The sequence below is a fragment of the Somniosus microcephalus genome, unplaced genomic scaffold (genome assembly GCF_052327205.1).
Source record: "Somniosus microcephalus isolate GS21.2 unplaced genomic scaffold, FLI_Smic_1.0 unresolved_chr1, whole genome shotgun sequence".
In the NCBI taxonomy this organism is placed as follows: Eukaryota; Metazoa; Chordata; class Chondrichthyes; order Squaliformes; family Somniosidae; genus Somniosus; species Somniosus microcephalus.
The window spans coordinates 133,432,395-133,576,056 of record NW_028225179.1 but is presented as its reverse complement, the minus strand read 5'-3'; the positions used below and the strand labels follow the sequence as shown (position 1 = coordinate 133,576,056).

Here is a 143,662-nt window from a genome sequence, read left to right as displayed (position 1 = left end):
GTTTCCCAACTGGTGAGTTTGGTTAAAATTGCCCCCAAAGACCCCGTTCAATCCCAAACTACTCCAGTTTCCCTTTCAGAAGCCTCCCACTGGAAACCTATTAGATAGAAAGGGTGATGAATGAAGGGGTTCGGCTTGGTCAGGACATTGGGCCTGTTTGTTTACTCGAGGCAGGACCTTGACAAGAGGGAGATAACTGGCCCCACCCTTGAGCGTGAGGTGTTTAAGATGCTTAAAGGAGTTCATAGGTTAGACAGAGAGAGAAACTAGTTCCTCTGTTGGGGAGATTCCAGAACAAGGGAGCATAACCTTAAAATTAGAGCGATGCTGTTCATGGGTGATGTCTGGAAGCACTTCTTCACACAAAGAGTAGTGGAAATCTGGAACTCTCTCCCCCAAAACTGTGGAGGCTGGGGATCAATTGGAAATGTCAAGACTGAGATTGATAGATTTTTGTTAGTTAAGGGTATTAAGCGATATGGAAGCAAACCGGTTGATGGAGTTCAGATACAGATCAGCCACAACCTAATAGAATGGCGGAACAGGCTCGAGGGGCTGAATGGCCAACTCCTGTTCCAGCGTTCCTGTGTCATAAACCCAACCCCCACAGTCAGAAGGACAATTCCAACATGCATTACATTCTCCCTTCCATCAGTTCCTTTAAAAGGCTGTAAATTAGCCGTCAGTCTTCTATACTCGAGGGAATACAAGTCTAGTGTGTGCAACCTGTCCTCATAATTTAACCGTTTTTGTCCCATTATCATCCTGGTGAATCTGCGCTGCAAACCCTCCAAGACTAAAATCCCTCTCAGCTCTGTCCAATCAATCCCATAGGTTCAGTTCCTAACACAACTGCAAGCACGAGAAGCCATGTGCCTGCCCCTTTAAGAACCTGAATTGGAATTATTCTAACTCTAATGTCATGATACTGGACAGAACTCAACAACACACATATATATCCCGCTCTTCACCAAATCCTGTCCCAAGCAAAAAAAAAGTGCAATTTTGAGTCCAATTTGTGCCTAGATTTCCGATTGTGCCCAAAATAGAAATTCTACCCTAGTTTTATTAAAGTGCGCTCTACCTCCTCACTCTGTTGAAATAAGACTTTTTTCTCCCACGGGACCCTGCAACTTTTGAAAACCTTAATCTCTCTCAATTTTCTCTTCCCCCCCCCTACCATCCAAACTTGGCATCACCAAGTCACTACTTCCAGATTTACCTGATCTTCTCTCCCATTGCTTTCAACCTCAGTGGTGCCCTAGGCTGTGGGCCTTGGCTCCTTTCACTCAGGGCTTTCAATTAAGAGAAGAGTTTGCCAGAAAACAATGGATTAAGATAGACTTCCACAGGGACTATACTTCAAAAGCTCTTCATTGTCTGATAAACGCTTCGGGATGTCCTGAGGGAGTTAAAGCCGCTACATAAATGCAAGTCGTTGTTTTTTTAATGCATTTCAAACAATACGGGGGTGAAAGTGGATATTCGGTGTTGTTGGAGTTAAGGGACGGGAATATTGTCTGTAAATGCAGAACAATTCCCTCCCTCACACCATCCTCACCTGCACCCTGCACTGGGCCAGAGTCAACAGCCAATCAAAACCTCCTTCCTGATCACAGCCTCCCCCTCGCCCCGCACCCCGCGCTGATGCTCGCTGACGGGCCAATCACAGCCTCCCCTTTTGCGGCTGGGCTTTGCCGCTCGGCTCCAGTTCGTCCTCCAGCCGCCTTCAGTCTCTGTGCAGCGGGGCGCCGCGCTCCTCCGCTCGGCGGCTCCACAACCCCTTCACATCACAGCGAGCCCGGGGCACAAGGGGGGCCCGGGGGTGGGGTCCGGGGAACGGGAGGGTTCACGGCGGGGGGAGCAGCTCCAGTCAAGGCCACAGGCGGGGAATGGGGGAAGATATGAGGCTGGGAGCAGGTGGCGGCCCCTGGGAACAGGTTATTGTCAGAAGCCGTTTGCAGGCAGCCTAATGATTGGGCGGAATCAGCGCAGCGCCGGGATCCGCCTGTTCTTGGACCACAGTCCCAAAGTCTAAAGGCCCCGATGTGTTTCCCTGTGAGAAATGTGGAAGCAGTGAGGAACCCGGGCTTGGACCAGAAGAAGGTTCCTTGATCCAACAATTAATGAGGCCGATTTAAGAACGTAAAAATTAAGAGCAGGAGTCGGCCATTCGGCCCCTTGAACCTGCTTCGCCATTCAATAAGTTCATGGCTGATCTTCCACCTCAACCCCACTTTCCCGTCCAATCCCCACATCCATTGATTCCTCCAGAGTCCAAAGATCTAGCGTTGAATATACTCAACGACTGAGCATCCACTGCCCTCTGGGGTAGGGAATTGTAAAGATTCACAACCCTCTGATGGAAGAAATTCCTTCTCATCTCAGTCCTAATTGGCCGACCCCTTATCCTGAGACTGTACCCCCTGGTTCTGGACTCTCCAGCCAGGGAAAACAGCCTCTCAGCATCTACCCTGTCAACCCCCCTCAGAACCTCATATGTTTCAATGAGTTCACCTCTCATTCTTCTAACCTCCAGAAAGTGTAGGCCCAATTCACTCAATTTCTCCTCACAGGAGACCCTCTCTTCCCATCCCATTGTGATTTGTGACAGGTGAGGTAAAATAATGAAATGAGGAAGGACGTTGTTGTGTCTCCTTGTGTTCTTATTACTATGTAATACAGACACTTTTAACTCATTTTAGTTTGCGACTTTTACTCAGTTGTATTCTTGCTTTTATGCTGTTGCTGCCACGTGTTGCGGAGTGATACAAGATGTCCGACCTTGCACTGCACACTGCCTTTCACAGTGTGCCACATAGCAATATAAATACACTAACCAAAGTAGTTCCATATAATGATGTAACAAGTAGTTCCATTTAATGATGTAATAATATAATAATATATCCCTCTTTCTCAAAAAACTAAAACATGAAATTTAATTTAACTAAAAAATATATTATATCTAAACTATTAAAATACAAAGAATCGTGAGTTTTCTTTTCTTCTTCGCGATATCGCTCAGGTGGTTGGATGATGTCCCTCCATCTTGTGGATTTGGTAGTGGCCATTCCTCTCTGCGGTGTTTTGGTGTGTTCCTCTTTCGTCGTTGTTGTTGCTGTCGCACCTGGCATTGGAGTGTGCATGCTCATGGTTGTTTGATTTGTAGCGCTTATTTCTGGCATTGTACTGCTTGTGGTAGCTGGTGTTGTCAATGTTGCTGATGTTGTCTGCTGCTTAACCAGTTCAGGTGAAGGTCTGATGTGGAGTCTGTTCCATCTGTATTGGTTACCAGGTTCGGTCTCTATGAAGTAGGATCTTGGCGTATCAGCTTATCCAATGACCTTGGCTGGATTCCAGTTTTTCAACACCGGGTCTTGCACATGCACTGATTGCCCATTCAGCAATTCTGGTAGCATCTTTGCATGTTTATCGTAATGTTTGCTTCCTACAACTTGTGCTTCTGCCAGCTTCTATCTGAAGTCCTCCTGGTCCTGGGGAGGATGTATTTTTGCTGGTAGGGTAGTCTTAAACTTCCTCCCATTCAGCAATTCCGCAGGTGATTTCATGTCTGCTTTCAGTGGTGTTGATCTGAGCGATAGGAGGGCAAGGTTTTGGTCTTCCCCCATCTCACTGCTTTTGATGAGAGTTCTCTTGACAGTCTGGATCTGTCTTTCGATGAGCCCATGTCCCCTTGGGAAATGTGGGGATGAGGTTACTATTTTGAACCCATACTTTTCTGCCAGAGCTCTGAATTCACTCGATGTGAACTGGGTTCCATTATCACAGATTACCATTTCCGGGATTCCTTGTTCAGCAAACAAGCTCCTTGCAATTCTGGTGGTAGTTGTGGCTCTCAGATCTTTCATCCTTCTCACAAAAGGAAACTTGGAATAGTAATCTGTCACTATGAGATACCATTCTTGATTGCACATGAAGCGATCTGCCCCAACAGTGTGCCATGGTCTTGACGGTACTTCACTAGGTATCATCTCTTTCTGTTGTGCATTTCTGTATTTCTGGCATATATCACATGCAGAGACCATCTGTTCGATATTTTTGTACATGCCTATCCAGTATACAGCTGATCTGGCTCTCAGCTTGCATTTCTCCATTCCCATGTGGCCTTCATGTATTAGATGGAGAAGTTCTATCTGCATCGTCTTTGGCACGATGATCCTCGATCCAGCAAGGAGAATACCATCTTCTATTGCGATATCATCTCTAATCGTCCAGTATTGACGAATTGTCGCCTGTACCTGCTGGATTCTCTCCGGCCACCCCTGTATCACTTGTGTGAGTAGTTGCAATTCCTCATCTTTGCTAGTCTCATCTCTGATTTGACTGAGCTTTGTAGGGGTAACACTCACTAGGTGGTGGATTTTTACTGTTAGGCCCTCCACCTCCTGTTTCTCATATGTTGACAATCGAGACAACGCATCTGCTAGTACCATATCCTTTCCTGGCTTATATTTAAGCGTGAAGTCGTAGCTTTGGAGCCTTAGAAGTAGTCTTTGCAGTCTTGTAGGTGCTTTGCACAGATTCTTCTTGTAGATCTGTTCTAGTGGACGATGGTCACTCTCTATTGTAAACTGCCTTCCATACAGGTATGTATGGAATTTCTCACATCCATACACTACTGCTAATAGTTCTCTTTCTATGTTGGTGTATCTCGTCTTGGCTGACGTCAAGGCCTTTGATGCGAAAGCTATTGACTTTCCTTCCTGCACAAGAGCTGCCCCATGTCCTCTGGTAGAAGTGTCTATTTGTAGAGTGACTGGTTTTCTTCTGTCATAATATGACAGACTTGTTTCTTTGCACAACAGTTCTTTAAGTTGTTTGAAATTCCTTTCATGTGATTCAGAACACTGGTATTCGGTGTCTTCTTTCATTAGCTGTCTGAGATTTGTTGTATGTTCCGACATGTTTGGGATGAAAGAACTCATGTACTGGACCAAGCCGAGGTAACTCCTCAGCTCTTTCTTATCTTTGGGTGGTTTCATTTCAGCAATTGCCGCAATCTTCTCAGGACTTGGCTTGACTCCCTCTGGTGTGTAAATCATACCGAAGAATTGGCATTCCTTGACTTTAACTATGCACTTATCGGCATTTAACTTGATGCCAGCCTTCCTGGTATGCTCCATGGCCTCATGTAGGTGCATGTCATGGTCTCTTTCATCTGCTCCATAGATCTGAATATCATCAGCTATTCCTATAGCTCCTCCACAGCCTCTGTATGTCTCGTCTACTTTCTGTTGAAAGATATCTTGACTGACCTTTAACCCGAATGGTAGCCGCAGGAATTTGTAATGCCCAAATGGTGTGTTGAATGTTGTCAGTGTTGTTGATTCCTCATCCAACTTCACGTTCCAATATCCATTTCTGGCATCTAGTTTTGAGAAAACCTTGGCTCCTGCCAGTGATGGTGTAATCTCCTCTAGCGTTGGGGTGGGATAGTGGTCCCTCTTTATCGCCTGGTTTAGATAAACATATTCTGAGATGCCCGTTTAGCTTTTCTCGTACCACAATTGAGTTTACCCAGTCTGTGGGTTCAGTGACCTTTACGATCACTCCCTTTTCTTCCATCTCCTTTAGCTCTCTTTCAAGCTTTGTCTTCAGCTCGATGGGTACTTTTCGTGGAGCATGGATAACGGGCTTTACCTCTGGATCAATGGTGATGTGGTATTGGAAATCTCCGAAACATCCCACTGTATCATCGAATCATTCCGGATACATGCTTATCAAGTCTTTCTTACTCTTGATTTGTGGGCGATTCTCCAGCGGGGTGTTGCTGTCTATCCTCAGTGACGTTTCCGTCAGCTCGTGATTCACTGAGATCAATCTCAACTTCTCGCAGCTGTTTAATCCCAGGATCGCTGGCCCCTCAGTGTCGGTGACATAGAACATGCAATTGATGTTCTTTCTTTTATGTGTCCCTTTGACAAAGGTTATTCTGAGTTGTTTAATCTCACTCCCCCCATATGCTGTCAGCGTGACATTACTTTCCTTTAAACAACCATTTTTCGGGTAGCCATCTTCACTCAAGTTTTCGGGAAAGGTCTGCTGGTACAGTCTCAATGGGAGAATGTTACTCTGAGCCCCTGTGTCCAGCTTCAACTTTAAGTTGATGGTTGTGGACTGACCTTTGACCCTCTTTTCGATTTGGATGATGGTATGCAATTCTGTCTTCGGAGTATTTTCTGCTCTGGACATCTCGTGAAGCTGTACCTTTATGGATTCGATGTTTAGTGTATTGTCATGACCATAATCATCATCATCCTGTTCATCCATGGCATGGATATTGTGTTTCTTTCTCTGGTTCTGCTGTCCACCTTTGTTTTTGATGTATGTTCCTTCTTTATTCGTTCTACACCTCTTTTCCCAGTGGTTTAGTTTGCCACATGCATTGCAGCTTGTTCCATATGCTGGACATTTCCTCCTGTCTGTATAATCGTGCGGTCTTCCACAGTTTCTGCACATGTTTCTCCCGTTGTCATGTGCATATCTTTGTGTGTTGTACTTTTCTCTCACTGTATCCACTCTGTTGTCCATCTCAGAAGCCATCCGCATGTCAGCCGTTTGAGAAATCAGCATTCTCATTTGCTGCTTCATGAGCTCTCACAGTATCTATAGCCTCTGTTATTTCGAGCTTTTCTTTCCCTATCAGGGCTTTTTGTACCTCTGCATGCGCTGACCCCCATATCAGCTGGTCCACAAGCCTTTCCTCCATTTCCTTAAATGCACACTTGCTGGCTTCATTTCTCAGCCTTGTCAGGAAATTTTCAGCTGTTTCACTGGGTTCCTGTCTTAGACTCTGGAATTTGTACCTATGTATACGGTAATTGGATTTAGGCTCTAGATGGTTGCTGAATTTCTCAAAGATTGTTGCAGGGTTTTCCTTTTCCTCTTCAGTTAAACTCCAGCTATTATACAAATCTAGACCTTTTTCTCCTGTCCACAACAGGATGTAACTAACCTTTTCCTCGTTGGCAGTACCCTTCAGGAAGCTTTTGAATGTAAGGTCACATTTCTGTTTGAACTTGCGGAATGCCTCTACTATATTGTCAGCTTCCTAGTTCATGAGGGGTTGCATTTGTGCAGTCAGTACAGCAGCAGCCACCATCTTAGTTGCCCGTACGATTCATGCTCAATCACCGCAGACACCGGCACTCACGATCAGCTCATATATTCACTTTTCATCTTATTCGTAGTTCATATGGCACAAGTTGTACTCACTTATACCGCTGCCACCATGTTGTGTCTCCTTGTGTTCTTATTACTATGTAATACAGACACTTTTAACTCATTTTAGTTTGCGACTTTTACTCAGTTGTATTCTTGCTTTAATGATGTTACTGCCACATGGTACAGAGTGATACAAGATGTCTGACCTTGCACTGCGCACTGCCTTTCACAGTGTGCCATCCATATAACGATGTAACAAGTAGTTCCATTTAACGATGTAATAATATAACGATGTAACAGACGTGTCTAATGACAATGGTGTTGCCAATAGTGGTTTCTAACCCTAACCCTTATCCTAACCACCATCTCTAACCCTAATCCTAGCCCCTATAGTTAAGACCCTAACCCCAGCCTACAATCAAAATCCTAACCAGTAACCCCAATCCTAACCCTGACCACTAAACGTAACCTAATCCAGAAATTGTGCAGTATCACTAATCATTGGGATGTTGCCGATGATGCAGGTCGGTCAAGAGTCAATCTAATGGAAAAAAGGTAATCCACAGTAACCTTGAGAAAAGACTTAAGGGAGTTACTTCCTTTCAGCAGTGAACATTGCAGAGTAAAGCTCGCAGATTGCCGTGGGGAGGAAGGGCTCCTCTCTCCCTGTCTTCTTGCAGTTTTGCTCCCCACTGCGGATGGCCCAGAGATAACGCTTACAATATGTCAATATGTGGAGCAGAGTGTTATGTGCTTGTGGTTTACAGCTAATAATCACAGAGACAGCCAGTTGTGGTTGTATAACAGATTAGGAATACAGGAAGTCAAACAAGACAGGAGCAGTCCTGACTACAATGGAAGGCGGCTCATTCTCAGGCCTACTCTGCCTTACTCCCCCTTCTGTTACAACTCATCCTTCTCGTGTTCAACAAACATTCCAGGGCGAAATGATAGAATTTGTTTTAAATGATGAAAGATGGAATGGGGTAGATAGAAGCAGGGTGTTTCCAGTGTTTGAGCGATCAAGACGAGGAGCCATAGATGCAAGATTAAATATAGGAGATTTAGGACAGTGATTAATAGTATCTTCTTTCCACAGAGAGCTGTGAGGCTGCGGAATTCACTTCCAGAATCAGTGGTTGGGACACAACGTTCTGCAGTGACAAATGGTCCTCATGTTTTTATCCAAGACAGGCCTCAGTCCAGACATTTGCTCCAATTGCTGATGCAATGGTTCAAGCTAAGAGGTGCCGGGAGCGGCAGTAGCACTCCCTCAGCACTGTGAGTGTCAGCCTAGATTTTTAGGTGCTCAAGTCCCTAGTGTGGGATTTGAACACTCAAAATTCTAACACCAGAGGCGAGTGTGTCTCCCCACTGAGCCCCAGCTGACACTTAAGTCCGGCTGGAACTTAACAGCATAAGTACCTTTTTAATAATGAGATTGATGTTCCTGCAATGCCACTTAACCTCACTGGCCCAGAAAGCAAACAATTTAAACTGGAGTCTCATTCATTCAGGCAGTAAAATGTTGTTAGAGATTTATAAAATTTACAATTTAAATTGTTAAAATGTTTTTCTTACTTTTCCTTTCTGTATCTTTTTTCTCTCTCTCTTAATCCAATCTTTCTTTCCCTCTCTTTATTTCTCTTTCTGTACCTGATTTGACTCTAATTCACCCCATTTCCTTCTCTGTCGTACTGTTAACAAACGCACTTCCAGCAACTTGCGGGGCAAAATTTTCTCGCGCTGAAGGGCGAGGGAAAAAGTCAACGAAACGGGGCAAACCGTGAGATGACCCCCCCCCCCCCCCCAAGCAAATTCTGGACCATTAGGTCCCAGTTCTTGTTCTCAGTTCTGCAGTGTCGGCCTGTATTTGTGTGCACGAGTGTGTCTGTGTTTTGTGATGTTCGGGTAAGCGTGTCACACATTGTATAGAGGTAGACATGTCATCCCTGTTGTACGGCTGAATGGGCCTCACTGGGAAGAATACATGAATGTCTCTCTCTCTATCTCTATCTCCCCCCTCCGATTCCATCTCTCGCTCTATATCTCCCTCTCCCCTTCGATTTCTTCTCTCTCTCTGTCTCTCTCTCCCCCCCTCTCTCTCTCCCCTCTCTCTCTCTCCCTCTCTCTCTCTGTCTCTCTCCCCCCCTCCGATTCCGATGGAGAGAGTTCCCGATTTCCACTACTCTTTGTGTGACGAAGTGTTTCCTGACATCACCCCTAAATGGCCGAGCACTAATTTAAAGGTCAGGCCCATGGATTCTGGACTCCCCACCAGAGGAAATAGTTTCTTGCTTCCTATCAAATCCTTTAATCATTTTAAACATCTCAATCAGTTCACCTCTAAATCTTCTATTTTCGACAGAATACAAGCCCAGTCTGAGCAACCTGTCCTCATAATTTAACCCTTTTAGCCCCAGTACCATATGGTGAATCTGCACTGCACCCCTTCCAACTGCAATATATCCTCCCTGAGGGGCGATGCCCAGAACTGAAGGCAGTATTCCAGGTGGGAGGTTATGGAGCAACAGGAACCCATCTAAAGGACATTTGACTCCGAGTCGAGAAAATTATTCTAACCTGAGAGGGACTATTATTATTTGTATTCATTCCCGGATGTGGGCATTGCTGACAAGGCCAGCATTTATTGCCCATCTCTAGCCCGGGAATCCCTACAGAACGGCACCGGTACGATGGGCCGAGTGGCCTCCTTCTGTGCTGTGATTCGATGATTGGATGAACTGTTTGCTTCTGTCCCCCGCCTGTCAGACCCGAAGGGTCAGTGTCAAGACCAGGGCTGGTCACTCTGTACCTGAGCGGCTGGATATTGTCAACACTTCGCGAAAACTCTCCCCTCGCTTTTTAAAATGTTCTTTTGGGTTCATTCTTACTGAAATGTGTGTCGGTCTTTAGATGAAACGGCTCAATGTTTAACAATAACACAGATATCCTGCATTGTAGCCCAGGACAGCCGAGGGGAGCATTCTCCGTCTTCCCTTTGTGTGAATGGGATTCCGGATCAGACCACAATCGTGAGTCAAAGCAGGGCCAACTGCAATGCTCAGATTTATAGCCATCAATAAATAAATAGATGGATACTATTCTGAAATTAAAACTGGAACCAATTATTTAAAATTTATACCAGTTGAATTAATTTATCTCTGATGCTTTTGTCTTGTTTCCGGTACAGACTGGTTTAAAATCAGAATTTGTGTTTGATTTGTGGTAAATCTGTAAACGGGCTCCGTGACACATTTCAAAAGCAGATTCAGAGACTCCCCTGAGTTGAACAGACCCATCGCCCTGCGGCTCAGAACTAGGGAGAAAATCGCCCAAAACATTGGCTCACACTCGGTCCCGCTCGGTTGATGCAGAGTGGATTGTTCCGCAATGTACTTGGCAGATAATTGTGGCGGATCCGGTTGTAAGGAGCTCACACCAGGATCTGCACCATTGAAGAGAGGGGGATATAGTCATTCGGGGTTTAATGGGGGCAGTCGCCAGCTGTAGGAAGCAAACACCAACATCTGCACGGATAACGGTGGCTGCTCAGATCAACATCTGCGCGGATAAAGAGAGGGGCTTTAGGGATTGGATAGTTGGAGGCCTGTACAAGCGCTCCTGTAGAGCGGCCGTGCCCGGGCACCGCCAGCTGTAGTGAGAATTGAGCACAAGAATGTGTTTCCACAGTTAGGAGGCTGCCTTCTTCCCCACACCCGATGCGCCCTCCTCCCCGGGAATTCAGCGAGACTCCGCCCAGTCCGCCCACCTCTCACTTTCAAATTGCCCGGGACAGAAATATGACCAGAGGTGGCTCCAAACTTCAAATCCGGGCCAACATGTGGAGCAACATAACGGCACATCCCCTCCAAAACCTTATATTAAATCAATAAACTGTAATAAAAAGCATATCACCGTGTGAAGGATGGTGCAATTAAATATTTTAACAATACCAGGATAATTATCACAGTTTCTGACATCTTCACATCATCTGCAAAACATTTGGGATCAGATCAATTATTTCTACACCTTTAGAGCGTGTTTCCCGGCTCCAGACAACATTAAACTGAAGCACGGAGTCAGTCGGTTTGTTTAATGCGGCCCTTCACTGTACAGAAAGCAAATGTGCGGTTTTCCCGCAACAAAAGCTTTTCAGGAAACCTACAAAAATCCTTGGTTGAGAAATATTGTCCAACAGCGACACCTATTGACGGGATCCGGCTGGAGTTTAAAGTAGGAATTTAATTTTCCGAGTATTGCAGCGAACTTGCTCGGGAAATCGCTGAGCCGAAGGTGTTCGGGAGCTCGGGAACATTGAAACTGAAAGCGGGTTGAATCAGGAAGTGCTGAGCGTGAACATGGCTTCCAGGCAGCAGCCCGAGAGTTGGACCGAGGAGGTAACTTGTCCCGTTTGTCTTGAATTCTTCACCGATCCGGTTTCACTGGAGTGTGGGCACAACTTCTGCCGCTCCTGTATCACACGGTGTTGGGAAAAGGAGAGAAACTCCTGCCCGGAATGTAGAGAGGAATTTCCGGAAAGAAACCTCAGAACCAGTCGGGCCTTAGCCAGTCTGGCGGAGAAAGCTCGAAAATTAAACCTGGATCCGAAAGAGAAGGAAAATAAACTTCACTGTGAGGAACATCAGGAGGAACTGAAGCTGTTTTGTGAAACTGACAAGAAACTGATCTGCTCCATTTGTAGAGATGCGCGGGAACACAAATCTCACAACTTCATGCCGATTAAAGAAGCTGCTGAAATCTACAAGGTAAAATGGAACAGATTTTATCACCTGGTTATTTTATCACTTTTCCATAGTCCAGCTCTTTCATTCTGTGATTTTCTCTCCCAATCCCAGGATCAGCTGAAATCCTCTTTAGAATCTCTCACAGAGAACAAATCGGCGGTTCTGGAAACGGAACTGAACCAGAAACGGCGGATTTCCGAAGTTAGGGTGAGGTCTCCCGGTGCTGATTTTCTGGATTCTCGGTTAGTTTTGTTCCCTCTATCGCGGTACATGATTACTTTTCACCTTTCATTTGGTAGGGGCAGTCCAGCAGTCTGCAAACGCGCATCACATCCGAGTTTGCTGAAATGCACCAGATTCTCACTGAGAAAGAGCAGCGGTTAATCGGAGATCTCAGGGGAGAAGAGCAGAGGATTGTGGAAACAATGGAGAAAAACCTTCGAGAAATTCAAGAGAATTTAAATTCTATTCAGGAGAAGCTGTCAAAGTTGCAGAAACAGATGGAGCAACAAGACGCGCTGACATTTCTGAAGGTGAGGATTATATTGCGGGTTAGTTGCAGAATAAGCGATGACAATGTTGAAATAAATGCAGCATTTGCTGAAAAATTCGAAACTGATTTAAACCGAGTGTTTTGTCTATTCCGGGGCGGATCTGCTGTTGTGACTGAACTAACCGACTCCCACACTGTCTGCAGGATCCGCGATCGTGTTCCCGTGATCGTAATACTTAGGTTGTAATTATTTCTGTGTCGCCAAGAGGTTAATATTCTCCTGGAGCTCACATTACAATCCAGTTCCAGTTACACTGTGTGTGAGTGTGGGTGTGTCTGGTGCGGTGGGTGTGAGAGTCACTGTGTCTCTGAGTGAGACTGGTGTTCAGTTCCAGTTACACTGTGTGAGTGTGTGGGTGTGTCTGGTGCGGTGGGTGTGAGAGTCACTGTGTCTCTGAGTGAGACTGGTGTTCAGTTCCAGTTACATTGTGTCAGTGTGTGGGTGTGTCTGGTGCGGTGGGTGTGAGAGTCACTGTGTCTCTGAGTGAGACTGGTGTTCAGTTCCAGTTACACTGTGTGGGTGTGTGGGTGTGTCTGGTGCGGTGGGTGTGAGAGTCACTGTGTCTCTGAGTGAGACTGGTGTTCAGTTCCAGTTACATTGTGTGAGTGTGTGGGTGTGTTGGGTGAGGTGGGTGTGAGAGTCACTGTGTCTCTGAGTGAGACTGGTGTTCAGTTCCAGTTACATTGTGTGAGTGTGTGGGTGTGTCTGGTGCGGTGGGTGTGAGAGTCACTGTGTCTCTGAGTGAGACTGGTGTTCAGTTCCAGTTACATTGTGTGAGTTTGTGGGTGTGTCTGGTGCGGTGGGTGTGAGAGTCACTGTGTCTCTGAGTGAGACTGGTGTTCAGTTCCAGTTCCATTGTGTGAGTGTGTGGGTGTGTCTGGTGCGGTGGGTGTGAGAGTCACTGTGTCTCTGAGTGAGACTGGTGTTCAGTTCCAGTTACATTGTGTGAGTGTGTGGGTGTGTCGGGTGCGGTGGGTGTGAGAGTCACTGTGTCTCTGAGTGAGACTGGTGTTCAGTTCCAGTTACACTGTGTGAGTGTGTGGGTGTGTCTGCTGCGGTGGGTGTGAGAGTCACTGTGTCTCTGAGTGAGACTGGTGTTCAGTTCCAGTTACATTGTGTGAGTGTGTGGGTGTGTCGTGTGAGGTGGGTGTGAGAGTCACTGTGTCTCTGAGTGAGACTGGTGTTCAGTTCCAGTTACATTGTGTGAGTGTGTGGGTGTGTCTGGTGCGGTGGGTGTGAGAGTCACTGTGTCTCTGAGTGAGACTGGTGTTCAGTTCCAGTTACATTGTGTGAGTGTGTGGGTGTGTCTGGTGCGGTGGGTGTGAGAGTCACTGTGTCTCTGAGTGAGACTGGTGTTCAGTTCCAGCTACACTGTGTGGGTGTGTGGGTGTGTCTGGTGCGGTGGGTGTGAGAGTCACTGTGTCTCTGAGTGAGACTGGTGTTCAGTTCCAGTTACACTGTGTGAGTGTGTGGGTGTGTCTGGTGCGGTGGGTGTGAGACTCACTGTGTCTCTGTGTGAGACTGGTGTTCAGTTCCAGTTACACTGTGTGAGTGTGTGGGTGTGTCTGGTGCGGTGGGTGTGAGAGTCACTGTGTCTCTGAGTGAGACTGGTGTTCAGTTCCAGTTTCACTGTGTGGGTGTGTCTGGTGCGGCGGGTGTGAGAGTCACTGTGTCTCGGAGTCAGACTGGTGTCCAGTTCCAGTTACATTGTGTGAGTGTGTGGGTGTGTCGTGTGAGGTGGGTGTGAGAGTCACTGTGTCTCTGAGTGAGACTGGTGTTCAGTTCCAGTTACATTGTGTGAGTGTGTGGGTGTGTCTGGTGCGGTGGGTGTGAGAGTCACTGTGTCTCTGAGAGAGACTGGTGTTCAGTTCCAGTTACATTGTGTGAGTGTGTGGGTGTGTCTGGTGCGGTGGGTGTGAGAGTCATTGTGTCTCTGATTGAGACTGGTGTTCAGTTCCAGTTACACTGTGTGAGTGTGTGGGAGTGTCTGGTGCGGTGGGTGTGAGAGTCACTGTGTCTCTGAGTGAGACTGGTGTTCAGTTCCAGTTACACTGTGTGAGTGTGTGGGTATGTCTGGTGCGGTGGGTGTGAGAGTAACTGTGTCTCTGAGTGAGACTGGTGTTCAGTTCCAGTTACACTGTGTGAGTGTGTGGGTGTGTCTGGTGCGGTGGGTGTGAGAGTCACTGTGTCTCTGAGTGAGACTGGTGTTCAGTTCCAGCTACACTGTGTGGGTGTGTGGGTGTGTCTGGTGCGGTGGGTGTGAGAGTCACTGTGTCTCTGAGTGAGACTGGTGTTCAGTTCCAGTTACACTGTGTGAGTGTGTGGGTGTGTCTGGTGCGGTGGGTGTGAGACTCACTGTGTCTCTGTGTGAGACTGGTGTTCAGTTCCAGTTACACTGTGTGAGTGTGTGGGTGTGTCTGGTGCGGTGGGTGTGAGAGTCACTGTGTCTCTGAGTGAGACTGGTGTTCAGTTCCAGTTTCACTGTGTGGGTGTGTCTGGTGCGGCGGGTGTGGGAGTCACTGTGTCTCGGAGTCAGACTGGTGTTCAGTTCCAGTTACATTGTGTGAGTGTGTGGGCGTGTCTGGTGCGGGGGGTGAGAGAGTCACTGTGTCTCTGAGAGAGACTGGTGTTCAGTTCCAGTTACATTGTGTGAGTGTGTGGGTGTGTCTGGTGCGGGGGGTGAGAGAGTCACTGTGTCTCTGAGAGAGACTGGTGTTCAGTTCCAGTTACATTGTGTGAGTGTGTGGGTGTGTCTGGTGCGGTGGGTGTGAGAGTCATTGTGTCTCTGATTGAGACTGGTGTTCAGTTCCAGTTACACTGTGTGAGTGTGTGGGTGTGTCTGGTGCGGTGGGTGTGAGAGTCACTGTGTCTCTGAGTGAGACTGGTGTTCAGTTCCAGTTACATTGTGTGAGTGTGTGGGTGTGTCTGGTGCGGTGGGTGTGAGAGTCACTGTGTCTCTGAGTGAGACTGGTGTTCAGTTCCAGTTACACTGTGTGAGTGTGTGGGTGTGTCTGGTGCGGTGGGTGTGAGGGTCACTGTGTCTCTGAGTGAGACTGGTGTTCAGTTCCAGTTACACTGTGTGAGTGTGTGGGTGTGTCTGGTGCGGTGGGTGTGAGAGTCACTGTGTCTCTGAGTGAGACTGGTGTTCAGTTCCAGTTACACTGTGTGAGTGTGTGGGTGTGTCTGGTGCGGTGGGTGTGAGAGTCACTGTGTCTCTGAGTGAGACTGGTGTTCAGTTCCACTTACATTGTGTGAGTGTGTGGGTGTGTCTGCTGCGGTGGGTGTGAGAGTCACTGTGTCTCTGAGTGAGACTGGTGTTCAGTTCCAGTTACATTGTGTGAGTGTGTGGGTGTGTCTGGTGCGGTGGGTGTGAGAGTCACTGTGTCTCTGAGGGAGACTGGTGTTCAGTTCCAGAACCTGACCACACAAATTCAGATTTTCCAACTGCATCCTCTTTCTATCAGAGGCTTTTAATAATTTTTGGTGAAATGTCTGCTGCCTGGTTTTCAAATATATCCTGTTTCTATCTGCGCCGTCCCGGCAGTGAGAATTCGGAATTCTCAGCATCTTGTCACAATGTGGGTGTAATTTCTGCTGTCCGGATATAGACGGTCAGTCTCCGTCAACTCAGATTTGTGTTTTATTGGTTTCAGGCGGAAACGTGTCAGGAGAGGAGGTAGGATACACTGTTTACTGAAACTCTGCACAATTTAATAAAATAACTCAGCAAAGAGTGTATGGTCAATTTATAACATCTACTCTTTAATATTTACAGGACTGGTGAGGACTATTATAAACCATCATTAGCAGATGGCAAGCTGTCGATCGGAAAGTTCAACGGCCCTTTACAGTACACAGCGTGGAGAGAAATGATAGACGCCATTAACCCCGGTAAAACTCTTATATTCCTTTTCCTGATTTATCAATCCAGATGAGAGGAGTCTAAACTGGCTCCCAGACCCCAGATTAAATGATCACTGATGTCCGTGTCTGGTCTGGAGGTCAGGACCTTGGCCAATATTTTACAGCCAGCATTAAGGAGTGTGTCTGGTGTCCGCTGGGAGCTTGTCCTGTTTGGAGTGAAGAGCACAGTCTGGGTCTCCACTCCTGGTTCCTGTATGGTCCATAGGTGGGGCGAGTGTGAGGAATGCTGATGCGGGGACTCCTCATTCGGGACACTGAACTGAAGCATCACTTTGGGTTGTCCTGTTAATCAAATTTCATTCGGATGGAGCGGCCTCCTTCTCCAGGAATGTGTGTCTCCAGAGTAATGGGGAGGTTGCTGGTGATTAGTGTGACTGTCCTCTGCTCTTGGCTGAGGAGAAGGCGGCCAGCATTTGTCCCACCCACTCACTCATAAACCTGGTGTGTCCTGAGGGCGATGAGGAGGGTCTCCTGTAGAAATGCCGCTTCCACCTGTCCTGTTATGTCGATCAGTTTAGTTTTGGCTGATTGTGTGTTGGAGTCTATTGAGATTTATGGATATCAGGATGTCGGGGTTTTTATAAAGTTAGTTTCCCTCCTCCTCTGGGTTCTCTCTTCCCCTCTGCAGCAGTTCCCATTCTTTTGCTTCTTTTGCCCTTTTCCCTTCCCTTCTCTCTTTCCTTCCGGTGTCTGTACCTTTCCCCCTCTTCCGTTTGGAAGCCCCGCCATAGCCTCTGGCGCCGATTCCTTGTGTGATTCTGAAGGTCCCTGGGTCACTCTGCAGCCGCTGAGAACAGCAGGGGACCGGGGGGCCGCAGAGTTCCTGGTCGGATCGCAGTGGGCAGCAGAGGTCAGAGCGACCCCAGGAGCGTAAACCCCCGGGTCAGAGCAGATTCCAATAACAGAACCTGGAGCCCTTTAAAAACACCGCAGTTCCCGGGAATCCCCCGAATGGCCACTTTAAAAAGGGCAAGTGTTTGAATAAATCACAGCAATAAACTAAACCGCTCACTGTGTTATTGTAACTTTCCCCCAGCTCCAGCCTCTCTGACTCTGGATCTGAACACAACCCATCCCCGGCTCATCGTGTCTGAGGACCGGACCAGTGTGAGACTCGGAGACAAATGGCAGGAGCTCCCTGACATCCCGGAGAGGTTTGATTCCTGGCTCTATGTCCTGGGATCGGAGGGATTCACATCAGGGAGACACTACTGGGAGGTGGAGGTGGGGAACAAGACGTGGTGGTGTCTGGGAATGGCCCGAGAGTCTGTCAACAGGAAAGGGATAATCTTACTGACACCTGAGCTCGGATACTGGATTGTGTGGCTGCTGCCCGGAAGTGGCTATGTTGCCTTCACCTCCCCCTCACGGACCTCCCTCACACCGAGCAGGGATCCCCGGAAGATCGGGGTGTTCCTGGACTATGAGGGTGGACAGGTGTCATTTTACAATGCGGACAACATGTCCCATCTTCACACCTTCACCCACACTTTCACTGAGAGACTCTTTCCCTTCTTCAGTCCGGGACCGAGTGAGGGCGGGAAAAACTCCGCCCGGCTGACAATCTGCGGGGTGAAAGGTCACGAACAGCTCCATCCCATAATTTCACACCGCCTGCCAGCCTCCTGCCAGCTGCAAACTGATGGGTGTCGGTCTCAGTCACAGGTGGTGCGGATGGTCCCAATGTCACCTGAGGTCAGGGCGGCTACAACTGAGTGACAATGTCTTGTTGGTGATATTTGTTTGTTTAATCGGTGCAGTGGAACAAACTCGTGGCAACTGCTCCAGAGACTCCTGTAAAATTAAATTAAAAAACAAAAGAACATCGAGAATCATCGAGGCCCAGAGACAGAGAGAATTTAAACATGGGCAGAAATACACCAAGGGAACCACAGACTCAAGATGGGAAGAAAAGGTAAAGAGGGGCAGGAGAGAGGAACTAGGGTGAGATAGAACACCAGTGGGAAGCACATGACAAAGAGGACCATCCGAGACACGGCAAATTAAATAATACCCGAGGGAAGGAAAAAGTAAAAGGGGACACTAGGTAAGAAGTAAAATCAAAAAGGAACAAAGGGTTTTTAAATCAGTTAAACTAAATAAAAATAAAGACTTGCATTTATATAGCGCCTTTCGCGACCTCAGGACGTCCCAAAGCGCTTTACAGCCATTGAAGTAGTTTTGAAGCATAGTCGCTGTTGTAATGTAGGAAAGGGGGCAATGGGAGAAATATAAGAAAGGGAAACTGCCGAGAGAAGGTTGATGAAGATGCACACCATGAGATGTGTTTGTTGTGGGATGGTCACAAATGAGGGAGCCCAGATACAATAGAGGGAGGAAGAGATGTGAAAACTGTGTGTTAATCAGTAACCTTACAGTAAGACTTATGGCCTTAGAGAGCAAGGAACATGAACTTACAATGTAGAGTAATAAGGAGCTGAGAGCACAGCAGAGTGAGCTGGTAATGGAGTGAGCTGGGGACAGAGTGAGGACATGGACAATGGGAATTTGGTGGGAGTGGGAATTCGGTGTAGAGGGGGTAGGATCTGCTAAGTACATTAACTGAGGGACAAAATGTTATTTTTAACTCAATATTAAAACTTTGAAGTTGCACAGGAAAGGATTACTTTGTACATTGTGGAAATGTGAGATTTTGTCTCCCAGCCCGAGATACAGGAGAGTTTTAAGTGAGGCATTAGAGAAGACCATACTGGGGGTCAGAGTAGTAGAGGAGACCCCAGTACCTAGAGGAGGAGGGTGGGCCTCTGTTACGAAGGGGGCCAGAAATCATGGTCAGGTAGAAGAAAGTTAATGGAGGAATTTCAAGTGTGGTATTTCCTGAAATACTACCCGTGCCACGTGCTAGTGAGGAGACGGAGGGTAAGTAGGCAGACCAACTTGGGCTTTGGTGTAAGGAATCAGTGTTTCCGTTCCTCAAACAGTGGGACACACAGAATCATAGACAGAGGAGGTCAGTCGACCCATCGTGCCTGTGCCGGCTCTTTGGTAGAGTTATCCAATTAGTCCCACTGCCCTGCTCTTTCCCCATCGCCCTTTAATGTATTTCCATTAAAGTATTTATACAATTCCCTTTTAAAAGTTACTGTTGAATCTGATTCCTCCACCCTTTCAGACAGTGCTTTCCAGAATACGATAACTTGATGCGTAATATTTTCCCCCTCATGTCACGTCTGGTCCTTTAGCCAATCACCTTAAATCTGTGTCCTCTGGTTACCGACCCTTCTGCCACTGGAAACAGTTTCTCCTTATTTACTCTATGAAAACCGTTCATGATTTTGAACACCTCTATCAAATCTCCTCTTAACCTTCTCTGCTCTAAGGAGAACAACAACAGCTTCTCCACATAACTGAAGTCCTTCATCCCTGGTACCATTCTAGTAAATCTCTTCTGCACCCTCTGTAAGGTCTTGACATCCTTCCTAAAGTGTGGTGCCCAGAATTGAACACAGTGCTCCAGCTGAGGCCTAACCAGTGTTTTGTAAAGGTTTAGCACAACCTCCTTGCTTCTGTAATCTATGCCTGTATTAATAAAACCAGATCCGTATGCTTTTACAACAGCCTTCGCAACTTGTCCTGCCACCTTCAATGATTTATTTACACACACCCCCAGGTCGTTGTGTTGCTGCAGCCCCTTTATAATTGTAGCATTTAGTTTGTATTGTCCCTACTTATTCTTCCCAACAAAATCTATCAGTTCACACTTCTCTGAGTTAATCTTCACCTGTCCTTGTTCACCAGTCTGTCTTTGTCCTCCTGAAGTCTGTTTCTATCCTTCTCATTGTTTTCCACATTTCCAAGTTTTGTGCCATCTGGAAACATTGAAATTATACCCTGTATACCCAGGTCTAGGTCATTAATATATAAGAACCTTACAATTGCCATAAGCCTTCTTTTTCTATTTCATTTTAAGCTCTAGCTTTGGATGCCCTTCCTTTTCCCCTTGTGGCAATGTGCCTGCTCTGTACCTGAACCATCTCCTCTTTGAAGGCCTCCCATTGGTCAATTACTGTTTTGCCTACCAATGTTTGATTCCAATCCACCTGGGCCAGATCCCTTTTAAACTCACTAAATTTGGCCCTCCTCCAGTTAAGTATTTTTAGGCTTGATTGTTTCTTGTTCTTTTCCATAACTATTCTCAACTTGTTCATATTATGATCAATATTCCCCAAATGCCGCCCCCACCCACCAGCCCCCCTCCCCACCCCACTGAAGCATGCTTCACTTGCCCCACTTCATTCCCCAGAACTAGATCCAGCACTGCTTCCTTCCTCGTTCGGCCAGAAATACATTGACCAAGAAAGATCTCTTGTACACATTTCAGGAAATCCTCCCCCTCTTTGCCCTTTACACTGTCACTATCCCAATCTATATTAGGGAAATTGAAATTCCCCATTATCATTACTCTATATTCCTTGCATCCATCTGTCATTTGCCTGAAAATATGCTCCTCTATCTCCTTTCCACTACTTTGTGGCCTATCATAGACACTCAATAGCCAGTAATATTAAGTTCCCACTCCTTCCCTTCTTTCACCCAGGTCTCTGATATTGCCACTATTTCACAGTCCCAGGATAGAAATGCTTAAAATGATGAAAGGATGGGACAGGGTAGGTAGAAGCAGACGGTTTGCAGTGGTTGAGGGGTCAAGAACAAGGGGCGATAGATCAAAGATTAATGTAATAGATTTAGAACAGGGAGCAGGAGAAACCTCTTTACACAGAGAGTCATGAGGCTGTGGAATTCACTTGCAGGGTTAGTGGCTGAGGCAGAAACTATGTCAACATTCAAGCTTAGACTGGAGAGAAGAAGAAAAAGGGGTTGAAGGGATATGGGAACAGGACGGTTAAACGTGAATAGAATTACTGGTTTTGGTGGAGGGTAAATGCTGACATGGACTGGTTCTGTCAACTGGTCTGTGTCCATGTTGTAACTTTTATGTTTTTCTCTGTGTACTCACTCAGACTCTGTACACTTGGGATTATGTTGTACTTAAGGTGTGAACCAATGCAACTCATCACTGTACGCAACACTTTTCGTTTAACTGCACTTCCATTTACTATCTCCCAATAATTTGTCCTTATTCTTGGGTGGGGAAATAAATAGAGCAAAACTGGTATTTGGCATCCACGGGTTAAGTATGTAAAATGCACGTTGGAGAGCTGAATAAATCAATCAGGGACCAGATATCTCCAGATATATTCAGGGAGGGACGGGGAGCGGGTTCGGTCGGTGTCCAGGGAAGGGGGAGACAGGTTGGGGTTTGGGTTGGGGGAATCCTTGGTTAGACCACAGTACTGGCGGAGGTAGGCTGTGCCCTCCCTCTTCACCTGTTCTGTCTCTTTACTGGTCCGCTGTACTTTACCAGAAACTTGTGTTTTAGTTTAATTCAAACTTTCTCTCCGGATGTTTTATGTTTCCCATCTCTGCCATTTTCTCCCTTTTGCCTTAGGGCTCTCGCTGCTTTAGATTTCCTACGACCTTTGCTCATTTCGTGGCCTGCAGTTACTCATTGGTTGCGCTGGTCTTTTCAGCACAATTCGTCCGAATCGGTGTAACCCGTGCAAAAGATCACGGAATTTTAAGCACAAATTACATTCAACACAAATCAGTCTTCCGCGATCTTTTGCACTGGTTTAAAAAACATTGCGCTAGAAGCAGGCCCCACCCACAATAATGGCCAGGCCCCCAGGATGAATTAATCACCAGTGGGAGTTTCCACTAATTGTGCTCGTTTGCAGGCCTTCGAGGAGGCTCCAAAAATTAATCTGCTTGTTTTGGGTGCAAGGACACCAATAGGCACATCTGAAAAAATGTCCACCGTATATTTTTTCTCAATTTACGAATAAACTGACTACTGTACCCCAATATAAATCACACATTAGCTGCATATTTTTAAAGTTATTTTCTGTAAATTAAAATTGGGTTATTCACAGTCATATCCCCTGTAACTGGAGCAAACAGCATTTCTGGTAACAACAATGCGTTCTCAAGTGCCTCAATGGGTGCATTTCAAAAGTGAATTTATTTGAACAGGAATTTTAAATCTTGCACTCCTATCACTGGAAAAGAGTTAATCTGGTCTCCTATGGATATAGGAAAATTATATATTATATGCATATATACATGATAGCATTTACACAAATATAGATAGCTATCTGAACACCATAGGAGACAAAGCAGTCCGCTTGATCAGCAGCCAGTTCACCACGTTCAAAATCCCCTCCCTCCCCCACCTTCAAAATCCCCTCCCTCCCCCACCTTCAACATCCCCTCCCTCCCCCACCTTCAAAATCCCCTCCCTCCCCCACCTTCAACATCCCCTCCCTCCCCCACCTTCAACATCCTCTCCCTCCCCCACCGTCAACATCCCTTCCCTCCCCCACCTTCAACATCCCCTCCCTCCCCCACCTTCAACATCCCCTGCCTCCCCCACCTTCAACATCCCCTCCCTCCCCCACCTTCAACATCTCCTCCCTCCCCCACCTTCAACATCCCCTCCCTCCCCCACCTTCAACATCCCCTCCCTCCCCCACCTTCAGCATCCCCTCCCTCCCCCACCTTCAACATCCCCTCCCTCCCCCACCTTCAACATCCCCTCCCTCTCCCACCTTCAACATCCTCTCCCTCCCCCACCTTCAACATCCCCTCCCACCACCACCTTAAATGTCCACTCGCTCCCCACAGGCTGGTCGCAGTAACTCGCCAAGTCTTCTTCTGCAGGACCTCCCTGACCCCCAGCCTCCACCACCTTGGTGGACAAGAGCAGCAGGTGGCTGCGAGCGCCACCACCTCCAAGTTCACCTCCAAGTCATGCAGCATCCCGACTTGGACATATATCGATGTACCTTCTAACGAAAGAAAACATAAAATTGTTTTCCAATAAAAATGGACACACATTGAGGACCAACGTGCAGACATAATCCTTCTGGATAACACCGAGTGGAAATCCGGTAAAATTGAGTTCGATTTCTACAGGCAGAGGAGGAGATAATGTCCATCAGAAAAAAACATTCAAATTAGTCGTATAGGGCAGGCACTGTCCTTTCCCCCTTTGGGACTGGGTGGTGCAGTGGGTCAGACTCTGTCCTTTCACTCTCTGGGAGTGGGTGGTGCAGTGGGTCAGACTCTGTCCTTTCACCCTCTGGGACTGGGTGGTGCAGTGGGTCAGACACCGTCCTTTCCCCCTCTGGGACTGGGCGGTGCAGTGGGTCAGACACTGTCCTTTCCCCCTCTGGGACTGGGCGGTGCAGTGGGTCAGACACTGTCCTTTCCCCCTCTGGGACTGGGCGGTGCAGTGGGTCAGACTCTGTCCTTTCACCCTCTGGGACTGGGTTGTGCAGTGGGTCAGACACTGTCCTTTCCCCCTCTGGGACTGGGTGGTGCAGTGGGTCAGACACTGTCCTTTCCCCCTCTGGGACTGGGTGGTGCAGTGGGTCAGACACTGTCCTTTCCCCCTCTGGGACTGGGTGGTGCAGTGGGTCAGACACTGTCCTTTCCCCCTCTGGGACTGGGTGGTGCAGTGGGTCAGACACTGTCCTTTCCCCCTCTGGGACTGGGTGGTGCAGTGGGGCAGACAGTGTCCTTTCACCCTCTGGGACTGGGTGGTGCAGTGGGTCAGACTCTGTCCTTTCACCCTCTGGGATTGGGTGGTGCAGTGGGTCAGACACTGTCCTTTCCCCCTCTGGGACTGGGTGGTGCAGTGGGTCAGACACTGTCCTTTCACCCTCTGGGACTGGATGGTGCAGTTGGTCAGGCACTGTCCTTTCCCCCTCTGGGACTGGGTGGTGCAGTGGGTCAGACTCTGTCCTTTCCCCCTCTGGGACTGGGTGGTGCAGTGGGTCAGACACTGCCCTTTCCCCCTCTGGGACTGGGTGGTGCAGTGTGTCAGTTTCCCCCCTCACTGTATTGATTTCTTTGTGGGTTCAATGACGAGACATTTATGAAAGAGAATGAGTTTTTATCTAAAGTCTGTTCAGTAAATTAACTGCATCACAGGAGACATCATGCTAGAAAATCCATCTAGAACGAAACTGAAACTAAACTAAACTGTCTTGCTTGACTCTGTCACATGCCCTCTGCTGGTCAGGCACAAGCAATCAATACATGCAAACATGCTGCTAAGGCATCATAATCAAACAGGCAAATACCATCTCTATTTGCTGATATCATTACACTCACCGCCCTCTGAAACTCCCCCCTCACCACCCTGTGCAACTCCCCCCTCACCGCCCTCTGCACATACTCGATACAGAAATTGTCAAAGAGCTAACTGAATCTCAAATCCCCTTTCTGCACTAATATCAGGACAGATATCCCCTTCCCAGCGGCTGTACTATCTCAGTGAACCTCTCTCAATATCAGCGAGTTTAAGACAAGCCACAGATTAATCCAAGGAATTCAGGGACATTTCCTTCTTCTCGTTGGATGACTCAGTTGTGAAAGGAGTACTGGGCAAATGCCGATTATTTTGCACGTGCCCCAGGCTGTTGAGTCCAGACACGCCCAGGTGAAGGATTTAACCCTTTAGTTGCCTCAGTGCCACCCCACAGGATTACTGTATTGTGAAATGTTCTGACAGCCGACTATTTTGCCGGTGGCCCAGGTTCTGAATCCAAACCCGCCCAAGTGAAAGATTGAACCTTTACTGTGGGCTCAGGGCCACCCCAGCAAGGTGTGTCCGCCCACTGGGCCAAATTGTCCAATTTGTTTTTTGCGCTGTTACTGAGATTTATCTTGTCAACGTGTGTATCGGTTTCTATTCTTGGAATTCACGAAAAAGTTAGGAATACAAGTTTCAGTTTTATTTTCCTGCGGTGGAGATTTGCCTCAGGAACGAATGCACCCGCTGCCCTTTGTAAGAATACACCGTTCACGGTAAACTTGACTGAAGTGACCAAATTTAATGTACGACAGGCTTTGAGGGCCTGGCTTAACATTTGTAAAATAAATGATGTGCTTGCAAGCTGTTGTTTTTCTCCAAATGATAAGACTTGAAAATTCAGTGAGACCAAGGAGTCAATCCTCAGGTGTAAAAACAAGGACTTCTTCAGGCCTTGGTTCACCAAGTGTCAAAACAGATAGGAAAGTGAGAGAGAGACAACAAGGCTATTCACACAGTGAGGGACATGAATGCTGTGGGTGAGTTGCCAAGTTTTGGGGTATAAAAGAGGCTGCAAATTGACCACTCGCTGCTGCAGTCGAGGGCAGCTTGGTCAGTTGCCAGTTAAATTCATACGTCTGGTCACCGCCGAGTCGACCTCTCACTGGTGTTAGTACGTCTGTGATTGCTTATGATCACTTGAGCTTAAAGTAAATGGTTATATTCGTGTGTGCTTACTTGTAATAAGTCAATGACTTGAGTACGAGTTGTTTTACTGTATGATCCGTGCCTGCTTACTTGTAATAAGTAAATGACTTGAGTACGAGATGTTTTACTGTATGGTCCGTGCGCGCTTACTTGTAATAAGTAAATGATAGAGTACGGGTTGTCATGTAATATTTTGTGTGCTTTCTTGTAACCTCTTGTTGATTTTAAATAAAGAATAGTTGACCCTGAAACCTTTTTCTCGAGTTGTCTGTTCCTCAGGTCTGAATTCGAAAACTGTCAGACAGAAGTTCAAAACAACCTGAATGTCTTACACCTTGTCCTTCTAGGCGGTAGAGGGTTTGGCAGGTGCTGTCAAAGAAGCCTTGGTGAGTTGCTGCAGTGCATCTTGTAGATGGTACACACTGCAGCCACGGTGCGCCAGTGGTGGAGGGAGTGAATGGTTAAGGTGGTGGATGGGGTGCCAATCAAGCGGGCTGCTTTGTCCTGGATGGTGTTGCGTTCCTTGTGTCTTGTATGAGCTGCATCCATCCAGTCAAGTGGGGAGGATTCCATCACACCTCTGACTTTTGCCTTATAAATGGTGGAAAGGCTTTGGGGAGTCAGGAGGTGAGTCACTTGCAGCAGAATACCCAGCCTCTGACCTGGTCCAGTTAAGTTTCTGGTCAATGGTGACCCACAGGATGTTGATGGTGGGGAATTTGACGATGGTAATGCAGTTGAATGTCAAGGGGAGGTGGTTAGACTCTCTTGTTGGAGGTGGTCATTGTCTGGAACTTGTGTGGCATGAATGTTACTTGCCACTTATCAGTCCAAGCCTGAATACTGAATGCTGCATGCGGGCATCGACTGCTTCATTATCTGAGGAGTTGCGAATGGTTCTGAACAAGTTGAAATCATCAGTAAACATCCCCACTTCTGACCTTATGATGGGGGAAGGTCATTGAAGATGGTTGGGCCTAGGACACTGCCCTGAGGAACTCCTACAGAGGCCCTGGGGCTGAGATAATTGGTCTCCAACAACCACGACCATCTTCCTTTCTGCTAGGTGTGACTCCAACCAGTGGAGAGTTGTCCCCCGATTCCCATTGACTTCAATTTTACTAGGGCTCCTTGATGCAACACTCGGTCATATACTGCCTTGATGTCAAGGGTAGTTGCTCTCACCTCACCTCTGGAATTTCGCTCTTTTCTGCATGTTTGGACCAAGGCTGTAATGAGGTCTGGAGCTGAGTGGTCCTGCCAAAACCAAAACTGAGCACTGGTGAGCAGGTTATTCGTGAGTAAATGTTGCTTAATAGCACTATTGACAACACCGTCCATCACTTTCCTGATGTTTGAGAGTATGCTGATGGGGCGGTAATTGGTCCGATTGGACATGCCTGGGCAGTTTTACACTTTGTCAGGTAGATGCCCGTGTTGTAGCTGTACTGGAACAGGTTGGCCAAAGGCGCGGTTAGTTTGGGAGTGCAAGTCTTCAGCAATACAGTCGGGATGTTGTCAGGGCCTGTAGCCTTTACTGTATCGAGTGCGTTCAGCCATTTCTTGATATCATGTGGAGTGAATTGAATTGGCTAAAGACTGGCTTCTGTGATGGTGGGGGCCTTAGGAGGAGGCCGAGATGGATCATCCACTCAACACTTCAGGCTGAAGATGGTTGTAAACACTTCAGCCTTGTCTTTAGCACTCACATGCTATGCTCCGCCATCATTGAGGATGGGGATGTTCACAAAGCCTCCTCTTCCCGTTAGTTGTTTAAATGTCCACCACGATTCACGACTGGATGTGGCAGGACTGCAGCTTTGCTCGAATCTGTTAGTTGTGGGATCGCTTCGCTCTGTCTACAGCATGCTGCTTCTGCTATTTAGCACGTATGTAGTCCTGTGTTGTACCTTCCCCAGGTTGGCACCTCATTGTTAGGTATGCCTGGTGCTGGTCCTGGCATGTCATCTACACTTCTCACTAAAGCAGGATTGGTCCCCTGGCTTGATGGTAATGGTAGAGCGAGGGATATGCCAGGCCATGAAGTTACAGATTGTGGTTGTATACAATTCTGCTGCTGGTGATGGCCCACAGCCCCACATGGATGCCCAGTTTTCAGCTGCTAGATCTGTTCCGAATCAATCCCATTTAGCACGGTGGTAGTGTCACATCACGATGGAGGGTGTCCTCAGTGTGAAGTCAGGACTTTGCTTCCACAAGGACTGTGCGGTGGTCACTCCTACCACTGCTGTCCTGGACAGATGCATCTGCGACAGGTAGATTGGCAAGGACGAGGTCAAGTAGGTTTTCCCTCATGTTGATTCTCAGACCACCTGCCATAGGCCAGTCTGGCAGCTATGTCCTTCAGAACTCAGCCAGCTCAGTTAGTAGTGGTGCTACTGAGCCACTCTTGGTGATGAACATTGAAGTCCCCACCCGAGAGTACATTCTGTGCCCTTGATACCCTCAGTGCTTCTTTCAAGTGGTGTTCAACATGGAGGAGAACTGATTCATCAGCTGAGGGAGGGTGGTAATCAGCAGGAGGTTTTCTTGACCTGAAGCCATGAGACTTTGTGGGAACCGGAGTCAATGTTGAGGACTCCCAGGACCATTCCCTCCCGACTGTATACCACTGTGCCAGCACCTCTGGTGGATCTGTCCTGCTGGTGGGACAGGATATACTCAGAAATGGTGATGGAGTAGTCTGGGACATTGACTGAAAGGCAATGTTCCCTCTATTACTTTTTTGGTTGCTTGGCCCCTTTAATGGGCTGCGTGGCCCATTCAACTTTCCACGCATGTGCGGTTTTTCCCACAGTAAAGCTGGCAAGTGGCCTGCACGGGACCTCCAGATTAATGGGAACATTGCTGTAAGCTATGATTCTGTGAGTATGACTGTGTCAGACTGTTGCTCGGTTAGTCTCATCTACGGGACAGCTTCCCAGCTGTTAGAAAGGAGGACTTTTGGGGGAGGGGGGTGTCGACTGGGCTATTTCAGAGGGCAGTTAAGAATCAACCACATTGCTGTGGGTCTGGAGTCACATATAGGCCAGGCTGGGTAAGGACGGCAGATTTTCTTCCCTAAAGGACATTCGTGAATCAGATGGGCATTTACATAGACACATCGAAAAAAATAGAACAATAAGAGCAGGAGTCGGCCATTTCACCCTTCGAGGCTGCGCCGCCATTCAATATGATCATGGCTGATCCTCTATCTCAATACCATATTCCCGCTCTCTCCCCATACCCCTAGATGCCTTTTGTGTCTAGAAATCCATCTATCTCCTTCTTAAATATATTCAATGACTTGGCCTCCACAGCCTTCTCTGGTAGAGAATTCCACAGGTGCACCACCCTCTGAGTGAAGAAATTTCTCCTCATCTCAGTTTTAATGTCCTACCCCATATCCTGAGACTGTGTCCCCTCACTCTAGACCACCCAACTAGGGGAAACATCCTCCCTGCATCCAATCTGTCTAGCCCTGTCAAAATTTTATGTTTCATTGAGATCCCCTCTCATTCTTCTAAACTCTAGTGAATACAGGCCTAGTCGACCCAATCTCTCCTCCTAGGAAAATCCCCCCATCCCAGGAATCGGTCTGGTAAACCTTCGCTGCACTCCCTCTATGGCAAGTGTATCCTTTCTTAGTTAAGGAGACCAGAACTGCACACAGTACTCCAGGTGTGGTCTCACCAAGGCCTGGTACAACTGTAGTAAGACATCCTTGCTGCTGTACTCAAATCCTCTTGCAATGAAGGCCAACATACCATTTGCCTTCCTAACTGCTTGCTGCACCTGCATGTTTGCTTTCAGTGACTGGTGTACAAGGATACCCAGGTCCTTTGTAAATCAGCATTTCCCAATCTAGCACCATTTAAATAATACTCTACCTTTCTGTTTTTCCTACCGAACTGGATAACTTCATACTTATCCATGTTATACTGCATCTGCCATGTATTTGCCCACTCACTCAACTTGTCTAAATTGCCTTGAAGCCTCTTTGCATCCTCCTCACAACTCATAATCCCACGTAGTTTCGTGTCATCAGCAAACTTGGAAATATTACATTTTGTTCCCTCATCCAAATCATTTATAAAAATTGTGAATAGCTCGGGCCCAAGCACTGATCCTTGCGGTACCCCACTAGTCACCACCTGCCACCCCGAAAAAGACCCATTTATTCCTACTCTCTGTTTCCTGCCTGTTAACCAATTTTCAATTCATGCCAATATATTACCATCAATCCCATGTGCTTTAATTTTGCACGCTAACCTCTTATGTGGGACTTTATCAAAGGCCTTCTGAAAATCCAAATACACCACATCCACTGGTTCTCCCTTATCTATTCTACCAGTTACACCCTCAATAAGCTCCAGTAGGTTTGTCAAACACGATTTCCCTTTCATAAATCCATGTTGACTTTGTCTATTGCCGTTTAATATTTTCTAAGTGTCCTGTCATCACATCCTTTATAATAGACTCTAGCATTTTCCCTACTATTGATGTTAAGCTATCCGGTCTGTAGTTCCCTGTTTTCTCTCTCCCTCCTTTTTTTAAATAGTGGGGTTACATTTGCCAATCTGCAGGAACTGTTCCATAATCTATAGAATTTTGGAAGGTGACAACCAATGCATCCACTATTTCCATGGCTACCTCTTTTAGTACTCTGGGATGCAGATCATCTGGCCCTGGGGATTTATCAGCTTTCAGTCCAATTAATTTCCCCAGCACTATTTTTTTACTTATACTAATTTCCTTTAATTCCTCCTTCTCACTAAACCCTTGGACCCCTAGCATTTCTGGGAAGTTATTTGTGTCCTCTTCCTTGAAGACAGAACCAAAGTATTTGTTTAATTGCTCTGCCATTTCCTTGTTCCACATTATAAATTCTCCCGTTTCTAACATTATAAATTCTCCCATTTCTAACTGTTGTCTTCACTAATCTTTTTCTTTATACATACTTGTAGAAGCTTTCACAATCTGCTTTTATGTTCCTTGCAAGTTTACTCTCATACTCTATTTTTCCCCCCTTAATCAATCTCTTGGTCCTTTTTAGCTGAACTCTAAACTGCTCCCAATCCTCAGGCTTGCTACTTTTTCTGGTAACTTTATATGACTCCTCTTTGGATCTAAAATTATCCTTAATTTCTTTTGTTAGCCATGGTTGGGCCGCTTTTCCTTTTGTGTTTTTTGCGCCAGAAAGGAACGTATAACTCACAGAATCACAGAAAGTTACAGCACAGAAGGAAGCCATTTTGGTGCATCGTGTCCGCGCCGGCCAAATCCCACTTCCCAGCTCTTGGTCCATAGCAATACAGATTAGAGCATCCCAAATGCACATCCAAGTACTTTTTAAATGTGGTTAGAGTTCCTGCCTCTACCAGCCTTACAGGCAGTGAGTTCCAGACCCCCACAATCCTCTGGGTGAAGAAATTTCCCCTCAAATCCCCTCTAAACCTTCCACCAATTACTTTAAACCTGTGTCCCATGGTTTTTGACCCATCTGCTAAGGGAAGTAGGTGCTTATCTATGCCCCTCATAATTTTATACACCTCAATAAGGTCTCCCCTCAGCCTCCTCTGTTCCAAGGAAAACAGACCCAGCCTATCCAGTCTTTCCTCATGGCAAAAATTCTCTACTCCCAGCAGCATCCTTGTAAATCTCCTCTGTACCCTCTCTCGTGCAATCACATCTTTCCTGTAATGTGGTGACCAGAGCTGCACGCAGTACTCTAGCTGAGGCCTAACTAGTGTTTTATACATTTGAAGCATAACCTGCCCTGCTCTTGTATTCTATGCCATGGGTAATAAAGGCAAGCATTCCGTATGCCTTCTTAACCACCTTATCTACTTGGCCTGCTATCTTCAGGGATCTGTGGACATGCACTCCAAGTTCCCTTTGTTCCTCTACTCAGTGTCATGCCATTTAATGTGTATTCCCTTTCCTTGTTAGCCCTTCCCAAATGCATTACCTCACACTTCTCCGGATTGAATTCCATTTGCCACTGTCCTGCCCACCTGACCAATTTATTGATATATTCCTGCAGTCTACAGCTTCCTTCTTCAGTATCAACCACGCAGCCGATTTTAGTATCATCTGCAAACTTCTTAATCATTCCCCCTATATTCAAGTCAAGATCATTGATATATACCACAAGAAGCACGGGACCTAGTACTGAGCCCTGCAGAACCCCACTGGAAACGGCCTTCCAGTCACAAAAACACCCATCAACTGTTGCAATTCATGCATTCGTTCCTTAAATATTAGCCATTGCCTATCCACCGTCATGCCTTTTAATGAAGCTCCCCAATCTATCATAGCCAACTCACTCCTCATACCATCGTAGTTTCCTTTATTTAGATTTAAGACCCTTGTTTCGGATTGGACTTCTTCACTTTCCATTTTAATGAAGAATTCTATCATGTTATGGGACTCTTCCAACAATCCGATAGTTTCAAGGTCACCATTAGTGAATTTCAACTCCCCAGCTGCCGTGGTGGGATTTGCACTCATGTCTCTGGATCATAAGTTTAGGCCTCCGGATTACTCACCCAGTAACATAACCACTATGTCTTGAACCTTCGAACTCAAAGGCAAGTGTGCTCTCCATTGAGTCACAGCTGACACCTAGGTTACGTGAAATCTGCTTAAAAGAAGTGGTCAGTGACACTGAACCCAAGGAAACATCTGGCGGTGATACTGGGTAAGAATAGGATTTGGCTTGGTTGTGATGTTTCCTAGCAAAATAGATAAACGAGAACCAGTGGATGTGGTGAATTTGGATTTTCAGAAGACATTCGGTAAGGTGCCGCACAAGAGGTTATTAAACAAAATTAGGGCTCTTGGGATTGGAGGTAATACACTAGCATGGATTGAGGTTTGGTTAACAGAAAGAAAAGTCAGTAGGAATAAACGGGTCATTTTCGGGTTGGCAGGCTGTAACTAGTGGGATACCACAGGGATCAGTGCTTGGGCCACAGCTATTCACAAATCTAGATCAATGATTTGAATGAGGGGACCAAATGTAATATATCCAAGTTTGCTGATGATACAAAGCTAGGTGGGAATGTAAGTTGTGAGGAGGATGCAGAGGTTCAAGGGGATATAGACAGGCTAATTGAGTGAGTTAAGTAAAGGACATGGCAAATGGAATATAATGTGGAGAAATGTGAAGTTATCCACTTTGGTAGGTAAAATAAAAAAGCATTTTTTTTTTTTTTAAATGGTGAGAGATTGTGAAATGTTGGTGTTCAGAGAGACCTGGGTGTTCTTGTACACGAATCACTGAAAGTTAACATGCAGGTACAGCAAGCAATTAGGAAAGCAAATGGAATGTTGGGCTTTATTACAAGAGGATTTAAGTATAAGAGTAAAGACGTCTTACTGCAATTATATAGTGCTCTGGTGAGACCACACCTGGGGTATTGTGTACAGTTTTGGTTTCCTTACCCAAGGAAGGATATACGCGACATAGAGGGAGGGCAACGAAAGTTCACCAGACCGATTCCTGGGATGGGGGGATTGTCCTATGAGGAGAGATTGAGTAGACTAGGCCTATATTCACCAGAGTTTAGAAGAATGAGAGGTGATCGCATTGAAACATACAAAATTCTTGACACGGTAGATGCAGGGAGGATGTTTCCCCTGGCTGGGGAGTCTCGAACCAGGGGTCACAAACTCAGAATAAGTGTTCGGGCATTTAGGACTGAGATGAGGAGAAATGTCTTCACTCAGAGGGTGGTGAAGTTTTGGAATTCTCTACCCCAGAGGGCTGTGGGGGCTCAGTCGTTGAGTATATTCAAGACAGAGATCGATAGATTCTTGGATATTGAGTGGATCAAGGGATATGGGGATAGTGCAGGAAAGTGGAGTTGAGATGGAAGATCAGCTATGGTCTTATTGGAGGGGCAGGCTGGAGGGGCCGAATGGCCTACTCCTGCTCCTATTTCTTATGCTCTGATGTTCCCCCATCGCCTCAGATCCAATATTCTGGTGTGGCCCTGCCCCACCAATGGGACTTCACACACAACAGGTGGTCCAGTGGAACCTTACAGATGCATTGCTCACAATTTTCTATTTTAAATGGATGAAAATTGGCAGGCAGTAAACCTGCATCTAAAGCAGTCATTGCTGTGAAGCCTCGTCAGTGGCTCAGAGTCAAGGAAAATTCTCCCCATTATCTTCAAATTAAACATTGATCTAAACTGTATCTGCACTGATGTTAAACCAGCTCCCTCACTGTCACTCAGTAACACCTCCTCCCCAGCACCCTGTGTCACTGACTGTATCTGTACTGATGTTAATCCCGCTCCCTCACTGTCACTCAGTAACCCCTCCCCAGCACCCTGCATTATTGACTGTATCTGTACTGATGTAAATCCAGCTCCATCACACGATCGGGCTCAGTAACTCCTCCCGGCTGCCTGGCCCAATAAGATCACAAGCATTTAAACAAAAAATAGCAATCGTTTTCCTCAGCAAACTCAAAGAGAGCAAAGGCTGATGATAAAGTCACTCACTCACACCCGGCCCTTCCCCTACCTGTGTCTGCAGAGCCCGGTAACCAGAGAGAGAGCAAAGGTTGATGATAAAGTCACTCACTCACACCCGGCCCTTCCCCTACCTGTGTCTGCAGAGCCCGGTAACCAGAGAGAGAGCAAAGGTTGATGATAAAGTCACTCACTCACACCCGGCCCTTCCCCTACCTGTGTCTGCAGAGCCCGGTAACCAGAGAGAGAGCAAAGGTTGATGAAAAAGTCACTCACTCACACCCGGCCCTTCCCCTACCTGTGTCTGCAGAGCCCGGTAACCAGAGAGAGAGCAAAGGTTGATGATAAAGTCACTCACTCACACCCGGCCCTTCCCCTACCTGTGTCTGCAGAGCCCGGTAACCAGAGAGAGAGCAAAGGTTGGTGATAAAGTCACTCACTCACACCCGGCCCTTCCCCTACCTGTGTCTGCACAGCCCGGTAACCAGAGAGAGAGCAAAGGTTGGTGATAAAGTCACTCACTCACACCCGGCCCTTCCTCTACCTGTGTCTGCAGAGCCCGGTAACCAGAGAGAGAGCAAAGGTTGGTGATAAAGTCACTCACTCACACCCGGCCCTTCCCCTACCTGTGTCTGCAGAGCCCGGTAACCAGAGAGAGAGCAAAGGTTGATGATAAAGTCACTCACTCACACCCGGCCCTTCCCCTACCTGTGTCTGCAGAACCCGGTAACCAGAGAGAGAGCAAAGGTTGATGATAAAGTCACTCACTCACACCCGGCCCTTCCCCTACCTGTGTCTGCAGAGCCCGGTAACCAGAGAGAGAGCAAAGGTTGATGATAAAGTCACTCACTCACACCCGGCCCTTCCCCTACCTGTGTCTGCAGAGCCCGGTAACCAGAGAGAGAGCAAAGGTTGATGATAAAGTCACTCACTCACACCCGGCCCTTCCCCTACCTGTGTCTGCAGAGTCTGGTAACCAGAGAGAGAGCAAAGGTTGATGATAAAGTCACTCACTCACACCCGGCCCTTCCCCTACCTGTGTCTGCAGAACCCGGTAACCAGAGATGGCGAATGGCGAGCCTCTCACTGCAATGGCTAAGGTAAATAAAGCTTTATTGAAATCGAGCAATACATTCCCGGTAAGGTTTGGAATGGGTCTCCTCAATGCACTCCGGAATGAAGTGATACACAGCAGGGGTGACGCTGCTGTGGGAAGATGCACACGCATCATTTTTATAAAGGTCCCCGGTCCCACAGTCCCGGCACCGCGCGGTCCGGACCAGCAGGAGGTTAGCACTCGTCCTCTTGGAGCAGGGCGAACTTGTTCTTGCTGAGGAAGGCTCCCTTGTGCCCTTTGCTCGCCGGCGCCGGCTGCTCCTCTCTCGCATCCCCATCCCCGTCTTCCTCCTCCTCCTCCTCTTCATCAGCGTCCTGGTCTTTCTCCTCGTCCTCCTGGTCGGAGCTGGAGATCTCGTCCTCGTCGTCGGAGCTCTGCTTGCTCTGCTGCCTGTGCACCTCCTGAAGAGCCGCGATCTCCAGCGTCTCGACATGTTGCTGCCAGTCCGCTAAGAACAGAGAGAGAGAGAGAACTGAAGTTAATTCATCCTCTTCGCTTTCTCTCCCAACAACAATCTTTTATCGTGAATTGTGCGCTCTCTCCTCTGGGAGGGTCACTGCTCCTCCTGCCAGTGGCAGCTGTTTCTCCCAACTACTCCATCAAAACCCTTTATGATTAGCAACTTTCAAAAGGGAATTGGATAAATACTTGAAAAGGAAAGATTTTGCAGGACTGTGGCGAAAGAGCAGGGGAGTGGGACTAATTGGATTGTTCTTTCAAAGAGACAGCACTGGCACGATGGTCCGAACACCCTCCTGTGCAGGAAGATACTACGACTGAGAAAAAGGCACAGCAGGTCCAATGGCCAACACTTGCATCTATATTTTAACCGCTCAAATCAGGTCCAACCACTGCAGAGCAGCTCATCAGCAAAGCAAGCCGAATGTTAAACAATGCAGCCAAAACGGTAAAGCGGTCAGAGGGTGAATCCTGGCACTGTGCAGCGCCCCGGTTACACCGCCTCTTGAGGACTGGGAAGTTCGCCGTTGGCCCCGAACAAAGCTGCCCGCAGAGATCTCGCGGTCTGGGTGGCGAGAAGTTTGCCTTTTTCTACCTGCCAGTGATTGCAGCGCTCTCTAGTGGGGATTCATGTCCCAGGCTCAACTCTGGCTCGACTCCCCACAGCCGCTCCCACTGACACTTGGTGCACAAGTCGAGCGAGCCCTCACATAAGAACATAAGAAATAGGAGCAGGAGTAGGCCAATCGGCCCCTCGAGCCTGCTCCGCCATTCAATAAGATCATGGCTGATCTGATCCTAACTGCCAATCCACTATCACAGAACCATCTCCTGAATCTAAACAGAATTAGACACACGAAATAGGAGCAGGATCAGGCTATACGGCCCCTGGGCCCGCTCCGCTACCCACAGGGCCATGACCGATCCGAACCTAGACTCATGTCCAAATTCCTGCCCGCTCCCCGTAACCCTTAATTCCCTTTACTTCTAGGAAACTGTCTATTTCTGTTTTAAATTTATGTAATGATGTAGCTTCTACAGCTTTTTGGGGCAGCATATTCCATGGACCTACCACCCTCTGAGTGAAGTAGTTCCTCCTCATCTCAGTTTTGAAAGAGCAGCCCCTTATTCTAAGACTATGCCCCCTAGTTCTAGTTTCACCCATCATCGGGAACATCTTCCCCGCATCCACCCGATCCAACCCCTTCACAATCTTATATGTTTCAATAAGATCACCTCTCATTCTTCTGAACTCCAATGAGTAGAGTCCCAATCTACTCAACCTCTCCTCATATGTCCATCCCCTCATCCCCGGGATTAACCGAGTGAACCTTCTTTGTACTGACTCGAGAGCAAGTATGTCTTTTCTTAAGTATGGACACCAAAACTGTACGCAGTATTCCAGGTGCGGTCTCACCAATACCTTGTACAACTGAAGCAATACCTCCCTATTTTTATATTCTATCCCCCTAGCAATGAAAGCCAACATTCCATTGGCCTTCTTAATCACTTGCTGCACCTGCATACTAACCTTTTGAGTTTCGTGCACCAGGACCCCCAGATCCCTTTGTACTTCAGTACTTTCCAGTTTCTTGCCATTAAGATAATAACTTGCTCTACGATTTTTCCTGCCAAAGTGCATAACCTCACACTTTCCAGTATTGTATTCCATCTGCCAAATCTCTGCCCACTTACTTAGCCTGTCTATGTCCCCTTGCAGGTTTCTTATGTCCTCCTCACTCACTACTTTCCCTCCCATCTTAGTATCATCTGCAAACTTTGATATGTTACACTCGGTCCCCTCCTCCAAATCATTAATATAGATTGTAAAGAGTTGGGGACCCAGCACTGACCCCTGCGGAACACCACTAGTTACTGATTGCCAGTCTGAGAATGAACCATTTATCCCAACTCTCTGCCTTCTGTTAGATAGCCAATCCTCTATCCATGCCAGAATATTACCCCCAATCCCGTGATTTTTTATCTTAAGCAATAATCTTTTGTGTGGCACCTTGTCAAATGCCTTTTGGAAGTCTAAATACACTACGTCCACTGGTTCCCCTTTATCCACCCTATATGTTACTTCCTCAAAGAACTCCAGCAAATTTGTCAAACATGACTTCCCCTTCATAAAACCATGCTGACTTTGTCCTATTAAATTATGATTATCCAAATGTCCTGTTACTGTCTCCTTAATAATGGACTCCAAAATTTTACCTACCACAGATTTTAGGCTAACCGGTCTATAGTTTCCAGCCTTCTGTCTACTGCCCTTTTTAAATAAGGGTGTTACATTAGCAGTTTTCCAGTCTGCCGGGACCTTTGCCGAGTCCAGGGAGTTTTGGAAAATTATTACCAATGCATCCGCAATCCCTACCGCCACTTCCCTCAAGACCCTAGGATGTGAGTCATCAGGTCCAGGTGATTTATCCGCCTTGAGTCCCATTATTTTACCGAGTACCACTTCCTTAGTGATTTTGATCGTGTTTAGCTCCCCCCGCCCCTTTAGCCCCCTGTTTGTGCAGTGTTGGGATATTCTTAGTGTCTTCTACTGTAAAGACTGATATAAAATATTCATTCAGTGTTTTTGCCATCTCCATATTTCCCACCATTAATTTCCTGGTCTCATCCTCTAAGGGACCAACATTTACTTTAGCCACCCTTTTTCTTTTTATATAACTATAAAAACTCTTACTGTTTTTATATTTTTTGCTAATTGACTTTCATAATCTATCTTCCCTTTCTTAATCAATCTTTTTGTTATTTTTTGCTGTCTTTTAAAGTTTTCCCAATCCTCTATCCTCCCACTAGATTTGGCTGCCTTATATGCCCTTGTTTTTAGTCGAATACTATCCTTAATTTCTTTACTTAGCCACGGATGGCTGTCTTTTCTTTTACACCCTTTTCTTCTCAGTGGAATATATATTTTTTGGAAGTTGTAAAATAACTCCTTAAATGTACACCACTGATCATGTATCGTCTTACCCTTTAATCTATTTTCCCAATCCACTCTACTCAATTCCGCTCTCATACCTTCATAGTCTCCTTTATTCAAGCTTAGCACGCTTGTTTGAGATCCAACCTTTTCACCCTCTAATTGAATATGGAATTCAACCATGTTATGGTCACTCATTCCAAGGGGATCCTTTACTAGGACATTTTTAATTAATCCTGTCTCGTTACACAGGACCAGATCTAACGTTCCTTGCCCCCTGGTCGGTTCAGTTACATACTGCTCAAGAAACCCATCCCTAATACACTCAATGAACTCATCCTCAAGGCAGCCCTGCCCAATTTGATTTGTCCAATTAATATGATAGTTAAAATCCCCCATAATTATAGATGTTCCCTTATTACAAGCCTCAACTATTTCCTGATTGATACTCCGTCCAACAGAATTGCCACTGTTCGGAGGCCTATAGACTATGCCCACTAGTGCTTTTTTCCCCTTATTATTCCTTACCTCCACCCAAACTGTTTCATTATCCTGATCTTTTGACCCAATATCATTTCTCTGTATTACAGTGATTCCTTCCTTTATTAACATAGCCACCACACCTCCCCTTCCTTCCTGCCTGTCCTTCCTGATCGTTAAATAACCTGGTATGTTTAATTCCCAGGCATTGTCACCCTGCAGCCATGTTTCTGTAATGGCCACAAGATCATACCCATATGTAGTTATTTGTGCCATTAACTCGTCTATTTTGTTACGAATGTTACGTGCATTCAGATAGAGAACTTTCAAAGATGTTTTGTGACACTTAGTTCCTGCTTTTGCCCTTTTTATTAATTTACCTTTTACTCCATACCTTCTGCCCCTTCCTGACACGCTCTGGTTTTTAATTTCCCCACCGCTACCTAAGTCTATGACCTTCTCTGTTGTCATTTTTATTATTTGCTCTCTAGGAACCTCCCCCCCACTAGTTAGTTTAAAGCCCTCTCTACAGCCCTCGTTATATGATCCACCAGGACTCTAGTCCCAGCACTGGCCAAGTGAAGCCCGTCCCAACGGAACAGCTCCCTCCTGCCCCAGTACTGGTGCCAGTGTCCCAGGAAGCAAAACCCATTTCTCCCACACCAGTCTTTGAGCCACGCATTTAACTCTCTAATTTTATTTGTCCTAGCCAAATTTGCTCGTGGCTCAGGTAATAATCCAGAGATTATTACCCTTGTGGTTCTGCTTTTTAATTTGACCCCTAGCTGCTCAAACTCCCTCAGCAGAACCTCCTTCCTTGTCCTATCTATGTCGTTGGTACCAACATGGACCACGACAACTGGATCCTCCCCCTCCCACTCCAAGTTTCTCTCCAGTCCAGAGGAGATGTCCTTAACCCTGGCACCGGGCAGGCAACACAGCCTTCGGGACTCTCGCTCTCGGCTGCAAAGAACTCTATCTATCCCCCTAACGATACTATCCCCTACCACTACAATATTTCTTTTAACTCCCCCCACTTGAATGGCCCCCCACTCCACGGTGCTGTGGCCAGGTTGCTCATCCTCCCCGCAGTCCCTGTTCCCATCCTCACAGGGAGTAAGAGCCTCGAACCTGTTGGACAAGTGCAAGGGCTGCGGCTCCTCCAACACTACCTCCTGGATCCCTGTACCTGCCTCACTTCTAGTCACACCATCCTGACCCTGGCCACGGACTACATCTGAATTAATTAATCTAATTGGTGTGAATACCTCGTGATACACAGAGTCCAGGTAACTCTCCCCCTCCCTGATGTGTCTCAGTGTTTGAAGCTCAGACTCCAGCTCTTCAACATGGAGCCGGAGTTCCTCGAGCAGCCAACACTCACTGCAAATGTGATCACCGTGAGCATCAATGGTGTCCACCAGCTCCCACATATTGCAGCAGTAACACATCACCTGATCTCCCATTCTATGGAATTAATTAAATTTATTAATATTATTCTTAAATACCCTCTGCCCCGATTCTAGATGGTGAATATCACACCTTAGAAACTATAAACCAAAGAGATTTAAGCTTAAAAAGGGAGAAATACTTACCAACCAATCACTTACCCGCTTTCTGGTGATGTCACACTTGGATTACTTTTTACCTCTCTCCTTCCCTCCGAGTTCCCAGACTGGAGACTGGTAAACCTTACCTGGTCTCTGGGACTTGTATAGCCCCACTGCTGCCGCTGAAACACCCGCCGACGCACTGAGACCTTACCTGGTCTCTGGGACTTGTATAGCCCCACTGCTGCTGCTGAAACACCCGCCGACGCACTGAGACCTTACCTGGTCTCTGGGACTTGTATAGCCCCGCTGCTGCTGCTGAAACACCCGCCGACGCACTGAGACCTTACCTGGTCTCTGGGACTTGTATAGCCCCACTGCTGCCGCTGAAACACCCGCCGACGCACTGAGACCTTACCTGGTCTCTGGGACTTGTATAGCCCGCTGCTGCCTCTGAAACACCCGCCGATGCACTGAGACCTTACCTGGTCTCTGGGACTTGTATAGCCCCACTGCTGCCGCTGAAACACCCGCCGACGCACTGAGACCTTACCTGGTCTCTGGGACTTGTATAGCCCCACTGCTGCTGCTGAAACACCCGCCGACGCACTGAGGCCTTACCTGGTCTCTGGGACTTGTATAGCCCCACTGCTGCCGCTGAAACACCCGCCGACGCACTGAGACCTTACCTGGTCTCTGGGACTTGTATAGCCCCGCTGCTGCTGCTGAAATACCCGCCGACGCACTGAGGCCTTACCTGGTCTCTGGGACTTGTATAGCCCGCTGCTGCCGCTGAAACACCCGCCGACGCACTGAGGCCTTACCTGGTCTCTGGGACTTGTATAGCCCGCTGCTGCCGCTGAAACACCCGCCGACGCACTGAGACCTTACCTGGTCTCTGGGGCTTGTATAGCCCCGCTGCTGCTGCTGAAATACCCGCCGACGCACTGAGGCCTTACCTGGTCTCTGGGACTTGTATAGCCCCGCTGCTGCCGCTGAAACACCCGCCGACGCACTGAGGCCTTACCTGGTCTCTGGGACTTGTATATCCCCGCTGCTGCTGCTGAAACACCCGCCGACGCACTGAGGCCTTACCTGGTCTCTGGGACTTGTATAGCCCCGCTGCTGCCGCTGAAACACCCGCCGACGCACTGAGGCCTTACCTGGTCTCTGGGACTTGTATAGCCCCACTGCTGCCGCTGAAACACCCGCCGACGCACTGAGACCTTACCTGGTCTCTGGGGCTTGTATAGCCCCGCTGCTGCCGCTGAAACACCCGCCGATGCACTGAGGCCTTACCTGGTCTCTGGGACTTGTATAGCCCCGCTGCTGCCGCTGAAACACCCGCTGACGCACTGAGGCCTTACCTGGTCTCTGGGACTTGTATAGCCCCGCTGCTGCCGCTGAAACACCCGCCGATGCACTGAGGCCTTACCTGGTCTCTGGGACTTGTATAGCCCCGCTGCTGCTGCTGAAACACCCGCCGACGCACTGAGGCCTTACCTGGTCTCTGGGACTTGTATAGCCCCGCTGCTGCCGCTGAAACACCCGCTGACGCACTGAGGCCTTACCTGGTCTCTAGGACTTGTATAGCCCCGCTGCTGCCGCTGAAACACCCGCCGACGCACTGAGGCCTTACCTGGTCTCTAGGACTTGTATAGCCCCGCTGCTGCCGCTGAAATACCCGCCGACGCACTGAGGCCTTACCTGGTCTCTGGGACTTGTATAGCCCCGCTCTGACACTCGAGTTTCCTGCCGACGCTCTGAGGCCTTACCTGGTCTCTGGGACTTGTATAGCCCCACTCTGACACTCGAGTTTCCCGCCGATGCTCTGAGGCCTTACCTGGTCTCTGGGACTTGTATAGCCCCACTCTGACACTCGAGTTTCCCGCCGATGCTCTGAGGCCTTACCTGGTCTCTGGGACTTGTATAGCCCCACTCTGACACTCGAGTTTCCCGCCGACGCTCTAAGGCCTTACCTGGTCTCTGGGACTTGTATAGCCCCACTCTGACACTCGAGTTTCCCGCCGATGCTCTGAGACCTTACCTGGTCTCTGGGACTTGTATAGCCCCACTCTGACACTCGAGTTTCCCGCCGACGCTCTAAGGCCTTACCTGGTCTCTGGGACTTGTATAGCCCCACTCTGACACTCGAGTTTCCTGCCGACGCACTGAGGCCTTACCTGGTCTCTGGGACTTGTATAGCCCCACTCTGACACTCGAGTTTCCTGCCGACGCACTGAGGCCTTACCTGGTCTCTGGGACTTGTATAGCCCCACTCTGACACTCGAGTTTCCCGCCGATGCTCTGAGACCTTACCTGGTCTCTGGGACTTGTATAGCCCCACTCTGACACTCGAGTTTCCCGCCGATGCTCTGAGACCTTACCTGGTCTCTGGGACTTGTATAGCCCCACTCTGACACTCGAGTTTCCCGCCGACGCTCTAAGGCCTTACCTGGTCTCTGGGACTTGTATAGCCCCACTCTGACACTCGAGTTTCCTGCCGACGCACTGAGACCTTACCTGGTCTCTGGGACTTGTATAGCCCCACTCTGACACTCGAGTTTCCCGCCGACGCTCTAAGGCCTTACCTGGTCTCTGGGACTTGTATAGCCCCACTCTGACACTCGAGTATCCCGCCGACGCACTGAGGCCTTACCTGGTCTCTGGGACTTGTATAGCCCCACTCTGACACTCGAGTTTCCTGCCGACGCACTGAGGCCTTACCTGGTCTCTGGGACTTGTATAGCCCCACTCTGACACTCGAGTTTCCCGCCGACGCTCTAAGGCCTTACCTGGTCTCTGGGACTTGTATAGCCCCACTCTGACACTCGAGTTTCCTGCCGACGCACTGAGGCCTTACCTGGTCTCTGGGACTTGTATAGCCCCGCTCTGACACTCGAGTTTCCTGCCGACGCTCTGAGGCCTTACCTGGTCTCTGGGACTTGTATAGCCCCACTCTGACACTCGAGTTTCCCGCCGACGCTCTAAGGCCTTACCTGGTCTCTGGGACTTGTATAGCCCCACTCTGACACTCGAGTTTCCTGCCAACGCTCTAAGGCCTTACCTGGTCTCTGGGACTTGTATAGCCCCACTCTGACACTCGAGTTTCCCGCCGACGCACTGAGACCTTACCTGGTCTCTGGGACTTGTATAGCCCCACTCTGACACTCGAGTTTCCTGCCAACGCTCTGAGGCCTTACCTGGTCTCTGGGACTTGTATAGCCCCACTCTGACACTCGAGTTTCCCGCCGATGCTCTGAGACCTTACCTGGTCTCTGGGACTTGTATAGCCCCGCTCTGACACTCGAGTTTCCTGCCAACGCTCTAAGGCCTTACCTGGTCTCTGGGACTTGTATAGCCCCACTCTGACACTCGAGTTTCCCGCCGACGCACTGAGACCTTACCTGGTCTCTGGGACTTGTATAGCCCCACTCTGACACTCGAGTTTCCTGCCAACGCTCTGAGGCCTTACCTGGTCTCTGGGACTTGTATAGCCCCGCTCTGACACTCGAGTTTCCTGCCGACGCTCTAAGGCCTTACCTGGTCTCTGGGACTTGTATAGCACCACTCTGACACTCGAGTTTCCTGCCGACGCTCTAAGGCCTTACCTGGTCTCTGGGACTTGTATAGCCCCGCTCTGACACTCGAGTTTCCTGCCAACGCTCTAAGGCCTTACCTGGTCTCTGGGACTTGTATAGCACCACTCTGACACTCGAGTTTCCTGCCAACGCTCTAAGGCCTTACCTGGTCTCTGGGACTTGTATAGCCCCGCTCTGACACTCGAGTTTCCTGCCGATGCACTGAGGCCTTACCTGGTCTCTGGGACTTGTATAGCACCACTCTGACACTCGAGTTTCCCGCCGACGCACTGAGGCCTTACCTGGTCTCTGGGACTTGTATAGCCCCGCTCTGACACTCGAGTTTCCTGCCAACGCTCTAAGGCCTTACCTGGTCTCTGGGACTTGTATAGCACCACTCTGACACTCGAGTTTCCTGCCGATGCTCTGAGACCTTACCTGGTCTCTGGGACTTGTATAGTCCCACTCTGACACTCAAGTTTCCCGCCGATGCTCTGAGGCCTTACCTGGTCTCTGGGACTTGTATAGCCCCGCTCTGACACTCGAGTTTCCCGCCGATGCTCTAAGGCCTTACCTGGTCTCTGGGACTTGTATAGCCCCACTCTGACACTCAAGTTTCCCGCCGATGCTCTGAGGCCTTACCTGGTCTCTGGGACTTGTATAGCCCCGCTCTGACACTCAAGTTTCCCGCCGATGCTCTGAGACCTTACCTGGTCTCTGGGACTTGTATAGCCCCACTCTGACACTCAAGTTTCCCGCCGATGCTCTAAGGCCTTACCTGGTCTCTGGGACTTGTATAGCCCCGCTCTGACACTCAAGTTTCCCGCCGATGCTCTGAGACCTTACCTGGTCTCTGGGACTTGTATAGCCCCACTCTGACACTCGAGTTTCCCGCCGATGCTCTGAGGCCTTACCTGGTCTCTGGGACTTGTATAGCCCCACTCTGACACTCGAGTTTCCCGCCGATGCTCTGAGGCCTTACCTGGTCTCTGGGACTTGTATAGCCCCACTCTGACACTCGAGTTTCCCGCCGATGCTCTGAGGCCTTACCTGGTCTCTGGGACTTGTATAGCCCCACTCTGACACTCGAGTTTCCTGCCAACGCTCTGAGGCCTTACCTGGTCTCTGGGACTTGTATAGCCCCACTCTGACACTCGAGTTTCCCGCCGATGCTCTGAGGCCTTACCTGGTCTCTGGGACTTGTATAGCCCCACTCTGACACTCGAGTTTCCTGCCAACGCTCTGAGACCTTACCTGGTCTCTGGGACTTGTATAGCCCCACTCTGACACTCGAGTTTCCCGCCGATGCTCTGAGGCCTTACCTGGTCTCTGGGACTTGTATAGCCCCGCTCTGACACTCGAGTTTCCTGCCAACGCTCTGAGACCTTACCTGGTCTCTGGGACTTGTATAGCCCCACTCTGACACTCGAGTTTCCCGCCGATGCTCTGAGGCCTTACCTGGTCTCTGGGACTTGTATAGCCCCACTCTGACACTCGAGTTTCCCGCCGATGCTCTGAGACCTTACCTGGTCTCTGGGACTTGTATAGCTCCACTCTGACACTCGAGTTTCCCGCCGATGCTCTGAGGCCTTACCTGGTCTCTGGGACTTGTATAGCCCCGCTCTGACACTCGAGTTTCCTGCCGACGCTCTAAGGCCTTACCTGGTCTCTGGGACTTGTATAGCCCCACTCTGACACTCGAGTTTCCTGCCGATGCTCTGAGGCCTTACCTGGTCTCTGGGACTTGTATAGCTCCACTCTGACACTCGAGTTTCCTGCCGATGCTCTGAGGCCTTACCTGGTCTCTGGGACTTGTATAGCCCCACTCTGACACTCGAGTTTCCTGCCAACGCTCTAAGGCCTTACCTGGTCTCTGGGACTTGTATAGCCCCGCTCTGACACTCGAGTTTCCTGCCAACGCTCTAAGGCCTTACCTGGTCTCTGGGACTTGTATAGCACCACTCTGACACTCGAGTTTCCCGCCGACGCACTGAGGCCTTACCTGGTCTCTGGGACTTGTATAGCCCCGCTCTGACACTCGAGTTTCCCGCCGACGCACTGAGGCCTTACCTGGTCTCTGGGACTTGTATAGCCCCGCTCTGACACTCGAGTTTCCCGCCGACGCTCTGAGGCCTTACCTGGTCTCTGGGACTTTTTTAGCCCCACTCTGACACTCGAGTTTCCCGCCGATGCTCTGAGGCCTTACCTGGTCTCTGGGACTTTTTTAGCCCCACTCTGACACTCGAGTTTCCTGCCAATGCTCTGAGGCCTTACCTGGTCTCTGGGACTTGTATAGCCCCACTCTGACACTCGAGTTTCCTGCCGATGCTCTAAGGCCTTACCTGGTCTCTGGGACTTGTATAGCCCCGCTCTGACACTCGAGTTTCCTGCCAACGCTCTAAGGCCTTACCTGGTCTCTGGGACTTGTATAGCCCCACTCTGACACTCGAGTTTCCTGCCAATGCTCTGAGGCCTTACCTGGTCCCTGGGACTTGTATAGCCCCGCTCTGACACTCGAGATTCCTGCCAACGCTCTAAGGCCTTACCTGGTCCCTGGGACTTGTATAGCCCCGCTCTGACACTCGAGTTTCCTGCCAATGCTCTAAGGCCTTACCTGGTCTCTGGGACTTGTATAGCCCCACTCTGACACTCGAGTTTCCTGCCAACGCTCTAAGGCCTTACCTGGTCTCTGGGACTTGTATAGCACCACTCTGACACTCGAGTTTCCTGCCGATGCTCTAAGGCCTTACCTGGTCTCTGGGACTTGTATAGCCCCGCTCTGACACTCGAGTTTCCCGCCGACGCACTGAGACCTTACCTGGTCTCTGGGACTTGTATAGCCCCACTCTGACACTCGAGTTTCCTGCCAACGCTCTAAGGCCTTACCTGGTCTCTGGGACTTGTATAGCCCCACTCTGACACTCGAGTTTCCTGCCAATGCTCTAAGGCCTTACCTGGTCTCTGGGACTTTTTTAGCCCCGCTCTGACACTCGAGATTCCCGCCGACGCTGTGAGGCCTTACCTGGTCACGGTGTAGCCTGGGGGTCGCATGCAGAGACACAGGCGCCCGTCCACAGTCAGTCCAAGGATGCTGTTGGCCGCCCGGTACACCTGAGCCTCTTCTCCTCTTTCCCCCAACCCACAATCCCCCACTGCGAATCTCGTCGTCCAGTTACCTTCGCAGATGTCTCAGACCGTGAACTTGGCCTCGGCCTGCTCCCTGGGCCTGTCCTCCTCCACGTTAGGGTGCTTGAGCTTCAGCAGCTTCTGCACGGGAATCCTCGTGGCCAGGTAACGGACGGAGGTATAAGGCTCCTGGATCTGTGCTATGGGGTAAATCCCAGCCAGAATCTAGAGGGAGAGGGAGGCAAAACTGCAATCTTTAGAAACGAGCCAAGTGACTCAATGAGGTGGAGGGTGAATGGTCGGCCCATTCAGTGGTCAGCCGGGGCTCAGTGGGTAGCACTCTTGCCTCGGAGGCCAAAGGTCGTGGGTTCAAGTTCCACTCCAGAGACTTGAGCACAAAATCTAGGCTGACACTTCAATACAGTACTGAGGGAGCGCTGCACTGTCAGAGGTGCCGTCTTTTGGGTGAGACGTGATGTGCCCCAATAAGTTCCGAGACTCGATGTTAGCGAAACAAAACAAGGCTTTTATTAACTTAGAAAGTAACACGTAAAAGAGAGAGAGGTATCTTCCTTCTGGAGACTGAGGCCAGACTGAGCTAGCTTACAAAAGGGGCCAGGTATGGGCGGAGCCCTACACACAGCACATTCCAGCACATTCCAATAAACAATACAATGAGGACTGGGGGAAGGGAAATGACACTGAAACTGACCACAGTCACAGGCAGTGATGAATGGAATATTTCATCACATTCACCCCTTCTATAGATTTAGTCTGTTCGGGGGTTTGATAGTCCTCTGCGACCGACGTGGTGCCGCGGGTGTCGGCTGGGTGTCCCCGGTAGCCTCCTGGGTCTCTGCCAGGGGTGCCGCCAGGGTTGTTGAAGGGGTAGTTGGTGGGGGTGCCGTTGGTCGATGTTCTTCCGGGGGTGATGAAAGAGTAGTGGGTGGGTAAGAATTGCTGTGATCGTTGTCGCTGCTATTGCCGTGGTTGTTGTCGATGCCGGCTGGGGCGACGTCTTTTATGCACACGGTGTCCTCCCTTCTGTCGGCGTGCCGGACATATGCGTATTGGGGGTTGGCGTGGAGTAGGTGTACTGGCTCCACGAGAGGGTCCGTCTTGTGGCCCCTCACATGCCTTCGCACGAGTACCGGACCTGGGGTGGAGAGCCATGACGGCATGGATACGCCTGAGGTGGATTTCCGGGGAAAGACAAACATACGTTCATGAGGCATGGCATTAGTGGCCGTACACAATAGCAACCGTATCGAATGGAGCACATCTGGGAGGACTTCCTGCCAGCGGGAGATAGGGAGGTCCTTAGAGCTAGAGTGACTGCTTTCCATACTGTCCCGTTCTCTCGCTCCACTTGGCCGTTACCCCGGGGGTTGTAGCTGGTGGTACGGCTCGTGGCGATCCCCCTGGACAGCATGTACTGGCGTAGCTCTTCACTCATGAAGGACGCCTCCCTATCCGTATGGATGTAGCTCGGCATACCGAACAGGCAGAACAGGCTGTTGAGGCATTTAATGACCGTGGCGCTGGTCATGTCTGGGCAGGGGAAGGTGAATGGGAACCGGGAGTATTCGTCCACAATGTTCAGGAAGTAAACATTGCGGTCGACGGACGGGAGGGGGCCCTTGAAATCTAAGCTGAGCCGCTCAAAGGGCCGTGTAGCTTTGATTAAGTGGGCTCTATCTGGGCGGTAGAACCGAGGCTTGCACTCAGCGCAAGTGCGACAGTTCCTGGTCAGGAACCGAACTTCCTCAATCGAGTAGGGTAAGTTACGGGACTTTATGAAGTGGAACAGCCGCGTGACCCCTGGGTGGCAGAGGTCGTTGTGGAGGGTCTGTAGCCGATCCCCGGTGGCGCTGGCACACATCCCTCGTGAGAGGGCGTCAGGGGATTCGTTAAGGGCCCCTGGCCAGTAAATGATGTCGTACTCGAAGGTGGAGAGCTCGATCCGCCACCAAAGAATCTTATCATTTTTAATCTTCCCCCTCTGTTTATTGTTGAACATAAACGCTACCGACCACTGGTCGGTAAGTAGGGTGAAGCGTTTGCTGGCTAGGTAGTGGCGCCAGTGGCGCACTGCCTCCACGATGGCTTGGGCCTCCTTTTCCACGGAGGAGTGTCTGATCTCGGGGCCTTGGAGGGTCCTCGAGAAGAAAGCTACGGGCCGCCCTGCCTGGTTGAGGGTGGCCGCCAAGGCGAAGTCAGATGCATCACTTTCCACTTGAAATGGAGTGTTCTCTTCCACTGCCTGTAGCGTGGCCCGCTCAATATCCTGCTTAATGCTTTTGAAGGCGGCGTGGGCCTCAGCAGAGAGCGGAAAAGAGGATGCTTTCAAGAGGGGGCGGGCTTTGTCGGAGTAGTTGGGGACCCATTGGGAATAATAAGAAAATAACCCCAGGCACCTTTTCAGGGCTTTGGGAGTGTTGGGCAGGGGCAGCTCCCGTAGGGGGCGCAATCGGTCGGGGTCTGGTCCGATTTCCCCATTCTCCACCACGCTGCCTAGTATGCAAAGGCGCGTGGTGTTGAAAACGCACTTGTCCTCGTTGTAGGTGAGGTTGAGTTTTTGTGCGGTTTCCAGGAACCTCTCGAGGTTCGAGTCGTGATCCTGCTGATTGTGGCCGCAGATGGTGACGTTGTCGAGGTAGGGGAAGGTTGCCTGCAAGTGGTGGTCATCGACCATGCGGTCCATCTCCCTCTGGAAGACCGAGACCCCATTCGTCACCCCAAAGGGGACTCTGAGGAATTGGTAGAGGCGTCCGTTCGCCTCGAAGGTGGTGTACGGGCGGTCCTCTGGTCTGATAGGGAGCTGGTGGTACGCTGACTTGAGGTCGATGGTGGAGAACACCCGGTATTGGGCGATTTGGTTCACCATTTCTGATATGCGGGGTAGCGGGTAGGCGTCTAGTTGGGTGTACCTGTTGATCGTTTGACTATAGTCGATCACCATCCGTTTCTTCTCGCTACCCCTTACCACTACCACTTGGGCGCGCCACGGGCTGTTGCTGCGTTCAATAATGCGCTCTTTCAGGAGCCTGTCTACCTCGGTCGCGATAAACCGCCTGTCCTCCCAGCTGTACCTCCTGCTTTTGGTCGCTATTGGCCGGCAGTTAGGGGTAAGGTTCGCGAATAGCGAAGGTGGCTTTACCTTCAGGGTAGCCAGACCGCACACTGTGAGGGGCGGCTGGGACCCACCGTACTTGAGCGTGATGCTTTGGTGGTTGCACTGGAAATCCAGGCCCAAGATCACGCTCGCACATAGGTTCTTCATGATTAACACTTTAAAATTATCGTATACAGTTCCGTTAACGCCCAATTGTACCGTGCAGTAACCCAGAATGGTCGATGTCTGGGTTTTATCAGCCATAGAGATGGTACCCTGAGTAGGGACCACCTTTAGGGAGAGTTGCTGTGCCAGTTCAGGGTGGATAAAACTCTCCGTGCTTCCACTGTCAATTAAGCATTTAACCCGGCACCCGTTTACCTCGATGTCCACCATTGATTTGGATAGCGGGTGCGGCCTGGTCTGGTCCACTGTGACCGATGCCACTGTAGGGCCCTGATCGATACAAGATGGCGTCCACGCTGTCTGCTCATAAGATGGCGGACCCCACGAGGTCGGGCAAGATGGCGTCCAAGATGGCCGCTCCCACGGCGCACACGCGGCGGTGGCGGGTTTTCCGGCGGTTGGTTTTCCGGCGGGGTTCCCTCTGCACACCTTCCCGAAGTGCCCCTTCTTACCGCACTTAAAGCAGGTGGTGCCTTTCGCCGGGCACAGGTTTCTGGTGTGCTTTGGCTGCCCGCAGAAGTAGCAGTTGGGTCCCTGACGCGTCGCGGCTGTCGTAGGGCTTCTGGGGGGGGGGAGAGCTGGGCCCCGCCGGTGTCGGGCTGCCGGGCGGGGAAGATGCCTTCCAAGATGGCGGCGCCCTCGGTGCGCACGTGGCGGCGTGGACGGCGCGGGCTGAAGAGTAGGCGTCCGAGTTTCTCTGGGCCACATCCAGGGATCGCGCGGTGTCCGCAGCCTGTTTCAGGTCCAACCCCGTTTTTTCCAGCAGTCTTTGCCGGATGTAAGTGGAGCTGAGGCCTGTGATAAAGGCATCGCGAACAAGCTCGTCGGTGTACACTGCGGCTTTTACATCTCGGCACTTACAGTCTTTGCCAAGCATTTTCAGGATGCTTAGGAACTCCTCCACCGATTCCCCAGGTCGCTGTGCGCGAGTAGCGAGTAGATGCCTAGCATACACCTCATTCGTAGGCTGCTGGTAATGCACCTTTAAGATGTCACAGGCGGCCAGGTACGTATCGGCGTCTTGGATGAGGGGGTAAACCCGGTGGCTTACCCAATTCCGCAGAATTCCGAGTCTCATCCTCGCAGCGTCCGTAGCGTCTTTGACGGCTGCGGAATTGTCCAGGAAGAATTCCATACACTCAAACCAGTGTCCGAAGCGTGCTGATGCGTCCGGAGCATGTTGATCCAAATCCAAACGTTCGGGTTTCAGGAGTTGGTCCATAGTGTTGAAAAATAAGTTAATAAAATTGATGTGCCTCAATAAGCTCCGAGACTCGATGTTAGCGAAACAAAACAAGGCTTTTATTAACTTAGAAAGTAACACGTAAAAGAGAGAGATGTCTTCCTTCTGGAGGCTGAGGCCAGACTGAGCCAGCTTACAAAAGGGGCCAGGTATGGGCGGAGCCCTACACACAGCACATTCCAATACATAATACAATGAGGACTGGGGGGAAGGGAAATGACACTGAAACCGACCACAGTCACAGGCAGTGATGAATGGAATATATTTCATCACAAGACGTTAAAATGAGGTCCCGTCTCCCACCTCAGGTGGATGTAAAAGATCCCACGGCACTATTTTGTAGAAGAGCAGGGGAGTTATCCCCGGTGGCCCGGCCAATATTTATTCCCTCAATCACATCACTAAAACAGATTATCTGGTCATTACCTCATTGCTGTTTGTGGGAGCTTGCTGTGTGTAAATTGGCTGCCGTGTTTCCTACATTACAACAGTGACTGCTCATCAAATGTACTTCATTGGCTGTGAAGCGCTTTGGGACACCTTGAGGTGTGAAAGGCGCTATAGAAATGCAAGTCTTTCTTCACTTTTACCCCAGTGGTTCAGTAAGTCGGTGCACAGCCTGAAGTGGTACACACACCACACACACCAAGATGATCCCAGCTTCAATCCCCAGTGTGTGCTGAGTTAGTTAACCCCAGGCAGAGTGCCGCTCGGGGAGCTACATTTAGCCTCAGTGCCCCGGGGTGGGAGACCAAAAGAAGGAGCCCGGCTTGGCTGCTCCTGACCGCCATCTAGTGACCCCCATTGGAAAAACACCCGCGTGTGGAGGTCAAGGGATGACGGCAACGGGCTCAGCTGTGTTTCACCAAACAGTGTTTATTCCTGAAACTACTTCCCAGAGTTTGTGTTCAAATCCCTCGGTGGCCTTGTCCCTCCCTCTCTCTAACCTCCTCCAGCCCTACAACCCTCCGAGATCTCTGTGCTCCTCCATGTGATGAAATATTCCATTCATCACTGCCTGTGACTGTGGTCGGTTTCAGTGTCATTTCCCTTCCCCCAGTCCTCATTGTATTGTTTATTGGAATGTGCTGGAATGTGCTGTGTGTAGGGCTCCGCCCATACCTGGCCCCTTTTGTAAGCTAGCTCAGTCTGGCCTCAGTCTCCAGAAGGAAGATACCTCTCTCTCTTACGTGTTACTTTCTAAGTTAATAAAAGCCTTGTTTTGTTTCGCTAACATCGAGTCTCGGAATTATTGAGGCACATCAATTTTATTAACTTATTTTTCAACACTATGGATCAACTCCTGAAACCCGAACGTTTGGATTTGGATCAACATGCTCCGGACGCATCAGCACGCTTTGGACACTGGTTTGAGTGTATGGAATTCTTCCTGGACAATTCCGCAGCCGTCAAAGACGCTACGGACGCTGCGAGGATGAGACTCGGAATTCTGCGGAATTGGGTAAGCCACCGGGTTTACCCCCTCATCCAAGATGCCGATACGTACCTGGCCGCCTGCGACATCTTAAAGGCGCATTACCAGCAGCCTACGAATGAGGTGTATGCTAGGCATCTACTCGCTACTCGCGCACAGCGACCTGGGGAATCGGTGGAGGAGTTCCTAAGCACCCTGAAAATGCTTGGCAAAGACTGCAAGTGCCGAGATGTAAAAGCCGCAGTGTACACTGACGAGCTTGTTCGCGATGCCTTTATCACAGGCCTCAGCTCCACTTACATCCGGCAAAGACTGCTGGAAAAAACGGGGTTGGACCTGAAACAGGCTGCGGACACCGCACGATCCCTGGATGTGGCCCAGAGAAACTCGGACGCCTACTCTTCAGCCCGCGCCGTCCACGCCGCCACGTGTGCACCGAGGGCGCCGCCATCTTGGAAGGCATCTTCCCCGCCCGGCAGCCCGACACCGGCGGGGCCCCGCTCTCCCCCCAGAAGCCCTACGACAGCCGCGACACGTCAGGGACCCAACTGCTACTTCTGCGGGCAGCCAAAACACACCAGAAACCTGTGCCCGGCGAAAGGCACCACCTGCTTTAAGTGCGGTAAGAAGGGGCACTTCGGGAAGGTGTGCAGAGGGAACCCCGCCGGAAAACCAACCGCCGGAAAACCCGCCACCGCCGCGTGTGCGCCGTGGGAGCGGCCATCTTGGACGCCATCTTGCCCGACCTCGTGGGGTCCGCCATCTTATGAGCAGACAGCGTGGACGCCATCTTGTATCGATCAGGGCCCTACAGTGGCATCGGTCACAGTGGACCAGACCAGGCCGCACCCGCTATCCAAATCAATGGTGGACATCGAGGTAAACGGGTGCCGGGTTAAATGTTTAATTGACAGTGGAAGCACGGAGAGTTTTATCCACCCTGAACTGGCACAACAACTCTCCCTAAAGGTGGTCCCTGCGCAGGGTACCATCTCTATGGCTGATAAAACCCAGACATCGACCATTCTGGGTTACTGCACGGTACAATTGGGCGTTAACGGAACTGTATACGATAATTTTAAAGTATTAATCATGAAGAACCTATGTGCGAGCGTGATCTTGGGCCTGGATTTCCAGTGCAACCACCAAAGCATCACGCTCAAGTACGGTGGGTCCCAGCCGCCCCTCACAGTGTGCGGTCTGGCTACCCTGAAGGTAAAGCCGCCTTCGCTATTCGCGAACCTTACTCCTAACTGCCGGCCAATAGCGACCAAAAGCAGGAGGTACAGCTGGGAGGACAGGCGGTTTATCGCGACCGAGGTAGACAGGCTCCTGAAAGAGTGCATTATTGAACGCAGCAACAGCCCGTGGCGCGCCCAAGTGGTAGTGGTAAGGGGTAGCGAGAAGAAACGGATGGTGATCAACTATAGTCAAACGATCAACAGGTACACCCAACTAGACGCCTACCCGCTACCCCGCATATCAGAAATGGTGAACCAAATCGCCCAATACCGGGTGTTCTCCACCATCGACCTCAAGTCAGCGTACCACCAGCTCCCTATCAGACCAGAGGACCGCCCGTACACCGCCTTCGAGGCGAACGGACGCCTCTACCAATTCCTCAGAGTCCCCTTTGGGGTGACGAATGGGGTCTCGGTCTTTCAGAGGGAGATGGACCGCATGGTCGATGACCACCACTTGCAGGCAACCTTCCCCTACCTCGACAACGTCACCATCTGCGGCCACAATCAGCAGGATCACGACTCGAACCTCGAGAGGTTCCTGGAAACCGCACAAAAACTCAACCTCACCTACAACGAGGACAAGTGCGTTTTCAACACCACGCGCCTCTGCATACTAGGCAGCGTGGTGGAGAATGGGGAAATCGGACCAGACCCCGACCGATTGCGCCCCCTACGGGAGCTGCCCCTGCCCAACACTCCCAAAGCCCTGAAAAGGTGCCTGGGGTTATTTTCTTATTATTCCCAATGGGTCCCCAACTACTCCGACAAAGCCCGCCCCCTCTTGAAAGCATCCTCTTTTCTGCTCTCTGCTGAGGCCCACGCCGCCTTCAAAAGCATTAAGCAGGATATTGAGCGGGCCACGCTACAGGCAGTGGACGAGAACACTCCATTTCAAGTGGAAAGTGATGCATCTGACTTCGCCTTGGCGGCCACCCTCAACCAGGCGGGGCGGCCCGTAGCTTTCTTCTCGAGGACCCTCCAAGGGCCCGAGATCAGACACTCCTCCGTGGAAAAGGAGGCCCAAGCCATCGTGGAGGCAGTGCGCCACTGGCGCCACTACCTAGCCGGCAAACGCTTCACCCTACTTACCGACCAGCGGTCGGTAGTGTTTATGTTCAATAATAAACAGAGGGGGAAGATTAAAAATGATAAGATTCTTAGGTGGCGGATCGAGCTCTCCACCTTCGAGTACGACATCATTTACCGGCCAGGGGCCCTTAATGAATCCCCTGACGCCCTCTCACGAGGGATGTGTGCCAGCGCCACCGGGGATCGGCTACAGACCCTCCACAACGACCTCTGCCACCCAGGGGTCACGCGGCTGTTCCACTTCATAAAGTCCCGTAACTTACCCTACTCGATTGAGGAAGTTCGGTCGCTGACCAGGAACTGCCGCACTTGCGCTGAGTGCAAGCCTCGGTTCTACCGCCCAGATAGAGCCCACTTAATCAAAGCTACACGGCCCTTTGAGCGGCTCAGCTTAGATTTCAAGGGCCCCCTCCCATCCGTCGACCGCAATGTTTACTTCCTGAACATTGTGGACGAATACTCCCGGTTCCCATTCGCCTTCCCCTACCCAGACATGACCAGCGCCACAGTCATTAAATGCCTCAACAGCCTGTTCTGCCTGTTCGGTATGCCGAGCTACATCCATACGGATAGGGGGGCGTCCTTCATGAGTGAAGAGCTACGCCAGTACATGCTGTCCAAGGGAATCGCCACGAGCCGTACCACCAGCTACAACCCCCGGGGTAACGGCCAAGTGGGGCGAGAGAACGGGACAGTATGGAAAGCAGTCACTCTAGCTCTAAGGACCAAGGGCCTCCCTATCTCCCGCTGGCAGGAAGTCCTCTCGGATGTGCTCCATTCGATACGGTCGCTATTGTGTACAGCCACTAATGCCACGCCTCATGAACGAATGTTTGTCTTTCCCCGGAAATCCACCTCAGGCGTATCCATGCCATCATGGCTCTCCACCCCAGGTCCGGTACTCGTGCGAAGGCATGTGAGGGGCCACAAGACGGACCCTCTCGTGGAGCCAGTACACCTACTCCACGCCAACCCCCAATACGCATATGTCCGGCACGCCGACGGAAGGGAGGACACCGTGTGCATAAAAGACGTCGCCCCAGCCGGCATCGACAACAACCACGGCAATAGCAGCAACAACGATCACAGCAACTCTTACCCACCCACTACTCTTTCATCACCCCCGGAAGAACATCGACCAACGGCACCCCCACCAACTACCCCTTCAACAACCCTGGCTGCACCCCCGGCAGAGACCCAGGTGGCTACCGGGGACACCCAGCCGACACCCGCGGCACCACAACAGCCACGTCGGTCGCAGAGGACTATCAAACCCCCGAACAGACTAAATCTATAGAAGGGGTGAATGTGATGAAATATTCCATTCATCACTGCCTGTGATTGTGGTCAGTTTCAGTGTCATTTCCCTTCCCCCAGTCCTCATTGTATTGTTTATTGGAATGTGCTGGAATGTGCTGTGTGTAGGGCTCCGCCCATACCTGGCCCCTTTTGTAAGCTAGCTCAGTCTGGCCTCAGTCTCCAGAAGGAAGATACCTCTCTCTCTTACGTGTTACTTTCTAAGTTAATAAAAGCCTTGTTTTGTTTCGCTAACATCGAGTCTCGGAATTATTGAGGCACATCACTCCAATTCTGGCCTCTTGCGCATTCCCCACTCCCTTTGCCCCACCATTGGTGGCTGTGCTTTCAGCTGCCTGGGCCCTAAGCTCTGGAATTCCCTCCCTAAACCTCTCCCTCACTCTCTCCTCCTTTAAGACGATCCTTTAAACATTCCTCTGTGACCAGTCACCTGTCCTAATGTCTCCTGATGTGGCTCTGTCAGATTCTCTGATAGTTCTCCTAAGTTTGCTCTATGCGGGTTGTTGTTGCAGTGTTTGACCTTCACAAAACACACAGCGCCATTAACTGACCTGTTGCTGACGGTCCACGAGTGACGGGAAGATCAGACCCGGGCAGTCGCAGAGCTGGACGGTGGGAGTCAGGAAGTAGGTCTGGAAGTACTTGGTGTGACCCGGGGTCCGGGACACGCTCACCACCTTCTTCCCCACCAGGCCGTTGATGAGAGACGACTTGCCCACATTCGGGAACCCTGAGCGAGACAAGGAAAGAGACATTTTACCCCCTGACTTTGAGCCCTGTACAAATTCACCACACTTGGAAAGTCATTTGTTGTCAGCGAAGTGCTTGGGGACGACCGGCGGACGTGAAAGAAGCCAAGCTCTTTCCTTCTTCTGGGGCAGCTGAAACTCAAAAGGATTGAGAATAAAACTGTTCTTCAAATTCCAGTTTGGGACATTTTCCACATCTTTGACTTCAGAAATGCTCGTGCACCCGCTCACTGAACTCCCACTGGCCTCTGGAAAACCTGAAGAGAGATTAGCGGGGTGGGGGGAGAGGGGGAGGAGAGGGGAAAGAGAAAATGGAGGGTCAGGGGAAAGAGGGAGGGAAAGAGGGAGGGAAAGAGGGGGGGAAAGAAGGAGAGGGGGCGAAAGGAGAGGGGAAGAGAGGAAAGAGGAAGAGAGGGGCAGAGAGGGAAGAAGAGGGGTAGAGGGAAGAGGAGGGGAGAGAAAAGAAGAGAGGAGAGAAAAGAGGGAGTGAGGAACGAGGAGGAGAGAGAGCAAAGAGGAGGTAGAGAGGATGAAGGCATACCACAAAGCAGGAACAGTTTGACATTTTCCAGCTTTCGACAAGTTGAGCGACAGGGTTTCTGCAGTATTGCCATCTGGTGGTAGTCAAGTGTACTGCATGAATGGCCCTGTTTTCTTGGCAAGGAAAATGTGGGTCTTTAAAGGGAAGGGAGGAAGCTGCTCCTTTCCAGCGGTTACCACCCACTGCATCGAGCATGTTAAAAGCCAAATGCGCCGGTCGTGCCAACTCACCCACACAACCCACGGTGAGGAGGCCATCCTTGTAAAGTTCATCCACCGGTGCGCACATTTCCATGGCAGAATCCGTCTGATGCTCCACCAGGACAGCATCATCTTCGTCCTCCTCGTCGGTCAGGTCCTCGTGGTGAGTGTTTGCCGCGTCCCGCTCCATCTTCTCCTTCCAACTGGTCAAGCCCACTAGCAAGAGACAGAAAAGCAGTTACACGATTCAAGAAGAAAGGAATGGACGAGGGCTGGAATACAAAGGGGGGAAGTTCTGCTGCAGTGATAGAAAGTTCTGGTCAGACCCCACCTGGAGTAACTGCGTTCAGTTCTGGGCCCCGCGCCTCAGGAAGGATCAGTTCACATTGGAGGGGGGGCAACATAGAATGATACCGGGACTCAAAGGGTTAAATTAGGAGGACAGGTTGCTTAGACTGGGCTTGTATTCCCCTGAGTATAGAAGATTAAGGGGTGATCTAAGTGAGGTGTTTAAGATGATTGAAGGATTCGATAGTGTAGATAGAGAGAAACTATTTCCTCTGGTGGGAGATTCCAGACCAAGGGGGCAGAACCTTCAAATCAGAGCTCGGCCATTTAGGGATGATGTCAGGAAGCACTTCTTCACACAAAGGGCAGTGAAAATCGGGAACTCTCTCCCAAAAAGCTAGTGAGGCTGGGGGTCAATTGCAAATTTCTAAACTGAGATTGATAGATTTTTGTTCAGCAAGGTTATTAAGGGATACGAACCAAGGCGGGTAAATGGAGTTAAGATACAGATGAGCCATAATTTAACTGAATGGGGGAAACAGGCTTGACCCGTTGAATGGCCCCCTCCTGTTCCTAAGTTCCTATCCTCTATTTTGATAGAGGTTTTGATAGAGTAAATAGGGAGAAACTGTTTCCAGTGACAGGAGGGTCAGTAACCAGAGGCCACAGTTTAAAGTAATGGGCAAAAAATCCAGAGGCGAGATAAGGAGAATTTTTTTTCATACGTAGCGATTTGTTTAAATCTGGAATGCACTGCCTGAAAGGGTGGATGAAGCAGATTCAACTTTCATAAATACTGAAAAGGAAAAAAATGCAGGGCTATGGGGGGAAAGAGTAGCAGCAGGGGTGTGGGACTAATTCTTTCAAAGAGCGGGCCCAGACACAATGGACCGAATGGCCTCCTCCTGTGCTCTGTGATTCTATGAGAAGAGCGAGGGTTTCTGCTGGTGGTGCTGATGTGGTGCCGGTTCCTGCCAGCAGGTGTCAGACGAGAGTCACACAGAGAACAGCTGAATCCGGGAGAGGCAAAACGCCGCAGCAGCAGCTGGGAAACGACCAGCAGATTTTTATGGAGCAACTCTCACGTTGGATTCGGGCTAAAGAGGGAGGGGGAGCCGGGAGCAGGAGTCGCAATGGACCGGGAGGGAGAAAGAAGAAGACGCGGTCAAAGACATAGACTTTAAAAGGAGTTTTTTTTAAGGAATTTTTTTTGAATCATTCTCAGGCTGTGCCGGAATTGGAAAGGCCTCATTACTGTTCTTCCCTCGTTGACCCGGCCACACAGAGGGAGCAAGTGGTTATGGGAGAGAGTTCCAAAGACCAGGGGCGTAGTGACTGCTTCAGATGGTTGAGTCACACAGGCTGGTTCATTCATCGTCACTGGGTCAAAATCCTGGAATTCACTCCCTACCAGCACTGTGGGAGTACCTTCACCACACGGACTGCAGCGGTTCAAGGAGACAGCTCACCCTCACCTTCTCAAGGGCAAACAGGGATGGGCAATAAATGCTGGCCTTGCCAGCGACACCCACATCCCGGGAATAAATAATAAAAAAACATGCTCCCACTGTGGAGCAGCATTCTCCGAGTCTCGGCTCACAGTGTAGTGGATAAGGTACGGGAGGGCGCCAGGCGCCTGTGCTCAGTACCCCAGCAAGGAGTCAGCGGCTTCAGCGTGATTTGAACTGCGGAGTTAGTGGGAAACAGACGGAGTTTATAAGATGACAGCACATCATGGTGTACAATTCTGGGCACCACACTATAGGAAGGATGTCGAGGCCGTGGAGAGGATACAGAGGAGGCTTACCAGGATGATACCAGGGATGAGGGACTTCAGTTATGTGGAGAGACTGGAGAAGCTGGGATCGCTCTCCTTAGAGCAGAGATGGTTCTGGAGGCATTTGAAATTAAACGGGATTTCGATAGGACAAGTCGGGAGAAACTATTTCCTCCGGCAAGTGGGTCGGTAACTGGAGGTCACAGATTTAAAATAATTGGCAAAAGAACTAGCGGGGAAATGAGGAGACATTTCTTCACACAGAGGGTTGTTCAGGTCTGGATCGCACTACCTGAAAGTGTGGTGGAATCAGATTCCACAGTAACTTTCAAAGGCAATTGGACATGTACCTGAAGAGGACTCATTTGCAGGGTTGTGGGGAAAAGCTGTGTTGTGGGACTAAACTGGACAGCTCTTTCAAAGAGCCGGCACAGGCACGGCGGGCCGAATGGCCTCCTTCTGTGCTGTAAGATTGGATGAGGATTATGAAATGACTTGTATCGGTCCAGAGTGTTCCCGTCCCTTGTGCCGGAGCTCGTTTCCTGGGCCTGCCCCGATTCCCAGCCTTACCTTTTCCTCGCCTGATGGTCTCGCAGGATTTCAGGAGTTGTTTGGGCCCCACGGCCGTTGTCCTGATTCGCCTCCGTCGCCTCCGCTTCTGAAAAACTAAAAGCCCACAACAGACAGGTGAAGGAAACGCACAGTCTCACTGGTCGAGCTGGAATAACTGAAGAGCCCCACGTTTACACCAGCTCAATGTTTTTGAAGTTATTAACACTGGATGTCAGTCACTGTGTCTGTCACGAAGGTGGGGTGGGGGGGAATTAACCCTCTCACTCAGACACGGCGCAGGCCCTCCCGCTACTTACCGGCGCTCGGCTCCGTCTCGCCCGGTTTCTCCCGCGGGTACGACGTGAAGCAGAGCAGGTGGAGCTGAGGGAACTTCTGCTGGATTGGCCCAGAAATTCGGGTTATAGGCTTCCCGCGGGTGAAAGTCTCCGACCTGCACTTACCTAGTGCACTGGCCGTTGTGCTGTGGGCCCGCCTGGGATTCCGATCCTGGGCTAATGGGACAAGTTAAAGGATCAGCACAGTTAATGCCGAGAACAAATTAAACTGTAGCTCAAGCTGATGAACCTTGCACAGGTGAAAATCCTGGGCGGAGATTTAGAGGAAGCGACAGTGGGAAGGGCTGTACTGCGATTCTAACACTTCTCCAAGCACATTCCGGGCAAGTCATCCACAGTAAAAAGTGGGCTTGGAACCGGAATAGAACTACGGGCACACGTGTCAGTCAAAATGCAATGGACAATACATGACAAATCCATTCGATTTTATATTTGATAACCAGTTGATTGGATCTGTATTCTAGACAGAGTGACTCTTTCGTCTAGGGGTATGAATCTCGCTTTGGGGATTGTCGATTGAAATTTGCGAACGGTCCCGCGTGAGCCCCTTTTTAACGCCGACTTCTAATATTGGACTTGCGCTCAAAGCTTGTTCTAATCCGCCTAACCAATAATCGGTCAGGACCCAAATCATTCTCCAACAATCTCCAGCGGCTTTGTAGGAAGGTCAATGCAAACTGTCATGTAAATATCATGGCTTTAAGGACAATCAATTAAATTATTTTTTAGCAAACAATCACCTCTGATGGTTGTAAGTATATTTGTGTGTGACGATATTAGATACAAATGTATTTGTGAGTTGCTATTGTGTTAGATGTAAATGCTTTTGCACCTCTGTTCGTTACAAATGTATTTAGATGTATCTATATTATTTATTAATGTATTAGGTTGGGGAATCTGTGTCAGTTATAAATGTATTTCTGAGCGCTGCAAATGTCCAGTCCGGCCCCATTCTACCTTCTCATTGCCCCCAAGTGGGACTCGGCAGACCATCTGTTACATTCGGATTCAACTTTTGCTTTTCTTGATACTTTGAAAATATGAGGTTTAGAAAGTAATAACTCTGCATCCACCAGCCTCTCTGATAACTCCTGAGCGGCACTTACCCTGTCTGATACTGCCGGACCGTCCCTTACCCGCTCTAGAACTTCTTGAGCATCCCTTACCCTGTCTGGTACTGCAGGAGCGTCGCTTAACCTATCTGATCCATCCTGAGCGTCCCTTACCCTGTCTGGTACATCCGGAGCGTCCCTTACCCTGTCTGGTACATTGGGAGCGTGCCTTACCCTGTCTGGTACATCGGGAGCGTGCCTTACACTGTCTGGTACACCCGGAGCGTGCCTTACACTGTCTGGTACACCCGGAGCGTCCCTTACACTGGCTGGTACATCGGGAGCGTGCCTTACACTGTCCGGTACATCCGGAGCGTGCCTTACACAGTCTGGTACATCGGGAGCGTGCCTTACACTGTCCGGTACATCCGGAGCGTGCCTTACACAGTCTGGTACATCGGGAGCGTGCCTTACACTGTCCGGTACATCGGGAGCGTGCCTTACACTGTCTGGTACATCGGGAGCGTGCCTTACACTGTCTGGTACATCGGGAGCGTGCCTTACCCTGTCTGGTACATCGGGAGCATCCCTTACACTGTCTGGTATATCGGGAGCGTCCCTTACACTGTCTGGTACTGCCGGAGCGTCGCTTACCCTATCTGATCCATCCGGAGCGTCCCTTACCCTGTCTGGTACATCGGGAGCGTGCCTTACACTGTCCGGTACATCCGGAGCGTGCCTTACACTGTCCGGTACATCCGGAGCGTGCCTTACACTGTCTGGTACATCCAGAGCGTGCCTTACACTGTCCGGTACATCGGGAGCGTGCCTTACACTGTCTGGTACATCCAGAGCGTGCCTTACACTGTCTGGTACATTGGGAGCGTGCCTTACACTGTCTGGTACATCAGGAGCGTCCCTTACACTGTCTGGTACATCAGGAGCGTCCCTTACACTGTCCGGTACATCCGGAGCGTGCCTTACACTGTCCGGTACATCGGGAGTGTCCCTTACACTGTCTGGTACATCCAGAGCGTGCCTTACACTGTCCGGTACATCGGGAGCGTGCCTTACACTGTCTGGTACATCCAGAGCGTGCCTTACACTGTCTGGTACATCCAGAGCGTGCCTTACACTGTCTGGTACATCCAGAGCGTGCCTTACACTGTCCGGTACATCCGGAGCGTGCCTTACACTGTCCGGTACATCCGGAGCGTCCCTTACACTGTCTGGTACATCCAGAGCGTGCCTTACACTGTCCGGTACATCCGGAGCGTGCCTTACACTGTCCGGTACATCCGGAGCGTGCCTTACACAGTCTGGTACATCGGGAGCGTGCCTTACACTGTCCGGTACATCCGGAGCGTGCCTTACACAGTCTGGTACATCGGGAGCGTGCCTTACACTGTCCGGTACATCCGGAGCGTGCCTTACACTGTCCGGTACATCCAGAGCGTGCCTTACACTGTCCGGTACATCGGGAGCGTGCCTTACACTGTCTGGTACATCGGGAGCGTCCTTTACCCTGTCTGGTACATCGGGAGCGTCCCTTACACTGTCCGGTACATCGTGAGCGTCCTTTACCCTGTCTGGTACATCGGGAGCGTCCCTTACACTGTCTGGTACTGCCGGAGCGTCGCTTACCCTATCTGATCCATCCGGAGCGTCCCTTACCCTGTCTGGTACATCCGGAGCGTGCCTTACGCTGTCTGGTACACCCGGAGCGTCCCTTACACTGGCTGGTACATCGGGAGCGTGCCTTACACTGTCCGGTACATCCGGAGCGTGCCTTACACAGTCTGGTACATCGGGAGCGTGCCTTACACTGTCCGGTACATCCGGAGCGTGCCTTACACAGTCTGGTACATCGGGAGCGTGCCTTACACTGTCCGGTACATCCGGAGCGTCCCTTACACAGTCTGGTACATCGGGAGCGTGCCTTACACTGTCCGGTACATCCGGAGCGTGCCTTACACAGTCTGGTACATCGGGAGCGTGCCTTACACTGTCCGGTACATCCAGAGCGTGCCTTACACTGTCTGGTACATCGGGAGCGTGCCTTACACTGTCTGGTACATCGGGAGCGTGCCTTGCACTGTCTGGTACTGCCGGAGCGTCGCTTACACTGTCTGGTACATCGGGAGCATCCCTTACCCTGTCTGGTACATCGGGAGCGTCCCTTACACTGTCTGGTATATCCGGAGCGTCCCTTACACTGTCTGGTACATCGGGAGCGTCCCTTATACTGTCTGGTACATCGGGAGCGTGCCTTACACTGTCTGGTACATCGGGAGCATCCCTTACACTGTCTGGTACTGCCGGAGCGTCGCTTACACTGTCTGGTACATCGGGAGCATCCCTTACCCTGTCTGGTACATCGGGAGCGTCCCTTACACTGTCTGGTATATCGGGAGCGTCCCTTACACTGTCTGGTACTGCCGGAGCGTCGCTTACCCTATCTGATCCATCCGGAGCGTCCCTTACACTGTCTGGTACACCCAGAGCGTGCCTTACACTGTCTGGTACATCGGGAGCGTCCCTTACACTGTCTGGTACTGCCGGAGCGTCGCTTACCCTATCTGATCCATCCGGAGCGTCCCTTACACTGTCTGGTACACCCAGAGCGTGCCTTACACTGTCTGGTACATCGGGAGCGTCCCTTACACTGTCTGGTACACCCAGAGCGTGCCTTACACTGTCTGGTACATTGGGAGCGTGCCTTACACTGCCCGGGACATCGGGAGCGTGCCTTACACTGTCCGGTACATCGGGAGCGTGCCTTACACTGTCTGGTACATCGGGAGCGTGCCTTACACTGTCTGGTACATCGGGAGCATCCCTTACCCTGTCTGGTACATCGGGAGCGTCCCTTACACTGTCTGGTATTGCCGGAGCGTCGCTTACCCTATCTGATCCATCCGGAGCGTCCCTTACACTGTCTGGTACATCGGGAGCGTGCCTTACACTGTCTGGTACATCGGGAGCGTGCCTTACCCTGTCTGGTACATCGGGAGCGTGCCTTACCCTGTCTGGTACATCGGGAGCGTGCCTTACACTGTCTGGTACATCGGGAGCGTGCCTTACACTGTCTGGTACATCGGGAGCGTGCCTTACACTGTCTGGTACATCGGGAGCGTGCCTTACACTGTCTGGTACATCGGGAGCGTGCCTTACACTGTCTGGTACATCGGGAGCGTGCCTTACACTGTCTGGTACATCGGGAGCGTGCCTTACACTGTCTGGTACATCGGGAGCGTGCCTTACACTGTCCGGTACATCGGGAGCGTGCCTTACACTGTCTGGTACATCGGGAGCGTGCCTTACACTGTCTGGTACATCGGGAGCGTGCCTTACACTGTCTGGTACATCGGGAGCGTGCCTTACACTGTCTGGTACATCGGGAGCGTGCCTTACACTGTCCGGTACATCGGGAGCGTGCCTTACACTGTCCGGGACATCGGGAGCGTGCCTTACACTGTCCGGGACATCGGGAGCGTCCCTTACACTGTCCGGGACATCGGGAGCGTCCCTTACACTGTCTGGTACATCGGGAGCGTGCCTTACACTGTCTGGTACATCGGGAGCGTGCCTTACACTGTCTGGTACATCGGGAGCGTCCCCTAAACTGTCTGCAACATGCGGAGCGTCCTTTACCCTGTCTGGTACAACAGGAGCGTCCCTTACTCCGTCTGGTAAATCCGGAGCGTCCCTTAAGCTGTCTGCTACCTCCGGAGCGTCCCATACCCTGTCTGGTATATCGGGAGCGTCCCAAAGCCTGTCTGGTAAATCGGGAGCGTCCCTTACTCTCCTTGATAACTCCTGAGCGTCCATTATCCTTTTTGATAACCAGTTTGCCAAAATTGCATATTTCACCCTTCACCCGCGGCTATGTAGCGCTTCCCGTCGCTCACGCTCCTCAATTGTTCAGGGAAAAGCGCCAACTACCAGGTAAATAAAACCCAGTTCTTCCGTTAGCCTCCCCAGTTCACTTGATTTCCGATGGAATTTTCTTGTACAGTCGGCCTGCTTTGGTTACAAAGGCCGGTCCTGCTTTCGCAGAGCTTGACTGTCGAGCGGCCCCGCGTGTCTAAATGTATCAACTGGTTTCAAAGCACCAACTCAGATTAGGGCGATTGGGACACGTGCCCCAGGAACAGCAGTTGTGGCGGAGCACACTCGGCGGTGTAAGTAGGTGAAAGTGAATATTAGATGAAGGTAATACCACAGGAAAGGAGGGCTATTGACTGTGGAATGGAAGAAAAATCTGTGTCGTGACTCAGATTCGAACCGAGGTTGCTGCGGCCACAACGCAGAATATTAACCACTATACGATCACGGCGCCACACAGCAGCGCTGCTCTGATCACAACAAAGTAACACACGACACTGCTTAGAAAAGATGGATTTTTGCTGAAGGCCAAAATCAGCACCGCCAGAAATTTGGACAGCGGTGGAATTCGACCCAGGTCCCGCAGCGACTGGAGCCTTAATCCAGAATGGGAACTACTGCAGCCGCAGTTACATTTAAAAGGATTGCAGGCTTTTCACTCGAGAAGAAACTCACCCCTGGAGAGTCAGGAAGAAAGAAAGACCCCGCTGGGACTCGAACCCAGGATCGCCTGTTTATTAGACAGACGCTTTCACCAGCTAAGCCACGGGGCCGAAGCCCGACATTCTTTCTCGCTTCCACTCACTGATGTCTATCAGCTACCGGTCACTGTCTTCTGGAGTCTCAGACCGTTCTGTATTTCTCCAGCTCTCTTGTCTGTTGTGCCATGTGTCCCATTGCTGTCTGTACCTCCCGCTTTGTTTATCTCAGTGTCAATCTGTGAGGTGATCCTGAATGATTACCCAGTGTTTGTGTCTTACATGAAATAAATGAGGGGATCAGACAATTCTTCCTCTGACACTGGGGAACTAATGAGCCAACATTTATAACAAGGTATTGTTTATTGTGATGCAGCAAATACAATATTCCACCTTGAATGATTCAGGTTCATTTCTGTGCAAAAAGAAACTGTGACCCCAACGTGGTTCCAATTCGCTGCCTTTTAATTTGACGTCACAATTGCCACCATTGCACCTCAGGGTGATTCATAACTAATACACAGAGAAGTAAAGCAGTGAAAGGGTATTTGTAGAAAGGGTTGTGAGACTGTGGGATGCACTGGCCCAGAGCAGCAGATTTAAAACAAGGTTTATAAACCGGCAGCCTGTGGAGGAAGGAGAGAGTCAAGAGAGCCACAGGTAAGATCACCTTGGAAACCACTGGCCCCGACCTCCCACTTTATTGAAACACATTTAATGTCATATTCACACATTGATGCATTTGAACAATATATGAGATTTAACACTGCCTCTGATCTAAACTAGCTGCTTTATGGATGTGAAATTATCATTGCCGAGATTAAACAATCAGCGCAGATTCAGCGGCTCTTTGGTTTTAGGGGTGTGATTCTCGTTTTGGGAATTCACATCAATTAAAATGCGAGAGGTATCGGGTCCAAATCCCGGACACACCCCAACATTTTAATAGAACCGCTTTCCTCGGCCTGGAGACATTCCACAAGTCTTCAAATAATAACTGCCAGAAAATCAGCCTGTGTTCAGGACATCGCAAGAAAACGGCCATTTTATTCTTTAAAGCAGGAAGTCAGTCCCAGAAGTGCCGACTCCTCCAACTGCCGGCGCGCAGTGCTTGCGTATCCCAGGGGCGAAGTTAGTTCCCTGCGTCCCCTGGGATCAGGTGGGCCATGGAGAGCCAATGGTAGCAGGGAATGCTTCATTCATAAGTTTGACAGGAACAGCTGTCAAACCTAAAATTACTATAAGCCGCAAAACATCACTAAAACTTCAAATAAATTTTAAAAAATCATATTTTTAAAATAACTATAAATTACATGAAATAACTTTCACACAATAATTAAAAATTTTGAAACAATTAAATACATTTTCAAACGGGGCTAAAAATAAACTTACCTTTCTTTAAAGTATTTAAAAATAATAAACCTGTGGAAAAAATGTTTTAATTTTAATCAATTCACCACTTACCTTGTTAAAGGCAGGCCTTGCGCCTGCTTTTTAAAAGTGTATCTCCTGGAGACTTACCCTCCTGGAGAAACCTGCAAAAAACAAACGTACGTTTGATGCACACGCGCTGCCTCTCCGGCACACGCGCTCGACCTCTGAACCCCTTCCTTTAAGGGAACGGAAGTGCCGGTTTCCCGCGCATGCGCATTGCATGCACGAAACCGGCACTTCCATTGGGCCTGCGGGTGAGTACCCCGTGCGTACTCACCCGTGGAGACCCGAATTTCTGGGACACTGTTTCCAGGCCACCACTAGGGAGGGCGGAGTGAGGTCGATCTTATTCAGCACCAGGATAATGCTCCTCTTCATCTCCCGCGTTACCTAGTCGTAAAGTTCTGGGGAAATTGAATCACCTGCGGAGAGAGGAAGGAACTGGCTCACGAAAGAAATCAGTCAGTGTAGGTGTACCAGGTAGAACAGACATAGTAAGCTCTTAATATGTCTGTGTATTATAAAATATAATTGTGTGTATGCATATGTGTGTGTGTATATAGCTACATATACTCATCTATATATCTATATACACATACACACATTAAAAACTGATTCTGCGGTAGCTGCAAAGGACAAGGTTGGGCCTGGAGTGCAGGAGACATTGCCTCATTGACCGTCCATGACAAGAGAGAAGAAAAATAGTAGGTATATAGTGAATCAGTCAAGAATACGGAAGGGAGGAAACAACAGCAACTTGCATTTATATAGCACCTTGAACATAGTAAAACATCCCAAGGTGCTTCACAGAAGTGTTATCAAACAAAATTTGACACCGAGTCACATCAGGAGACATTAGAGATAAGAGAGGTAGGCCATAACTGAAAGGCACGATTTCTCATTAGTGAGTACAATGAACAAGAAGCAGATGTTATTGCGCAGTCTCGTTAAACATAAGAAATAGGAGCTGGAGTAAACCATGTGGCCCTTCGAGCCTGCTCCGCCATTCAACAAGATCATGGCTGATCTATTACCTCAACTCCACCTTCCCGCACTATCCCCATATCCCATAGGTCCCAAACACTTATCCACCTCTGTCTTGAATATACTCAACGACTGAGCATCCACAGCTCTCTTGGGGAGAGAACTCCAAAGATTCACAACCCTTTGAGTGAAGAAATTTCTCCTCATCTCAGTCCTAAATGGCCGACCCCTTATTCTGAGACTGTGACCCCGTGTTCTAGATTCCCCAGCGAGGGGAAACATCTTCTCAGCATTAACCCTGTCAAGCCTCTTAAGAATTTTATATGTTTCAATGAGATCACCTCTCATTCTTCTAAACTCTAGGGAATATAGGCCTAGCCTATTCAATTTCTCCTCATATGACAATCCCCCCATCCCGGGAACCAGTCTGGTGGACCTTCGTTGCACTCCCTCTAAGGGAAGTATGTCTTTCCTTAGGTAAGGAGACCAGAACTGTACACAGTACTCCAGGTGTGGCCTCACCAATGTCCTGTATAATTGTAGTGAGACTTCTTTACTCTTATATTCTAAATCCCTTTGTAACAAAAGCTAACCTACTATTTACTTTCCTAATTGCTTGCTGTACCTGCATGTTAACTTTCTCTGATTCATGTACAAGGGCACCCAAGGTCCATCTGAATGCAAACATTTCCCAGTCTCTCACCAGTCAAAAAATATTCAGCTTTTTTGTTTTACCTACCAAAGTGGATAACTTCACACTCCCCCACATTGTATTCCATTTGCCATGTTCTTGCCCACTCAGTCAACCTGTCTCTATCTCTCTGCAGTCTCTTTGCGTCCTCCTCACAGCTTACTTTCCCACCTAATATTGTAGCATCAGCAAACTTGGATATGTTACACTCAGTCCCTTCATCTAAGTCATTAATATAGATTGTAAATAGCTGAGGACCAGCACAGGTACTCCCAGTACCCCACTACTTACAGCCTGCCAACCCGAAAAAGTCCTGTTTTTCGGGATGAAGGGAGATTAACCAGAGGCAAAGAGGACACGATGGCATAAAGGCAATGAGGCCCCTTGTGTCAACCAGGGCAGCAACATGCCCACAATGGTGGTGTCAGGAATGAAGAGACAAGACACTTCATGTGACAGTAACATCACACAGGATACATCAGATCAACTAATGCCATGCCACCAAAACCAGCAGCCATTCAGCAAACGGTGAGTTTACACATTGCAGTAGCAATTACCCCCATCCTTGGTGCAAAGATTCACAACACTTGTTCAGTCCGAACCTTCTTTCAGACTGAAGCCGCTACCCCGAGGTCCGTTCGCAGTACATACCGGGTGCCTGATGTCCGTGATCAGCAATACAATGTCGGATATCTCCAAGAGATTCCATGGTTGTCGCCAGGTCTACAGGACAGAGACAGGGGAAGAATGAATAAAAACTGCCATAATGATGCAAGGAATAGATGACTGTCAGGGACAGAGTACATTCTCTGCATGGAGGCATGTTGAAACATTTCAAGTCATGTTCCAACTACAATGGTACACAGAGAAAAACAAATGCACGAGTACACAGCCACCACCCGACCCATTCCACCAGGCAGCACCCGACCCATTCCACCAGGCAGCAGCCAACCAGCCCTCCCACCAGATACTAGCTCTCCTGTACATCTTTTCCAGCTCAGCTACGTCCTTCCTATTGCAAGGGTTCCAGAATTCCACAATATACCCTAGGTATGGCAGGGTAACCTCTTTCGATCTACACTCTGATTCCTCCCAATCCCTCTCCTCACTCTCTTCGTAACAATTTCAAATTATTCAACCCTCGTCACTGACTCCCCAACCACAGGAAACAGTCTTTCTCTCTTCACTCGATCAAGCCTCTGCATAATTTCACAAACCTCTCCCAAATCACCCCTGCTCCACTAGAAATAGCTCCAGTATCTTTTGTCTTGCAGTGGAGACGTTCAACCGAAGCCCCATCTACCCTCTCAGGAGGACATAATCCCATGGCACGATTCCGAAGAAGAGCAGGGGGAGGTTCTCCCCGGTGTCCTGACCCATGTTAATCCCTCAACCAACATCAATAAGAAACAGATTATCTGGTCATTATCCCAATGCTGTTTGTGGGAGCTTGCTGTGCACAGATTGGCTGCCGTGTTTCCTACATTACAACAGTGACTATGCTTCAAAAAGTACTCCATTGGCTGTAAAGTGCTTTGTGATATCCTGAGATCACGAAAGGTGCTGTATAAATGCAAGTTCTTTCTTATCTCAAGTGTTCCACCTATCTATAGCTTCCTACACCGAGCATCATCTCGCTGACTGTTATCTGCGATGGCCACTCTCCTCACCTCCAAGTTGTGCTCGAAGTAACTGAGTTTCACAAGATCAAATGTGCTGTAAATCTTATCCAGGTATTCGCAGAACGCCTTCTCCTCCTGCACCAGAAGCTGCTCCTTCGACATTGCGCAGTTCCAAGGAGGACATTTTGGAAAATTCAACACTGTGCACGAGAGAGAGAAAAACAATCATCTAAAAGCACAACTTACAAAAAGCAACATCTGTCTTACAGATGCTGTACTTTGCCCGGTGGTGACGGTCTAACACCCAGCAACACAGAAAGGACACAGGTTTGGTTCCCCAGTGAGTTACATCCAGCAGGAATCTCCCTGCAAGGTAAACCAAGCACTGGGGTACATTTCTAGAGGGATAGAATTGAAAAGCCTCTTGTTAAACTTCTACCAAACCTTGGTTAGATCACACTTGGAGTACTGTGAACAGTTCTGGTCTCCATAATTATAAAAAGGATGTAGAGGCAGTGGAGAAGGTGCAAAAAAGATTCACAAGGATGATACCAGAACTGAGAGGATGTACATATCAGGACAGCCTGAACAGGCTGGGACTTTCCTAGAGATGGCTGAGGGGTGACCTGATAGAGGTCATGCAGATTATGAAAGGTTATGATAGAGTAGAAGACTAGAGGTCATAAATATTCAGATAATCACTAATAAATCCAATAGGGAACTCAGGAGCAACTCCTTTACCCAAAGAGTGGTAAGAATGTGGAACTCTCTACCACCAGGTGTAGTCGGGGCAAATACCACAGATGCATTTAAGGGGAAGCTACATATGCACATGAGGGAGAAACAAATATGTTGATAGGGTTAGATGAAGAGGGGTGGGAGGAGGCTCATGTGGACCATAAACGCAGCATAGACCAGTTAGGCCGAATGGTCTGTTTCTGTGCTGTACATTCTTTTAATTCTAAGTAAAGAAAGTACTTGCATTTTATATGGCACCTTTCACGACCTCAGGATGTCTCAAAGTGCTTCACAGACAATGCAGTACTTTTGAAGTGGTTGGCACTGGTTAGGAGATGCAGCAGCCATTTGCACACAGCAAGCTCCCCATGTGATAATGACCAGATAATCTGTTTTTAGTGATGTTTGTCGAGGGATCAATAATGGCCAGGAGACCGGTGAGATCTCCTCTGCTCTACTTCGAAATATTGTTGTGGGATCTTTGACGTCCACCAGTGATGGCAGATGGTGCCTCAGTTTAACGTCTCATCTGAGGGACGGCTCCTCCGCCAGCGCAGCACTCCCTCAGTACTCCCTCGAATTGTCAGCTGAGATTATGTGCTCAAGTCTCTGGAGAGGAGCTTGAACACACAATCTTCTGACTCAGAGGCAAGAGTGGTTCCCACTGAGCTACAGCTAACTCCTAGGTAGGGGGAAGGCCGAAGGACATCCTGACTGGTCACACCTAATAGTCAGCTAGTTGCCCAGTCAGTTCCAGTGATGTAAATGTAATTCATTTGGACTGGGACAAACACAGTGATAATTTACGTTGCAGGGAGGGTGAAAGAAGTACACTGTGTGCTGCTGTTATCCCTGGATTTAAATCCAGTCCAGAATGATAAGGGTGAAAGTCTCCAATGTCTTCTGAGTTCAAGGGAAATGACTCTTGGTTCTCTCAACCCACATCCTTTTGGGCAGGGCCCACAACACACAGCTGGCTTTATTACTGCATTGTCACTCAGAGACTACAGGACGGCTTAATGTCAGACTGGTACAATAGGGGGCGCTCTTTTGAGCTTCAGTCAAGGCACATAGTTCGGGAAATGCAGAGGGAGCTTTACTCTGTCTCTAACCCGTACTGTACCTGCCCTGGGAGTGTTTGATGGGACTGTACAGAGGGAGCTTTGCTCTGTAACGAACCCGTGTTGTAACTGCTCTGGGAATGTTTAATGGGTCAGTGTAGAGGGAGCTTTACTCTGTATCTAACCCGTGCTGTACCTGCCCTGGGAGTGTTTGATGGGACAGTGTAGAGGAAGATTTACTCTGTATCTAACCCATGCGGTACCTGCCCTGGGAATGTTTGATGGGACAGTGTAGAGGGAGCTTTACTCTGTATCTAACCCGTACTGTACCTGTCCTGGGAGTGTTTGAAGGGACTGTACAGAGGGAGCTTTACTCTGTGTCTAACCCGTGCTGTACCTGTCCTGGGAGTGTTTGATGGGACTGTACAGAGGTAGCTTTACTCTGTGTCTAACCCATGCTGTACCTGCCCTGGGAGTGATTGATGTGACTGTACAGAGGGAGCTTTACTCTGTATCCAATGAAGCTTTGGCAGTGCTTGATGCTGACGCTGGGTACCTGAAATAGGAAGTGCTCCAGATCTCTGTGCCAACGTCCTTGACAGTGTTGAGGGTAAAGTTAACCAATTTTGTTTGTTTAAATTATTAATCCATGTTGCCAAAAACATCTGTGGTGACATTGTCCCTGCTGTGGGCGAGGGTTATGGGGCTCCTGCCGTAGCGGCTGCTGTTGGTGACAGGGCAGTTTTTATCTTGTGTTGGCTTCAGCAATGTCAGTCACAGAAACGCTGATCACTGCGGAATGTGAACAATCCAGGTTTTCTGTGAAGCGAGCTACAGCCCCAGGCCAGAGCTGGAGGAAACGGCCAGAAACCTGCTCTACCCAGCACGGGTCTGCTGACGCCCCTTTCAACTGGCCACTGCCCATTAACCCTGGTACAGCACCGTCCATTCTTGATGATTTTCCTCCACTCTTCTCCTGAAGGCGCTGGGGTGCAGTTCCACGGTGGCCAGCTGCTGCTCAGTACCTCACCCAATCTCAATGCCCGAGATTAACCGGCGGGATGTTCACCTCTGGAAGGCATCGCGGCCAACCCTGAAAATGTCGTCACCCGATATCCGCACAGGCATTTTCCAGCGGAATAAAGAGCGGGAATCCCGGCTGAACTCCGCCCCCCACCCCACCCCACCCCACCCCACCACTCCACACCTCCTCTAGCCCAGGGGTCACTCAGGCTAATTATAATGACCTTACCACCACTTCAACAGAGATCAGCGAGCTCAGCACAGGCTGGAGCACGAACCTGGGGCCTTCCTGGTCTGTGTCACTCAGTTCCAGACCTTTCAGCCATCAGGGGCGTTATTTTAAAAACCAAATAAGTGATATTCTAAGCTCCACATTCCTCTATCCCTAGTAATAGTTGTGACTGTTTTAGTTAACTTTGACAAACTGTCTGCTTTCCTCCCATCCCAGTGTGTTGTCCAGGCTCAGAGGTCACCCAGACATCCAATGGGACCAGCCAGGTGGAACGGGACTGTACAGGGGAGATTTAATAAGTCCCACTCCAGAGACTTTAACACATAATCCAGGCTAACACTCACAGTGCAGTACTGAGGGAGTGCTACACTGTCAAAGGTGCCATCTTATGGGATGTAAAACCAAGGCCCCGTCTGCCTTCTCAGGTGGGTATAAACGATCCCATGCCACGATTCAAAGAACAACAGGGGAGATTTCCCAGTGTCCTGGTCAACATTCCTCCCAAAACTGATACCAACAAAAACAGATTACCCAGTCATTTAACTATTTGCTGTTTGTGGGAGCTGGCTTTGTGCGAATTGGCTGTCGTGTTTCCTACATTACAACAGTGACTACGCTTTAAAAAACTTCACTGGCTGTGATGCGATTTGGGAGGTCCTGAGGAGGTGGAAGAAATTATTTTTTTCATTAAGAGTTGACCACAGTGTTGGTTCCCTCACCTGAAGAGCATGGAGCCAGGTTTACTGAAATCAATCGCACAACTTGCTACGGTGGAATCTGAACCCTCAACATCTGGGTTGCTGGCCCGATGCCATCACCTTTGTACTACCCTACCCTACTGCCTGTGGGGGAAGCTCATTCCCTCCCCACCCCCCACTCTGCAGAGCAGCAGGACCAAGATCAATAACTCATCATAAAGGCTGACAAACCAACATCAACTTGCATTTATATAGTGCCTTTAACGTATTAAAACGTCCGAAGGCACATCACAGGAGCGTATGAGACAAAAATTGACACCAAGCCAACGGAGGAGATAATAAGACTGGTGATCAAACTCTTGGTCAAAGAGGTAGGTTTTAAGCAGCGTCTTAAAGGAGAGAGAGGTAGAGGTGGAGAGGTTTGGGGGAGAGATTTCCAGAGCTTAGGGCCTAGATTTAGGTGTCAGCCGTGACTCAGTGGGTAGCACGCTCACATTTGAGTCAGAAGGTTGTAGGTTCGATTCCCACTCCAGGAACTTGAGCACAAGATCTAGGCTGACACTCCAGTGGAGTACTGAGGGAGTGCTGCACTGTCGGAGGTACCGTCTTTCAGACGAGGCGTTAAACTGAGGCCCCGTCTGCTCTCTCAGGCGGAAGTAGAAGATCTCACGGCACTATTTCAAAGAGCTGGGCAGTTCTCCCTCAACCAACATCGCTGATTGTCTGGTGATTATCACATTACCGTTTGTGGGAGCTTGCTGTGCGCAAAATTGGCTGCTGCATTTTCCGACATTACAACAGTGACTACACTTCAAAAGTACTTCATTGGCTGTAAAGCACTTTGGAACGTTCTGGGCTGGTGAAAGGCGCTATATAAATACAAGTTCTTTCTATTAGACGGCTGAAGGCAAGGCCACCAATGGTGGGGTGAAGGAAGCGGAGGGAATGCTAAACTTCAACCTAAAGCTGTTAAATGGAATCCAGCAACATCGGCTCTGTTGGGAATGTTCGCAATTGAACTTTTAAAAAAACCTTTATCTTTTGAAACTATTTTGTTAATTCCCTGGACAGTAACTGTCGGCCTTTATACAAAATACACCGAGCACAGCCGTCACTCACCAGAGCCGGGCTTGTAAATGTCGACAATGTCTACTTCCAGTTCGGCTTCTGGAATGGGCTCCGCCATTTTCTCCTGCATGACCTTCTTCCTTCGCTCGATCTCCTCTCGGCTCTCTTTATCGAAATGCAGCCGGAACCTGAGCAACACAGACAAGGGGTGGGGAGGGGGGGATGTACTGAGCTGAGAGAAGACTTTTTTACACAACAAGTAGACCGCGTGTGGCGGAGTTAATGGGTAAATGGGGGCCTCAGTTTCTGATTTATAGCACAGTCCCGCTCTGAGGGTCTGCTGCTGGCTCCTGGACTCAACCAGTGAGGAGGACAATAAAAAAGAAACGCAACAGATTTTGAAGGAAGGAAGTGGATAGAAGTTCACACCGACAGCGACAGATTGGAGTTATACTGCACCCGACGTCAAGGTGGTTTGAGACAAGCTCCTGCAAAGACATGGTGGTGGGGAGGGGGCAGATCTTGAGTCAGTTGGCTTTAGTGCATGCTGAAGTCAGATTGGGACCTGAATGTTCACGATTACATCTTTAGCAATTTCAGGAAATGCCGTTACGAGGACGCACTCCTTCGTAAGGCTGTTTCTTACAATGAAGAATGCACCAGGACAGAGGCGGCAGTACAAGAGAAATAATAGGAAAAATATCACTGCGACATGAATTGGCTGGTTGGGCCACCAACATGCCTGGGGACACACCTCAAGCAAGCTCCCAATCTCCCCAGGGGACAGGGTTGATGAAGAGAAAGGGGAATAGAAACTGCATGGAATAGGAGACATTCCCCCTCCCCAGCCAACTCTTGCCCCTCCTTGTGCCCAGGTCAGAACCGGACTAACACAATCAACCTGCCAACTCTCTGTCCGCAAAATGGTGGTCAGCATGGAATCATACAGCACCGAGAGAGGCCATTTGACCCATCGTGCCTGTGCCAGCTCTATGATAGAGCTATCAATTAATCCCACCCCCACCCCTGCCCTTCCCCCCATAGCCCTGCAAATGTTTTATCCTTCAAGTATTTATCCAATTCCCCTTTCGAAAGTTACTATTGAATCTGCTTCCACCGCCCTTTCAGGCAGTGCATTCCAGATCACAACTCGCTGTGTAAAAAATTCTCCTCATTTCCCCCCGCCCCCACCCCAGGTTCTTTCAGTAATGCCAAACCCACCGTCTCAATAATCAGGAGACAAACTCTTAAAAATGGCACAAATATAGCGTTTCCAGACTCAACTGACATTAGAAAGGTGCAGAACTATTGCTGAGCATTGTCCATAGTTCGGGTGGATGTAGTATTAAAGTTTCACCGTTAAAGGCTTCACTGAAAACCTAGCAGCAGTCAGGATCCGCCCTTCCCCTGCTGGGAGAGAGGCAAAGATCCTTCGGTTTTCCTCACCTGTTCGGGTCGTATCCCTGTTCTCCCGCTTTCCATGGTGTCGGCTGCTGATTGATTTCCCACCTACAAGGAGAACGACTCGCTGTCCGACGTGTCCGTCTGCTCCTTGTGGCGGTGGTGACTCCCGCTCCGGCTGTGGGAGCTCGACCTCCCGCCATCGGGTAAAGCTGAAAGAGATTGTCGAGGCCCCGCGAGCTGGTCATTGTGCGAGTGACAAGTGAGGCGCCGCGGACAGAGACACCAGAATAGCCTGTTGTCCCAATCTGCGAGCTCCGCCCTCAACAATAACTGGCATTTATACAGCACCATTCACACAGTAAAACATCCCAAGGAGCTTCACACGAGCGATTATCAGACACACATTTGAGACCAGACCATATATGGAGAAAGGAGGACAAGTGACCAAAAGCTTGGTCAAAGAGGTAGGTTTTAAGGAGCGTCTTAAAGAAGGAGAGAGCGGTAGAAAGGTTTAGGGAGGGAATGTCAGAGCTTAGGACCTAGGCAGCCGAAGGCATGGTTGCCAATGGTGGGGCGATGAAAATCGGGGATGGGCAAGAGGCCAGAATTGGAGGACCGCAGAAATCTCAGAGGGATTTGAAAGCAAGGATGAGAATAGTGTTATACAGCATTATTTAAAATAAAGTTCTGCCGACAGTTTCCCTTCCTCCTCTGAAGGTGTTGGCTCTTGCAGGTTCTGCGCATGGGGACAGCCGGTCATTCAGCCCCTCAAGCCTCCTCCGCTATTCTACTAGATCATGGCTGATCTGTATTTTAACTCCATTTACCCGCTTTGGTTCCAAACTTTTAATAATAAACCGTAACAAAAAATGGATCAATCTCAGTTTTGACATTTTCCATTGGCCCCCAGCCTCAACAGCTTTTTGGGGGAGAGAGTTCCAGATTTCCACTGAACATTGTGTGAAGAAGTGCTGCCTGACATCACCCCTGAACGGCCTGGCTGTAACTTGAAGGCTATGCCTCCTTGGTCTGGACTCGCCCTCCCGCCCCGCCCCGCCACAAAAGAGGAAATAGTTTCTCTCTGGCTACCTGATCAAATCCATTAAATCAGCAAAGCCATACTTAGCACAAAGGAAGATGGTTGTGGTGATTGAAGGTCAACCATCACAGCCCCAGGACATCGCTGCAGGAGTTTCTCAGGGCAGTGTCCTAGGCCCAACCATCTTCAACTGCTTCATCAATGACCTTCCCTCCAACATAAGGTCCGAACTGGGGATGTTCGCTGATGACTGCACAGTGTTCAGCGCCATTCACAACTCCTCAGATAATGAAGCAGTCCATGCCCACATGCAACAAGACCTGGATGGCATTCAGACTTGGGCTGATAAGTGGCAGGTGACATTCGCACCAAAGAAGTGCCAGGGAATGACTATCTCCAAAAAGCGAGAGTCTAAACACCGCCCCTTGACAATTAAATGGCATTACCATCGCCGAATCCCCCACCATCAACAGCCGGGGATCACCATTGACCAGGAACTTAACTGGACCAGCCACATAAATACTGTGGCAACAAGAGCAGGTCAAAGGCTAGGTATTCTGCGGTGAGTATCTAACCTCCTGACTCCCCAAAACCTTTCAACCATCTACAAGGCACAAGTCAGGAGTGTGATGGAATACTCTCCACTTGCCTGGATGAGTGCAGCTCCAACAACACTCAAGAATCTCGACACCATCCAGGACAAAGCAGCCCGCTTTGTTGGCACCCCCTCTGCCACCTTCAACATCCACTCCCTCCACCACTGGCGTACCGTGGCTGCAGCGTGCACCATCTACAAGATGCATTGCAGCAACTTGCCAAGGCTACTTCGGAAGCACCTCCCAAACCCGTGACCTCTTCCACCTAGAAGGACAAGGGCAGCAGACGCATGGGAACACCACCACCTCCAAGTTCCCCTCCAAGTCACCCATCATTCTGACTTAGAAGTATATCGCTGATCCTTCATTGTCGCTGGGTCAAAATCCTGGAACTCCCTACCTAACAGCACTGTGGGAGTACCTTCACCACACGGACTGCAGTGGTTCATGAAGGTGGCTCACCACCTTCTTCTCAAGAGCAATTAAAGATGTGCCATAAATGCTGGCTTTGCCAGCGACGCCCACATCCCATTAAAAACGAATAAAAAAGGAACTATCTTAAACACGTCAAAACAGGCCAATTAGATTTGGTGCAGACCAAAAGGTCACGGGTTCGGTCCCTGATCGGCGCTGAGTTTCGCTGGACACATCCGAGGCAACAATGCAGGATCTGCAATAGCCTCCAAGCCCCTGGGTTAGGGAGGGTAAAACATGAATCAGCCGTGGCTCAGTGGGTACCACTCTCACCTATGAGTCAGAAGGTTCTGGGTTCAAGGCCCACTCCAGGGACTGCAGCACAACAATCTAGGCTGACACTCCCGGGCAGTACTGAGACACTCTGCACTGTTGGAGGTGAAGTCTTTCGGATGAGACGTTAAACCCAGGCCCCGTCTGATTTCTCGGGTGGACGCAAAAGATCCGATGGCGCTATTTCGAAGAAGAGCAGGGGAATATCTCCTGGGCAATATTTATCCCTCACACCAACATCACAAAAGGAACAGATTATCCGGTCATTATCTCATTGCTGTTCGTGGAATCATGCTGTGTGCAAATTGGCTGCCGCGTTTCCTCCAGAACCACAGTGACTGCACATCAAAAGTACTTTAGTGGATGTAAGGCGTTTTGGGACGTCCTGAGGTGGTGAAAGGTGCTATATAAATGCAAGTTCTTTTTATTTCAGGCTCAGGAGCGGGTTTGCCGACAATGTGTCTTCTCTATTGTTGAACAGCCGGCTGATGCTCCTTGCCTAGGACCACACATGCAGAATGACCACTTGGACGAGGGACTGAGGAGACTGCAGTGCTTAGAGTACCCCACCCCAACAAAGGATCGGCTCCTTTAGAACAGGACAGGAGAACATCGGGAAATAAACGTTTACAAATCAGAGGGGGAGGGACATTTTTGATGAACTCAGCCGGGGAATCTCAGCCACCTCACTCCCTCTGCTGCCGAGCGGCCCCGCGTCACAGTGTTGCCCCGCCCCCAACAATGGTCAGCTGACGTAATCGAACTCGGTCCGCCCCAGGGATTGAACCGACCAACCGAGCCACCAGGAGAGCTCTTCAATGTAACACAAGGGGGAAAGGGGGAAGAGAGAGAGAGAAGCGGGATAGAACACCGCTGAAGTCAGACTGCTCCAATCAGAGCCCGAGGTTTTCAGCCATTTTTGGCAGGTTCGAATGACCTGATGTTGACCCTCTGATTCCACCAACAGTGACAGGCACCAACTGGACTGTTTTCTCCGTGTCTTTCCCCCATGGCAGTCACAGTGGATACATTTAGCTGCCCGACACGTTATCTGTGTGACTTTCAATACATGAACGGCAGGAATTTGTATTTCTGTGCTGGAGTGCTTCAAGGGGAGGCATCATTTCAAATGGCGCGCACTCATTTATTTTTGTCCTTTCCGAACATTACCCCCCTCCTCTCTTGCAGCTGCACCTTTCTCCTGGGGAATGGTCACCTTCTAGTGCCTCACCAACGCGGCCTGTTCTTGGTGCGTGAACCCAGAACGCCGAGTGCCTTCAGGCTGCTCGACTGATTGGGACATCAGGGCCATGCCCGATCCTGCCCACCCCCGATATCCACACGCACCACATCCAGCAGGGGTTCGCTGGCTGGCAGTCGGAAGAGGGTAGTCTGGCTGACTAGCCCTACCCCAGCCCTAGCGTTAGTCTGGCCGAGACCAGGCTGACTCAGCACAGGCGTGGAGTCAAACCTGGGACCTTCTAGCCTGTGGGCTGGCTCAGCTACACGCTGCTTGTAACACGAGTCAGCGGCGGACCTTTTACAACATTCATTCAGTAAAAGGTGGGTTGTGCTGCAATGTAAACAATGGCTGTCCAAGGTGATGAAAACACAGTCCCTATACTTACAAAGAACAATTTTTTGTCTGTTTACTCGAGGCAGGACTGTGACAAGAGGGAGATAACTGACCCCACCCTTGAGCGTGCCTGTAAATAATGGGTTAATTTACAGCCTTTTAAAGGAACTGATGGAAGGGAGAATGTAGTGCATGTTGGAATTGTCCTTCTGACTGTGGGGGTTGGTTTACGACATGGGAACGTAGGAACAGGAGTTTGCCATTCAGCCCCTCGAGCCTGTTCTGCCATTCTATTAGATCGTGGCTGATCTGTATCTGAAGTCCATCAACCGGGTTGTTTCCAAATCGCTTAATACCCTTACCTAACAAAAATCTACCAATCTCAGTCTTGACATTTCCAATTGATCCACAGCCGTCACAGCTTTTTGGGGAGAGAGTTCCAGATTTCCACTACCCCTTGTGTGAAAAAGTGATTCTTGACCTCACCCCTGAATGGCCTAGCTCTGATCTTAAGGTCATGCCCCATTGCTCTAGACTCCCTCCAACAGAGGAACTAGTTTCTCTCTCTATCTACTCTGTCAACTCCTTTAATCATCGTAAACACCTCAATTAGATCAGCCATCAATCTCCTATACTCGAGGTAATACAAGCCTAGTCTCTGCTGCCTGTCCTCATAATTTAACCCTTTTCGCCCCATTATCATTCTGGTGAATCTGCGCTGCACCCCCTCCAAGGCCACTATAACACTCAGCTCTGTTCAATTAATCCAATAGGTTCAGTTTCAAACACAACTCCAAGCAGGAGAAGCCCCTTTAGGAGCCTGTATTGGGATTATCCTACGCCTAGTGTCATGATACTGGACAGAACATAACAACACACTTATATATCCGGCTCTTCACCAAATCCTGTCCAAAGCCACAATAACCTGTTTAAAGACATGTACCGAGTGCAATTTGAGTGAAATTTGTGCCCAGATTGCCGATTGTGCCCAAAGCAGAGACCCTGCCCCAGTGTTAGTAAAGCGCGCTCTACTGCCTCACTCTGTTGAATTGAGACTCGTTTTCCCCACCCCTGACCTTGAAACTGTTGAAAACCTTAAACTCTCTCAATTTTCCTTCCCCCTCCCATCCAAACTTGGCATCACCAAGCAACTACTTCCAGATTTACCTGATCTCTCCCCCATTGCTTTTAACCTCAGTGGTGACCCAGACTACGGACCTTGGCTCCTTTCACTCAGGTCTTTCAATTAAAAGCAAATGTAACCCCACTGTTTAAGAAAGGCGGGAGAGAGAAAACGGGGAACAACAGACCAGTTAGCCTGATATCAGTAGTAGGGAAAATGCTAGAATCTATTATTAAGGGCGTGGTAACAGGGCACTTAGAAAATAATAATAGGGTTGGGCAGAGGCAACACGGATTTATGAAAGGGAAACCATGTTTGACGAATCTGTTAGAGATTTTTGAGGATGTAACTAGCAGACTAGATAAGGGGGAACCAGTGGATGTGGTGTATTTGGATTTTCAGAAGGCATTCGATAAGGTGCCACACAAGAGGTGATTAAACAAAATGAGGGCTCATGGGGTTGGGGATAATATACTAGCATGAATTGAGGATTGGTTAACGGAAAATTTCACTCAGATGGTGGTGAATGTTTGGAGTTCAGTATCCCAGAGTTCTGTGGAGGCTCCGTCGTTAAGTATATTCAAGACAGAGATCATTAGATTTTGGGATATTAAGGGAATGAAGGGATATGGGCATAGTGCAGGAAAGTGGAGTTGAGCTAGAAGATCAGCCATGATCTTATTGAATGGCAGAGCAGGATCGAGGGGCCGAATGGCCTCCTCCTGCTCCCATTTCTTAAGTTCTTATATTCTTATGCTCTAAAAGAATAGTTTGCCAAAAAGCAATGGGTTCAGATAGACTTCCACAGTAACTACACTTCAAAAGCATATCCTTGTCTGATATGCGTTTTGAGATGTCCTGAGGGAGTGAAAGGCGCTATATAAATGCAAGTCTCTGTTTTTAATGCATTTAAAACAATACGGGGGTAAAAGTGGACATTCAATGTTATTGGAGTCAAGGGACGGGAATATTGTTTATAAATGCAGGAAAATTCCCTCCCTCACACCATCCTCACCTGCACCTTGCACTGGTCCAGAGTCAACAGCCAATCATAACATAATTCCTGATGACTGTCCCACCACCTGGCATCGGATTGGTTCACACCGGGTAGCCCTGGTCCACTGGTGTCAAATATCCGGGTCGGCGGGCTTGTGACCGGCTCATTTTCCCGAGTTTCCCCACCCCTCCCCCACCTCCCACAGACATTGAGAGGTGGATCAGTTGCAGTGGGACTGTGTGAAGCCGCTCTTTCCCGGGGGCTCTGAGGCCTTTTCCGGGCTCCTCTCCTCTCCTCACTGCCCCGCTCTCCGCGCTTCTCACCAGCTGCTGTAGAGCTGCGCGCGCACCCCTCCTCCCTCTGGCGCTCGCTGATGGGCCAATTTCTAACCCTAACCCCGAATCCCAACCTCTCCCACTAATCCTAACCCTAAGGACAAATCAACCCAAACTCCCTAACACTAGCCCCTAACCTGAACATCCTAACCACTTGCCATGATCAATAACCCCACTCCTAACAATGAACCCCAATCCTAACCATGAACCCTGACCCTAACCAATGTTCCCTGTATGTTGAGCCTTGTTATTCATGGCCTGTTTCATTTATTGCGCGGTCCCTTTAGAAACATAAAAGAAGAAACATAGAAGATAGGAGCAGGAGTAGGCCATTCGACCCTTCGAGCCTGCTCCGCCATTCAATGAGATCATGGCTGACCATCCAAATTCAGTACCCTGTCCCTGCCTTCTCCCCATATCCCTTGAGCCTTAAGAAATATATCCAACTCTGTTTTGAATATATTTAATGAACTGGCCTCCACCACCCTCTGTGGCAGAGAATTCCACAGGTTCACCACTCTCTGGGTGAAGAAATTCCTCCTCATTTCAGTCCTAAATGGCTTACCCCTGATCCTTAGACTATGACCCCTGGTTCCCCGTGCACGCGTGATATTTAAATTTCTGTGCACGCGTGATATTTACGATGGAGAATCCTGTGAGCGGCCTGTGCAGGACCTTTCCCATTGGTGCATAGCCGTGCAGTTTAGACAGAACATTGATCCTAACCAGTATCCATAATCCTAATCCTAACCCCAAACCACTATCCCTAATCCTAATCCTAACCACTATCAGTAACCCTTTCCTCTAGCCCTGACCCTAATCTGTAAACCTAAACCGTGCGGTGTCAATGGTGTGACGCAGGGCTGGGTTGTGATGTCACTAATCATTGACATGTCACTGGTGATGCGGGTCGGCCACGTTCTCAATAGCCACTCCGAGCCGGGGGATAAAGGTCAACCAAAGAAACCTTGAAAGAAATCCGAGGGGAATTACTTCATTTCGACAGTGAAGGTTCCAGAGTAAAGCTCGCAGATTGCCATGGGGAGGAAGGGCTCCTCTCTCTCTGTCTTCTTGCAGTTTTGCTCCCCGCTACGGATGGCCCAGAGATCATGCTTACAATGTGTGCAGCAGAGATGTTTATGTGCTTGTGGGTTATAGCTAATAATCACTGAGACAGCCTGTTGTGGTTGTGTAACTGATTAGGAATACAGGAAGTCAAACAAGACAGGAGCAGTCCTGACCAGAATGGAAGGTGGCTCATTCTCAGGCCCACTCTGACTTTGTGAGCTTTCTGTTGGGACTCACCCTCCTCATGGTCAACACACATTCCAGGGCGAAATGATAGAAATGTTTAAAATGGTGAACAATGGGAATGGGGTGGATGGAAGCAGCGTGTTTCCAGTGTTTGAGGGGTCAAGACGAGGAGTCATAGGTACACGGTTAAATGTAAGAGATTTAGAACAGTGATTAATAGAAACTTCTTTACACAGAGAGCTGTGAGGCTGTGGAATTCACTTCCAGGGCTATTGGTTGGAACACAATGCTCTGCAGTTACAGATGGTCCTCATGTTTTTACCCAAGACAGGCCTCAGCCCAGTCATTTGCTCCGAATGTTGATGCAGTGGTTCAAGCTAAGAGATGCCGGGAGCGGCAGTAGCAGTAAATAAAATCGAAATATAAGTAAGTTCGAATATAGTTTATCTTCGTCTATTTCTATTATAATAAATTTTGCTGAATGTGGCCCATGCCAAGTGTCAGATTTCAGATCAGGCCCAATGTGAAAAGAAAGGAAGGAAGGAAGAAAGGAAGGACTTTTACCTACACCTGAGAGGGCAGACAGGCCCTCGGTATAATGACCTCGATATTAACCCAGAGCCGAGAATGGAGGTTGTGGGGGGCGGGGGTGCTGGTGGGGGCGGGTGGGGGGGCTCTGCGGTGAGCTTCGGACCCTCAACATCGCGATATGAAGAAGCATTTGAATTTTGCTGCTGGGTTTGGTGTCTCCACTGCTCCACAGAGAGGAAAGATTGCCCTCGTTTCACAAATGCCGCCCTTGATGCTCTGCTCCGTGCTGGAAAGGCCAGGAGGAGGTGCTGTTCCCCACTAGCGTAAATAAGAAAACTGCTGCCATCATAGAGAAGGCCTGGGTGGAGTTAGCAGAAGTGAGCAGCAGAAGTGTGACCATGAGGTCCTGGATTTAGTGCCACAAAGTCACTTTCTCATTATATGGCCTGTCTTGGTTGTGTTTTTGTTTGTGTATCCAGGACCAGAACAGATCGCCAGGACCGCGGGAGCCTGCCCCCATCCCGGATAATGTCAGCAATACATCAATCATTTCTTCGCTCACCTTCTGAATGAGACAAAAATTTCAGAGCTGCAGTCAATTCTGGCAAGAAATACTTTTGGGTATATCACAGGTGTGAGGCAGAAATTTGTCTTCAATTAACCTGAATATTGGGTGAGGTGTATAACAGGCGGCCCAGGTGATACCGCGCATTTTGCACTGCCGCTCAAGTTAATTTGGTCCCCACTGGGTGTTATCCGGAATAATTTACTCTCACCTTCGGTATACAGAGATTGCTGTGTTCTCCAGGAATCCATCGAACATTTTGATCTAGTATTTAACTTTATACAAAATGGAGACATAGAATTGAGTGCAGTGATTTATTTTATTATTAACTGCTGGCATCTGGTCAAATACATGAATATTTATAAATGATAAGGTGTACAGCTGCAAAGTCAGTCCGCTATAAAGGTGTGATGAAATAACTCTGTGTTTTGGCATTTGTATTGTCTGTTGTTGTTGTATTTGTTAATGTCTGGAATGTTCTACAGGTGTAACCACTAATGCTCCTCCCTAGCCCCGCCCCTCTGGATCCTCCGGATTGGTGTGAGTCTTACTTATAAGAGCTGGGTCTTACTCATAAGGGCTGGGTCGGTGATGAATGATGGTTGCCCTGTGTTAACTTGATGCCATGTTCTTACTTAATAAAAGCCTTTAGTTTTAAGCTTTAACCTCTTGGATTCAGGCCGTTATTTGGCACATCAAAAGGGCAGCCGCTTATTTGTCCGCAGACACACTTTATGTTTTATCTCATGTTTCCTGCCTTAACTTTGGAGGAAAATCGGTGCAAACCCCGGAGAAACGGAGTAAACGGCCGTACAACTTAGGGCGGGAGATTGGGAGAAACCCCATTTAAAATTTACATCATGAATTTCCTGGTTTGACGCTGAATATAAAGTACGGAGGCCTGGGATTCAGTATAGATTACCTCGCTGGAACTTAGCATCATAAGAACCTTTTTAATGACGAGATTGATGTTCCTGCAATGCCACTCAACCTCACTGATCCAGAAAGGAAATAATTTAAACTGTGGAGTCTCTTTCATGCAGGTAGTAAAATGTTGTTAGAGATTTATAACATTTACAATTTAAATTGTTAAAATGTTTTTCTTACTTTTCCTTTCTGTAACTTTTTTCTCTCTCTCTCTCTTAATCCAATCTTTCTTTCCCTCTCTTTATTTCTCTTTCTGTACCTGATTTGACTCTAATTCACCCCATTTCCTTCTCTGTCATTCCTCTGCTTCTTTCTCAATTCTTAAATCTCATTTGTTAATTAGACAGACTGTTGGTCCTGTCATTGACCCAGGTCCCAGATGCCCCGCTGTCCTCGCCGTACTGTTAACAGCCCGCACTTACAGCAACTTGCGGGGCAAAATTTTCTCGAGCTTAAGGGTGAGGGAAAAAGTCGCCCTAACGGGCAAACCGTGAGATGTCCCGCTCCAGCAAATTCTGGACCATTAGGTCCCAGTTCTTGTTTTCAGTTCTACAGTGTCGGCCTGTATTCGTGAGCACAAGTGTGTCTGTGTTTTGTGATGTTCGGGTAAGCGTGTCACCCATTGTATAGCGGTAGACATGTCATGCCTCTTGTACGGCTGAATGGGCCTCATTGGGAAGAATATATGAATGGTCTGAGCTGTGATTTGCTAGGAAATGGACGTGTTTATTCGCAACACCAAAACCTCTGATTGGTCCCCTTGGCTGACAGGTCCTGATTGCTGATTGGTCCTCTTGGAGGATAAGACACACCCAGTAGTGTCTCTGGAATGTGTAATTAGATCCTCCCTGCCTACGTAATCAGTTACTTTCCAAAGTGTAATTCGAGCCATTCTGACTGCCTACTCCAGACAGAACAGAGCTCACTTGGAATAGACAGGGCTCACCCTCGCGGGCTAAGACCTTCTCCCACCCGCAAACAAGTCCCTGCCCCCACCGCCCAAGTTTCTGACTTACTCCTCCCAAGTTTCCGACATTCTTTTTCCGCCCAAGTTTCTGACCTCCTCCCCCCCACCCCCCACCCCGCCCGAGTTCCTGAGCTCCTCCCCCTGCCCAAGTTTTGATCGTCTCTCTCCCAAACCGGAATCCTGACCTTCTCCCCCTGCCCAAGAGCCTCACCCCCATTCCGCCCCCCCCACCCCCCCACCTCCGCCGGATTCATGACTTTCTCCCCCCAACAAGTTCCTGACCTCCGCCCCCCACCCCATAGATGGGATATTGTGTGTGGGTCACGGATTGTTTACAGTTTTATTAAATATGAAGTGAATAGTGACAGTGTCGTGACTTCCATATTTCGTCTAGTCCAATGATGTCACTTGCTACAGTCACACTGAGCTTTCCGAGAATTCAACCAGGTCTAGGGGGAGGAGAGGGAGAACATGGTGCCGGTGTAAAGGGGGTGGGGTTGGAAGAACCTGATCCGTCTGACCATCTGGATCCCGTTCTTCCCCCATCCCACTGTGCTCTCCGTACTCTTTACCCCCACCCCAGAGTTCCTGACCTCTCTCTCTCTGATTCCCTCCGATTCCTCCTCTCAGTCTCTCTCTCCCCCTTCAATTCCTCTCTCTATATTTTTCTCTCCCCCTCGGATTCCTCCTCTCTCTATCTCCCCCTTCAATTCCCTCCTGCTCTCTCTCTCTCTCTCTCTCTCTCTCACACACTCTCCCTCTCTCTCTCTCTTTCTCTCTGTCTCTCTCTCCCCCTCCTGCTCTCTCTCTCTCTCGCTCTGTCTCTCTCTCCCCCTCTCTCTCTCTCTCTATCTCCCTCTCTCTCTCTCTCTGTCTCTCTCTCCCCCTCTCTCTCTCTCTCTCTCTCTGTCTCTCACTCTCCCTCTCTCTCTCTCTCTCTCTGTCTCTCTCTCCCCCTCCTGCTCTCTCTCTCTCTCTCTCTCTCTCCCCCTCTCTCTCTCTCTCTCCCCCTCTCTCTCTCTCTCTCTGTCTCTCTCTCCCCCTCTGATTCCGACGGAGAGAGTTCCCGGTTTCCACTACACTTTGTGTGACGAAGTGTTTCCTGACATCACCCCAGAATGGCCGAGCTCTAATTTGAAGGTCAGGCCCATGTATTCTGGAATCCCCACCAGAGGAAATAGTTTCTAGCTTCCTATCAAATCCTCTAAAAATTTTAAACATCTCAATCAGTTCACCTCTAAATCTTCTATTTTCGACAGAATACAAGCCCAGTCTGTGCAACCTGTCCTCATAATTTAACCCTTTTAGCCCCAGTACCATATGGTGAATCTGCACTGCACCCCTTCCAACTCCAATATATCCTCCCTGAGGGGCGATGCCCAGAAGTGAAGTCAGTATTCCAGGTGGGAGGTTATGGATCAACAGGAACCCATCTAAAGGACATTTGACTCCGAGTCGAGAAAATTATTCTAACCTGAGAGGGACTATTATTATTTTTATTCATTCCCGGATGTGGGCATTGCTGACAAGGCCAGCATTTATTGCCGATCTCTAGCCCGGGAATCCCTACAGAACGGCACCGGTACGATGGGCCGAGTGGCCTCCTTCTGTGCTGTGATTCGATGATTGGATGAACTGTTTGCTTCTGTCCCCCGCCTGTCAGACCCGAAGGGTCAGTGCCAAGACCAGGGCTGGTCACTCTGTACCTGAGCGGTTGGATATTGTCAACACTTCCCGAAAACTCTCCCCTCGCTTTTTAAAATGTTCTTTTGGGTTCATTCTTACTGAAATGTGTGTCGATCTTTAGATGAAACGGCTCAATGTTTAACAATAACACAGATATCCTGCATTGTAGCCCAGGACAGCCGAGGGGAGCATTCTCCGTCTTCCCTTTGTGTGAATGGGATTCCGGGTCAGACCACAATCGTGAATCAAAGCAGGGCCAACTGCAATGCTCAGATTTATAGTCATAATAAATAAATAGATGGATACTATTCTGAAATTAATACAGGAAAACATTATTCAAAATTTATACCAGTTGAATTAATTCAGCTCTGATGCTTTTGTCTTGTTTCCGGTACAGACTGGTTTAAAATCAGAATTTGTGTTTGATTTGTGGTAAATCTGTAAACGGGCTCCGTGACACATTTCAAAAGCAGATTCAGAGACTCCCCTGAGTTGAACAGACCCATCGCCCTGCGGCTCAGAACTAGGGAGAAAATCGCCCAAAACATTGGCTCACACTCGGTCCCGCTCGGTTGATGCAGAGTGGATTGTTCCGCAATGTACTTGGCAGATAATTGTGGCGGATCCGGTTGTAAGGAGCTCACACCAGGATCTGCACCATTGAAGAGAGGGGGATACAGTCATTCGGGGTTTAATGGGGGCAGTCGCCAGCTGTAGGAAGCAAACACCAACATCTGCATGGATAACGGTGGCTGCTCAGATCAACATCTGCGCGGATAAAGAGAGGGGCTTTAGGGATTGGATAGTTGGAGGCCTGTACAAACGCTCCTGAAGCGCGGCCGTGCCCGGGCACCGCCAGCTGTAGTGAGAATTGAGCACAAGAATGTGTTTCCACAGTTAGGAGGCTGCCTTCTTCCCCACACCCGATGCGCCCTCCTCCCCGGGAATTCAGCGAGACTCCGCCCAGTCCGCCCACCTCTCACTTTCAAATTGCCCGGGCCTGGAATATGACCAGAGGCGGCTCCAAACTTCAAATCCGGGCCAACATATGGAGCAACATAACGGCACATCCCCTCCAAAACCTCATATTAATCAATAAACTCTAATAAAAAGCATATCAATGTATGGAGGATGGTGCAATTAAATATTTTAACAAACCCAGGATAATTATCACAGTTTCTGAAATCTTCTCATCATCTGCAAAACATTTGGGATCAGAGCAATTATTTCTACACCTTTAGAGCGAGTTTCCCGGCTCCAGACAACGTTAAACTGAAGCACGGAGTCAGTCGGTTTGTTTAATGCGGCCCTTCACTGCACAGAAAGCAAATGTGCGGTTTTCCCGCAACAAAAGTTTTTTCAGGAAACCTACAAAAATCCTTGGTTGAGAAATATTGTCCAACAGCGACACCTATTGACGGGCTCCGGCTGGAGTTTAAAGGAGGAATTTAATTCTCCGAGTATTGCAGTGAACTTGCTCGGGAAATCGCTGAGCCGAAGGTGTTCGGGAGCTCGGTAACATCGAAACTGAAAGCGGGTTGAATCAGGAAGTGCTGAGCGTGAACATGGCTTCCAGGCAGCAGCCCGAGAGTTGGACCGAGGAGGCAACTTGTCCCATTTGTCTTGAATTCTTCACCGATCCGGTTTCACTGGAGTGTGGGCACAACTTCTGCCGCTCCTGTATCACACGGTGTTGGGAAAAGGAGAGAAACTCCTGCCCGGAATGTAGAGAGGAGTTTCCGGAAAGAAACCTAAAGATTAATCGGGCCTTAGCCAGTCTGGCGGAGAAAGCTCGAAAATTAAACCTGGATCCGAAAGAGCAGGAAAATAAACTTCACTGTGAGGAACATCAGGAGGAACTGAAGCTGTTTTGTGAAACTGACAAGAAACTGATCTGCTCCATTTGTAGAGATGCGCGAGAACACAAATCCCACAACTTCATGCCGATTAAAGAAGCTGTTGAAATCTACAAGGTAAATTGGAATAGATTTTATCACCTGATTATTTTATCACATTTCCACAGTCCAGCCCTTTCATTCTGTGATTTTCTCTCCCAATCCTAGGATCAGCTGAAATCCTCTTTGGAATCTCTCACAGAGAACAAATCGGCGGTTCTGGAAACGGAACGGAAACAGATACGGCGGATTTCTGAAGTTCGGGTAAGGTCTCTGTTGTGGAGTATTTTAAACCAACACTGGACACAAGGCTTTCGATCGATAGTCAAGTTGTCTTTATTGCACCGGTGGGGAAACAGTCTGCTCTGTCCTAGCCAGACTTTTCCAAATTGGTACAGCAAACATTATATTTTTATACATTACAATACACATATCTAACTGATTCAAAATTCATTTCTACCACCTGATTGGACCTTGGCCCACATGCATCTTCACTGATTGGTTGCCTATGCCGCGTTACATTAAAGTACCGCCTTTATTATCGGAAAAGTATATGTCCGTTGTCCCCCAAGCTGTTGTTGCACCTATGACCTTTGTTTATGCCAGATGGGTTTCATCCACATTGTACTTCTGGCTCATTGTCCTCCTTTCCTGCCTCTCTACGCCTCTTTACTTCCAACTCATTGTTTTACTTTCCTGCCAGAACAGAACTTACATCCTCTTAGGCCTCTTATGGTTCCACGTCCGGCTAGGTTATCTCAACTGCCAGTTCAGCAACTTAGAAAAAGCTTACTACTGAGATTATTGTCTTTATTACACCATTCAGTGAAACTGCCAGCGATGTCCGTTTAACTCTTTCCCCACTGCAGTCTCCCCGTGCTGATTTTCTGGATTCTCGGTTAGTTTTGTTCCCTCTATCGCGGTACATGATTACTTTTGACATTTCATTTGGTAGGGGCAGTCGAGCAGTCTGCAAACCCGCATCTCATCCGAGTTTGCTGAAATGCACCAGATTCTGACTGAGAAAGAGCAGCGGTTAATCGGAGATCTCAGGGGAGAAGAGCAGAGGATTGTGGAAACAATGGAGAAAAACCTTCAAGAAATTCAAGAGAATTTAAATTCTATTCAGGACAAGCTTTCAAAGTTGCAGAAACAGATGGAGCAACAAGATGCGCTGACATTTCTGAAGGTGAGGATTATATTGCAGGTTAGATGAAATTAAGTGATGACAATGTTGAAATAAATGTAGCATTTGCTGAAAAATTCTCAACTGATTTAAACCGATGGTTTTATCTATTCCGGGGCGGATCTGCTATTTTTACATAGTTTGTATGTTACTGAACTCCCGAACACCTTCTGTTCAGAGGTTTCTTGAGCAAGTTCGCTGCAATACTCAGAGAATTAACTTTACAAAGGATTACATAGGATTTCCAGCACAGAAACAGGCCATTCGGCCCAACCAGTCCATGCCGGCGTTTATACTCCACTCGAGCCTCCTCCCGTCTTCCCTCATCTAACTCTATCAGCATAACCCTCTATTCCCTTCTCCCTCATATGCTTGTCCAGCCTCCCCTTAAATGCATCTATACTATTCACTTCAACCACTCCCTGTGGTAGCGAGTTCCACATTCTCACCACTCTTTGGGTAAAGAGGTTTCTTCTGAATTCCCTATTGGATTTCTCGGTGACTATCTTATATTGTTGGCCTCTAGTTATGCTCTTCCCCACAAGTGGAAACTTTCTCTCTGTATCCACTCTATCAAAATCTTTCAGAATTTTAAAGACCTGTATTAGGTCACCCCTCAGCTTCTTTTTTCAAGAGAAAAGAGACCCAGCCTGTTCATCCTTTCCTGATCTGCATACCCTCGCATTTCTGGTATCATCCTTTTAATTCTTCTCTGCAACCTCTCCAGTGCCTCTATATCCTGACGACCAGACCTGCATGCAGTACTCTAAGTGTGGTCTAACCAAGGTTCGATACAGGTTTAACATAACTTCCCTACTTTTCAATTCTATTCCTCTAGAAATAAACCCTAGTGCTTGGTTTGATTTTTTTATGGTCTTGTTAACCTGTGTCGCTACTTTTAGTGATCTGTGTATTTGTACTCCGAGATCCCTTTTTTCCTCTACCCCACCTAGACTCGCACCCTCCAAGTGATAAGTGACCTCCCTATTCTTCCTACCAAAATGTAATACCTCACATTTATCTGTGTTGAACTTCATTTGCCAATTATATTCCCATTCTGGAAGTTTATTAATGCCCTCCTGTAATTTGTTGCAGTCCTCCTCGGTATTGACTATTCCTCCAATTTGGTATCATCCGCACATTTAGAAATTGTATTTTTGATTCCAAAATCGTTAATATAACTTTTGAACAGCAGTGGTCCCAGCACTGATCCTTGTGGAACACCACTACCCACCTTCTGCCACTGTGAATAGCTACCCTTTACTCACACTCTGCTTTCTGTCTTGAAGCCAGCTAGCAATCCATTCTGCTACTTGTCCCCTGGCTCCGCATTCTCTGACCTTACTCATCAGTCTATTATGGGGTACTTTATTGAAGGCCTTTTGAAAATCTAGATAAATTACATCTGCTGCATTGCCATTGTCTACTCTCTCTGTTACCTCTTCAGAAAATTCAATAAGGTTGGTCAAGCAGATTTTCCCTTTTGAAATCCATGCTGACTATTCATATTATACTTTTCATTTCTAGAGGTTCTTCTGTTCTCTCCTTTAGTAGGGATTCCATTACTTTTCCTACCACCAATGTTAAGTTGACTGATCTATAATTCCCTGGACATGTTTTATCCCCCTTCTTAAATATCGTTATTATGTTAGCTATCTGCCAGTCCTCTGGCACTACACCTTTTTCTAACAAATTATTAAATATGTACAATAATGCCTCTGCTATCTTTTCCCTAGATTCTTTTTTAAAATGCGTGGATGCAATCCATCTGGACCAGGGGTTTTAATCTCTTTGAGTTTGATTAGTTTATCTAATATATCCCCTTTTTTTATTTTAAATGTACTTATCTCATTACTAATCTCATCGTCCAATGTCATGTCCACCTGTTCTATCTCCCTGGTAAATACCGAAGCTAAATAATGATTTAATATATCTGCCATTTCCCTGTCGTTATCTGTGGCATTGCCCTGTCTATCCCTTAATGGCCCTATTCCCATCCCAACCTTCCTTTTTTATTGATGTGCCTGTAAAGCATTTTATTATTTGTTTTATGTTCCTTGATAATTTAATGTCATAGTTCCTCTTTGCCTTCCTAATTGTATTTTTGACTTCTCTCCTAATCCCTTCGTATTCTCTCTTATCTTGCACTCCTCTGCTGCCTATGTACTTAATGTATGGCTCTTTCCTTACTCCAATTGTTCCCTTATGTCTTTATTCATCCAAGGAGTCTCATTAGTGTTTAGTTTGTTCTTTCCTTTTAGCGGAATATATTTTTCCTACTCTCTGTTGAACACCGTTTTAAATGTTTCCCATTGTCATTCTACATCGTTATTTGCCAATATTATTGCCCATTTTATCTTCCAAAGTTCTATTCTCAGCCCCTCAAAATCAGCTTTTCTCCAATCTATTAACCTGTTTTTGTCATACCAATGTCCTTCTCTATGATAATCTTAAATTATATTATAGTCAGTATTGCCTATATATTCCCCTACTTTTACTTTTATCTGCTCTGGCTCATTCCCCATTACTAAATCCAATAGCGAATCCTCCCTCGTTGGGCTTTTTACATATTGGGATAGAAAGGAGTCCTGTACACATTGTAGGAACTCCATTCCCTTATCCCCTTTAACTACCTCTTCTGTCCAATTAATATCGGGGTAATTGAAATCCCCCATGATTATTATTCTATGTTTTTTACTCATTTCTCTAATGTGTCTGTATATTTCTTCCTCCACCTCCCTTCCTCTATTAGGTAGTCTGTAGACTACGTCTAATAGTGTGATTGATCCTTTGTTATCTTTTATCTCTACCCATATGGATTCTATTTTTGTCTTGCTCATAGCTTCATCACTTTTTTCTACTGCCATTATGTTATCCCTAACAAGTACAGCTACTCCACCTCCCCTTTTTCCCTCTCTATCTTTTCTAAATATGTTATACCCTGCTATGTTTAATTCCCAGTCCTGATGTTTCTGTAGCCTTGTCTCAGTAATCCCTACTATGTCTGGTTCATCCCAACACATGATTGCCTCCAGCTCCCCTGTTTTATTACGGACACTGTGTGCATTGCTGTACAGACAATTTAACTCATTTTTAATAGGATTTCCTCTCACTTTATGTTTAACCATCTTTTTAGCCTCTGGTTCTATAACTCTATTTGCTCCATTGCCGTCAATGTCCTCCCTTACTTTATTCATTCCTATGCTCACTTTTTCGGTTTTGTTTATTGCCACCTCCCTATTTACCCTTTCCGCTAGGACACAGGTCCCATCCCGGTTCAGGTGGAGCCCGTCCCATCGGTACAGCTCCTCCCTGTCCCAGAACTGGTGCCAGTGTCCCATGAAAAGGAACCCACCTTTCCCACACCAGCCCTTGAGCCACGTGTTAATTCTCCTGATCTGTCTGCTTCTGTGCCAATTTGCACGTAGCTCGGGCAATAATGCAGATTACTACCCTCGAGGTCCTGCTTTCTAATTTGGAGCCTAACTCCTGAAACTCTTTCAGCAGGACCTCCTCTCTGTTCGTACCTATATCGTTTGTTCCAACATGGACCACGACAACGGGATTTATCCCCTCCCTTTACAAGTTCCCCTCCAGCCGCCATGAGATATCCCTTACGCTGGCACTGAGTAGGCAAAACACCCTTCAGGATTCTCGTTCTTGGCTGCAGAGGACGCTATCTATCCCCCTAATTATAGAGTCCACTATTACTACCACATTTCTATTCTGCTCTTCTCCCCCTGGACAGCCTTCTGAGCCACGGTGTCTTGGTCTGCATTGTGGCTGTCCTGCCTGCAGTCTTTCTCCTTATCATCACAGGCAGTGAGTACATCATACCTGTTGGACAGGACCAGTGTCTGCGGGACCTCCTTCTCAACCTCTCCTAAATCACTGCTACCTGGCTCCCTAACAGTCACACCCTCCCATTCCTGAACCAGTGCTTTCCTCTGGGGTGTGACTGTATTCTGGATAAAACTGTCCAGAAATCTCTCCCCCTCCCTTATGTGTCAGAGTGTCTCCAACTCACACTCCAGCTCAATGACTGTGAGCCAGAGAGATTCGAGATGGAGACACCTCCTGCAGACGTGTTTGCTCATGACAGTCTCACTGTCCACAAACTCCCACATACTGCAGTGCAGACACACAAACTGCCCTGTCATAGCTTAGACTAGCCTTATTTTACTAATTTAATCAGTTAGAAACTAAACTAACTGGCTCCCACACTGTCTGCAGGATCCGGGAATGGGTTGCCGTGATCTTAATAGGTTGCAATTATTTCTGTGTCCCCAAGAGGTTAATATTCTCCTGGAGCTCACATTACAATCCAGTTCCAGTTACATTGTGTGAGTGTGTGGATGTGTCTGGAGCGGTGGGTGTGAGAGTCACTGTGTCTCTGAGTGAGACTGGTGTTCAGTTCCAGAACCTGACAACACAAATCAGATTTTCCAACTGCATCCTCTTTCTATCAGATGGTTTTAATAATTTTTGGTGAAATTTCTGCTGCCTGGTTTTCAAATATATCCTCTTTCTATCTGTGTGGTCCCGGCAGTGAGAATTCGGAATTCTCAGCATCTTGTCACAATGTGGGTGTAATTTCTGCTGTCCGGATATAGACGGTCAGTCTCCGTCAACTCAGATTTGTGTTTTATTGGTTTCAGGAGGAAACGTGTCAGGAGAGGAGGTAGGACACACTGTTTACTGAAACTCTGCACAATTTAGTAAAATAACTCAGCAAAGGGTTAATGATCAATTTATAACATCAACTGTTTAATATTTACAGGACTGGTGAGGACTATTATAAAACATCATTAGCAGATGGCAAGCTGTCGATCGGAAAGTTCAACGGCCCTTTACAGTACACAGCGTGGAGAGAAATGATAGACGCCATTAATCCCGGTAAAACTCTTATAATCTTTTTCCTGATTTATCAATCCAGATGAGAGGAGCCTAAACCAGCTCCCAGACCCCAGATTAAATGATCACTGATATCTGTGTCTAGTCTGGAGGTCAGGATCTTGGCCATTATTTTACAGCCAGCATTAAGGAGTGTGAATGGTGACCATGTGGGGATAACCTTACTTTTCTTATGTATTGACATGATTGTGATGAATTTCAGAGTATCTGGTTCAGAGTCTCCAGTACAGGGTGTAGGAAGTTCAGTCAGAGGGGAGAAAGCTCCGGGATTGTGGTCTTGTAAAACTTGGTAATGTGGGCGTCAGTTGGTGTGGTTTTGCCAGATTGGAGCTCAGTGTCTGAGATTAGGGCCCAGAGTGACCGTGTGCAATCTGTAGCTTTAATAAGCTCTTACAATAATTTGTCCATGACTACACAAACCACTCTGGGTACAGGTATATTGTGTGTCAGTAAAACAGTCCATGACTACACAAACCACTCTGGGTACAGGTATATTGTGTATCAGTAAAACAGGTTGATTGAGCATTAAACATCCAGTACAAAGAAGTAATATTAACAAGAAGATAGTCACAGTCTGTTCATTGAACCCCAGCGTTCCTTCCGAGTGACCACGCTGCAAGTCTCCTGATGTAAGTTGCTGTGTTCTGTTGACCGAAGCGCACTTCCTTGGGATCTTGCTGTGTTCTGTTGACCGATGCTCGCTTCCTTGGGATTTTGCTGTGTTCTGTTGACCGATGCTCGCTTCCTTGGGATCTTGCTGTGTTCCATTGACCGATGCTCGCTTCCTTGGGATCTTGCTGTGTTCTGTTGACCGATGCTCGCTTCCTTGGGATCTTGCTGTGTTCTGTTGACCGAAGCTCCTATCAATCTCTGGTTACATGGTGCGCGCTTTCGATGTTCAAAACCTGTATCTTTAAACCCTTTTTCCTCTCGTTTTGCCTACATGGCAGTAATTAACCCTCTGACACCTGGTAAAAAGTGTTGCTTCCCTCGTTAGCCATCTTATGACATTGTTGATGCAACTGAATTTTTCTCTATACATAACAAAGTACCCTTATCTCAGATGTTCAATTTTCACAGAACACTCTTTAGAATGTTGACAAAACAGTCTGCCCATCCTATAGCTGTACCAATGAAGGATGTCTCCAACTCTTATCTCTTTCTCTAGTTTTTAACTCTTTAAGCATAATATTGCTGAATTCCTCGTCTCCATAAACTTAGCACAACATTCCGTTATTTCAGTAATTGGAAACAGAGGTTTTTAGTCAGGTTGGCATAATCCCATCCTGCTTTGCTCTCAGCCATTCGCCATTTTATACAGACTATTAGGCTTTTAACATAAAATTTCACGTATATTTATATAAAAATGGTTATAAAATCTTAATAATGTTTACTAAATCCTACAGGTACACCCTAGCCTACATATCCCTACCTTGAGGGCAAGGCATTTGCCGACCCCTCAAAACTAAAATCTTACATATGGATTATTTTTCTTCCATTTATGGCATGTTCTGGGCTGTAATCACATTTAAACGTGATCGGGTTTCGTGCTTTAGGTGTTTCAGGTAGCAGGTGTAAACTAGTAAGCATATCAGTACAACAAGTTGGGTTATGACCAGTACATGGGAAATTATTCTAATCCAAGGAGGGATACCATGGGGGAGAAATTCCGTATCGCTCCATTTGGGGCGCAGTTATCAGCCAGGCGCAAAGATGAGCGCCTGGTGCAAATTATCGCCTCTGACTGCAAACTTGGCTTTTATCACCCCTGGAGGTGATTGGAGCGCTTAATCAGGTGCTACACAACTCTCTTAAGGCGCTAAGCCCGAGGAGCGAGGCACTACCTCAGAGGGCGGGTGCAGCGCAGGTGCTGTCAGTTACCGATTGAACACAGACACACTGGCGCCGGTCAGTTCTTAAAGGGGAGGGTCGATCTTGCTCTGCAGCCACACCCTGCTCACTGGAGCCTTGAATCTCGGCCTGGGCAGACCTCTGGCTAAATCTAGCAGCCAGACACTATGGAAAGGGCCAGAGAGCGAGCACAGCGCTTCTGCGAGCGGGCTTTGGAGGCTCTGGTTCATGGGGCGGAGCGCAGAAGATCCATTCTGTACCCAGAGAGTGGCAGGAGGCCTTTGCCACGCGAGTACAGAAGAGTGTGGAGGGAGGTGGCTCAAAGGGTTTCCTCAAGCAGCATGTTGCCTAGGACCCATGTGCAATGTAGGAAAAAGTTCAACGACCTCACTCGGGTCGTCAGGGTGAGTGCCTTTTTTTTCAAAACCTCTTCATCCCTCCATCTCAACCTCACTTTATGGCCAGAGGGTCTTGAAAGCCCCAATGCCCAACATTCATCCAACACCTATGGCCCTTTCATCAAACACACATGCACATTCCACACTTTGCATACAGTAAGGGCTATTCAACTATGGGAGGCACATCAGGCAAGACCATGGCTGCATACAGTAAGGGCTATTCAACTATGGGAGGCACATCAGGCAAGACCATGGCTGCATACAGTAAGGGCTATTCAACTATGGGAGGCATATCAGGCAAGACCATGGCTGCATACAGTAAGGGCCATTCAACTATGGGAGGCATATCAGGCAAGACCATGGCTGCATACAGTAAGGGCTATTCAACTATGGGAGGCACATCAGGCAAGACCATGGCTGTATATTTACTCAGACGCCGTCCTTTTTCTTGCAGGCCAAGCTGTCTCATAATAGGAGACAGCAGCAACAGACTGGTGGAGGGCGGCTTCAGCTTCAACCCCTCAACGATCTTGAGGCGTGCGTCCACAGGATTGTGGCAAGCCGGGTGATTGGTCCTGTCGCCACTGGAGACGCCGACCCCGTTCTGGACAGCAATGGCAAGGTCATCACCTTTTTGTCCTCTCTCCTTCCACTTGTTCCTCACAACAGCAGCCTTTGACACTTTCAGTCCAAATCACTAAATCGCTGCACTCATGCCTCCCTTGCTGCCACCCTGTCCTCACGCTAAAGCCACTCTTGTACTTCCCTGCTTTCAGATGGTGATTCACCAGGTGAGGAGACGGGCCCTCAAGCTGCCATTGGGAGTGAAGCTGAAGGCAAGGAGGAAGAGGAAGCCGGACCCATCAGCGCCACCCTCAACCGAGGCAGCCCATGCCCATACTGGGGACATGCCTTCCCTGGAGGGGAGCAGGGGGGAATGGTCTGATGAGGGTGAAGCTCCAGGACCCAGCGGGCTGCAGCAACGCGATGGGGGTAGGGAAGCTCGGGGGCCTTCTCCCCGGAGGGAGAGTATGGCCTCGAGTCCTGCTGCACTGGACGCAGACGAGGAGCGGGTCTTCGCTGAAGTGAGCGCCCAGGCGAAGCAAAGGCACACTGAGCTCATGGCTGCAGTGGCAAGGTTGCCCGAATCCATTGAATCACTGGCAAGGAGTGTGGAGCACTTCGCTGTAGCACAGGCGGCTGCCACGCAAATGCAGTCAGTGGCTGGTCTCATGCAGACACAGATTGAGGCCACGTAAGCACTGACTGCTGCCACCCTCGCTGGATCGGGCAAATTTCCCCGGGTCTCTCACCGCGCTACAGCAGGCCAGCAATCTGTGCTCCATCAGATTGCTCCGGATGCTGAAGTGCTGCCCCGTGGGAGTGCCAGTGTGTCGGTCGAGCAGGGAGTTGCTGTCCTCTCTCAAGATGACAGCATTCCTGCTGCCACCACTGGCACTTCTCCACTGCAGTTGCCACCACCTGTAGGACAGACTTCTGCCGCCCATGCAGAGTTGGAGCAGTCAGCAGCCGGGCCCACCAGGCCCAGAGCTGGTCCAGGCCGTCCCTCAAGGGCATCTGCAGTCTCAGTTTCTGACACTCAGCAGCCTTCCCCCAGCCTTGCTGCAGCCACTGGGGTCCCATTACGGAGGAGCTGCAGGGTGGGAAGGGGGCAATTTCGCAAGGGAAGCAGATCACCCTCAAAGGACAAAAAGTAGGAGGTGTGGCAAAATGTTTTTCATTGTTTTATTGAAGGCCGAGGTTCGTGGTCAAATTTTTGTTACTGTTTTGGACATTGTCTCCAGGTTGTGAGAGCCAGTTATGTGAATGACTGCTTTTTTTTGTGTTTCTTTCTATTACTTTGTCATGCGGAAATGACACACACAGAGTTTGTGAAATAAAGAAGTGTCTGTATTCAAAATGTACATGTTTGGTCTTTGCACTCATTGTTGCCATGACCGGATTAGGGGTTGCGGGATGCTTTCATTCAGGTTGTTTGAATGGCAGAAGCCATTCCCTCAGAGGGGGCCTAGAAACGACTTGCTATGAGCCTTTGACGGACGGCCCTTCCACTTTGTGCCTCCCTCCCGCCTTGGTGCTGCTGATGATCATCCTCCTCATCTTCCTCCTCCTCCTCCTCCTCCTCCTCCTCCTCTGGTGGTGCTCCAATGTCTGGTGGCATTGGCTGGGTCCTGAGGATTGCAAGGTTATGCAGCACACAACAACGAAGTGGGAGACTCGCTCAGGCGAGTACTGCAGGGCTCCTCCAGAATGGTCCAGACAGCGGAACCGTTGCTTGAGCACGCCGATTGTGTGCTCAACGATGTTCCTGGTAGCTTGATGGCTCTCGTTGTATCGCAGCTCAGCAGGGGTGCTGGGCATATGGAGCGGTGTCATCAGCCAGGTGCACAGAGGACATCCCTTGTCCCCGAGAAGCCAACCTCCTGGGTGATGCCAGGAAAAGGTCTGCCACAGAAGTCTGACGGAGGATGAAGGCATCGTGGCTGCTGCCTGGAAAGTGGGCATTGACAGTGAGTATCAGCTGTCTGTGGTCACAGACCAACTGGACGTTTAAGGAATGGAAGCCCTTTCGGTTGCGGAAATCCTCGGCATTCTCTTGCGGCGCCCGCAAAGCCACATGCGTGCAGTCAATGGCGCCCTGCACCATGGGGAAGCCCGCTCTCCTAGCAAAGCCCGTTGCGCATTCTTGCTGCTTGTCCGGGGTCATGGGGAAAGAGATGTACTCTCATCTCCTTTTAAAGAGGGCATTTGTGACCTGACGGATGCAGCAATGCACTGCGAACTGGGAGATATTGGCGATGTCCCCAGTAGCTGATTGAAATGAGCCGGTGGAATAAAAGTTGAGAGCCAGTGTTATCTTCACTGCCACTGACAGATGTCCTGCTCCTCAGTTGAGGCTGCAGATCTGGCTGAAGCAGGTGGCAGAGCTCAGTGACCACCTCCTTGCTGAATCGCAGCCTTCGCAAACAGTGCTCCTCAGACATATTAATGTAGGAGAACTGTTGGCGAAATACCCTGGGAGGGTAAGGTCTCCTGTACCGAGGCCTGTTGGCCCTCCTCTGTCTGGCCATGATTGCCACTCTCTCTCTGCGTCTCTGTGCCCTCCGAATGTGATGGAGAAGGACGACGTTCCCATCCATTGCAGCCCCCATAGTATCTGGGCAATCAAAGTTATGAAGGTCAAAAAGCAAAGTACCTGCAAAGTTATGGTCAGAAGCCAAAACTACCTCAGACAGCGCTGACTCAATGCAGAAGTCTCTCTCTTTCTCTCTCTCCAAATCTCTCTCTCTCTCTCTCAGAATGAGTGGTGCAAAAATGGCTACCACACAAAAGCCAGGAAGAGGCCCCCCTTAAGTAGCGCCCCCCCCCCAGGCCCACAGCGACTGGGATGCTTTCCAGTCAACCTGTCGTTGGTAGCGCCAGGCGGAAAGAAGGGGGGGTGCCACTGAATTTCTGGTCCGGGGCGCCCCAAGGGCATTACACTCTCAAATGACGTCAAGATCTGCGTGCGCAGGAGATCGGGCGGTATTGTTTAGCGCCGCCGCAAAATGTCCGGTCAATTTTGCGAGAGGCGCAGATATTGCCACGCACGGGCGCTAGTTGGTTTGTGCCCCACTTAGCGCCCTCTTAAGGTGCTAATGGGTGGCGCTACCAACTGAATTTTTCCCCCCATATTTGTTCCTACATCCCACCAGTGTGTCTGAACCTCGATATCTGGGATCTCCTCGGCTATGGCTTTATTCCCCTGCACCAGGGTGTAATAATGGCGTTGGGAGGTGCCCACTTGATTTTTTGGTTAATGCTTCTGGTAGCTCAGGGATATCATATCCGAATTTAGTGACGTAATCTTCTAGGTTTATTTTTAAATCATCTTCCACTTGTAGTACCTGTTGGCCATGTGAGGCTATTGTGAGGAGGATTCTTCCTCCTATTACTGTAGTCATTGTAGGGGTAATACAGTAGGTTCCTGGGGTGATTGAACATTCAAGTGTTCCGTGACTACAAGAGTGTTCTAAGGTGGTAAAACAGTACTTTCCGTCTCGTACATAGGCTATCCTAGTCCTTACATCTGAGGGGCCTGTCACTTCCATGGTACAGTTTAACCTTTCCTTATTACAACCATATCCACAGGTGTCTTTTGAGTGGTCGTATAAACTGTATGGGCAAAAAAGGGCATCTTCATTTGTACTGCATCCTTGTAGGTTTGGTTCAATCCAGGTTAGTTTTTCAAACTGTACTAACCATTGTGGTGCCGTGAGAAACCGACTAACAGTATTTCCTTTTACTACTCCTATATTCTCTATTCTAAATAGGGGGTTGGGCCTGGTTCAATTCATTAGACTCGAAATTTGCAGTATTAATCCCATCAACATTTGACTCCCTACCTCGTGGCATTTCTGTTTAACTGGGTAGATCTTAAACAAACTTCTGATCTTACATAGTTCAAAGTCTTACTACATGGGTTACATATATCAAATACACTATCATTACAAGTTGGAGAACTACCAGAGCGTGTGAAATAATACAAACTTAAGGACGTGCTGATGTATTAAGCCCAATATCCCACCAATGTGAGTTGTCCCTTATGCTTTCAATTTCAATATTTATTCTCGAGTTGTCTTGCTCCAAGACATAAAAATGCTTTAGGGAGGAGTTCAGTCACATCACAAGCTCACTGAAAACCTCAAACAACAGGGGAATGTCGTATCTGAATTTTGCCACATAATTGTGCAGCTCATACTTTAAAATGTGTTGGTTGATGGGACAGGTCCTGTTAGACCCGTAAAGCATGGTAGTTGCGGTAGTAGTGACACAGGAGGCACCTCCAAAATCACCTCATACTGGATTCGTACTGGTTTTTCCCACGCTCTGTTACCTACAAAACACAATTATTACAGTCACAGTTAAATTCAGTCTTACAATCATTTCAAGCGACATTACAGTTTCACATCTAATCAACAAATCATGGAATTAAAAGATTCTCCAGATCTCTCTTTTTTACTCGTATCCATCTTGTGGATATCATAGAAATAGTAGATGCAATGCTGATCATCTTCCAACATTCAATGGAATCTGGAACAGTACCCACGGATTGGAGGGTAGCTAATGTTACCCCACTATCCAAAAAAGGTGGTAGAGAGAAAACGGGGAATTACAGACCAGTAAGCCTGACATCGGTAGTGGGGAAAATGCTAGAGCCCATTATAAAAGATGTAATAGCAGAGCACTTGGAAAACAGTGACAGGATCGGACAAAGTCAACATGGATTTACAAAAGGTAAATCGTGCTTGACTAATCTACAGGAATTTTTTGAGGATGTAACTGGTAAAATAGATAAGGGAGAACCAGTGGATGTGGTGTATTTGGACTTTCAAAAGGCTTTCGCTAAGGTCCTGCATAAGAGATTAGCGTGTAAAGTTAAGGCACATGGGATTGGGGGCAAGGTATTGAATTAGATAGAGAACTGGTTAGCAGACAGAAAGCAAAGAGTTGGAATAAACGGGTCTTTTTCCGAGTGGCAGACAGTGACTAGTGGGGTACCGCAGGGATCGGTCCTTGGACCCCAGCTATTCACAATATATATTAATGATCTAGACGAGGGAACTAGATGTATTCTCTCCAAGTTTGCAGACGACACAAAGCTGGGTGGGCGTGTGTGCTGTGAAGAGGATGCCGAGAAACTCCAGGATAATTTGGAGAAGTTGGGTGATTGGGCAGAAGCATGGCAGATGCAATATAACGTGGATAGATGCGAGGTTATCCACTTTGGTGGCAAAAACAGGAAGGCAGATTATTATCTGAATGGCAATAGATTGGGAGAAGGGGAAGTGCAACGAGACCTGGGTGTCCTTGTGCACCAGTCGCTGAATGTAAGCATGCAGGTGCAGCAGGCGGTTAAGAAGGCAAATGGTATGTTGGCCTTTGTAGCGAGAGGGTTTGAGTACAGGAACAAGGATGTCTTGCTGCAGTTGTACAGGGCCTTGGTGAGACCACATCTTGAGTATTGTGTGCAGTTTTGGTCACCTTATCTGCGGAAGGATGTTCTTGCCATGGAGGGAGTTCAGCGAAGATTCACCAGGCTGATAACTGGGATGGCAGGAATGACGTATGAGGAGAGATTGGGTCGATTGGGCTTATACTCGCTGGATAAGCGGGATCTCATTGAAACTTATAAAATTCTGACAGGACTGGACAGACTAGATGCAGGAAGGATGTTCCTGATGGTCGGGGAGTCCAGAACCAGGGGTCACAGTCTAAGGATAAGGGGTAAGCCATTTAGGACAGAAATGAGGAGGAATTTCTTCATCCAGAGAGTGGTGAACCTGTGGAATTCTCTACCACAGAAGGCAGTAGAGGCCAATTCATTAAATATATTCAAGAAGGAGTTGGATATATTTCTTAAGGCTAAAGGGATGTGGGGAGAAAGCAGGGACAAGGTACTGAATTCGGATGATCAGCCATGATCTCATTGAATGGCGGAGCAGGCTCGAGGGGCCGACTGGCCTACTCCTGCTCCTATCTTCTATGTTTCTATGTTAATTCTTACTAAACATGACTTCTCCTTAGCCCTCAATTGTATGAATCCAGATTCCATGTAACTCTCCACTTCAACTTCAATTTCAATCCCTCTAACATGTACCAGTGTGTTTAACTCTATTCTGATTGTTTCATTAATTAGATAGTTTCTCGAATGAGTATGTGTCAATGCTTTAAAAGTTGTCTCACTCTCCTGAGCCACGTTAACTATTTCATGTCTTGCTGTTGTCAAGTAACTGAGAATGTCTGAGACCCGTTCTGCAGTGCAAATTCACCATGCATTTCTGGATGGTAATTGCCTCATACGTAACGAATCACATTTGCACACTCATACCGGTATCTCAATATCGTGCCACACATGCCATCTGATACAAGCCTTTCTCGGGCTTTCAGGTGTCTTATCAAAAGATTGTAGTCGTCTTGAGATCTTTGCTTATCTTCCTCTGCATGGTCCCGATGTCTTGGGTAGTGGCCAGACTATCAAATTCAGTTTTCTTAAAAGTTCATTAAAGGCAGGGAGACAAATGTCTCCAAGAGAAAGCTATCAATTTACTATTCTTAACTACACTTTCCTGACTTTCACGAGAAAGTTTTGCAAATTCCCATTCAGTAGTGTAATTCTCCTGTTTCAATTTAAACCCTCAATCACTTTCCTTTAATTACCATTTGTAGGGGGTGGTGTGTGCCCAGTCAGTTATGCCCCTGACTGCCTGTGAGCGGTTCAAATCGCTCCCACACCCCTGGGTTCTAGACACCGGGCTTAGGTACAGGCGGCGATACAGAAAGTCAAGTAGACAAGTGGTTTGGTGTAAGAAAACCAAGATTTTATTTTAACAGAATAAAACAGCCTTATGAGAAGTTACTGGTATAAAATACAGGCATAAACAATTACACTTATTCAGGGAATGGGGAACACATGGCACATCGAGGGAAAAACAACTACATTAACAATCCCCTTATCCTTATCCCACCCCCTATACCTAACTAGATTAAGCTATGAGGGGCCAGGAATGCATGCTCACCAATCCAAAACCTGTTGCTTTAACAGTTGCGAGTTTGAGGTCTGGTCCTGCTGTCCTTTGGGGTATCCCGTCGCCACGTGGTCTCAGGGCGCAGTGCTGGAGTTGTTGCCGCGACACACCTTCCCTCTCCTCAGCCACTGTCGTTGTCTCGTTGCGATGGGTTCTCTTCTTCTTCTCCCTCGGGCGGTCGTTGGCGGTAACGTTGCGGTTGTGGGGTGGTTGGCGGTTTTACTGCTAGTTTGATTTTACTACCCAAGCGTCAAACGCCAGCATATTTGGTGCGGCGTGGACACCCGCGTCTAATGCCAGCTTATTCGCAGTGTTTAATAGCCAACTTATTCTCACTGTCCATACATACACTGCTAAATTCTTCCCCAAACGCCAGCTTATAACTAGGCATTTGGCTTTTACCAATGCGTCTTCTGCTGCCCTTCTCTGCTCTTGTCGGGTCTTTACCCTCTTCTTCGTCTCATCTCGTTTCGTGGCCCGTGTGTCCTGTATGACTTTGGACTCAGGTCTCGTTCCCCTCCCGCAGTTGGTATGGATGTCCTTGGTTGTTAAAAAAAGTGCGGGGAGCGAGAAGAGAACCCGCCACGAGGCCAGGGCACGAGTATGAGCAGTAGCGGCCCAAGACCAAACAAGAGGCCAGAATCAAGCGAGCGATTGCTACTGATGGGCCTCCAATTATACCTGTTTCTTCCACTCCTTATCTGTGCGCCAAATCAGGTCAGTTCATTGTTTCACTTTTGGCGGGCTGTTTTAAATGATTATGCCAATCTAAGTTAACTGGCTTTAGATGGCCGTTTATCGCACCTGATGGCCCCGATGTCCGGGTTGTATTGTCATTAATGTATTGTAATCGGCCTGTCCAGCCTTGGTGGCTCCCTTGAGCTGTTTCCGATTATTTATGCAGACAAACTAATGGCCTTATGCTTAGGCCTAACTGGGCTTGATCTGTTTCGATCTGACGCAATGCATATTCAGTGTTTGCCTAGCTGTCTGGCTTTTCAAACACAAAGTCCTTGCCACAGAAATGCATTTTAAGTTTCGGTTTCCCAAAGCTGCCTGCTTGTGCTGCAGAGTCCATGCTTTTAAAATCTTACAGGCTTTTGGTCATGAGGTGCGGACGCCATCTTTTTGGGTACCCTTTTTAAATTGTCCATACAGGGTCCCTTTTATTAATAACCTTGGGGGAATGTGGGAATTTTGAGAACCTTACACATTCATATCTAATTCATGAGTCCTGGAGATACTTTACTATCCAGTACAATATTTAAGATAGAAAACTTAGATCAAACGTTCTCACTTGATACAAGTTATTAACACATTTTTATTTATCATTATTTTAGAGGATCTTTTATTTTCCCAAAAGTAACCAAATATATAGGGCTGGATTTTGCTACGGGGGCGGGTTGGAGGTGGGAAACCCACATTCGGGCTTGTTGTCCCGCCTCCATGGAGATGTGGCCAACCCACTGGATTTTCCTCTGATTGACCTTGTTGAGCCCGCCCTGTGGGCTCAGCAGGCCAATTAAGGGCCACCCGGCAACAGGTGACGTCAGAGATTGACATTTCATCTGTCAAAAGCTTTTGGCAGATGAAATATCAGTGTTTAACAGCTGTTTGAAGCTGTCAAGCACTGAAAAACTGCTAATTCAGCCTCAGTCCTTTCTCAGGATAACTTTAAAATCATTTTGCTGCAGAAACCAAGAAGCTGATTTTTTTTTAAAAATCGGAGCTTCTGTGGTTCTTGCAGCCGACTCCCGACACCGGAATGCAGGACTCCTGTAAAGGTAAGTAAAAGTAAGTTAAACTTATTTAAACACTTGCAAAACACTTACCTTTGCACTCCTGCACCCCTCACTCACCTGAACACTGGGCATCTCGACCCCTCCAAGACCTCAGACCCACGTCCCGCCTCGAAAACTTTTCGTGGTTTGGAGCTGTCGGGAAGCCCACAAACCAGCAATAAAAATTGCGAAAAGGCAAAAAACTACCTGTTAACTACCTGTTAACAGGCAGTTTAATTGCCTTTAATCCCTTCCCGCCTCTGGGAGTCGGGTTCCAGCACTTGTCGGCAACCCGACTCCTATGAAATTGACATGGAGGCGGGTTGGAGGCGGGATGGGGTCGGGACCCCCGGATCTCCGATTTTTATCGCCCGCACGCCTCCAACCCGACTCCAGGGGCTTAGGAAAATCCAGCCCATAGTGTCTGAGTAAATTTTGTCATTTCAAAATTATCCCAAAACCCAAACAGCAGTATCAATGTTCAATTTCATTTCTATCAATTTATCTTATCAATTCCAATTTCAGAAACAAGTGATTTCCAGGCTAGGTGGCTAACACAGTGTTTTAACATTAGAGACAGAAGTGCTGCAATTAGTTTACAAGATAACTTCCATATAACAAAAGAAAGAAGAGAATCCATTGTGACTCTGCTTAAGAGCCCAAGGGGTTAATTTATCAAATCATAAATTTCCTTCTGTCACTGTGGGGAAATATTAACTTAAAATTAAGAAACTTCAATTTAATAATGTCCAATATCTTTAAATTTCATTCAGCAATACTAAAGTTGTTGCTTGGTGAACTTAAACAGTTGTCAGTGGAAAGGGTTAACTCCTTTGCAGGTTTTTAGAATGTGGAGCGCAACATTATCAGGTGCACGCAATTGCGTCACTTCACGTAAATTTTTTAAAAACTTTCCCGATCGAAAAGACAGTTGTGTTTTCACACTTTAACTGAACGTGAACAGAAAAGATAAAACAAAACAAAATAGTACATGCTTGCTGAAAATAGTAATTATGTCACATTTCTTATTGTCCTTTCTTCGGATGCCTTTCCAAAATACTGTAAAAACATTGAATATAACTGGAGAAAAATTAGTTTTTCACATTTAAATAAATCAAATCAAACTGCTTTGGAAACTTTCACCATAGCAACCGCGACTCCAAGGTTAAATCTTAGACTGAAACTTAATCTTTTGTTAAACAAACTTTTTGTTGTTCTTCTCAGTTTTTACACACCAGCTTAACTTAAATTGTATTAGTTTTTTTCCCAATTATTGTGGCACAATCTTATTCACATGTTCTTAAAACTTCCAAAATCCAAGACAAGACAAAAGTTTTTAAACACTTTTAACACAGAGAAGTGGGTGGCGCTAAAACATACATAACAGAATCTTTCTTTTAAAGACAGACTTTTCAGACAAAAGAAATCCTGTAACTTCTTAAACATTCATAGTCAGGACAACATTCACACTTTAACACACATTTTCATACAAACTGAAATTCCAGCATTTTTTAAGGTTCCTTTCACTCAGCAAATCTTGTGTTTTATTTGTCTCAGCACAGACATTAATAACTTCCATGTTGGTAAAATTTTAGGTTCCTCTCTTTTTTTTTCCCTTTTAAATCGGCATCTTAGCAACTTAGGGGTTACTTGAGTTCTAGTTAGGACATTAACTGGTTTCTCAATGTATGTGGAACCGTCCAGCGGAGGTTTTTCCATGTCACTATCCTCAAAATTGGGGTGGTAATTCCGGAATGCCACTATACATTGCCTTAGCTCTGTTGGGCATGTTTGTGGGTTAACTGGTCCAAATTGCTGGACACATGCCTGTAACTCTGCATAGTTCAGGGGCTGGGATCGTTCATAAGTACCTGCCCACAACATTCCCGGAGGGCCTGCCGCTGCTGGTACTGCTTGTCTTGGTTGAGCCTGGATATCTATCGCAGCTGGTGCTGGTGGTGCATTAGGAATCAATTGGGTGCGGGTCAGAACATTAACTGGGGCTTTAACCGGTGCAGGCTCATTCACTGAGGTTTTTATATTATTAGCATAGGCTGGGGACCTCACAGCCAAGTCAATGGTGGCATACGAGAAGGGGGCCTGTTGGGAAGGGGATACCAAGGGAGAGCATAGCTCTCCGCTTAACCTCTCGTATTGTTGATCATAACTCCCGGGGGAGTCTATTCCCGTGACTGCCGCTATTACAGCCCGTTGTTTCCCCAACTGTTTTTCTAATTGTTGTATAGTATTGTGGCATCGTTGGTGGTCTAACTCCCTGTGGGGGCGCTGAAGAGCCTCTCTCAGGGCCCCTCGTGAATCATTTAATTGACTGATCAGGCAGTCATTATCTTTTGTTAAGAAGGCTATTTAGCTTCTAGCCTCCTCAAGATTCTGCATTGCAGTGCCGGCGTGAATGGTGTTAATATACTGTTGCTTCATTACTGCTGCCGAGGCACCGACCTGTCCCTGAAATATTTCATTCCTGTTTTTTAACTGTATGGCTTCTTTCTCCCATTTTGACTTCTCACACTGTAATGTTAGATTCTCCTCTACAAGCCGTGACTTTTCACCCATTAATGTTAGATTCTCGTGTATCAACCGTAGTTTGTCTTTTTCTCATTTATCCTGATCATCTTCCATCTCTAGGAAGGGTTTGTGGTAAACCACTGTCATACCTGTCTGTGTCTGTATGTGTATTCCACTAGGTACAGGTCTGGACATGCCTCGGCTGACTCCTCCCACTATTCCAGGTATATAAGTGACTACCTCCCAGTCCCTTAGTATTCTGGACGGGTCGACCACTCGAGACAAGACCTTCATTCTTTAGTTAATAAAAGCCTGATTGTTACTCGCTCAACTTCAGTCTTTTGAGTAACTGATGGCGCATCAGGGTTATTTATCTTGTTCTACACAATATACTGCGGCATAGGTCATTAGCTGCGCTGCCCTATCCAGCTTCCATTTCTTCTCCTTAACTTGCTTTTCAATGAACGCAACAACATCCTCGAAAGATACTCACATCCTTTGTTAGACATTCTACTATCAACGTCTGCAACTGTGCATCATTGCATTTCTTCATTAACTTCGCTTTATAGTCTACAAAAAAATTCTCACTCAACATTCTTACTGTATGTTGAATATCTGTTAGATAAACTAAACTTCCACAAGAACTTTCGTTGATCAGATGAAAATCCAAGCGAAAATCCAAATGCCTGCTTTATGCACCATAGACATGTTTTCAGTTAATAGTCACGGCCCCATGTTGGGCATCAATCTGTAGCTTTCAAAAGCTCTTATAATAATTTGTCCGTGACTACACAAACCACTCTGGGTACAGGTATATTGTGTATAAGTATAACAGGTTTATTCAGCATTAAACATCCAGTACAAAGAAGTAATAGTAACAAGGAGATAGTCACAGTCTGTTCATTGAACCTCGGCGTTCCTTCCGAGTGACTGGGGCGCAAGTCTCCTGATGTAAGTTGCTGTGTTCCATTGACCGATGCTCGCTTCCTTGGTATCTTGCTGTGTTCCGTTGACCGATGCGCGCTTCCTTGGGATCTTGCTGTGTTCCATTGACCGATGCTCGCTTCCTTGGAATCTTGCTGTGTTCTGTTGACCGATGCTCGCTTCCTTGGAATCTTGCTGTGTTCTGTTGACCGATGCTCGCTTCCTTGGGATCTTGCTGTGTTCTGTTGACCGAAGCTCCTATCAATCTCTGGTTACACGGTGCGCGCTTTCGATGTTCAAAACCTGTATCTTTAAACCCTTTTTCCTCTCGTTTTGCCTACGTGGCAGCAATTATCCCTCTGACACCTGGTAAAAAGTGTTGCTTCCCTCGTTAGCCATCTTATGACCTTGTTGATACTACTGAATTTTTCTCTATACATAACAAAGTACCCTTATCTCAGATGCTCACTTTTCACAGAACACTCTCTAGAATGTTGACAGAACAGTCTGCCCATCCTATAGCTGTACCAATGAAGGATGTCTCCAACTCTTATCTCTTTCTCTAGTTTTTATCTCTTTAAGCATAATATTGCTGAATTCCTCGTCTCCATAAACTTAGCACAACATTCCGTTACTTCAGTAATTGGAAACAGAGGTTTTTAGTCAGGTTGGTATAATCCCATCCTGCTTTGCTCTCAGCATTCGCCATTTTATACAGGCTATTAGGCTTTTAATGTACAATTTCACATATTATAGTTATATTAAAATGGTTATAGAATCTTAATAATGTTTACTAAATCCTACAGGTACACCCTAGCCTACCAATAGATCAGTCAAGCATTTTCCACCTTAGGGTATATGTGAGAAGATGAGCTTCGCCTAGAGGTAGGCAGGAACTCTGAGTCATGTAGGAGGGAAGGTGTGAGGCTCCGAGGACTGAGTGGAGTTTAATTGGTGCAAGTCCTGTTTACCTCCTATCACAACAGGTTAGGCGGGATAGACAGGATGATTCAGGGAGGAGTAGCCGATCCTGGAGTGTGTCTGGTGTCGGTTCAAGTAGAAGGTGAATTCCTTCTCTTTGGGATGTGGGCCCGCCATACATCCTCTAGGCCCAGGACACTACTTGATATCGGATTGCTCCGGCTGCTTGTCCTCATGTCCTGTGTCCGCTGGGAACTTGTCCTGTTTGGAGTAAAGAGCACAGTTTGCGTCTCCACTCCTGGTTCCTGTGCTTTTTTTAAATTTGTTTATGGGATGTGGGCATTGCTGGCAAGGCCAGCATTTATTGCCCATCCCTAATTGCTCTTGAGAAGGTGGTGGTGAGCCACTTTCTTGAACTGCTGCAGTCCGTGTGTTGAAGCTACTCCCACAGTGCTGTTAGCTAGGGAGTTCCAGGATTTTGATCCAACGATGATGAAGGAACGGCTGATATACTTCCACGTTGGGATGGTGTGTGACTTGGAGGGGAACTTGGAGGTGGTGGTGTTCCCATGCGCCTGCTGCCCTTGTCCTTCTAGGTGGAAGAGGTCGCGGGTTTGGGAGGTGCTGCCGACGAAGCCTTGGCGAGTTGCTGCAGTGCATCTTGTAGATGGTACACACTGCAGCCACGGTACGCCAGTGATTGAGGGAGTGAATGTTTATGGTGATGGATGGGGTGCCAATCAAGTGGGCTGCTTTGTCCTGGATGGTGTCGAGCTTCTTGAGTGTTGTTGGAGCTGCACTCAGCCTGGCAAGTGGGGAGTATTCCATCACACTCCTTACTCATGCCTTGTAAATGGTAGAAAGGCTTTGGTGAGTCAGGAGGTGAGACAATCACCACAGAATACCTAGCCTCTGACCTGCTCTTGTTGCCACAGTATTTATGTGGCTGGTCCAGTTAAGTTTCTGGTCAATGGTGACTCCCAGGATGTTGATGGTGGGGTACTCGGTGATGGCAATGCCGTTGAATGTCAAGGGGCGGTGGTTAGACTCTCACTTGTTGGAGATAGTCATTGCCTGGCCCTTCTGTGGCGCGAATGTTACCTGCCACCTATCAGCCCAAGCCTGAACATTGTCCAGGTCTTGTTGCATGCGGGCATGGACTGCTTCATTATCTGAGGAGTTGTGAATGGTGCTGAACACTGAGCAATCATCAGCGATCATCCCCATTCCTGACCTTATGTTGGAGGGAAGGTCATTGATGAAGCAGCTGAAGATGGTTGGGCCTAGGACACTGCCCTGAGGAACTCCTGCAGCGATGTCCTGGGGCTGTGATGATTGGCCTTCAACCACGATAACCATCTTCCTTTGTGCTAGGTATGACTCCAGCCAGTGGAGAGTTTTCCCCCCGATTCCCATTGACTTCAGTTTTACTAGGGCTCCTTGATGCCACACTCGGTCAAATGCTGCCTTGATGTGAAGGGCAGTCACTCTCACCGCACCTCTGGAATTCAGCTCTTTTGTCTATGTTTGGACCAAGGCTGCAATGAGGTCAGAACCGAGTGGTCTTGGCGGAACCCAAACTGGGCATTCGTGAGCAGGTTATTGGTGAGTAAGTGCTGCTTGATAGCGCTGCCGATGACACCTTCCATCACTTTGCTGATGATTGAGAGTAGACTGATGGGGTGGTAATTGGCCAAGTTGGATTTGTCCTGCTTTTTGTGAACTAGACATACCTGGGCAGTTTTCCACATTGTCAGATAGATGCCAGTGTTGTAGCTGTACTGGAACAGCTTGGCTAGAGGCGCGGCTAGTTCTGAAGCACAAGTCATCAGCATGATAGCCGGGGTGTTGTCGGGGCCCATAGCCTTTGCTGTATCCAGTGCGCTCAGCTGTTTCTTGCTATCACGTGGAGTGAATTGAATTGGCTGAAGACTGGCTTCTGTGGTGGTGGGGACCTCAGGAGGAGGCCGATATGGATCATCCACTCGGCACTTCTGGCTGAAGATGATTGCAAACGCTTCAGCCTTGTCTTTTGCACTCATGTGCTGCGCTCCACCATCATTGAGGATGGGGATATTCATGGAGCCTCCTCCTCCCGTTAGTTGTTTAATGGTCCACCACCATTCACGACTGGATATGGCAGGACTGCAGAGCCTTGATCTGATCCGTTGATTGTGGGATCGCTTAGCCTTGTCTATAGCATGCTGCTTCCGCTTTTTAGCATGCAAGTAGTCCTGTGTTGCAGCTTCCCCAGGTTGGCACCTCATTTTTAAGTATGCCTAGTGCTGCTCATGGCATGCTCTTCTACACTCCATATTGATCCAGGGTTAGTCCCCTGGCTTGATGGTAATGGTAGGGATATGCCAGGCCATGAGGTTACAGATTGTGGTGGAACACAATTCTGCTGCTGCTGATGGCCCACAGCGCCTCATGGATGCCCGGTTTTGAGCTCCTAAATCTGTTCTGAATCTATCCCATTTAGCATGGTGGCAGTGCCACACAACACGATGGAGGGTGTCCTTAGTGTGAAGATGGGACTTTGTCTCCACAATGATTGTTCAGTGGTCACTGATACTGTTATGGACAGATGCATCTGCGACAGGTAGATTGGTGAGGACAAGATCAAGAAGTTTTCTCCCTCGTGTTGGTTCTCTCACCACCTGTCGCAGGCCCAGACTGGCAGCTATGTCCTTCAGGACTCAGCCAGTAGTGGTGCTACCGAGCCACTCTTGGTGATGGGTATTGAAGTCCCCCCACCCAGAGTACATTCTGTGCCCTTGCTACTCTCAGTGCTTTTTCCAAATGGTGTTCAACATGGAGGAATACTGATTCATCAGTTGAGGGAGGGCGGTAGGTGGTAATCAGCAGGACGTTTCCTTGCCCATGCTTGACCTGAAGGCATGAGACTTCATGGGGTCCAGAGTCAATGTTGAGGACTCCCAGGGCCACTCCTTCCCAACTGTATACCACTGTGCCATCACCCTTGATGGGTCTGTCCTGCCGGTGGGACAGGATGTACCCAGGGATGGTGATGGAGGAGTTTGGGACATTGGCTGAAAGGTATGATTCTGTGAGTATGACTGTGGGACAGCGCTCCCAATTTTGGCACAAGTCCCCAGATGTTGGTGAGGAGGACTTTGCCGGGTCGACTGAGCTGGCTGCGCCGTTTCCATGTCCGTAGCCAATGCCAAGGTCGATGCGGGGTGGTCAATGCGGTTTCATTTTTATTATGTTTTTTAGTGGTTAGTTACAACTGAGTGACTTGCTGGGCCATTACAGAGGACAGTTAAGAGTCAACCACATTGCTGTGGGTCTGGAGTCACATATAGGCCAGATCGGGTAAGGACGACAGATTTCCTTCCCTAACGGGCATTAGTCAGCCACATAGGTTTTTAACAACAATCCGATAGTTTCATGGTTATTCCAGATTTTTATTTAACTGAATTTAAATTACCCAGCTTCTGTGGTGGGATTTGAAATCACGTCTCTGGATCATTAGTCCAGGCTTCTGAATTACTAGCTGAGTGACTTTACCACTACGCTACCTTTCACCCGTTACTGTCCATACGTGGGGCGAGTGTGAGGAATGCTGACACAGGGACGCCTCATTCGGGACACTGAACTGAAGCATCACTTTGGGTTGTCCTGTTAATTAAATTTCATTCGGATGGAGCGGCCTCCTTCTCCAGGAATGTGTGTCTCCAGAGTAATGGGGAGGCTGCTGGTGATTAGTGTGACTCTGCTCTTGACTGAGGAGAAGGCGGCCAGCATTTGTCCCACCCACTCACTCATAAACCTGGTGTGTTCTGAGGGCGATGAGGAGGGTCTCCTGTAGAAATGCCGCTTCCACCTGTCCTGTTATGTCGATCAGTTTAGTTTTGGCTGATTGAGCGTTGGAGTCTATTGAGATTTATGGATATCATGATGTCATTTTTTTTATGAAGTTAGTTTCCCTCCTCCTCTGGGTTCCCTCTTCCCCTCTGCAGCAGTTCCCATTCATTTGCTTCTTTTGCCCTTTTCCCTTCCCTTCTCTCTTTCCTTCCGGTGTCTGTACCTTTCCCCCTCTTCCGTTTGGAAGCCCCGCCGTAGCCTCTGGCGCGGATTCCTTCTGTGTTTCTGAAGGTCCCTGGGTCACTCTGCAGCCGCTGAGAACAGCAGGGGACCGGGGGGCTGCAGAGTTCCTGGTCGGATCGCAGTGGGCAGCAGAGGTCAGAGCGACCCCAGGAGCGTAAACCCCCGGGTCAGAGCAGATTCCAATAACAGAACCTGGAGCCCTTTAAAAACAGGGAATCCCCCGAATGGTCACTTTAAAAAGGGAAAGTGTTTGAATAAATCACAGCAACAAACTAAACCGCTCACTGTGTTATTGTAACTTTCCCCCAGCTCCATCCTCTCTGATTCTGGATCTGAACACAGCGAATCCCCGGCTCATCGTGTCTGAGGACCGGACCAGTGTGAGACTCGGAGACAAACTGCAGGAGCTCCCTGACACCCCGGAGAGGTTTGTTTCCTGTCTCTATGTCCTGGGATCGGAGGGATTCACATCAGGGAGGCACTACTGGGAGGTGGAGGTGCGGAACAAGACGCGCTGGGGTCTGGGAGTGGCCCGAGAGTCTGTCAACAGGAAACGGATAATCTCACCGACACCTGAGGTTGGATACTGGATTATGGGGCTACTGCCCGGAAGAAGCTATGTTGCCGGCACCTCCCCATCACGGGCCGCCCTCACCCCGAGTGGGAATCCCCGGAAAATCGGGGTGTTCCTGGACTATGAGGGCGGACAGGTGTCATTTTACAATGCGGACAACATGTCCCATCTCCACACCTTCACCCACACTTTCACTGAGAGACTCTTTCCCATCTTCTGTCCGGGACTGAGTGAGGACGGGAAAAACTCCGCCCCGCTGACAATCTGCGGGGTGAAAGGTCACTAGCAGCTCCATCCCATAATTTCACACCGCCTACCTGCCTCCTGCCAGCTGCAAACTGACGGGCGTCGGTCTCAGTCACAGGTGGTGTGGATGGTCCCAATGTCACCTGAGGTCAGGGCGGCTACAACCGAGTGACAATGGGGGGAATTTTAACCCCCAAAAAACGGGTGGGTTTGGGTCAGGTATGAAGGTAATGTGTTAAAAATCTGAATTCTGAAATAGATCAAAGAATAAAGTAATAGATTTAGAACATGGAGCAGGAGAAACCTCTTTATACAGAGGCCTAGAAATTCGGTGGGCTGCGCCACCAGTTAGCACCCAAAGAGGGCACTTAGTGGGTTTAGCGCCACTGGCCACGCCTCCCACGAAATTTAGCGGGGCGCTAATGGCGGCGTTAGCTGGTAGCACTGCGCCGCCACCGATGACGTCATCGGTGTGTGCAGCGCCCCGCTACCGCCCCGATCACCAAATTTGGTAGCGCCCACCGCTGTAACGCCGGTCGCAATTTGCGACCGGTTCAGGGGGGCCTACCTGCGGCGGTAGAGGCGCGGAGGTGCGGGGCGGCCGTTTTTTTTTGCTGGCAGCCTGCCAGCACCTCTCTGCGCCGCCGTCCCCGGCCTCCTGAGCCCCCCCACCCCCCCCCCCCCCAACCCGCGTTGTGCCGGCTGGCTGTCTCCCAAGAGCCCGGCACTTCTCGGTGCCGGGCTCTTTTGCCGGCACTCGCGATTGCCGATCCTGCTGCAGCAGGCCCTTCCCCTTTAAGAAGGGGAGGAAGGCCTGCAGTACCGCAGCGTGCCGTGCCGCAGCGTGTGGCGCCGCGGCACGTTGCGCTGCGATTTTCAGTTGCAGCGCCCCAAGAGGGATGCGGGGCGCCTCGAGTAGCGCTGCGCTTCTGTTTGGGGCGCTGAAACTGAATTTCCGGCGGGCGTTCGCGATTCCTTCCGGGGCGGTACTTCCGGTGCCCTGGCGAGACTGGCACCCCAAACAGGGCGCCACCGAATTTCTAGGCCAGAGAGTCATGAGGCTGTGGAATTCACTTGCAGGGTTAGTGGCTGAGGCAGAAACTTTGTCAACATTCAAGGTTCGACTGGAGAGAGAGAGAGGAAGAAAAAGGGGTTGAAGGGATATGGGAACAGGACGGTTAAATGTGAATAGAATTACTGGTTTTGGTGGAGGGTAAATGCTGATATGGACTGGTTCTGTCAACTGGTCTGTGTCCATGTTGTAACTTTTATGTTTTTCTCTGTATACTCACTCAGACTCTGTACACTTGGGATTATGTTGTACTTAAGGTGTGAACCAATACAACTCATCACTGTACGCAACACTTTTCATTTAACTGCACTTCCATTTACTATCTCCCAATGATTTGTCCTTATTCTTGGGTGGGGAAATAAATAGAGCAAAACTGGTATTTCGCATCACGGGCTAAGTATGTAAAATGCACGTTAGAGAGCTGAATAAATCAATCAGGGACCAGATATCTCCAGATATATTCAGAGAGGGACGGGGAGCGGGTTCTGTCGGTGTCCAGGGAAGGGGGAGACAGGTTGGGGTTTGGGTTGGGGGAATCCTTGGTTAGACCACAGTACTGGCGGAGGGAGGCTGTGCCCTCCCTCTTCACCTGTTCTGTCTCTTTACTGGTCCGCTGTACTTTACCAGAAACTTGTGTTTTAGTTTAATTCAAACTTTCTCTCCGGATGTTTTATGTTTCCCATCTCTGCCACTTTCTCCCTTTTGCCTTAGGGCTCTCGCTGCTTTAGATTTCCTACATCCTTTGTTCATTTTGTGGCCTGCAGTTACTCATTGGTTGCGCTGGTCTTTTTGGCACAATTCGCTCCAATCAGCGTAACATGTGCAAAAGATCATGGAATTTTAAGCACAAATTACATTCAGCACAAATCAAACTTCCATGATATTTAGCACTGGTTTAAAAAACATTGCGCTAGAAGCAGGCCCCACCCACACGACTGGTCAGGCCCCCAGGATGAATTAGTCACCAGTGGGAGTTTTCACTAACTGTGTTCGTTTGCAGACCTTCGAGGAGGCTCGAAAAATTAATGTGCTTGTTTTGGGTGCAAGGACACCAATAGGCACATCGGAAAAGATGTTCGCCGTATATTTTACTCAATTTACTAATAAACTGACTACTGTACCCCAATATAAATCACAAATTATCAGCATATTTTTAAAATTTATTTTGTGTAATTTAAATTTGGATTATTCACAGTCATATCCCCTGTAACTGGAGCAAACATCATATATGGTAACAACAATTCGTTCTCAAGGGTCTCAATTGGTGCATTTCAAAAGTGAATTTATTACAACAGGATTTCTAAATCTTGCACTCCTATTACTAGAAAAGATGTGGGGCTAGATTTTCCTGGAGCCGTCATATGTATATACATGATAGAATTTACAGAAATATAGACAGCTATGCGAACACCATAGAAGACAAAGCAGTCCGCTTGATCAGCAGCCAATTCACCACGTTCAAAATCCCTTCCGTCCCCGTGGTTACGGGGATCGGGTGGGATATGTGTCGGTGCAGGCTCGATGGGCCGAAATGGCCTCTATCTGCACTGTGGGGTTTCTGTGATTCTGTGATTCTGTGAACATCCCCTCCCTCCCCCACCTTCAACATCCCCTCCCTCCCCCACCTTCAACATCGCCTCCCTCCCCCACCTTCAAAATCCCCTCCCTCCCCCACCTTCAACATCCCCTCCCTCCCCCACCTTCAACATCCCCTCCCTCCCCCACCTTCAACATCGCCTCCCTCCCCCACCTTCAAAATCCCCTCCCTCCCCCACCTTCAACATCCCCTCCCTCCCCCACCTTCAACATCCCCTCCCTCCCCCACCTTCAACATCCCCTCCCTCCCCCACCTTCAACATCGCCTCCCTCCCCCACCTTCAAAATCCCCTCCCTCCCCCACCTTCAACATCCCCTCCCTCCCCCACCTTCAACATCCCCTCCCTCCCCCACCTTCAACATCCACTCCCTCCCCCACCTTCAACATCCCCTCCCTCCCCCACCTTCAACATCCCCTCCCTCCCCCATCTTCAACATCCCCCTCCCTCCCCCACCTTCAACATCCCCTCCCTCCCCCACCATCAACATCCCCTCCCTCCCCCACCTTCAACATCCCCTCCCTCCCCCACCTTCAACATCCCCTCCCTCCCCCACCTTCAACATCGCCTCCCTCCCCCGCCATCAACATCCCCTCCCTCCCCCACCTTCAAAATCCCCTCCCTCCCCCACCTTCAACATCCCCTCCCTCCCCCACCTTCAACATCCCCTCCCTCCCCCACCTTCAACATCGCCTCCCTCCCCCGCCATCAACATCCCCTCCCTCCCCCACCTTCAAAATCCCCTCCCTCCCCCACCTTCAACATCGCCTCCCTCCCTCGGCTTCAACATCCCCTCCCTCCTCCACCTTCAAAATCCCCTCCCTCCCCCACCTTCAACATCCCCTCCCTCCCCCACCTTCAACATCCCCTCCCTCCCCCGTCTTCAACATCCCCCTCCCTCCCCCACCTTCAACATCCCCTCCCTCCCCCACCATCAACATCCGCTCCCTCCCCCATCTTCAACATCCCCTCCCTCCCCCACCTTCAACATCCCCTCCCTCCCCCACCTTCAACATCCCCTCCCTCCCCCACCTTCAACATCCCCTCCCTCCCCCACCTTCAACATCCCCTCCCTCCCCCACCTTCAACATCCCCTCCCTCCCCCACCTTCAACATCCTCTCCCTCTCCCACCTTCAACATCCCCTCCCTCCCCCACCTTCAAGATCCCCTCCCTCCCCCACCTTCAACATCCACTCCCTCCCCCACCTTCAACATCCCCTCCCTCCCCCACCTTCAACATCCCCTCCCTCCCCCATCTTCAACATCCCCCTCCCTCCCCCACCTTCAACATCCCCTCCCTCCCCCACCATCAACATCCCCTCCCTCCCCCACCTTCAACATCCCCTCCCTCCCCCACCTTCAACATCCCCTCCCTCCCCCACCTTCAACATCGCCTCCCTCCCCCGCCATCAACATCCCCTCCCTCCCCCACCTTCAAAATCCCCTCCCTCCCCCACCTTCAACATCCCCTCCCTCCCCCACCTTCAACATCCCCTCCCTCCCCCACCTTCAACATCGCCTCCCTCCCCCGCCATCAACATCCCCTCCCTCCCCCACCTTCAAAATCCCCTCCCTCCCCCACCTTCAACATCGCCTCCCTCCCTCGGCTTCAACATCCCCTCCCTCCTCCACCTTCAAAATCCCCTCCCTCCCCCACCTTCAACATCCCCTCCCTCCCCCACCTTCAACATCCCCTCCCTCCCCCGTCTTCAACATCCCCCTCCCTCCCCCACCTTCAACATCCCCTCCCTCCCCCACCATCAACATCCGCTCCCTCCCCCATCTTCAACATCCCCTCCCTCCCCCACCTTCAACATCCCCTCCCTCCCCCACCTTCAACATCCCCTCCCTCCCCCACCTTCAACATCCCCTCCCTCCCCCACCTTCAACATCCCCTCCCTCCCCCACCTTCAACATCCCCTCCCTCCCCCACCTTCAACATCCCCTCCCTCCCCCACCTTCAACATCCTCTCCCTCTCCCACCTTCAACATCCCCTCCCTCCCCCACCTTCAAGATCCCCTCCCTCCCCCACCTTCAACATCCCCTCCCTCCCCCACCTTCAACATCCCCTCCCTCCCCCACCTTCAACATCCCCTCCCTCCCCCACCTTCAACATCCTCTCCCTCCCCCACCTTCAACATCCCCTCCCTCCCCCACTGTCAACATCCCCTCCCTCCCCCACCTTCAACATCCCCTCCCTCCCCCACCTTCAACATCCCCTCCCCACCTTCAACATCCCCTCCCACCCCCACCTTCAACATCCCCTCCCTCCCCCACCTTCAACATCCCCTCCCTCCCCCACCTTCAACATCCCCTCCCTCCCCCACTGTCAACATCCCCTCCCTCCCCCACCTTCAACATCCCCTCCCACCCCCACCTTCAACATCCCCTCCCTCCCCCACCTTCAACATCCCCTCCCTCCCCCACTGTCAACATCCCCTCCCTCCCCCACCTTCAACATCGCCTCCCTCCCCCACCTTCAACATCCCCTCCCCCACCTTCAACATCCCCTCCCACCCCCACCTTCAACATCCCCTCCCTCCCCCACCTTCAACATCCCCTCCCACCCCCACCTTCAACATCCCCTCCCTCCCCCACCTTCAACATCCCATCCCTCCCCCACCTTCAACATCCCCTCCCTCCCCCACCTTCAACATCCCCTCCCTCCCCCACCTTCAACATCCCATCCCTCCCCCACCTTCAACATCCCCTCCCTCCGCCACCTTCAACATCCCCTCCCTCCCCCACCTTCAACATCCCCTCCCTCCCCCACCTTCAACATCCCCTCCCTCCCCCACCTTCAACATCCCCTCCCTCCCCCACCTTCAACATCCTCTCCCTCCCCCACCTTCAACATCCCCTCCCTCCCCCACCTTCAACATCCTCTCCCTCCCCCACCTTCAACATCCCCTCCCTCCCCCACTGTCAACATCCCCTCCCTCCCCCACCTTCAACATCCCCTCCCTCCCCCACCTTCAACATCGCCTCCCTCCCCCACCTTCAACATCCCCTCCCCCACCTTCAGCATCCCCTCCCTCCCCCACCTTCAACATCCCCTCCCTCCCCCACCTTCAACATCCCCTCCCTCCCCCACTGTCAACATCCCCTCCCTCCCCCACCTTCAACATCCCCTCCCACCCCCACCTTCAACATCCCCTCCCTCCCCCACCTTCAACATCCCCTCCCTCCCCCACTGTCAACATCCCCTCCCTCCCCCACCTTCAACATCGCCTCCCTCCCCCACCTTCAACATCCCCTCCCACCCCCACCTTCAACATCCCATCCCTCCCCCACCTTCAACATCCCCTCCCTCCCCCACCTTCAACATCCCCTCCCCCACCTTCAACATCCCCTCCCTCCGCCACCTTCAACATCCCCTCCCTCCCCCACCTTCAACATCCCCTCCCTCCCCCACCTTCAACATCCCCTCCCTCCCCCACCTTCAACATCCCCTCCCTCCCCCACCTTCAAGATCCCCTCCCTCCCCCACCTTCAACATCCCCTCCCTCCCCCACCTTCAACATCCCCTCCCCCACCTTCAACATCCGCTCCGTCCCCCACCTTCAACATACCCTCCCTCCCCCACCTTCAACATCCCCTCCCTCCCCCACCTTCAACATGCCCTCCCTCCCCTATCTTCAACATCCCCTCCCTCCCCCACCTTCAACATCCCCTCCCTCCCCAACCTTCAACATCCCCTCCCCCACCTTCAACATCCCGTCCCTCCCCCACCTTCAACATCCCCTCCCTCCGCCACCTTCAACATCCCCTCCCTCCCCCACCTTCAACATCCCCTCCCTCCCCCACCTTCAACATCCCCTCCCTCCCCCACCTTCAACATCCCCTCCCTCCCCCACCTTCAACATCCCCTCCCTCCCCCACCTTCAACATCCTCTCCCTCCCCCACCTTCAACATCCCCTCCCTCCCCACCTTCAACATCCCCTCCCCCACCTTCAACATCCCGTCCCTCCCCCACCTTCAACATCCCCTCCCTCCCCCACCTTCAACATCCCCTCCCTCCCCCACCTTCAACATCCCCTCCCTCCCCCACCTTCAACATCCCCTCCCTCCCCCACCTTCAACATCCCCTCCCTCCCCCACCTTCAACATCCTCTCCCTCCCCCACCTTCAACATCCCCTCCCTCCCCCACCTTCAACATCCCGTCCCTCCCCAACCTTCAACATCCCCTCCCCCACCTTCAACATCCCGTCCCTCCCCCACCTTCAACATCCCCTCCCTCCGCCACCTTCAACATCCCCTCCCTCCCCCACCTTCAACATCCCCTCCCTCCCCCACCTTCAACATCCCCTCCCTCCCCCACCTTCAACATCCCCTCCCTCCCCCACCTTCAACATCCCCTCCCTCCCCCACCTTCAACATCCCCTCCCTCCCCCACCTTCAACATCCCCTCCCCCACCTTCAACATCCCCTCCCCCCCACCTTCAACATCCCCTCCCTCCCCCACCTTCAACATCCCCTCCCCCCCACCTTCAACATCCCCTCCCTCCCCCCACCTTCAACATCCCCTCCCTCCCCCACCTTCAACAGCCCCTCCCTCCCCCACCTTCAACATCCCTCCCTCCCCCACCTTCAACATCCCCTCCCTCGCCCAGCTTCAACATCCTGGACTTAGACCATCGGGAGACGGACGCATCCACCAAGTTTGCTCACTGGCTTAGGTGCTTTGAAAGATTCCTGATCACCTCCGCTGCAACGGTCAAATCGGATGAGGACAAACTGGATGTCCTGACATCCAAAGTGAACCACCGATCGTACTCGGTCATCCAGGACGCGACCTCATACACGGCTGCTCTCAAGCTCCTCAAGTACCAGTACACGCGCCCAGTGAACGAGGTGTATGCCAGGCACCTCCTGGGGAGTCGTAAACAACAACCTGGGGAATCGACCGAGGGATACCTTCAGGCACTGTCTGTGCTTGGCCGGGCCTGTGGTTGTAAGGATGAAAAGGCTGCCGTGTACACAGAGGAACTTATCCGGGACGCTTTTGTAGCGGGCCACAGGTCCAATTACACCCGACAGCGACTGTTGGAGCAGAGTGACCTCGACCTCAACAAGGCCTCTGAACTCGCACTATCATTGGACGCAACCTACCGGGCATGGATGACTACCCCTCTGCACCGTGGACGCCACGGGGAACGACAGCCTGGGACACGGTAGGACCGCCTCATAGCACCGTACCACCCCAGCCACATCCCAGCAACGGCCCAACTACCGCAGCAGTGTCCCAAGGCCAGAAATGCTACTTCTGTGGCCAGGCCAAACACCCCAGAGCGCGCTGCCCGGCGAAAAATGCGATCTGCTCGGGCTGCGGGAAGAAGGGACACTACGCCAGCGTCTGCAGGGCCAAAGCCACCCCGAACCCCAGCAGTGCCGCGTGTGGGCCGTGCGGGCCGCCATCTTGGGCCTCCCCAGCCATGTGCGAACCACCGGAACAGCAGCCATTTTGGACGCCTCCAGCCACATGGGGATCATGGACGCTGCCATCTTGGACGCCAGCCGGGACGCAGCAGGCCCCCAACACCCCCTCATCTGATACCCACAGCGACACACCGACCCCTACGCTGGCCTCCGTTACGCTGGACCAAGCGAGACCGCACCAACTGGCCCGGTCCACAATGGACATTAAGGTAAATGGTCACGAAACAACCTGCCTTTTTGACTCTGGGAGCACGGAGAGCTTCATCCACCCCGACACGGTGCGGCGTTGCTCTCTCCCAGTCCTGCCTGCGCACCAGCTGATTTCTATGGCCTCCGAGTCCCAATCGGCAGACATTGGCGGCTACTGCGTGGTGACACTCTTAGTAGACGGGACTGTGTACGATAATTTTAAACTTCTGGTCCTGCCCCACCTCTGCGCTGCCGTTCTACTGGAGTTAGATTTTCAGTGCCACCTTAAAAGTGTTACGATGGCGTACGGTGGACCCCTCCCCCCACTCACAGTCCGCAGCCAGCAGCTTCCAAACTGCCCGCAGCGCACCAGGTGCAACCTCTCCACACTCAGAGTCACCCCCCCCCCCCACTGTTTGCTAACCTCACCCCCGACTGTAAGCCCATCGCCACAAAGAGCAGGCGATACAGTGCCGGGGACAGGGTTTTCATTAAAACTGAAGTGGAGCGGCTCCTGAAGGAGGGGATTATTGAGGGCAGCACCAGCCCCTGGCGAGCCCAGGTTGTGGTCGTTAAGACCGGCGAGAAGCAGCGCCTGGTCATCGACTACAGCCAGACAATATATCGCTACACCCTGCTGGACGCTTACCCACTCCCCCGCATAGCTGATATGGTCAACCAGATCGCGCAGTACCGCGTCTTCTCGACCATTGACCTAAAATCAGCGTACCACCAGCTCCCTATCCGCCCTGAGGACTGCCAGTATACTGCCTTTGAGGCAAACGGCCACCTCTATCACTTCCTTAGGGTTCCCTTTGGCGCCACCAATGGGGTCTCCGTCTTCCAAAGGGAGATGGACCGGATGGTCGATCAAAATGCGTTGCAGGCCACTTTCCCATATCTGGACAATGTGACCAACTGCGGCCATGACTTGCAGGACCATGACGCAAACCTCGAAAAATTCCTCTGCACCGCCCAACTCCTGAACCTGACGTATAACAAGGAGAAGTGCATATTCCGCACAACCCGCCTCGCCATCCTTGGCTGTGTTGTGGAACACGGAGTCATCGGTCCCGACCCCGACCAGATGCGTCCCCTTATGGAACTCCCACTGCCTCAAGGCCCTGAAGAGGTGCCTAGGGTTTTTCTCCTATTACGCCCAGTGGGTCCACCTACAATTACGAGATCTTGTACCGGCCCGGGAAGCTCAATGAACCCCCGGATGCTCTATCGCGTGGCACCTGCGCCAGCGCGCAGATCGATAGACTGCGGGCCCTCCACAATGACCTCTGCCACCCGGGGGTCACCAGGTTCTTCCACTTCATCAAGGCCCGCAACCTGCCTTACTCCATTGAGGAGGTCAGGACCATGACCAGGAACTGCCAAGTCTGCGCTGAGTGCAAACCGCACTTTTATAGACCAGACAGGGCTCACCTGATAAAAGCCACTCGCCCCTTCGAGCGCCTGAGCGTTGATTTTAAAGGGCCTCTCCCCTCCTCCGACCGCAATGTGCACTTCCTCAACATTATTGATGAGTACTCCCGTTTCCCGTTCACCATCCCCTGCCCGGACATGACCAGTGCCACGGTCATTAAATGTCTGAACGACCTCTTCACCCTGTTCGGTTTCCCCAGCTATATCCATAGCGACCGGGGCTCATCGTTTATGAGCGACGAACTCTGCCAGTACCTGCTCGCTAGGGGTATTGCCACAAGCAGGACCACCAGTTACAACCCCCGGGGGAATGGACAGGTGGAAAGAGAGAATGCGACAGTTTGGAAGGCCGCCCTGCTAGCCTTAAAGTCTAGGGGCCTTCCGACCTCCCGCTGGCAGGATGTGCTCCCCGATGCGCTCCACTCTATTCGGTCACTGCTCTGCACTGCCACTAACGCCACCCCTCATGAGAAAATGTTTGTCTTCCCAATGAAGTCCACATCGGGGACATCGCTACCGCCATGGCTGACGTCCCCAGGGCCGGTCCTACTGAGAAGACACGTGAGGACCCATAAAACGGACCCCCTGGTCGAGAGGGTCGACCTCCTCCACGCCAACCCCCAGTATGCTTACATTGCGTAACCGGACGGGCGGGAGGACACAGTCTCCATACGAGACCTCGCATCCTCGGGGGCCCCAGTAACCCACTACCCACTACCACCACCCCCCACGATCCAATATCCAACCCCAGCAGACGGCACGCCTGGGTCCCACGATCCGCTCGACACCCACGAGGACTACACACCAGTGCCCCAGCCTACGCGGGACTCGACGCCGGAAGCTTCACTACCCCTGCCGTCGCCACGTCGATCACAGCGGCAGACAAGACCTCCGGAGAGACTCCAATACACAAACTTTTAATACACTTCACCCCGCCGGACTCATTTTTAAACAAGGGGTGAATGTAGTAAACCACTCTTATACCTGCCTGTGTGGGTGTTTGTATTCCACTGTGTACATGTCTGTACATGCCTCGGCTGACTCCTCCCACGAGTCCAGGTATAAAGGTGACTGCTCCACAGTCCCTCTGTATTCTGGACTGGTCGACCACTCGAGGCACACCTTCATTCTCTTGTTAATAAAAGCCTGTTAGTTACTCGCTTAACCTCAGTCTTTTGAGTAATTGATAGCGCATCACTCCCCCACCTTCAACATCCCCTCCCTCCCCCACCTTCAACATTCCCTCCCCCACCTTCAACATCCGCTCCGTCCCCCACCTTCAACATACCCTTCCTCCCCCACCTTCAAAATCCCCTCCCTCCCCCACCTTCAACATCCCCTCCCTCCCCCACCTTCAACATCCCTCCCCCACCTTCAACATCCCCTCCCTCCCCCACCTTCAACATCCCCTCCCTCCCCCACCTTCAACATCCCCTCCCCCACCTTCAACATCCCCTCCCTCCCCCACCTTCAACATCCCCTCCCTCCCCCACCTTCAACATCCCCTCCCTCCGCCACCTTCAACATCCCCTCCCTCCCCCACCTTCAACATCCTCTCGCTGACCGACCTTCAACATCCCCTCCCCCACCTTCAACATCCCCTCCCTCCCCCACCTTCAACATCCCCTCCCCCACCTTCAACATCCCCTCCCTCCCCCACCTTCAACATCCCCTCCCTCCCCCACCTTCAACATCCCCTCCCCCACCTTCAACATCCCCTCCCTCCCCCACCTTCAACATCCCCTCCCTCCCCCACCTTCAACATCCCCTCCCTCCCCCACCTTCAACATCCCCTCCCTCCCCCACCTTCAACATCCACTCCCTCCCCCACCTTCAACATCCCCTCCCTCCCCCACCTTCAACATCCTCTCCCTCCCCCACCTTCAACATCCCCTCCCTCCCCCACCTTCAACAACCCCTCCCTCCCCCACCTTCAACATCCCCTCCCTCCCCCACCTTCAACATCCCCTCCCTCCCCCACCTTCAACATCGTCTCCCTCCCCCACCTTCAACATCCTCTCCCTCCCCCACCTTCAACGTCCCCTCCCTCCCCCACCTTCAACGTCCCCTCCCTCCCCCACCTTCAACATCACCTCCCTCCCCCACCTTCAACATCCCCTCCCTCCCCCACCTTCAACATCCCCTCCCTCCCCCACCTTCAACATCGCCTCCCTCCCCCACCTTCAACATCCCCTCCCTCCCCCACCTTCAACATCCCCTCCCTCCCCCACCTTCAACATCCCCTCCCTCCCCCATCTTCCACATCCCCTCCCTCCCCCACCTTCAACATCCCCTCCCTCCCCCACCTTCAACATCCCCTCCCTCCCCCACCTTCAACATCCCCTCCCTGACCCCCAGCCTCCACCGCCCTCTGCAATTGCACCCTCACCACCCTCTGCAATTCCCCCCTCACCGTCCTCTGCAACTCCCCCCTCACTGCCCTCTGCCTGTCCACCCTCACCGCCCTCTGCAATAGCCCCCTCACCGCCCTCTGCAACTCCACCCTCACCGCCCTCTGCAACTCCCCCCTCACCGCCCTCTGCAACTCCCCCCTCACCGCCCTCTGCAACTCCCCCCTCACCGCCCTCTGCAACTCCCCCTCACCGCCCTCTGCAGCTCCCCCCTCACCGCCCTCTGCAACTCACCCTCACCGCCCTCTGCAACTCCCCCCTCACCGCCCTCTGCAACTCCCCCCTCACCACCCTCTGCAACTCCCCCCTCACCGCCCTCTGCAATCCCCCCTCACCGCCCTCTGCAACTCCCCCCTCACCGCCCTCTGCAACTCCCCCCTCACTGCCCTCTGCAACTCCCCCCTCACCGCCCTCTGCAGCTCCCCCCTCACCACCCTCTGCTACTCCCCCCTCACCGCTCTCTGCAAATCCGCCCTCACCACCCTCTGCAAACCCCCGCTCACCTCCCTCTGCAACTCCTAGAAACATAGAAGATAGGAGCAGGAGTAGGCCATTCGGCCCCCCGAGCCTGCTCCGCCATTCAATGCGATCATGGCTGATCATCCAATTTCAGTACCGGTCCCTGTTTTCTCCCCATACCCCTTGATCCCTTTAGCCGTAAGAAATATATCCAACTCCTTCTTGAATATATTTAAAGAATTGGCCTCTACCGCCCTCTGTGGTAAAGAATTCCACAGTTTCATCACTCTCTGGGTGAAGAAATTCCTCCTCATTTCTGTCCTAAATGGCCTACCCCTTATCCTTAGACTGTGATCCCTGGTTCTGGACTCCCTGACCATTGGGAACATCCTTCCTGCATCTAATCTGTCCAGTCCTGTCAGAATTTTATAAGTTTCAATGAGATCCCCTCTCATTCTTCTAAACTCCAGTGAGTACAAGCCCAATCGTCCCATGATGCGCCATCAATTACTCAAAAGACTGAGGTTGAGCGAGTAACAATCAGGTTTTTATTAACTAAAGAATGAAGGTCTTCTCTCGAGTGGTCGACCCGTCCAGAATACTAAGGGACTGGGAGGTAGTCACTTATATACCTGGAATAGTGGGAGGAGTCAGCCGAGGCATGTCCAGACCTGTACCTAGTGGAATACACATACAGACACAGACAGGTTATAACAGTGATTTACCACATTCACCCCTTGTTTAAAAATGAGTCCGGCGGGGTGAAGTGTATTTAAAAGTTTGTGTATTGGAGTCTCTCCGGAGGTCTTGTCTGCCGCTGTGATCGACGTGGCGACGGCAGGGGTGGTGGAGCTTCCGGCGTCGCATCCCGTGTAGGCTGGGGCCCTGGAGTGTAGTCCTCGCGGGTGACGGTCCAAGGCGAGCCGGCTGCTGGGGTTGGATATCGGGTCGTGGGGGGGGGGTGGTAATGGGTAGTGGGTTACAGCGGTCCCCATGGGTGCGAGGTCTCGTATGGAGACTGTGTCCTCCCGCCCGTCCGGGTACGCAATGTAAGCGTACTGGGGGTTGGCGTGGAGGAGGTCGACCCTCTCGACCAGGGGGTCCGTTTTATTGGCCCTCACGTGTCTTCTCAGTAGTACCGGCCCTGGGGACGTCAGCCATGGCGGTAACGATGTCCCCGATGTGGACTTCCTTGGGAAGACAAACATTTTCTCATGAGGGGTGGCATTGGTGGCAGTGCAGAGCAGTGACCGAATCGAGTGGAGCGCATCGGGGAGCACCTCCTGCCAGCGGGAGGTCGGAAGGCCCCTAGACTTTAAGGCTAGTAGGGCGGCCTTCCAAACTGTTGCATTCTCTCTTTCCACCTGTCCGTTCCCCCGGGGGTTGTAACTGGTGGCCCTGCTTGTGGCTATACCCCTAGCGAGCAGGTACTGGCGGAGTTCGTCGCTCATAAACGATGAGCCCCGGTCGCTATGGATATAGCTGGGGAAACCGAACAGGGTGAAGAGGCTGTTCAGAGATTTAATGACCGTGGCACTGGTCATGTCCGGGCAGGGGATAGCGAACGGGAACCGGGAGTACTCGTCAATGATGTTGAGGAAGTACACATTGCGGTCGGAGGAGGGGAGAGGCCCTTTGAAATCGACGCTCAGGCGTTCGAAAGGGCGAGTGGCTTTTATCAGGTGGGCTCTGTCTGGTCTATAAAAGTGCGGTTTGCACTCAGCGCAGACTTGGCAGTTCTTGGTCATGGTCCTGACCTCCTCGATGGAGTAAGGCAGGTTGCGGGCCTTGATGAAGTGGAAGAACCTGGTGACCCCCGGGTGGCAGAGGTTATTGTGGAGGGCCCTCAGCCTATCGATCTGCGCGCTGGCGCAGGTGCCACGCGATAGGGCATCTGGGGGTTCATTGAGCTTCCCACGCCGGTACAAGATCTCGTAATTGTAGGTGGAAAGTTCGATTCTCCATCTCAAGATCTTGTCATTTTTGATTTTGCCCCTCTGCTTGTTGTTGAACATAAAAGCAACTGAACGCTGGTCAGTGAGCAGGGTAAATCGTTTTCCGGCCAGGTAGTGCCTCCAATGACGCACAGCCTCCACGATAGCCTGGGCCTCCTTCTCGACCGCGGAGTGTCTGGTCTCCGGGCCCTGGAGGGTTCGTGAGAAGAATGCCACAGGTCTCCCCGCCTGATTAAGGGTGGCGGCCAGAGCGAAGTCGGACGCATCGCTTTCCACCTGGAAGGGGATGGATTCGTCCACTGCGTGCATGGTGGCTTTGGCAATGTCTTCCTTGATACGGTGGAAGGCTAAGCGGGCCTCTGCCGTCACGGGAAAAGAGTTGGACTTGATCAGCGGACGGGCTTTGTCTGCATAGTAGGGGACCCACTGAGCGTAGTAGGAAAAAAACCCTAGGCACCTCTTCAGGGATTTTAGGCAGTGGGGCAGTGGGAGTTCCATAAGGGGACGCATCTGGTCCGGGTCGGGACCGATGACCCCGTGTTCCACAACACAGCCAAGGATGGCGAGGCGGTCTGTGCGGAATATGCACTTCTTGTTATATGTCAGGTTCAGGAGTTGGGCGGTGCGGAGGAATTTCTCGAGGTTTGCGTCATGGTCCTGCAAGTCATGGCCGCAGATGGTCACATTATCTAGGTAAGGGAAAGTGGCCTGCAGCTCGTTTTGATCGACCATCCGGTCCATCTCCCTTTGGAAGACGGAGACCCCGTTAGTAACGCCGAAGGGAACCCTAAGGAAGTGATAGAGGCGGCCGTTTGCCTCAAAAGCAGTATACTGGCGGTCTTCAGGGCTGATGGGGAGCTGGTGGTACGCTGATTTCAGGTCAATGGTCGAAAAGACGCGGTACTGCGCGATCTGGTTGACCATGTCAGCTATGCGGGGGAGTGGGTAGGCGTCCAGCAGGGTGTAGCGGTTTATTGTTTGGCTGTAGTCGATGACCAGGCGTTGTTTCTCGCCGGTCTTAACGACCACAACCTGGGCTCACCAGGGGCTGGAGCTGCCTTCAATAATCCCCTCCTTCAGGAGCCGCTCCACTTCGGTTTTGATGAAAACCTTGTCCCCGGCACTGTATCGCCTGCTCTTTGTGGCGATGGGCTTACAGTCGAGGGTGAGGTTAGCAAACGGCAGCACAGAGGTCGGGCAGGACCAGGAGTTTAAAATTATTGAACACAGTCCCGTCTACTACTAGTGTCACCACGCAGTAGTCGCCAATGTCCGCTGACTGGGACTCGGAGGCCATAGAAATCCGCTGGTGCGCAGGCAGGACTGGGAGAGAGCAACGCCGCACCGTGTCGGGGTGGATGAAGCTCTCTGTGCTCCCGGAGTCAAAAAGGCAGTTTATTGCATGGCCGTTTACCTTAACGTCCATTTTGGACCGAGCTAGCTGGTGCGGTCTCGTTTGGTCCAGCGTCACAGAGGCCAGCGTAGGGGTCGGTGTGTCGCTGCGAGTATCAGATGGGGGGGTGTTGGCGATCTGCTGCGTCCCGGCTGGTGTCCAAGATGGCGGCGTCCATGATTCCCATGTGGCTGGAGTCGTCCAAGATGGCTGCTGCTGCGGTGGTTCGCACGTGGCTGGGGAGGCCCAAGATGGCGGCCAGCACGGCCCACACGCGGCGCTGTTGGGGGCCCAAGATGGCAGCTCGCACGGCCCACACGCGGCGCTGCTGGCGTTCGGGGTGGCTTTGGCCTTGCAGACGCTGGCGTAGTGTCCCTTTTTCCTGCAGCCCGAGCAGGTCGCATTCTTCGCCGGGCAACGCGCTCTGGGGTGTTTGGCCTGGCCACAGAAGTAGCATTTCTGGCCTTGGGATACTGCTGTCTGGCTTTGGGACACTGCTGCGGTAGTTGGGCCGTTGTTGGGCTGTGGCTGGGGTGGCACGGTGCTATGGGGCTGTCCTACCGTGTCCCAGGTTGTCGTTCCCCGCGGCGTCCACGGTGCAGAGGAGTAGGCATCCATGCCCCGGAAGGCTGCGTCCAGCGTTAGTGCGATGTCGGAGGCTTTGTCGAGGGTGAATTCACTCTGCTCCAGCAGTCGCTGTCGGGTGTAGTTGGACCTGTGGCCCGCCACGAAGGCATCCCGGATCAGTTCCTCCATGTACTTAGTGGGCGTTACCGCCTTACACCCACAGGCCCGGCCAAGCACGGACAGTGCTTGGAGGTATTCCTCAGTCGATTCCCCAGGTTGTTGCTTGCGACTCCCCAGAAGGTGCCTAGCGTATACTTCATTCACAGGGTGCATGTACTGGTTCTTGAGGAGCTGGAGGGCGGCTGTGTACGAGGTCGCGTCCCGGATGACTGAGTACACTCGGTGGTTCACCTTGGAGAACAGGACAGACAGTTTGTCCGCATCCGTTTCGACTGCAGTGGAGGCAGTCAGGAATGTCTCGAAGCACGTGAGCCAGTGAGCAAACTTGGTGGAAGTGTCCGCTTCCCGACTGTCCAGGTCCAGGCATGCTGGTGTGAGGATCTTCTCCATTATAAAAAATTTAGTTAATAAAATTGATGCGCCATCAATTACTCAAAAGACTGAGGTTGAGCGAGTAACAACCAGGCTTTTATTAACTAAAGAATGAAGGACATGTCTCGAGTGGTCGACCCGTCCAGAATACTAAGGGACTGGGAGGTCGTCACTTATATACCTGGAATAGTGGGAGGAGTCAGCCGAGGCATGTCCAGACCTGTACCTAGTGGAATACACATACAGACACAGACAGGTTATAACAGTGGTTTGGTTCTGGACTCCCCGACCATCGGGAACATCCTTCCTGCATCTAGTCTGTCCAGTCCTGTCAGAATTTTATAAGTTTCAATGAGATCCCCTCTCATTCTTCTAAACTCCAGCGAGTACAAGCCCAATCGTCCCAATCTCTTCTCATACGTCATTCCTGCCATCCCAGGTATCAGCCTGGTGAATCTTCGCTGAACTCCCTCCATGGCAAGAACATCCTTCCTCAGATGAGGCGACCAAAACTGCACACAATACTCAAGATGTGGTCTCACCAAGGCCCTGTACAACTGCAGCAAGACATCCTTGTTCCTGTACTCAAACCCTCTCGCTACAAAGGCCAACATACCATTTGCCTTCTTAACCGCCTGCTGCACCTGCATGCTTACCTTTAGCGACTGGTGCACAAGGACACCCAGGTCTCGTTGCACTTCCCCTCCTCCCAATCTATTGCCATTCAGATAATAATCTGCCTTCCTGTTTTTGCCACCAAAGTGGATAACCTCACATTTATCCATGTTATATTGCATCTGCCATGCTTCTGCCCAATCACCCAACCTGTCCAAATCATCCTGTAGTTTCTCGGCATCCTCCTCACAGCACACACGCCCACCCAGCTTTGTGTCAGCTGCAAATTTGGAGATATTACATCTAGTTCCCTTGTCTAGATCATTAATATATATTGTGATAGCTGGGGTCCTAGGACCAATCCCTGCAGTACTCCACTAGTCACTGCCTGCCACACGGAAAAAGACCCGTTTATTCCAACTCTTTGCTTTTTGTCTGCCAACCAGTTCTCTATCCAAGTCAATACCTTGCCCCCAATCCCATGTGCCTTAACTTTACACGCTAATCTCTTATGCGGGACCTTATCGAAAGCCTTCTGAAATTCCAAATACACCACATCCACTGGTTCTCCCTTATCTATTTTACTAGTTACATCCTCAAAAAATTCCAGTAGATTAGTCAAGCACGATTTACCTTTTGTAAATCCATGTTGACTTAGTCCGATCCTGTCACTGTTTTCCAAGTGCTCTGCTATTACATCTTTTATAATGGACTCTAGCATTTTCCCCACTACCGATGTCAGGCTTACTGGTCTATAATTCCCCGTTTTCTCTCTACCACCTTGTTTGAATAGTGGGGTAACATTAGCTACCCTCCAATCCATGGGTACTGTTCCAGATTCCATCGAATGTTGGAAGATGATCAGCAATGCATCTACTATTTCTAGGGCCACTTCCTTAAGTACCCTAGGATGTAGATTATCAGGCCCTGGGGATTTATCGGCCTTCAATCCCATCAATTTCCCTAACACCATTTCCCTACAAATACTGATTTCTTTCAGTTCCTCCCTTTCATCAGACCCTATGTTCACCGACATCTCTGGGAGGTTATTTGTGTCCTTTGTGAAGACAGAACCAAAATATGTATTTAATTGGTCTGCCATTTCTTTGTTCCCCATTATAATTTCCCCTGATTCTGACTGCAAGGGACCTACGCTTGACTTCACCAATCTTTTTCTCTTCACATATCTATAAAAGCTTTTACAGTCAGTTTTTATGTTCCCTGAAAGCTTACTCTCATATTCTATTTTCCCTTTCTTAATTAATCCCTTTGTCCTCCTTTGCTGAATCCTAAACTGCTCCCAATCCTCAGGTTTACTGCTTTTTCTGGCCAATTTATATGTCCTCTCCTTGGATCTTATGTTATCCCTAATTTCCCTTGTTAGCCACGGTTGAGTCACCTTTTTTGTTTTATTTTTATGCCAAACTGGGATGAACAAATTCTGTAGTTCATCCATGCGATCTTTGAATGTTTACCATTGCCTATCCACCGTCAACCCTTTAAGTGACATTCCCCAATCAATCCTACCCAACTCGCGCCTCAGACCATCATAGTTGCCTTTATTTAAATTCAGGACCCTAGTCTCTGAGTCAACTACTTCATTCTCCTTCTTAATGAGGAATTCGATCATATTATGATCGCTCCGACCCAAGGGGCCACATACAACAAGATTGCTAATTAATCCTTTCTCGTTACATAACACCCAGTCTAAGATGGACTGATCTCTGGTTGGTTCCTCGACATATTGGCCCAGGAAACCATCCCGTAAACACTCCAGGAATTCCTCCTCCACATTATTGTTACTAATTTGGTTAGCCCAATCTATATGTAGATTAAAATCACCCATGATGACTGCTGTGCCCTTATTGCACGCTTCTCTAATTTCCCTTTTAATGCCATTCCCAACCTCCACATTACTGTTTGGAGGTCTATATACCACTCCCACTAAAGTTTTCTGCCCCTTGGAATTTCTCAGTTCTACCCATGCAGATTCCACATCATCAGAGCTAATATCCTTCCTTACAATTGTGTTAATCCCCTCTTTAACCAGCAATGCTACCGCACCTCCCTTTCCTTTTTGCCTATCTTTCCTGAATATTGAATACCCCTGGATGTTGAGTTCCCAGCCTTGGCCACCCTGGAGCCATGGTTCCATAATCCCAATCAAATCATATTCGTTTACCTCTATTTGCGCAGCTAATTCATCCACCTTATTACGAATGCTCCTCGCGTTAAGATACAAATTCAGGCTTGATTTTTAATGCTCTTAGACCTATTAGAATTATTATTTACTGTGGCCATGTTAGAGTTAAACCGTTGATTTCTCTGGCTGCCACTTTTGTTTTTCTCCTTCCTATCTTTTGCTTTTATCCTTGTTTCCCTTTCCTCTGTCCCCTGCTCAGGTTCCCAACCCCCTGCCATTTTAGTTTAAACCCTCCCCAGAGCACTAGCAATCACTCCCCCTAGGACATTAGTCCCGGCCCTGCCCAGGTGCAAACTGTCCGGTTTGTACTGGTCCCACCTCCCCCAGAACTGGTTCCAATGTCCCAGGAATTTCAATCCCTCCCCCTTGCACCATTCCTCTAGCCACGTATTCATCTGAAATATCCTTCTATTTCTACTCTGACTAGCACGTGGCACTGGTAGCAATCCTGAGATTACTACCTTTGAGGTCCTATTTTTTAATTTACCTCCTAACTCCCTATATTCAGCTGTTAGGACCTCATCCCGTTTTTTACCTATATCGTTGGTACCTATATGCACCACGACAACTGGCTGTTCACCCTCCACTTCCAAGATGTTCTGCAGCCGCTCTGAGACATCCTTGACCCTTGCACCAGGGAGACAACACCCCATCCTGGAGTCCAGTTTGCGGCCGCAGAAATGCCTATCTATTCCCTTACAATAGAATCCCCTATTACTATAGCTCTACCCCTCTTTTTCCTCCTGTCCTGTGCAGCAGAGCCACCCCTGGTGCCAGGAAGTTGACTGCTGCTGCCTTCCTCTGATAAGCCATCCCCCCATCAGCACTCAAAGTGGTGTATCTGAAAGGGGGATGTCCACAGGGGACCCCTGCACTACCTGCCTGTACCTAGTACTCTGTCTGTTGGTCACCCGTTCCCTTTCTGCCTGTCCAACCTTTGCCTGCGGTGTGACCAACTGATTAAATGTACTATTCACGACATCCTCAGCCTCGCGAATGGTCCAGTATGTATCCAATCGCAGCTCCAGCGCCGCAATGCGGTCTGCCAGCAGCTGCAGCTGGACACATTTCTTGCACACATAGTAATATCTCCAAGTTTGCACACGACACAAAGCTGGGTGGGCGTGTGTGCTGTGAGGAGGATGCCGAGAAACTCCAGGATGATTTGGACAGGTTGGATGATTGGGCAGAAGCATGGCAGATGCAATATAACGTGGATAAATGCGAGGTTATCCACTTTGGTGTCAAAAGCAAGAAGGCAGATTATTATCTGAAATGCAATAGATTGGGAGGAGGGGAAGTGCAATGAGACCTGGGCATCCTTGTGCACCAGTCGCTGAAGGTAAGCATGCAGGTGCAGCAGGCGGTTAAGGAGGCAAATGGTATGTTGGCCTTCGTAGCAAGAGGATTTGAGTACAGGAACAAGGAAGTCTTGCTGCAGTTGTACAGGGCTTTGGTGAGACCACATCTTGAGTATTGTGTTTTGGTCGCCTTATGTGAGGAAGGATATTCTTGCCATGGAAGGAGTGCAGCGAAGATTCACCAGGCTGATACCTGGGATGGCAGGAATGACGTATGAGGAGAGATTGGGTCGATTGGGCTTGTACTTGCTGGAGTTTAGAAGAATGAGAGGGTATCTCATTGAAACTTATAAAATTTTAACAGGACTAGACAGACTGGATGCAGGAAGGATGTTCCCGATGGTCGGGGAGTCCAGAACCAGAGGTCACAGTCTGAGGATAAGGGGTAAGCCATTTAGGACAGAGATGAGGAGGAATTTCTTCACCCAGAGAATGGTCAACCTGTGGAATACTCTTCCACAGAAGGCAGTAGAGGCCAATTCATTAAATATATTCAAGAAGGAGTTGGATATATTTCTTAAGCCTAAAGGGATCAAGGGATATGGGGAGAAAGCAGGGACCGGGTACTGAATTTGGATGATCAGCCATGATCTCATTGAATGGCGGAGCAGGCTCGAGGGGCCGAATGGCCTACTCCTATCTTCTATGTTTCTATGTAACACCAATATCTGCACGGATAACGGTGGCTGCTCAGATCAACATCTGTGTGGATAAAGAGAGGGGCTTTAGGGATTGGATAGTTGGAGGCCTGTACAAGCGCTCCTGTAGCGCGGCCGTGCCCGGGCACCGCCAGCTGTAGTGAGAATTGAGCACAAGAATGTGTTTCCACAGTTAGGAGGCTGCCTTCTTCCCCACACCCGATGCGCCCTCCTCCCCGGGAATTCGGCGAGACTCCGCCCAGTCCGCCCACCTCTCACTTTCAAATTGCCCGGGCCTGAAATATGACCAGAGGCGGCTCCAAACTTCAAATCCGGGCCAACATGTGGAGCAAAATAACGACACATCCCCTCCAAAACCTCATATTAAATCAATAAACTGTTATAAGAAGCATATCAATGTATGAAGGATGGGGTAATTAAATATTTTACAAACCCAGGATAATTATCACAGTCTCTGACATCTTCACATCATCTGCAAAACATTTGGGATCAGAGCAATTATTTCTACACCTTTAGAGCGAGTTTCCCGGCTCCAGACAACATTAAACTGAAGCACGGAGTCAGTCGGTTTGTTTAATGCGGCCCTTCACTGCACAGAAAGCAAATGTGCAGTTTTCCCGCAACAAAAGATTTTTCAGGAAAGCTACAAAAATCCTTGGTTGAGAAATATTGTCCAACAGCGACACCTATTGACGGGATCCGGCTGGAGTTTAAAGGAGGAATTTAATTCTCCGAGTATTGCAGCGAATTTGCTCGGGAAATCGCTGAGCCGAAGGTGTTCGGGAGCTCGGTAACATCGAAACTGAAAGCGGGTTGAATCAGGAAGTGCTGAGCGTGAACATGGCTTCCAGGCAGCAGCACGAGAGTTGGACCGAGGAGGCAACTTGTCCCATTTGTCTTGAATTCTTCACCGATCCGGTTTCACTGGAGTGTGGGCACAACTTCTGCCGCTCCTGTATCACACGGTATTGGGAAAAGGAGAGAAACTCCTGCCCGGAATGTAGAGAGGAGTTTCCGGAAAGAAACCTCAGGACCAATCGAGCCTTAGCCAGTCTGGCAGAGAAAGCTCGAAAATTAAACCTGGATCCGAAAGAGAAGGAAAATAAACTTCACTGTGAGGAACATCAGGAAGAACTGAAGCTGTTTTGTGAAACTGACAAGAAACTGATCTGTTACACTTGTATCATTGCGCGGGAACACAAATCCCACAACTTCATGCCGATTAAAGAAGCTGTCGAAATCTACAAGGTAAAATGGAGCAGATTTTATCACCTGGTTATTTTATCACATTTCCATAGTCCAGCCTTTTCATTCTGTGATTTTCTCTCCCAATCCCAGGATCAGCTGAAATCCTCTTTAGAATCTCTCACAGAGAACAAATCGGCGGTTCTCGAAACGGAACGGAACCAGAAACGGCGGATTTCCGAAGTTAGGGTGAGGTCTCCCCGTGCTGATTTTCTGGGATCTCGGTCAGTGTTGTTCCCTCTATCACGGTACATGATTAAATAAACATATGAACAACGAGAGACCGGTAAAACCCTCTGGTCCATCCAGCCTGTCCCGCACAATTGTGATACTTTGTGTGTCACAATATACACACCCCACCCAAAACCATGTGATCTCCTGGGAGAGGCAAAAGACCAGTTTAAAAACTCAGGCCAATTTGGGGGGAAAAATCTGGGAAATTCCTCTCTGACCCATCTCGGCGATCAAAACAAGTCCAGGCTTTCACTGAGGCTCTGAGTTCCCTGCAATACCTGCCTTTTGTAAGAGGTGATGTCCACCCCAGCCAGAAACAGGTCCAGCTCCCATTTGAAGAAATTCAGTGAATCAGCGTCCACCGCACGAGATGGCAGCCTGTTCCAGAGGTCCACGATTCTCTGGGCAAAGAACCACCTCCTGACATCTAACCTAGATCTGGCCTTACATAACTAAAATTGTGAACCCTGGTCCGCCCTAATCTATTTAATTGAAATAATTATCCAAATTAAACATAATTTGCCAGTCATGAGCCCAATCTCCCAACACATCAAGATCAGCCCGATGACGTCGAGCATCATTTACAGTCCTAACACTTGCACAGATCTCAGTATCTCCTGCAAATTTGCAGATCATGCCCCCAACACCTACATCTAGATCATTTATAAAAATAGTGAAGAACAGCGGTCTGAACACCGATCCCTGCAGGACACCACTGGTGACCAGTCTCCAAACAGATCCAAATCCATCTCTAACTAGTTTTGCCTACATCCTTCCAGCCAGTTCTCCATCCAGCTCAATATATTACCACTAACACCAAAGGTTTCAATCTTGTAGAGAAGCAGCACCTTATAAAAAGCTTTTTGGAAGTCTAAGTAGACAATGCCTACTG

At 49.6% G+C, this 143,662-nt stretch overlaps 3 protein-coding genes, 1 non-coding gene and 1 pseudogene across 6 annotated transcripts in view; 3 read left to right on the top strand and 2 right to left on the bottom strand.

Annotated features, from left to right (window-relative positions):
* The first annotated feature begins 11,490 nt into the window (after positions 1-11,490).
* On the top strand, positions 11,491-18,091 carry LOC147095879 (zinc-binding protein A33-like; annotated as a pseudogene). The gene is made up of 6 exons (XR_015074837.1): positions 11,491-11,954; positions 12,045-12,140; positions 12,233-12,466; positions 16,141-16,163; positions 16,263-16,378; positions 17,448-18,091. The product of XR_015074837.1 is annotated as a zinc-binding protein A33-like (transcript).
* A 17,233-nt stretch (positions 18,092-35,324) lies between these two features.
* LOC147095878 (guanine nucleotide-binding protein-like 1) lies at positions 35,325-66,451 on the bottom strand. The gene is made up of 7 exons (XM_085973733.1): positions 66,425-66,451; positions 61,530-61,608; positions 61,231-61,326; positions 58,626-58,811; positions 57,657-57,835; positions 47,527-47,701; positions 35,325-35,793 (listed from the first exon to the last, which is right to left on the bottom strand). Exons 1-6 carry the CDS (start codon positions 66,449-66,451, stop codon positions 47,540-47,542), a joined length of 729 nt encoding a protein of 242 aa, XP_085829859.1. The 3' UTR covers positions 35,325-35,793; positions 47,527-47,539.
* Positions 66,452-67,207: 756 nt separating this feature from the next.
* On the bottom strand, positions 67,208-67,281 carry trnai-aau (transfer RNA isoleucine (anticodon AAU)). Its single transcript has one exon. It is a non-coding gene; the product is annotated as a tRNA-Ile (tRNA).
* Positions 67,282-91,833: 24,552 nt separating this feature from the next.
* LOC147095876 (zinc-binding protein A33-like) lies at positions 91,834-121,594 on the top strand. 2 transcript variants are annotated; one of them, XM_085974885.1, is made up of 7 exons: positions 91,834-91,934; positions 92,012-92,477; positions 92,568-92,663; positions 93,355-93,588; positions 98,244-98,266; positions 98,366-98,481; positions 118,873-121,594. In XM_085974885.1, exons 1-7 carry the CDS (start codon positions 91,834-91,836, stop codon positions 119,421-119,423), a joined length of 1,587 nt encoding a protein of 528 aa, XP_085831011.1. In that variant the 3' UTR covers positions 119,424-121,594. The 2 variants fall into 2 exon arrangements, with proteins under 2 accessions (XP_085831011.1, XP_085831010.1); XM_085974884.1 differs by lacking the exon at positions 91,834-91,934 and having other exon boundaries at positions 91,976-92,477.
* A 20,505-nt stretch (positions 121,595-142,099) lies between these two features.
* The window catches only part of LOC147095875 (zinc-binding protein A33-like), a 9,197-nt gene continuing 7,634 nt past the window's right edge, over positions 142,100-143,662 (top strand). Inside the window, exons 1-2 of the mRNA XM_085974898.1 lie at positions 142,100-142,539; positions 142,630-142,725. Of these exons, the coding sequence (XP_085831024.1) occupies positions 142,132-142,539; positions 142,630-142,725 (504 nt within the window). The 5' untranslated portion in view covers positions 142,100-142,131. The remainder of the gene's footprint in view (positions 142,540-142,629; positions 142,726-143,662) is intronic.

Excerpts from the sequence above, each read along its gene's own strand:
- LOC147095878 (XM_085973733.1), bottom strand. The coding sequence starts at position 66,451 with ATGGACGCTCAGGAGTTATCAAGGAGA. Across the intron at positions 61,609-66,424 it reads CTCAGGAGTTATCAAGGAGA|CAGAAGTTCCCTCAGCTCCA; the intron begins GTAAGGGACGCT and ends GGGCCAATCCAG. Across the intron at positions 58,812-61,230 it reads GACCATCAGGCGAGGAAAAG|TGGGCTTGACCAGTTGGAAG; the intron begins GTAAGGCTGGGA and ends GTCTCTTGCTAG.
- LOC147095876 (XM_085974885.1), top strand. The coding sequence starts at position 91,834 with ATGTGCGGTTTTCCCGCAACAAAAGTTTTTTCAGGAAACCTACAAAAA. Across the intron at positions 98,267-98,365 it reads GAAACGTGTCAGGAGAGGAG|GACTGGTGAGGACTATTATA; the intron begins GTAGGACACACT and ends TAATATTTACAG. Across the intron at positions 98,482-118,872 it reads GATAGACGCCATTAATCCCG|CTCCATCCTCTCTGATTCTG; the intron begins GTAAAACTCTTA and ends ACTTTCCCCCAG.